This window comes from Melanerpes formicivorus, unplaced genomic scaffold (assembly GCF_026170545.1).
Source record: "Melanerpes formicivorus ecotype bairdi unplaced genomic scaffold, bMelFor1.0.p_v2 SCAF_166, whole genome shotgun sequence".
Classification (NCBI taxonomy): Eukaryota; Metazoa; Chordata; class Aves; order Piciformes; family Picidae; genus Melanerpes; species Melanerpes formicivorus.
In genome coordinates, this window is record NW_027142518.1 from 1 (window position 1) to 132,188 (window position 132,188).

At 57.0% G+C, this 132,188-nt stretch overlaps 3 protein-coding genes across 10 annotated transcripts; 1 reads left to right on the forward strand and 2 right to left on the reverse strand.

Moving 5' to 3' along the window:
- Nucleotides 1-4,259: 4,259 nt before the first annotated feature.
- CLTRN (collectrin, amino acid transport regulator) lies at nucleotides 4,260-17,345 on the reverse strand (the record flags this gene model as incomplete). The annotated part of the gene is made up of 4 exons (XM_068169163.1): nucleotides 17,177-17,345; nucleotides 16,788-16,846; nucleotides 11,684-11,769; nucleotides 4,260-4,376 (listed from the first exon to the last, which is right to left on the reverse strand). Coding segments are annotated over exons 1-4 (329 nt in total), but the record flags the coding sequence as incomplete, so codon positions are not given.
- Nucleotides 17,346-24,362: 7,017 nt separating this feature from the next.
- On the forward strand, nucleotides 24,363-46,461 carry ZRSR2 (zinc finger CCCH-type, RNA binding motif and serine/arginine rich 2). Its single transcript, XM_068169158.1, has 11 exons — nucleotides 24,363-25,014; nucleotides 27,822-27,901; nucleotides 28,964-29,060; nucleotides 29,320-29,428; nucleotides 31,030-31,116; nucleotides 32,295-32,333; nucleotides 33,720-33,835; nucleotides 36,261-36,474; nucleotides 40,710-40,765; nucleotides 40,884-40,993; nucleotides 42,043-46,461. The coding sequence occupies exons 1-11, from the start codon at nucleotides 24,968-24,970 to the stop codon at nucleotides 42,510-42,512; spliced, it is 1,425 nt and encodes a 474-aa protein (XP_068025259.1). The 5' UTR covers nucleotides 24,363-24,967; the 3' UTR covers nucleotides 42,513-46,461.
- A 62-nt stretch (nucleotides 46,462-46,523) lies between these two features.
- Nucleotides 46,524-77,648, reverse strand: AP1S2 (adaptor related protein complex 1 subunit sigma 2). Of its 8 annotated transcripts, none has more exons than XR_010991230.1 (6): nucleotides 77,324-77,648; nucleotides 75,668-75,846; nucleotides 67,461-67,569; nucleotides 65,753-65,890; nucleotides 58,857-58,954; nucleotides 46,524-49,466 (listed from the first exon to the last, which is right to left on the reverse strand). XR_010991230.1 is itself a non-coding variant. In XM_068169159.1 (5 exons), the coding sequence occupies exons 2-5, from the start codon at nucleotides 75,844-75,846 to the stop codon at nucleotides 49,419-49,421; spliced, it is 474 nt and encodes a 157-aa protein (XP_068025260.1). In that variant the 5' UTR covers nucleotides 77,324-77,646; the 3' UTR covers nucleotides 46,524-49,418. The 8 variants fall into 8 exon arrangements, 4 of the variants coding, with proteins under 4 accessions (XP_068025260.1, XP_068025262.1, XP_068025261.1 ...); XR_010991229.1 differs by lacking the exon at nucleotides 58,857-58,954 and having other exon boundaries at nucleotides 46,524-48,712; nucleotides 48,803-49,466; nucleotides 77,324-77,646; XR_010991228.1 differs by lacking the exon at nucleotides 58,857-58,954 and having other exon boundaries at nucleotides 46,524-48,712; nucleotides 48,760-49,466; nucleotides 77,324-77,646.
- Between the last annotated feature and the right edge of the window lie 54,540 nt (nucleotides 77,649-132,188).

Below are 132,188 nucleotides of genomic sequence, written 5' to 3' on the forward strand. Positions count from 1 at the left end.
AAAAGACCTTTGAGATCATCAAGTCCAAATCTCCTGCCCTCTAACAGATCAACTCCTGCCCCCAGCTTGCTGTCATCTGCAAACTTACTGAGGATGGACTTTCAGCAGCACAGTGCCCAGAGGAGGCAGGTTGTGTAAAGGCAGAGTCCTGCACTCCTCCTGCAGGCTGTGAACCAGGGGAGACCTTCTTGCTGTCTACAACTCCCTGAAGGGAGGTTGTAGCCAGGTGGGGGTTGGTCTCTTCTGCCAGGCAGCCAGCACCAGAACAAGAGGACACAGTCTCAGGCTGTGTCAGGGGAGGTTTAGGCTGGAGGTGAGGAAGAAGTTCTTCCCAGCAAGAGAGATTGGCCATTGGAATGTGCTGCCCAGGGAGGTGGTAGAGTCACCATCCCTGGAGGTGTTTAGGAAGAGCCTGGCTGAGGCACTTGGTGCCATGGTTTAGTGATTAGATGGTGCTGGGTGATAGGTTGGACTTGATGATCTCTGAGGTCTTTTCCAACCTATTCTATTCTATTCTATTCTATTCTATTCTATTCTATTCTATTCTATTCTATTCTATTCTATTCTATTCTATTCTATTCTATTCTACATCTGCTCCTGCTCCTGCTCCTGCTCCTGCTCCTGCTCCTGCTCCTGCTGCTGGAGGTTTTGTTAGGGCCATGAGGCACAGGATGCAAACTGCTCCAGAAGAATCCAGTCGTGCTGCCAACAGAGCCTTCCCTCAGGATGCAGCCAGGGGGCACCTGGAGCTGCTGCAGAGGGGTCAGAGGAGGCCACCAAGGGGATCAGAGGGCTGCAGAACCTCCCCTGTGGGGGCAGGCTGCGACAGCCTGGAGAAGATAAGGCTCCAGGGAGACCTTCGAGCTGCATTTCAGTATCTGGAAGGGACCTAGAGGAAGGCTGGGGAGGGCCCCTTTGGGTACTGGAGGAGCCTCCTTCTTGCTTGAAAGTAGGACCTCCACCTTTTCACATTGAAACATGCTGGGATGGTTAACTGGTTCAAACCAATGTGAAAGATTCCTGTTATGGATGAACAGCTGAAAAGAACCAACCCTGTTAAGCCCCAGAGCTTCTCTAGCAGCATCCAGTTTCTGTGGCAAGCAGGGCACACACAAGGCTTAAACAAAGCAGCTTATGCTGCTGAAGGTATCAAAGAGGAAGAGAAATGCCAAAGCCCTGCATTCCAGCACCCTCACAGAGGGCTGCAGTGAGGGAGTAATCTGCTTCCCCCCAGCTAATGCCAGAAGGCCTTTGTTTGGTGTCTCTGGAGGAAACACTCTGATCTGCTCAGGAGCTTAGCACTTAAGCCCTCCAAAGAACACAGCCTTGTTCAGCAGGGCTTAGGCATTGCACCTCTAGAGACACAGCAGCCATGCTCCTGACAAAGGACACTGAGGGGGCTGCTTTCTGCACCCTGCCAGCAGTGTGCTCAGGGGGCCAAGAAGGCCAAGGGCCTCCTGGCCTGCATCAGGAAGAGTGTGGCCAGCAGGAGCAGGGAAGTCATTGTGCCCTGTGCTCAGCACTGCTGAGGCCACACCTTGAGTCCTGGGTCCAGTTCTGGGCTCCTCAGTTTGGGAAAGATGTTGAGCTGCTGGAAGGTGTCCAGAGAAGGGCAAGAAAGCTGGGGAGGGGTCTGGAGCACAGCCCTGTGAGGAGAGGCTGAGGGAGCTGGGGTTGCTTAGCCTGGAGAAGAGAAGGCTCAGGGGAGACCTTCTTGCTGTCTGCAACTCCCTGAAGGGAGGTTGTAGCCAGGTGGGGGTTGGTCTCTTCTGCCAGACAGCCAGCACCAGAACAAGAGGACACAGTCTCAAGCTGTGCCAGGGGAGGTTTAGGCTGGAGGTGAGGAGAAAGTTCTTCCCATAAAGAATAATTGGCCACTGGAATGTGCTGCCCAGGGAGGTGGTAGAGTCACCATCCCTGGAGGTGTTTAGGAAGAGCCTGGCTGAGGCACTTGGTGCCATGGTTTAGTTAGTCATGAGGTGTTGGGTGATAGGTTGGACTTGATCTCAAAGGTCTTTTCCAACCTGGTTACTTCTGTCCTATTCTATTCTATTCTATTCTATTCTATTCTATTCTATTCTATTCTATTCTATTCTATTCTGTCCTGTCCTGTCCTGTCCTGTCCTGTCCTGTCCTGTCCTGCTTGGGAAGCAGATGGGAATGATGCTGCTGGCATGGAGGCAATCCCTGCAGAGCCCTCAGCCAGAGCCAGCACTCCCTTTGCACTCTGCAGCCCCACAGCCCTGCTCTCCCTGGCTCCAGCAAACTGCTCTGGGGCACATGGCCCTTTGCACAAGCAGGGCTCAGCCAGCCAGAGGAACAAGCTAGAGGCAGCTGCTAGCAAAAGAATGGGAGGGGAAGGTTGTTTAGGCTGGGACACAGCCTCCTCTTCCCTGAGGAGTGCCTAGCAGCTCCTCTTGGGTGAAAGCTGACATCAGTGCAGTCAGTACATGAGAAGGAGCTGTGCTCAGCAGCCCAGGGGTAGATCTGCATGCAGTGAAGGCTCAGTAGCCTAAATCCCACCCAGAAAGCTGCAGCTCATCAGCTGAGGGACCAAGCTCTGTGGCTGGGCAGTGCAGCAGCTGGGCGAGAGTGGTGTCTGTGCCACACACTGCACAGCACACTCAGATGGGGCTCTGGAGGAGGACTGGATTTCTTCTGAGGCTCCAGCACTGGGGTTTGGTCATCTAAGTGATCAAAAAGTGATCCAGATCCCTCTAAACTCCAATAGCTTTAGCACTGCAGTCATGCTCTGCAGCCTGCTCCCTCACCTCAGAGCTCTGCCATGCTTTCCACTACTGCTTCAGAGCACTGCATGAAGATGCCCTCAGGTCTGCAGGGGTGCTGGGTTTGCTGAGGAGCAGAATGCTCCAGGCAGACCTCACAGCAGCCTGCCAGGAGCTGATGGGGCTACAAGAAGGCTGCAGAGGGACTGTGCCCAAAGGCCTGCAGGCACAGCACCAGGGGCAAGGGTTTGAAAGGAGAGCAGAGCAGCTGGAGATTGGCTGTGAGGAACAAGTTCTGCCCCAGGAGGCTGCTGCAACACTGCCACAGGTTGCCCAGGGAGGGAGCTGAGGCTCCATGGCTGGAGCTGTTGAAGGTGAGGCTGGAGAAGGCTGTGAGCAAGCTGCTCTGGTGGAGGATGTCCCTGCTGAGTGCAGGGGGTTGGACTGGATGCCCTTTGGAGCTCCCTTCCAACCCAAACCTTTCTATGCTTGCATGATCTTGATAAAGTTGGGCTTTGAACACACTGGAAATTGAATTGTGCTGCTCTGTTGGAAGCTAAGGAAGTTCACACCTTGATGTGGCCAAATGAGCTGAAGAAATGCTTGCACTAGGTCCTGCCAGTGCCAGTGTCCTGTCACACTCACTGACACCTGCAGTGCAGGGCTGATGCCAGCACTTGAGCCTAAAGGTCTCTCCCAACCCAAACCATTCTGTGATCCCTTCCAAAGTCAGAACCCCAAGGCTCACATCCTCTGCACTCTGTGTGCTGTGGAAAACACTCTCCTCTCACATGCTAGGGGGGGAATTTTCAACCCACCACAGTGGAGGAGCACTGACCCCATGGGGCTTCAATTATCAGGCTGTAGAGTCTCCTTGTGTGGAGGCATTGCAAAGCCAGCTGGATGTGTTGCTGTGTGAGCTGCCCTGGGTGCTCCTGCTTGGGCAGGGGGCTTGGCCTGGATGCTCTCTCAGCTCCCTTCCAGCCTCTAATCACAGAATCACCCAGGTTGGAAAAGACCTCAGAGATCATCAAGTCCAACTTGTCACCTAACACCATCTGATCAACTAAACCATGGCACCAAGTGCCACATCCAAGCCTTTTTTGAGCACCTCCAGGCACAGTGACTCCACCACCTGCCTGAGCAGCACATTCCAATGGCCAATCTCTCTTGCTGGGAAGAACTTTCTCCTCACCTCCAGCCTAAACCTCCCCTGGCACAGCTTGAGACTGTGTCCTCTTGTTCTGGTGCTGGCTGACTGGCAGAAGAGACCAACCCCTTCCTGGCTACAACCTCTCTTCAGGTAGTTTTAGAGAGCAAGAAGGTCTCCCCTGAGCCTCCTCTTCTCCCAGCTAAGCAACCCCAGCTCCCTCAGCCTCTCTGTGCTCACAGGGCTGTGCTCACAGGGCTTGTGTTCTGTGATTGTGTGAAGGAGTTCATCCTTGAGGAGGCACAGCTCTCCTCCCCACAGGGAAGCAAGTATCCATCCCACAGGCAGCAGGGGAGAAAAGGCTGCAGAAGCAGTGGCTGTACCTGATGGCTGCCTCCACCTCCCTTCCAGGAACAGTTGTCAGGTTTCTGGAAGGATCTGTGACCACAAACCAGAAGGACACTCTGTCTGTCACGTTGCAGAGCAGCACGTTGGCAGTTCTGCAGGGGGAGAGCAAAGAGCAGCATTAAGGAAGCACAAAAGGGATTGGACCAAACAGGAAATAGAGCATGGACTGGAATCATAGACTCACAGAATCAGTGAGGTTGGCAAAGACCTCAGAGATCATCAAGTCCAACCTGTCACCCAACACTTCATGACAACTAAACCATGGCACCAAGTGCCACATCCAATCCCCTCTTGAACACCTCCAGGGATGGTGACTCCACCACCTCCCTGGGCAGCACATTCCAATGGCCAATCTCTCTGCCTGGGAAGAATTTCTTCCTCACCTCCAGCCTGAACCTCTCCTGGCACAGCTTGAGACTGTGTCCTCTTGTTCTGGTGCTGGGTGCCTGGCAGAAGAGACCAACCCCCACCTGGCTACAACCTCCCTTCAGGCAGTTGGAGAGAGCAAGAAGGTCTCCCCTGAGCCTCCTCATCTCCAGGCTAAGCAACCCCAGCTCCCTCAGCCTCTCCTCACAGGGCTGTGCTCCAGACCCCTCCCCAGCATTGTTGCCCTTCTCTGGCCATGTTCCAGAGTCTCAATGTCCTAGATTTTCTTAAAGCACTGCTTTCATGAAAGGGGGAAGTCCTCTGTGTAAAGACAGGAGCAGTGGGTGCTGAAGGAAGGCCCCAGGAGGTGGGAAAGGCTCTGGTGAGCTGAGAATGCTGACAATTCGTGTCCCAGAGAGCAGGCATGGGGGAGCCCCCAGTTGGCAGCAGAGCCCTTGGGCAGGATCCCTTTGGGGGAGGGAAGAGCAGGGAGGTTGATGCCATTCTGCCTGACATCTTGGCTCACAGCCTCAGGCAGGGAGTGGAGGCAGCAGGCTGAATTCAGCCCTTCTGGCACTGCCCTCTGGCCTTTCCCTTCTGCTATGACAGAGGATTATCTCTTTCAAAGAGCCCAAGCACACAGCTCCTCCTGGCACACGAGGTGCAGAGGGTGTGGAAGGGCTCCAGGAGGCCTTTATTCACATTCTCACAGATTTATTTTCCATCACTAACACTAAGAAATGGTGGAAAGGTTGTTCATATAGAGCCAGAGGCAGCTGTGTGCTGGGCTGCAGCCAGAGGAGTGTGGGCAGCAGGGCAGGAGAGGGGATTCTGCCCCTGGGCTCTGCTCTGCTCAGACCTCACCTGGAGCTCTGCCTCCAGCTCTGGGGTCCCCAGCAGAAGGACACAGAGCTGCTGGAGGGAGGCCAGAGGAGGCCACAAAGATGCTCCAAGTGCTGGAGCAGCTCTGCTGTGAGCACAGGCTGAGGGAGCTGGGGGTGTTCAGCCTGCAGAAGAGAAGGCTCCAGGGGCACCTCAGAGCTGCCTGCCAGGAGCTGAAGGCATCCTGCAGCAAGGCTGCAGAGAGACAGGGGTTTGGACAGGATGCCCTTAGGAGGTCCCTTCCAACCCAGTGCAGGCTGTGAGGCTGTGACTCTGACAAAACCCCGGTGCAGGCAGCAGCCTCCCCAGCTCCGTTGTGTCATTGCCCCCTGCTGGGTGACTACAAACACCTCCTGCAGTGGCCTGGGGAGCAGGCAGCTGGGGCAGGAATTGCTGCAGAATGTCTGAACTCCATACAGAGAGGTTGTGGAGTCTCCTTGTGTGGAGGCATTGCAAAGCCAGCTGGCTGTGTTGCTGTGTGAGCTGCCCTGGGTGCTCCTGCTCTGGCAGGGGGCTTGGACTGGCTGCTCTCTGCAGCTCCCTTCCAGCCCCTCACTCTGTTGTTCCGTGACCCAGAGAGGAGTTGAGCTGGCTTGTGAGGCAGGAGAGGCCCCGGCTGGGGCACAGGAGGCCATCCTGGCTATTTTGCAGCACTGTTTTGCTTGCAGAAGTGGAAAAGCTCCTTTGTGTGGTGGCCTTGGGAGTGCAGCCTTGTGCTCTGCAGGGCAGGTTAGCTGCATGCCCCACAGAGCTGCCCAAGCAGGGGACAGGCAGTGGCTTTGCACAGCCAAACACCCACTGGTGCCTCTCTGCCAAGCTGTGCCCCCACAGAGGATTCCTGTGGAGCAAGGGGGAAAGCCACCCCTGGAATGCCAGAAGATGTCCACAGCAGGGTGCTGGCAGCAGTCAGCAGATGGAAGCAGATTTGCCCATCCCAAAACCAAAGCCCAACACAACATCTGCAGGAGTAAGGGGGGGGGGGGGGCAAGCCTGCTTTTGGCTGGTGGCTGACAAACTCCTGCTGACCTCCCAGAGAGTCTGAAAGTGACTCTGCAGAGGAAGCCTCCCAGCAGCAGGACCTGAAGCTTGGTGCTGCTGCAGCTCTTAAAGCTCCCATGCCTGTGGCACAACCACAGGCTGGCCCAGGTGGAAAATCTGGCCTCATGCTGCCCCTGACATGGGGTAGGAGAGGGCAGCTGGGTCCCCAGGGTGAAAACTCCATGGGGTAAGGACCTTCTCCTTCAGAGCCTCCAGGAGACCTCTTCAGTCTGGCTCCTGCCCTAGAGGGCATTCAGCATGGGAGAGGGCAGTGGGACATCATCAGTGCTTAGTGCTGCCCCTCCAGTGCTGGGCTGAAGGTTGGGCTGGATGACCCTGGAGGCCTCTTCTAAGCAGATGGATTCTGGGGCTGATTCTGTGCTTGGGGGCAGCATCTGTCTCTCTCTCTCCAGAACCAGCAGCACTGAATCAGCAGGGCAGCAAGGCTTAAAGTGGCACAAGGAAATCTCCCTTTCTTTCTGTTCCCTGCTGAGTGCTAAAATCCAATTAAAAGCACCCAGAGCTTGGCTGCACTGCTGCTGCTTTCTCATCAGCAGGACCTGAAAGCTGTAAATCTTCCCAGGCTCCCCACAGAATAATACTGCTCACGAGAAGCCCAGAGGGGATTGAGGGAGCAGCGAGGCCGAGGGGCTGAGCCAGCAGCAGCAGGGCAGTGTCCCTGCAGCAGCTCAGCCCTGGGCCTGCCTCTCTGCTGCTTGCACACAGGCTGGCTTCATAGAAGCATAGAATCATAGAATCAAGAAGGTTGGCAAAGACCTCAGACATCATCAAGTCCAACCCCTCACCCAACACCTCAGGACTAACCAAACCATGGCACCAAGTGCCACATCCAATCCCCTCCTGAACACCTCCAGGGATGGTGACTCCACCACCTCCCTGGGCAGCACATCCCAATGGCAAATAACTCTCACTGGGAAGAACTTTCTCCTCACCTCCAGCCTGAACCTCCCCTGGCACAGCCTGAGACTGTGTCCTCTTGTTCTGGGGCTGGCTGCCTTGGAGAAGAGACCAACCCCCACCTGGCTACAACCTCCCTTCAGGGAGTTGGAGACAGCAGGAATGTCTCCCCGAGCCTCCTCTTCTCCAGGCTAAGCAACCCCAGCTCCCTCAGCCTCTCCTCACAGGGCTGTGCTCCAGACCCCTCCCCAGCTTTGTTGCCCTTCTCTGGACACCTTCCAGCAGCTCAACATCTTTCCCAAACTGAGGGTCCCAGAACTGGACACAGGACTCAAGGTGTGGCCTCAGCAGTGCTGAGCACAGGGCACAATGACTTCCCTGCTCCTCTCTCTGTCTGGGAAGAATTTCTTCCTAACCTCCAGCCTAAACCTCCCCTGGCACAGCTTGAGACTGTGTCCTCTTGTTCTGGTGCTGGGAGAAGAGACCAACCCCCACCTGGCTACCACCTCCCTTCAGGGAGTTGTAGAGCAAGAAGGTCTCCCCTGGTTCACAGCCTGCAGGAGCAGTGCAGGGCTCTGCCTTTACACAGCCTGCCTCCTCTGGGCACTGTGCCCCTGCAAAGCCCTCTGGCTTGTGTGCACCTTGCTCCCTTGGCAGCTGATTGGCTTTGCTCATGGGCATCAGAAGAGACTGAGCGTCAAAGTGACAGGAACCTGCTTCTGCCTTTGGGCACTGTGGCAGAACTCTTGCAGTGCCTCTCCTTTAATAGAAGCAGGGTAGGAAACCCTGATGGTTGCTTGCCCTGAAACACCAGCACCAGCACTGCTGATGTGGATTCACAGACTCACAGAGGGGTAAGTGTTGGAAGGGACCTCAAAGCTCATCTAGTTCCAACCCCTTGCCATGGGCAGGGACACCTCTCACCAGCCCAGCTTGCTCAGGGCCTCATCCAGCCTGGTGCTGAACACCTCCAGGCAGGAGGCAGCCACAGCCTCCCTGGGCAACCTGTGCCAGAGTCTCCCCAGCCTCACTCCAAAGAATTTCTTCCTCCTCTCCAGTCTCAATCTGCCCTCCTCAAGTTTCAATCCATTCCCTCTCATCCTGTCACTCCCAGCCCTTGGCAAAAGTCCCTTCCCAGCTCTCCTTTAGCTCCCTTCAGGTACTGGGAGGCTGCTCTGAGGTCTCCCTGGAGCCTTCTCTTCTCCAGGCTGAACAGCCCCAACTCTCTCAGCCTGTTTCCTGTCTCCAGCCCTCTGAGCATCTTGGTGGCCTCCTCTGGACCCTCTGCAGCAGCTCCAGGTCCCTCTTGTGCTGGGGGCCCCAGAGCTGGAGGCAGTGCTGCAGGTGGGGTCTGAGCAGAGCAGAGCACAATTCAGAGGGAACAAAAGCTCTTGTCTGGGGGCTAGAAGAAGCTACCTGCAGTGGCTGTGAGCTTGTGGGAGAACCACAGTCCCCAGGTGCCTATCCCCAGCTCTCCCACAAGCATCAGCCAGGCCCCCTCCAGCTCAGTGCTGCTCCTGCAAAGGAAAGCCCTGTCCTTCCCTGCACAGCAGCACTGGGATCACCCTGACAGGCACAGCTTTAACTCCAGCAGCTGCTTTTGTTGTCCTGCATGGCCACAAGAGCCTTCCTACCAGAATAGCCTGTCTGAGGAGGATGGGCAGTGCTGAGGACCTTTCTTCCTGGTCACCTCAAGAGGGAAACTGCAGCTTCTGTTTGTTTGGGGTTTTGTTGCCTGCCAGGAAGGGGGAGATGCACTAAAGCAGATTCTGTTGGTTGAATGGAAGTGAAGTCTGGTGACATTCTTGCTGCTGTAAAGATTAACCACTGCTGGGCCCAGCAGAGATGCCTTTGATTGGCAGTGTGTCACAGATGAGAGAGCACAGCCCCTGCCACAGGCTGCAGATGAGAGTTTTGTGCCTTGCAGAGAGCAAAGGTTGTCTCAGGAAGCTCCTGGCTGCATGTGCAGAGGATTGGCTGGTGGTGTGCCCCAGGGATCAGTGCTGGGCCCCAGCCTGTTCAATACCTTCATTGATGAGCTGGAGGAGGGCATTGAGTCCATCAGCAGTAAGTTTGCAGATGACAGCAAGCTGGGGGCAGGAGTTGATCTGTTAGAGGGCAGGAGAGCTCTGCAGAGGGACCTTGCCAGGCTGGACAGATGGGCAGAGTCCAAGGGCAGGAGATTGAACACATCCAAGTGCCAGGTTCTACACATTGGCCACAACAACCCCAGGCAGTGCTCCAGGCTGGGGTCAGAGTGGCTGAGAGCAGCCAGGCAGAGAGGGACCTGGGGGTGCTGGTTGAGAGTAGGCTGAACATGAGGCAGCAGTGTGCCCAGGGGGCCAAGAAGGCCAAGGGCATCCTGGCCTGCATCAGGAAGAGTGTGGCCAGCAGGAGCAGGGAAGTCATTGTGCCCTGTGCTCAGCACTGCTGAGGTCACACCTTGAGTCCTGTGTCCAGTTCTGAGCTCCTCAGTTTAGGAAAGATGTTGAGATGCTGGAAGGTGTCCAGAGAAGGGCAACAAAGCTGGGGAGGGGTCTGGAGCACAGCCCTGTGAGGAGAGGCTGAGGGAGCTGGGGTTGCTTAGCCTGGAGAAGAGGAGGCTCAGGGGAGACCTTCTTGCTCTCTCCAACTCCCTGAAGGGAGGTTGTAGCCAGGTGGGGGTTGGTCTCTTCTGCCAGGAACCCAGCACCAGAACAAGAGGACACAGTCTCAAGCTGTGCCAGGGGAGGGTCAGGCTGGAGGTGAGGAAGAAGTTCTTCCCAGCAAGAGACACTGGCCATTGGGATGTGCTGCCCAGGGAGGTGGTGGAGTCACCATCCCTGGAGGTGTTCAGGAAGAGCCTGGATGAGGCACTTGGTGCCATGGTTTAGTTGATTAGATGGTGCTGGGTGATAGGTTGGACTCAATGATCTCCAACGTCTTTTCCAACCTGGTTAATTCTATTCTATTCTATTCTATTCTATTCTATTCTATTCTATTCTATTCTATTCTATTCTATTCTATTCTATTCCATTCTATTCCATTCCATTTTCCTGGAATGCATTTATCCAGCAGGAAACAAGGGGGAGGATTTCTCCCCCTGGGAAGGAGCTGTAACCTTCCTCTGTGTGAATGATTCCTGAGCAGCTGAGGCTGTCCCTGTCCCACACAAGCCTGGAGATGGGATGAGCCTTTCAAACATTAAACACAGCTCCAGCAGTCATTAAAGCTGAGCTTAGGCATTAACTGCAGGTGTGATGTGCAGCCCTGGTTGTCCTGAGCTGTGTCACTCAGTGCCTGCACAGGGCCAGCAGGAGCAGCCCCTGCTGCTGCCAGCAGCACACTCAAGTGCTTGGCATAGCACCCAGCCTCTGCAACCTAATATGGAGTGGACTCTGGCTCTCAAAAAGGAAGGGACAGGCTGCAGCCAAGGCCTTTCTTCACCTTGCCAGTGTGTGCTCCTTTGCCTCCTCCCAGGATGGATCCTCCAGAAGGGATCATGTCTTACTGGCAGATTCTGATGGAGTTTACTGAGTCACAGAGTGCCAGTGGTTGGAAGGGAGCTGCAGAGAGCATCCAGGCCAAGCCCCCTGCCACAGCAGGAGCACCCAGGGCAGCTCACACAGCAACACAGCCAGCTGGCTTTGCAATGCCTCCACACAAGGAGACTCCACAGCCTCTCTGGGCAGCCTGTTCCAGGGCTCCAGCACCCTCACCATACACAAGTGCCTCCTCCTCTTGAGGTGGCACCTCCTGGGCTCCTGCTTCTCCCTGCTGCTCCTTGTCCTGGCACTGGGCACCACCAAGCAGAGCCTGGCACCTGCACCCTGCCCCCCAGCCCTCAGAGGCTCACAGAGCTGTTGGCACAGCCCCAGTGAGACACAGCTGTGTCCCTGCATCTCACAGGGATGGTGCTCCAGAGCCTGAGCAGTGCTGCAGACAGCCAGAGGGCATTCTGGCAGGCCCAGCCTGTGCCTAGGACCATTTTTCCCCCCCCAGCTCTTGAACAGAAAGTAAATAGACTGCAAATAAACCACCACTGGAGGTAAGAAGGGAATCAATGCTAAGGTCTGAACAACCCATTTGGCCTGGCAGCAGCCCAGCACTGTGCTGCCTGCAGTGCCAGAGGGGCACACAGGATGAGCCTGCTGCAGGAGGGAGCTCAGCCCACAGCCCTGGCAGAGGGTTGGGGTAAAGGGGAGCTGGTGCTTACTGAGTGGTGCTCCTGCTGGAGTATCTTCTCATGGCAAAAGCCACCATGGCCTTGAAGAGGAACTCCTCCTGAGCATCCCAGGCATACTGCAAAGAAGGGGCAGAGAATCAGTTCCAGCAGGGCAGAGAGGGAATGCAGTCCCCTGCCCCTCAAATGCTTCCTGAGCCATAAAGTTAACCAATTAGGCTGCAAAAGTAAATCCCTGCCCACGACTGGGAGGGGATCTGCTGGAGAGCAGCCCCAAGGAGAAGGCCCTGGGAGTGCTAGGGGGCAGCGAGCTCTGCATGGGATAGCAAGGTGCCCTGGGGGCCAAGAAGGCCAAGGGGGCCCTGAGGAACATTCACAGGAGTGTGGCCAGCAGAGCCAGGGAGGTTCTCCTCCCCCTCTGCTCTGCCCTGCTGAGAGCTCCCCTGGAATATTGCATCCAGCTCTGGGCTCCTGTGGAAAATGTTCAGGCACAGCCTAAGACTGGAAGGGAAGGGAGCTCAGAGCTCCTGTCCCCCAAGCTCCACAGTCACTCAGTGTGTGCTGCAGGACTGTGTCTCAGCCTGGAAGCAGAGGCTCAGGGCTGTGCAGGGCTGAGGAGGAGAAGTTTCTCTCTTTGCTCTCAGAGGGAAGTGCTGTTTGCTCTCAGAGGCTGGCAGAGGCTGGCTGGCAGAGGCTGGGTTGGCAGAGGCTGGCTGGCAGAGGCTGGGTTGGCAGAGGCTGGGTTGGCAGAGGCTGGGTTGGCAGAGGCTGGGTTGGCAGGGGCCGGGCTGGCAGGGGCCGGGCTGGCAGGGGCCGGGCTGGCAGGGGCTGCATTTGTAGCCAGTCCTTGCCTGTCTGAGAGGCCAAGGCTGTCAGTGTGTGCTGCAGGACTGTGTCTCAGCCTGGAAGCAGAGGCTCAGGGCTGTGCAGGGCTGAGGAGAAGCTTCTCTGTTTGCCCTCAGAGGGAAGTGCTCCAGGCAGTGCCTGCAGCAGGTGAAGCACCTTCCCCAGCCCCCAAGGTGCTCTCAGCTCACTCCAGCCCCATGATGAGCACTGCACTCTCTCCTCAGGAGGAGGTGGTTTCCCCCTCCATGGGGCAGCAGTGGTTGTGGCCCTGCTGGTTCAGGGCTGCTGCTCAGCAGCTGCCTGCTCTGAGCCACGGCCCCAAGCTCCGGGGCAGCAGCCAAGTCTGCTGCAGCTCCAATTAACAGCACCCTGGAAAAGAGAGCTCCAGACAGCTGCTCAGCAAAGGCTGATTGAGCAGGGCTGGGACTCAGCTCCTCAAATCCATGGAATCACAGATTCATGGAATGGCTTAGCTTGGAAGGGACCTTGGAGATCATCCAGTTCCAAGCTCCCCACCATGCCCAGGGACACCTCTCAGCTCCACTCAGCTGCTCAGGGCCTCATCCAGCCTGGCCTTCAACATCCCCAGCAAGGAGGCAGCCACAGCCTCCCTGGGCAGCCTGGGCCACACTCTCACCACCCTCACCCTCAACAACTTCTTCTCAGCTCCACTCTGACCCTGCTCTGCCTCAGCTCCAAACCATTCCCCCTTGGCCTGGCTCCAGACCCCCTCAGCAAAAGTCTCTCTGCAGCCTTCCTGCAGGATGCCTTCAGCTCCTGGCAGGCAGCTCTGAGGTGCCCCTGGAGCCTTCTCTTCTGCAGGCTGAACACCCCCAGCTCCCTCAGCCTGTGCTCACAGCAGAGCTGCTCCAGCCCTTGGAGCATCTTTGTGGTCTCCTCTGCCTCCCTCCAGCAGCTCTGTGTCCTTCTCCTCCAGGGGACAGCAAAGTGAGGCCAGAGGCAGCTTCTGATCCCCAGCCAGAGGGCCAGGAGCAGGGGAACCTGACCCACTCTCCTGCAGGGCTCCAGCAGCTGCACCTCCCTCCTCCAGCTGCCAAGGCCTGCACTGCAGATGCCAGCTGAAGAGGTTGCTTCTGTCCTCGTGCTCCTGTGAAGTGCAGCTGGCAGGGGGGTTGGACTGGGTGACCTTTGGAGGTGCCTTCCAAGCCAGAGCATTCTGTGATCCTGCCTTGTGCTGCCCCAGAGGCAGTGCATCACTTGCAGCCACACTCAAGCACAGCTCTGCTGTCAACAGAACCTTGCAGGATGGGGCCACAGCCATCACCATCTCCTCTGCTCCACAGAGGAGCAAGCACCAAGACCCTGGCTCAGCTGCACCTTTGCAGACTGAGGAGGAGCAGCATTAGCCCCAGCTGACTGCCAAAGCCACTCTTCAAAGCCTGGTGGTGAGGCACTGGGTGAGAGATGCTGAGCACAGGCTGCTGAGGGGTGAAGTGCTGTGGTAGTGCTCGACAGGAGGCACAGGCTGAGCTTGCAGAACAAGACCACATGCTGAGATTGCCCTGATCGGTGTGATCTGATCTAAGTGTTGCCCTGGCTTGGAGCAGCAGGGGGCTAGGGCCCTTCCCAAGGCCCTTCCCTCCCCAGTGCCCCCAGCCAGCCACTCAGACTGCAGCGTGGCTGCTGGGTCCTGCTTGGTGGGGAGGTGCCAGCTGCACATCAGCCTTCCTCCCCTTCATCCTCTACAGCCTGACTGCAGAAGGGAAGCACCCCTTCCACTTCACCTGCCTGCAGCCCCTGAGCTGGCAGCCCCTTGACTGTGGGAGGTGCCAGCTGCACAGACTTCTCGGTGCACATCACTTCTGCTCACACTCCCAAGCTGTCTTTGGCCCCTTTTGAATTCATTCTTTACCACTCTGCTGAGTCTATGAGCAGGAAGCAACTGGTGACCAGCAGCTACTCACAGGAGGTGAGGGGGTGGAAGGGACCTCTGGAGAGCTTCCAGTCCAAGCCCCCTGCCAGAGCAGGAGCAGAGAATCCAGCACAGGTCACACAGGAACACATCCAGACAGGGCTGGAAAGGCTCCAGAGAAGGAGACTCCACAACCTCTCTGGGCAGCCTGCTCCAGGGCTCTGGGAGCCTCACAGGGAAGAAGTTCCTCCTCATGTTGAGCTGGAACCTCCTGTGCTGGAGTTTATAGCCATTGCCCCTTGGCCTATCCCAGGCTGCAGCTGAGCAGAGCCTGTCCCTGTCCCCTCCCTCCTGACCCCCAGCCCTCAGTTGTCGATAGACATTGATCAGATCCCTCTCAGCCTTCTCCTCCCCAGACTAAACAGCCACTGATGGCACTGATGAAGTGAAGAGCATCCTGAGAGAGACACATAAATCACCTTCTCTCCATCAGGCCTCACAGACAGCAGGCTCCCTCCTGCCCCTCAGCAAACAATGTCTCTGTCAAGTACAACCCTGATGTGCAAACAAAGTGCTGGCAGCTCACCACTTGCTGTATCCCAGCTGCTGCCCTCTGATAACCACTATACAAACACACTACATGGCACTGCCTGCCTCCAGCTGCTGCCTGCACTTCAAAACTCCTGTCAAAACTTAGCAGCCTCACTCAGAGTGGGGAGCGTGCACCAAAGCATGGGGACAACTACACTGATCTATTTCCTGGGCTCCTGAGTGGGCACTGGGGTTACCCTGCCAGCCCCACAGCAAAATGCTCACAGTATCATGGCTGGAGTGGGGCCAGCAGGGTAAGAGAAGGGATTCTGGCTTGAGCTGGAAGGGAGCTCAGAGCTCAGCTCCTCCAAGCTCCCCACCATGCCCTGGGACACCTCTCAGCTCCACTCAGCTGCTCAAGGCCTCAGCCAGCCTGGCCTTCAACATCCCCAGCAAGGAGGCAGCCACAGCCTCCCTGGGCAGCCTGGGCCAGACTCTCACCACCCTCACACTCAACAACTTCTTCCTCAGCTCCACTCTGACCCTGCTCTGCCTCAGCTCCAAACCATTCCCCCTTGGCCTGGCTCCAGACCCCCTCAGCAAAAGTCTCTCTGCAGCCTTCCTGCAGGATGCCTTCAGCTCCTGGCAGGCAGCTCTGAGGTGCCCCTGGAGCCTTCTCTTCTGCAGGCTGCACACCCCCAGCTCCCTCAGCCTGTGCTCACAGCAGAGCTGCTCCAGCCCTTGGAGCATCTTTGTGGCCTCCTCTGGCCTCCCTCCAGCAGCTCTGTGTCCTTCTCCTGCTGGGGACCCCAGAGCTGGAGGCAGGATCGGAGGTGAGGTCTGAGCAGAGCCGAAGGGCAGAATCCCCTCTCTTGCCCTTCTTCTTCCCAGTTCTGTGGCTTATGGAGTCAGCACTGGAGTCAGGTTCCTGCTACTGTCAAATCTTGATGTCGGGGCAATTTCAGAAGGGCACAAGGGCACGCTGCAGCTGCTGCCTGCTCCCTTGTGACATCCCTCAGACATTGTGTGCCTGGCTGGCATCCCATCGAGGGGCACAAAAGGGCTGGCCTGGAGCACTCTGTGATGTTTTGTAGCAGGACAATTCAGAATTGGTCTCCTACCCCCAGCCCCTTCCAACATGGAGCCTGCTGCCTTTTGTTTCCCCAGGCTTCCAGTGGAGGTGACTGCCCAAGGTATTCCAGACAGACCTTCATGCTGAGCCCACAAACACACAGCTGCTTTGCTCCAGGCACTCCAAACTGCAGGCTCTTGGCCTCTGCCACATTTCCCAGTGCTGTGGTCAGCAGGGACCATTCACTCCTCTGGCACCCCCAGTCCCTTACAGCTCACACAAGTGCTTCCCCATTCAGACCAAGGCTGTGCACCACAGGCAGAGAGGAAAGGCCAACAGCCAGAGCCCTCCCTTAGCAGGGAACTGAGACACACCTGAGTGCTGCCTGCAGCTGATGCTTGCCTGAGAGCCTGCCAGGAAATCCCACTTCATCAAGACCTAAGAAGCTGCTCCTGCTTCCCTCCCCAGGCACTTCTGACTCCCCAGCAGAAGTGCTGCTCCCAGACTAGAAACTCAGATTCCTGCAGCACTTCTCATGCGTGAAGCAGCGGGAGGGGGAAACCCCAAACAAAATCTTGGAGGGGAAATTCCCTTTCTGCTCAGGCAAGCTCTGGAATCCTCTCCCAGGAGGGCAGCTGAGGGATGCAGCCTAACCACACGCCACGGTGGGGATGCCCAGCTCAGACCCGAGCCAGCTATTCCAGTCAGCACCTCACCACAAGCTGCTTGTGCTGCCTCCAGGAGCCCTGCAGCTTTCTGTGCTCTCCTGGCAGCTGCTCTGCTGAGAAGGGCAAGGGGGAAGGTGTTCTACTTACTGCATTCTCTCCCAGCGCCGTCTTGAGGCTGAGCCGCACTTTGAAAGCGTTCTGTGCATCTGCCACGAAGGGAGGAGAGCAAACACATCAGCCGAGAGAGGACCTCAGACCCATTCCTTCTCTAATCATCTCCCAAACGTGCCTTACAGGATGGCCTGGGTAGGAGAGCAGAAGTTCCTAGCGGGAGAGGAGCTGCAGTTTCAGGGGGGTTCACCAGGACCTCTCCAAAGGAGCCCAGCCTGGGTAGTTTGCGAGCTCATAGGAGAAGCAAAGGCTCGGTGCTGGAGGCAAGCGGTCACAACAAAACCCTGCAGAAGCTGCCAGCCCTGCAGGCATCAACTGACAGCTACGCCCAGCTGGGAAAGGATGGGAAGCAGCCCAGGACTCACCTGGCTGGCAGAGCTGGGCGGGAGCGGCGGCAGCCACGGAGGCGGCCAGCAGCAGCAGCCGGAGCATGCCGGCGGCAGGGAGAGCCTGAGGCAAACTGAAGTGAGCCTCCCTCCCAAAGCACTCTGAAGCTTTCTGTGACCCAGGATTAAAGCAGCAGCAGCAGCAGCAGGACTGAGCAGCCAAGTGCAAGGTTTAATGATTAACCTCCCCCTCACTCCGCTACGAGGGGCGGCAGAAACAACTGTCTCCTGTGAGTCATTCACCACCTTCCTCTGGGCTCAACCGACCCAAACCCAAACCCGGGACCAATTCTGAAGTGTCCTGCTACAAAACATCACAGAGTGCTCCAGGCCAACCCTTTTGTGCCCCTCGATGGGATGCCATCCAGGCACACAATGTCTGAGGGATGTCACAAGGGAGCAGGCAGCAGCTGCAGCATGCCCTTGTGCCCTGCTGTCACCTGCAGCAGCTCAACCTGCCACCAGATCCCAAAGGAAGCTGCTGCCTGGCTGCCCCCCACGGAGGGACCTGGGAGATAAAGGAAGACTGAGCTCCCTTTTCATCCCTCCAGAAGAAATACCTGAGGAGCACAGAAGCCCTGGCCCCTAAAACCAGGCCTCTAGGTTTCTCCCTCATTTGCCTTCAACCTCTTGGCAGGGCTGGTGGCCCCAGCCCCACTCCTGTGTCCTGGCTCTAGAGCTTCTCTGACCCCAGTAGAGCAAAAGCTTTGTTCTGCACAGCACCTGAGGCACTGCTTTGCATGTCAGGAACAGCTATGAAGGTGGAGAAATCCGTCCTGGCTGTCAGAGGAAGGTCAGATATGACACACTGTACACCCCAGTACAGGTGTGGGAATGTGCTGATGGTGCATCCTGCATCAGCCCGGTGTCTGCCAAGACAAGCACAGAAAAGCAGAGGAGAAGGCATTCAGAAAGGGAAATGCATCACAAGGGCCTGAAGAGCCTTAGCAGCCTGGGCAGCAAGCCTGGGTGGCTGCATTCCACTCTGCTGCTGTGCTGCCCCTGTAGCCACTCTGACCAATGCTTAGCTCCCAAACTGAGCATCCCTTCCAAGTGGCTTCAGCACTGGGAAGTGTGTCTGGAGCCTGCAAAGCCAAGGATCCTCACAGGAATGACTGCCAGGGAGAAAATGCTGATTAAAAGTGGGGTGGGACTGCTGGGCAACAGCAACCACCAGCACTTTGCAGCTAAGCCAGCTGGAGTTTAGCCTCCCTGCTTCACTCAGTTAACCCTTGCTCAGAGCCCAGCTTTAAAAGTCACTCAATTAAGCTGAGCCTTGGGCACCTCCTCAACCCCCTCTAGGCAATCACTTCTGAGTAGAAAACTATTGAGGGCATTACCTGCTGAGGTGTTCACTCTGTGCCTGTGAACACACCAAGGTGATGGATTCATTCCTAATGGCAGCTTCTGTGAACACCCTGCAGAGGGCTGGAGCAGGCTGCCCAGAGAGGTTGTGGAGTCTCCTTGTGTGGAGGCATTGCAAAGCCAGCTGGCTGTGTTGCTGTGTGAGCTGCCCTGGGTGCTCCTGCTCTGGCAGGGGGCTTGGCCTGGCTGCTCTCTGCAGCTCCCTTCCCACCCTTAATGTTCTGTGATTCTGTCATTGTCATCCTTTGACCCTGTGTGCACCTGCATCACAAGGAGAGCACCAGAAGATGAGCAGATGCATGAAAGACTGCCAGTTTTGGATCAAATCTCTAATTTAAAGAAACAAATCTGACAAGAGCAAGAATGGCTGCTTCCTGCACAACTCACCTGCACTGCTTCCATGAAGAGCATCTGGGCACCTGTGGGGGAAACACTGGAGACCCCACCTGCAGCACTGCCTCCAGCTCTGGGGGCCCCCGGCACAAGAGGGACCTGGAGCTGCTGGAGAGGATCCAGAGGAGGCCACAAAGGTGATCAGAGGGCTGCAGAACCTCCCCTGTGGGGACAGGCTGGGAGAGTTGGGGCTGTTCAGCCTGGAGAAGAGAAGGCTCCAGGGAGACCTCACAGCTGCCTGCCAGGAGCTGAAGGGAGCTAAAGGAGAGGTGGGAAGGGACTTTTGCCAGGGGCTGGGAGTGATAGGATGAGAGGGAATGGATTGAGGCTTGAGGAGGGCAGATTGAGACTGGAGAGGAGGAAGAAATTCTTCCCAGTGAGTGATGCATTAGAATAGGATAATGAAATGACTGAAGGTTTTATTAATAAATATGAAATAGAATAGGCCAATGAGGCCTTAAGCAGCTGAGTGGAGCTGAGAGGTGTCCCTGGGCATGGTGGGGAGGGTGGAGGAGATGGGCTCTGAGGTCCCTTCCAGCCTCAGCCATTCTGTGACTCTGATAACCTGAGCACAGAAGAGAAACCAGAAGTATGAGTTTGTTAGACTGCACATCTTCAGCCCCAGCACTGAGGGCAGCCCTCAGGCTCCTCTGCTCCAAGCTCCAAGCCCCAGCTGCCTCAGCCTGGCCTCACAGGGAGATCTTCCACTGCCTGCAGCAGCTTGGGGGCTCTGCCATCGACTCTCTCCAGCACTTCCCTGTGCTCCTTCTTGACCTGAGGGGCCCAGACCTGGACACAAGATTGCAGCTGTGGCCTCCCCAGGGCAGAGCAGAGGGGCAGGAAAATCTCTCTGACCTCCTGAGCACAGCCCTTCTAATGCAGCCCAGGATGCCCTTGGCCTTCTTGGCCACCAGGGCACATTGCTGGCTCAGGGGCATCCTCCTGCCCACCAGCACCCCCAGGTCCCCTTCCCCTGTGCTGCTCTCCAGCAGCTCAGTCCCCAACCCATCCTGCCCCATGGGGTTGTTCTTCCCCAGGTGCAAGGACTCTACCCTGGATTGGATTCCATTTCTCCCCACCCAGCCCTGCAGCCTGTCCAGGTCTGGCTGGAGGGCAGCACAGCCTGGGGGCTGTCATCACTGGTCCCAGCTTGGTGCCAGCAGCAAACCTGCTGGCAGTGCCCTCTGTGCCCTCAGCTGGTGACTGTATTGAATTCATACAGCACTCATGCAGACCTTTTCCTCTCCTTGCACCACATGAATTTGCCTGCAGGTTGACAGCAAGAGCCTCTCACCCTTTCCCCAGTGCCTGTGACCTCCAGAAGCTCCTGCTTTGTCTGTACTTAAGGGTGGACAGGACCTTGGCCTGCCAAACAACTCAGGAGAGGGCTGCAGTGTGAAGCCAGCATATGACTTGGTAGGACAAACCAACCAGCCAACCCCTTGCATCTCCCCAGGGTGAGCTGCAAGCTACTTTGCTGCTTCCTTCAATGTCTTTGAAATGGAAAATCCCAGGAAAGTAAAATATTGATAGCTGTCAGGGGAGTTAGTTAAAAGCTGTGGCCAAACTTCACTGCAGTTTTCACCCTGGACAAATTAACTGTCCCCAAACATGGCCAGAGTTAATCTTTAGTCCCAGAGAGTGGTGTCCAGCCCTTGGGAGGAAGAAGCCAACGTGCTCCTCGTGGAAATGTACCTGGAGACCTGCACGTGGAAGGCCTTGGGGGTGTCAGGTGGTGACAAACTCCCCAGGAGCCAGCAGTGGTCCCTGGCAGCCCAGCAGGCAGCTGTGTGCTGAGCTGCATCCAGAGCAGGGAGAGCAGCAGCACAGGGAGGGGATTCTGCCCCTCTGCTCTGCTCAGACCCCACCTGCAGCACTGCCTCCAGTTCTGGGGCCCCCAGCACAAGAGGGACCTGGAGCTGCTGGAGAGGCTCCAGAGGAGGCCACAAAGCTGCTCAGAGGACTGCAGAACCTCCCCTGTGGGGACAGGCTGAGAGTTGGGGCTGTTCAGCCTGGAGAAGGCTCCAGGGAGACCTCAGAGCAGCCTTCCAGTACCTGAAGGGGCTCCAGGAGACCTGGGAAGGGACTTTTGGCAAGGGCTGGGAGTGACAGGATGAGAGGGAATGGCTTTGAGCTGGGAGAGGACAGATTGAGACTGGAGCTGAGGAAGAAGTTGTTGAGTGTGAGGGTGGTGAGAGTCTGGCACAGGCTGCTCAGGGAGGCTGTGGCTGCTCCTGCCTGGAGCTGTTGAAGGCCAGGCTGGAGGAGCAGCTGAGTCTAGCTGAGAGAACTGCCTGGGGCTGCCAGCTTTTCCTCGCAGGCAGTTCAAAGGAAGGTCACTTAGAGCACTGCCTCTGCTGGGGGGTGGCTGAGGCTCCTCAGCGCAGCGAGCTGTGCTCCAGGAGCTGTGCTGTGCTCAGCCAGGGCTCTCCTGGGAGTCAGCTCTTGTAGAACACACAACACTGCCACCTCCTGCACCCAAGCAGCAGCACTGCTGCCGTGTTTCCCCGCCTGGGGCTCCAAAAGCCAGAGGGATGTCAAGGCCTTCATTGCAACAGACAACCCAGGGGCTGGGAGAGACGTGGCTAAATGACAGCAGAGGGGGGATGGCCTCCATGGCCAGCTCCACACAGCAGCTGCTGACTGCAGCATCCACCCTGCTTGCTCTCCAGCAACCACTGAGCTTCAGAATGAAGGAGAGGACACTCACAATGCTGCTAATGAACAGCACACTTAATTACTCTTGACCCTGATAATGCCCACTCTGGTGTGCTTCACTGGCAGCAGCCCACACTGCTAATGCAAAATGCTACCCCTAGGATATATTCTGGGATGTATTCTGCTGTCCCCAGCAGGAGAAGGACACAGAGCTGCTGGAGGGAGGTCAGAGTAGGCCACCAAGATGCTGCAAGGGCTGGAGCAGCTCTGCTGTGAGCACACGCTGAGGGAGCTGGGGGTGTTCAGCCTGCAGAACAGAAGGCTCCAGGGGCACCTCAGAGCTGCCTGCCAGGAGCTGAAGGCATTCTGCAGGAAGGCTGCAGAGAGACTTTTGCTGAGGGGGTCTGGAGCCAGGCCAAGGGGGAATGGTTTGGAGCTGAGGCAGAGCAGGGTTAGACTGTCACACACCAGGGCTGGGAGAACCATGGCACAGGGTTCAGCTGGCACAGGGCTGGGTCTGCTCCAGCCTTTGAGGAGGCTTCAGTGACCTGAAGTTAAAATGCTGCTGTTCCCTGCACTCACTGCATCCTGAGTGCTTCTGACAGGAGGAATAACACAAACTCCATCTCATCTGCTCATCTGCCCCAGTGTCTAGGTGGAGCCTTGTGTGGAGCTGCTCAGGGCTCTGTGCTGGGTTCAGTGGTGTTCAGCATCTCTAGCATGGACCTGGGCAGCAGAACTGAGGAACCTGGGTGGCTCTGCTGCTGCCCACACCAAGCTGTGGGGCCATGGAGGACAGGGATCCATCCAGAAGGACCTCACCAGGCTTGACAGGTGAGCTGGTGCCAGCTGCCAGAGCTGCATCAAAAGCTGCAGGGCAGGGTCCTAGAAACATAGAATCACAGAATCATAGAATCAATCAGGTTGGAAAAGACCTCAGAGATCATGAAGTCCAACTTGTCACCCAGCACCTCATGACTAACTAAACCATGGCTCCAAGTGCCACATCCAATCCCCTCTTGAACACCTCCAGGGATGGGGACTCCACCACCTCCCTGGGCAGCACATCCCAATGGCCAATCTCTCTTGCTCTCTTCCTCACCTCCAGCCTGAACCTCCCCTGGCACAGCTTGAGACTGTGTCCTCTTGTTCTGGGGCTGGCTGCCTGGCAGAAGAGACCAAGCCCCACCTGGCTACAACCTCCCTTCAGGGAGTTGCAGACAGCAAGAAGGTCTCCCCTGAGCCTCCTCTTCTCCAGGCTGAGCAACCCCAGCTCCCTCAGCCTCTCCTCACAGGGCTGTGCTCCAGACCCCTCCCCAGCTTTGTTGCCCTTCTCTGGACACCTTCCAGCAGCTCAACATCTTTCCTAAACTGAGGAGCCCAGAACTGGACACAGGACTCAAGGTGTGGCCTCAGCAGTGCTGAGCACAGGGCACAATGACTTCCCTGCTCCTGCTGGCCACACTGCTCCTGATGCAGGCCAGGATGCCCTTGGCCTTCTTGGCCCCCTGGGCACACTGCTGGCTCCTGTTCTGCCTACTCTCAACCACTACCCCCAGGTCCCTCTCTGCCTGGCTGCTCTCAGCCACTCTGACCCCAGCCTGGAGCACTGCCTGGGGTTGTTGTGGCCAAAGTGCAGTACCCGGCACTTGGTCTTGAGCACGCCATCATCATCACAGTATCACAGTATCACTTAGGTTGGAAAGGACCTCGGGGATCATCGAGTCCAACCTATCAACACAGACCCCATGCCTAGACCATGGCACCAAGTGCCACGTCCAATCTCCCCTTGAACGCCTCCAGGGTCGATGACTCAACCACCTCCCTGGGCAACCCGTTCCAATGCCGAATGACTCGCTCGGTGAAGAACTTCCTCCTCACCTCGAGTCTGAACCTCCCCTGGCGCAGCTTGAGACTGTGTCCCCTTGTTCTGGTGCTGGTTGCCTGGGAGAAGAGGCCAACCCCCTCCTGGCTACAACCACCCTTCATGCTGCAGTTGGGTTGGGCTAACCCTGGGCACCAGAGCAGGCTGGCTGCGGAGCGGGTGGAGAGCAGCACAGCTCTGGAGAGCCCTGCAGGTGTCAGCTGCTGTCCCCAGCAGCTCTCACAATCCTCTTCAGCGGCCAGGCTCTGCAAGTAGGGGCAGGACAGGCGGCGCCACAGCCCAGCCCGGCACAGCCTGGCCCCGCCCAGCTCCGCCACGACCCCACCGGCAGCCTGCGGCCACCGGAGCCCAGCTGAGGACACGGCGGGACAGGGCAAGATAGGATAGGATAGGATAGGATAGGATAGGATAGGATAGGATAGGATAGGATAGGATAGGATAGGATAGGATAGGATAGGATAGGGCAAGGCAAGGCAGGGCAGGAAAGGATAGGGCAGGGCAGGATAAGGCAGGGCAGGGCAGGATAGGGCAGGACAGGGCAGGATAGGGCAGGGCAGGGCAGGATAGGATAGGGCAGGGCAGGATAGGGCAGGATAGGATAAGGCAGGGCAGGGCAGGGCAGGACAGGGCAGGATAGGGCAGGGAAGGCCAGGATAGGATAGGGCAGGGCAGGATAGGGCAGGACAGGGCAGGATAGGGCAGGGCAGGGCAGGATAGGGCAGGATAGGATAAGGCAGGGCAGGGCAGGACAGGGCAGGATAGGGCAGGGCAGGGCAGGATAGGATAGGGCAAGGCAGGATAGGGCAGGACAGGGCAGGATAGGGCAGGATAGATAAGGCAGGGCAGGACAGGGCAGGATAGGATAAGGCAGGGCAGGGCAGGACAGGGCAGGATAGGATAAGGCAGGGCAGGGCAGGACAGGGCAGGATAGGGCAGGGCAGGGCAGGATAGGATAGGGCAAGGCAGGATAGGGCAGGACAGGGCAGGATAGGGCAGGATAGGATAAGGCAGGGCAGGACAGGGCAGGATAGGATAAGGCAAGGCAGGGCAGGACAGGGCAGGATAGGATAAGGCAGGGCAGGGCAGGACAGGGCAGGATAGGGCAGGGCAGGGCAGGATAGGATAGGATAGGATAGGATAGGATAGGATAGGATAGGATAGGATAGGATAGGATAGGATAGGATAGGATAGGATAGGATAGGATAGGATAGGATAGGATAGGATAGGATAGGATAGGATAGGATAGGATAGGATAGGATAGGGCAGGGCAGGGCAGGGCAGGGCAGGGCAGCGCCGCCCCACCCCACGCGGAGTGTCGCCCGACCCCGGCCCCGCCGCGGCCGCTCCCCGCGCGCAGGTGCACGCGTAGGCGTGCGCGCGGGCTGGCGTCGCTTCTGGGCGCGGGCGCCGGAAGGGCTCAGTGCGCCCTTCCGCCGCGGCGTCACGTGACATCCCCTTGGCAACGCAAGATGGCGGCGCCCATGTTGCTGCCCGAGTCCCCGCTGGGGAAGTTGAGGTGAGGCCCGGCTCGCCGTTGGGTTTGAGCCTCCCCGCCGTCTCCAGGGGGAAGGGGAAGGGCCCCGGCACCCCCCGAGGAGGGTCGCGGCCTGGCCTGGGCGGAGGCCGCCCCGTCGCACGGTGGCCGCGGCTGCGGCCGCCTGGCGGCCGGGCCCGGGAGTGGCGCAGCGAGCCTTAGCGGTGCCTGCGGCCCACCGGCAGCCGCGCGCGGGGCGGGAGCGGGGCGAGGCGGCGCCCGTTGCGGGGGGGTGGTGGGGAGCGTCGGCCTGGCCCTGGGGAGCGGCGGGCGGCGTCGCGGGGGGCGGCCGAGGGGCGGCGCCGGAAGCGGGCGGAGCCGCGCGGCGGCGGGCCGGGGGTCGCGGCGCCGTGGGGCGCGGGCCGAGCCGGCCGGGCTGGCTGCGCAGGGGCAGCCTGAGGCTCGGTGGAGCAGCTGCCGTGTGGGGCTGCGCCTGTCGGCGTTAGCGGCCGCCGGCCCTCCGCCGATGACAGCATTCCCGGGCCAGGCCTCCCAGCCTTGGCGAGCCCCGCGCCTGCCGGCGTAGCCGTGCTCGCCGGCGCCCTGTGTTTGCAGGGGAGCCCCAGCCCTGAGTCGGCCGAGGCGCTGCTGCTCCCTGCGCCTCAGTTGTTTGCCCACCTCCTTAGTGCTGCTGCGGCCTCGGTGCCAAGAGAGCTGTGCTCCTGGGCTTCTACAGCATCCAAGGAAGCCCTGGGAGCTGGCAGGGCGGGAGGGAGGTATCCTCAGCTGTTAGCCCTGGGCACCTGCTGAGCAGAGTCGTTTGGGACGGGTGGCATTACAGGCGGCGCCACTGGGCTTGTGATCAAAGGCAGAAGGCTCAGGTGTGGGCACTGCCTACAGTCTGATGCTGGCCTCTTAGAGCAAGCACTCTGCTGGCAGGATAAGCAGCAGGGTGTTACTGGGGTGCAGGTGGGGAGGGGGTGAGTAACCCTGAGTGGAAGGGTTGGAGGTGCAGGTGAGGTTTGGCCTGCCTGAGTTATACCTGTGGGCTCGTTTTAAATTCCATACTTGGAACCAGGAATGGAATGGAATGGAGTAGAATAGAATAGAATTAACCAGGCTGGAAAAGACCTTGGAGATCATTGAGTCCAACCTATCACCCAGCACCGCCTAATCAACTAACCCATGGCACCAAGTGCCTCATCCAGGCTCTTCCTGAACACCTCCAGGGATGGTGACTCCACCACCTCCCTGGGCAGCACATTCCAATGGCCAATCTCTCTTGCTGGGAAGAACTTTCTCCTCACCTCCAGCCTAAACCTCCCCTGGCACAGCTTGAGACTGTGTCCTCTTGTTCTGGTGCTGGTGCCTGGCAGAAGAGACCAACCCCCACTTGGCTCCAACCTCCCTTCAGGGAGTTGCAGAGAGCAAGAAGGTCTCCCCTGAGCCTCCTCTTCTCCAGGCTAAGCAACCCCAGCTCCCTCAGCCTCTCCTCACAGGGCTGTGCTCCAGACCCCTCCCCAGCTTTGTTGCCCTTCTCTGGACACCTTCCAGCAGCTCAACATCTTTCCTAAACTGAGGAGCCCAGAACTGGACACAGGACTCAAGGTGTGGCCTCAGCAGTGCTGAGCACAGGGCACAATGACTTCCCTGCTCCTGCTGGCCACACTCTTCCTGATGCAGGCCAGGATGCCCTTGGCCTTCTTGGCCCCCTGGGCACACTGCTGGCTCCTGTTCTGCCTACTCTCAACCATTACCCCCAGGTCCCTCTCTGCCAGGCCTGTCAGTGTTTGCCATGGCAGAAGGGCAGGAGCTGAAGATCATTACTCCCTCCAGTGGTTCCATTGCAAACTGGTTAGGAAGATGAGAGGTGGGGTGAAAGATGGCAGGACAGGGGCTGAGAGGGAAAGGCTTTCAGGTGCTCCACAGGGAGAGCCTGGTGCTGTTTGGCACTCTGTGGTTGGACTGGATGCTCTCTGGAGCTCCCTTTCAGCCCTGGCACTCTGTGGTTGGACTGGATGCTCTCTGGAGCTGCCTTCCAGCCCTGGCACTCTGTGGTTGGACTGGATGCTCTCTGGAGCTCCCTTTCAGCCCTGGCACTCTGTGGTTGGACTGGATGCTCTCTGGAGCTGCCTTCCAGCCCTGGCACTCTGTGGTTGGACTGGATGCTCTCTGGAGCTGCCTTCCAGCCCTGGCACTCTGTGGTTGGACTGGATGCTCTCTGGAGCTCCCTTTCAGCCCTGGCACTCTGTGGTTGGACTGGATGCTCTCTGGAGCTGCCTTCCAGCCCTGGCACTCTGTGGTTGGACTGGATGCTCTCTGGAGCTGCCTTCCAGCCCTGGCACTCTGTGGTTGGAGTGGATGCTCTCTGGAGCTGCCTTCCAGCCCTGGCACTCTGTGGTTGGAGTGGATGCTCTCTGGAGCTGCCTTCCAGCCCTGGCTCTGTGTGGTTGGACTGGATGCTCTCTGGAGCTGCCTTCCAGCCCTGGCTCTGTGTGGTTGGAGTGGATGCTCTCTGGAGCTGCCTTCCAGCCCTGGCTCTGTGTGGTTGGACTGGATGCTCTCTGGAGCTGCCTTCCAGCCCTGGCTCTGTGTGGTTGGAGTGGATGCTCTCTGGAGCTGCCTTCCAGCCCTGGCTCTGTGTGGTTGGAGTGGATGCTCTCTGTGGCAGGGTAGCTGCAGCTGTCCCTGGCAGATCTCTCTGCCGAGCGTTGTGGACAGCTGAAGGTTTGCTGCTGGGAGGGCAGGGGGCGCAGGGGGGCTGTGCTGCTGCTGTGGGTTGCCATTGCAGTGGTGAGAGGGCTGCTGTTCCCCTGGCTGTGCCAACCCCAGTGCCTGTGTCCCTGCAGCCACCAGCAGTACAGAGCCATCCTGAAGAAGGAGAAGAGGAAAAAAAAGCGTCAGGCCCTGGCCAGGCTCAGAGACTCAGGTAAGTGCTGAGCTTGGGCAGGGGGACAGCAGCACCTGGAGGTGGGCCTTGGAAAGGCTGTCAGTTGGTGTGCCTTTGCTGCCTGCCATGGCCAGGCTGGAAGGGAGCTCAGAGCTCATCTCCTCCCATGCCCAGGGACACCTCTCAGCTCCACTCAGCTGCTCAAGGCCTCATCCAGCCTGGCCTTCAACACCCCCAGCAAGGAGGCAGCCACAGCCTCCCTGGGCAGCCTGTGCCACGCTCTCACCACCCTCACACTCAACAACTTCTGCCTCAGCTCCACTCGGACCCTGCTCTGCCTCAGCTCCAAACCATTCCCCCTTGGCCTGGCTCCAGCCCCCCTCAGCAAAAGTCTCTCTGCAGCCTTCCTGCAGGATGCCTTCAGCTCCTGGCAGGCAGCTCTGAGGTGCCCCTGGAGCCTTCTCATCAAAGCTGTTGTGCCCACAGCCTCCCTGGGCAGCCTGTCCCAAAGCAGCCAACCATCCCTGTGTCAAACCAGAGCTTCTTGCCTGACTTTGGACATCCTCTGCAGTGAGAGAACCTCAGTGCTGCAGCTTGGTTCTTGGTTTGGTTTCTAACCCTCTGTCAGCAGGGTTCTTGCTGCTGCTTCCCCTCCTCCTCATGCTTCCATGAGCACAAGCCCAGAGCTGCAGGGGGAATCCCTAGGTGCAAACTGCCAGCCACAGCCTGTGGGCTCACCTGAGAGGCAGCCCAGGGGCTGGGACCCAGCTTCACCACACCCCCAGGAGCTTTGCTTCATGCAGGTGTGGTGCTGAGCTGGGGACAGCCACCAGGGTCAGGCTGGGAGTTCCTCACTGCTGGCTGCTGGTGGGCAGCAGCACCTCCCAGAGGGTGACCGCCTCTGGTCCAGCAGATCAAAAGAGCAGCTGAGCAGCAGGGAGCACAGTGCTTTGCCAGGGACTGGGAGCTAGCTTCTCTTCTCCAGGCTGAACACCCCCAGCTCCCTCAGCCTGTGCTCACAGCAGAGCCTTGGGCTTATCTCTGTGGCCTGCTGTGAGCTTGCTCCCCCAGCTCTGTGTCCTGTGTTGTGTTTCTCCTCAGAAGCTACAGAAAAAGATGAATCAGTGTCTGAGGAAGAAGAGGAGGAACTGGAGGAAGAGGATGAAGATGAAGAAGAAAAAAAGCTTGAGGCAGAAAGGTACAGAGTGCAGCAAGTGGCACCTCTGCAGTGAGTGTGGTTGCAGGCAGCTGCAGTGGGGTGCTGGGGCCAGGGCGCAATATGTGCTGTAAAAGAGAGGCCTGGGCCTGGCTGAGCAATCTCAGTCAGGCTGAAGGAATCTTCTCTTTTAAAGCAGCTCAGAGCAGCTGGGCTGATCCACTGGAGTTGTCTGCTTGGCAGCTGCCCCAGCTGTGGGCAGTCACTGACTGTTTCTAAGTGGTTCTGTTCTCCTGGGTAGGCAAAAGCTGCATGAGCAGTGGCTGCTGAGAGAGGAGAAGGCCCAAGAGGAGTTCAAGCTCAAGAAAGAAAAGGAAGAGGCTGCAAGAAAACGTCAAGAAGAAGAGGAGGTGATGAATAAACTGAGTGTGGCAGTAAGGCAGCCTTGGTCTGGCAGCTTAGAGGGCACTGGAGCAGTGGTGACTACCCCCAGGCTGTGCTGCACTCCAGCCAGGCCTGGACAGGCTGCAGAGCTGGGTGGGGAGAAATGGAATCCAATCCAGGGTAGAGTCCTTGCACCTGGGGAAGAGCAACCCCATGGAGCAGGATGGGTTGGGGACTGAGCTGTTGGAGAGCAGCACAGGGGAAAGGGACCTGGGGGTGCTGGTGGGCAGGAGGATGCCCCTGAGCCAGCAATGTGCCCTGGTGGCCAAGAAGGCCAAGGGCATCGTGGGCTGCATTAGAAGGGCTGTGGTCAGGAGGTCAGAGAGGTTCTCCTGCCCCTCTGCTCTGCCCTGGGGAGGCCACAGCTGGAATCTTGGGTCCAGGTCTGGGCCCCTCAGGTCAAGAAGGAGCTGAGGGAAGTGCTGGAGAGAGTGGATGGCAGAGCCCCCAAGCTGCTGCAGGCAGTGGAAGATCTCCCTGTGAGGCCAGGCTGAGGCAGCTGGGGCTTGGAGCTTGGAGCAGAGGAGCCTGAGGGCTGCCCTCAGTGCTGAGGCTGAAGATGTGCAGGGCAGTGTGGGGAGGAGGCAGCCAGGCTCTGCTGAGGGATGTGCAAGGCCAGCCCAAGGGGCACTGGGTGGCAGCTGGAGCAGAGGAGGTGCCAGGGGAAGAGGAGGGAAAGCTTTTTGGCTGTGAGAGTGTGAGAGGGCTGGAGCAGGCTGCCCAGAGAGGCTGTGGAGTCTCCTTGTGTGGAGGCATTGCAAAGGCAGCTGGCTGTGTTGCTGTGTGAGCTGCCCTGGGTGCTCCTGCTCTGGCAGGGGGCTTGGCCTGGCTGCTCTCTGCAGCTCCCTTCCAGCCCCTGGCACTCTGTGGCTCTGTGACCTTTCACTGTTCTGTACTGGACCCTGCTCTTCTGCTGTTGGTGTGTTTGGAGCAAGAACTCCTCTCCCATTCCAGAGGAGCAGAATTCTAATGGCAAATAAAAGGAGTCTTGGTCCAAAGCTTTAGTTGCCTGTGACTGGATGAACCTGAATGGTCAGAAGTCATGGAAGCAGAGAATGCCAGCTTGGGAGGGGCTTCAAGGATCATTTAGTCCAAGCTCTGTTGGCAAAAGCAGTGTCCATACTGTCCAGCTGAAGCTTCAAGGTGTGCAGTGCAGGGGCCTCCAGCACCTCCCTGGGGAGATCATTCCAGGAGCTAATTGGTCATGTGCAAAGTTTTCCTCTTGTGCCCAGCAGTGCCTTGGCCCCAGCTCCCCTTCTCTTCCCATGGCATCCTTGTGAACAGGGCCTCTCCATCTACTTTCTAGCCACCCTCTGAATCCTGGAAGGTGGTGATAAGGCCTTCCCTAAGCCTTCTTATCTCAAGGCTGCACCGACCCAGTCCTCTCAGCCTCTCCTCAGCTGGCAGACTTCCCATTCCCCCAGGCAGCCTTGTAGCCTCCCCTGGGTCCTCCCTGAAGACAGTGCTGCAGGAGCTGCAGTCCAGCAGGGTAGCTTTGGCTTTGCCTGCTGATAAAGCACTTGTTCCCTTCAGTGACTGTTGTTTGGGTTTGTTTTGTGCGACACAGAGGAAGATCAAAGAAGAATGGGAAGAGCAGCAAAGGAAGGAGAGAGAAGCAGCCCAGCAGAAGCAGCAAGAGAAGAGAGAGAGAGAGGTGATTCCTGGCAGTGGGGGGATGCCCATGTTCCAGATCTCTTCACCCTCAGATGCAGCAGTCTCTGCCTGTTGCAGAGAGGTTTTCCTCTCCACATAAGTGCCTTGTTTACTGCTTCACTGCCTCCTGGCTCTCCCTGGAGCTGTTACTCACTGTGGAAGAGGACCCATGGAGTCCATCTACCCAGAAGGGTCCTTAACAGTGTGCCCTTCTTGCCATCCTGTAAGTACAGAGGCATGCTGGCAGTGCCACTGCTGCTCAGGGCACTCTGCACCATGAGCTAGAGGTAATCCTTGTGCAGTGCCCCAGCTGAGCAGAGTGCTGAGAAGCTGCCCAGTGGCACAGGGAATTGGCTTGCTGCTGTTCCTTAGCACAGTGCTCAACCCAGAGATGCGTTCCAGCTCTTCTGGGCTGCCTCAGCCACCAGGACCAACCTTTTAGTCAGAGCTCATTGGCTGGAGGACTAAACCCCCCTGCAGATCCTGGTGCCTGACAGCATTTCTGTTGGCCATGCCCTCTGCTGGAGCCTTGGCAGCTGCCTGCCCTGGGGCTGAGCTGTCCTGTGCAGACACCCAGGCTCCTGCCACTGCAGGCTGATTGCAGCTCTTCAGGATCTGCTCCTAGCAGCCTCTCCACCAAAGGCTGCAGGCAGTGCAGTGGGAGGCAGCTTGCTGCCCTGCCTGGAGCCCACAGCAGGAGGAGGACCATGAGGAGGCAGTGCCACAGCTGGTTGTCCCTGGTGGTGTGACACTTGCATGGGGATGAAACAGCACCAGGTGCTGTGCTTGCTGCCTTGCTTCCTCTGGTGTTCAGTGTCCATTGCTCCCCTTGCAGAGTGCAGTGACAAAAGTGATGCTCATGGCCTTGCTCTCAGGTTGAGGTACAGTCCAGGAGAGTTTAACTGTGGCAACAGAAGCATTTTGTTCCTTCCCTCCCTCTCCTGGTGTCTACTCAGGCCCCCAGGGGACTGATTTGGTTGCCTGAATGAGATGGAAGCTGCTTGTTTGGGCTCTCTTTTTCTGTCTGGTGGTTCAGCTCCAGAGCCAAAAGAGCAGAGCCCATCAAACCCTTGTGATGCAGCAGCCCTGAGTGCTGCCAGGGAGGCTCCTCACTAAAGGCAGCAGATGTTCTGGGGGCCCTTAGGGTTTTCACTGCTCCTCTCTTTGCTCCATTTCCAGGCAGCTGTGCAGAGGATGCTGGATCAAGCTGAGAGCCAGGTAATGCTCAGAGCTTTTTGACCAAGAGCTGAAAGTAATGGAGTTGCCATCCTGGGTTTGCCTCCTGGCACACTGCACATTTGCTCTCAGCAGCACAGTGGCCTCAATAAGTGGAGTGTGTGGTGGCCTGCATGAGCTGGGAGCTATTGTTTGCTGGGTGGAACATAATGAAGGACACAGAGCTGCTGGAGGGAGGCCAGAGGAGGCCCCAAAGATGCTGCAAGGGCTGGAGCAGCTCTGCTGTGAGCACAGGCTGAGGGAGCTGGGGGTGTTCAGCCTGCAGAAGAGAAGGCTCCAGGGGCACCTCAGAGCTGCCTGCCAGGAGCTGAAGGCATCCTGCAGGAAGGCTGCAGAGAGACTTTTGCTGAGGGGGTCTGGAGCCAGGCCAAGGGGGAATCAATAGAATAGAATAGGATAGAATTAACCAGGTTGGAAAAGACCTTTGAGATCATCAAGTCCAACCTATCACCATCTAATCAACTAAACCATGGCACCAAGGGCCTCATCCAGGCTCTTCCTAAACACCTCCAGGGATGGTGACTCCACCACCTCCCTGGGCAGCACATTCCCATGGCCAATCTCTCTTGCTGGGAAGAACTTCTTCCTCACCTCGAGCCTAAACCTCCCCTGGCACAGCTTGAGACTGTGTCCTCTTGTTCTGGTGCTGGGTGCCTGGCAGAAGAGACCAACCCCCACCTGGCTACAACCTCCCCTCAGGGAGTTGGAGACAGCAAGAAGGTCTCCCCTGAGCCTCCTCTTCTCCAGGCTAAGCAACCCCAGCTCCCTCAGCCTCTCCTCACAGGGCTGTGCTCCAGACCCCTCCCCAGCTTTGTTGCCCTTCTCTGGACACCTTCCAGCAGCTCAACATCTTTCCTAACCTGAGGGGCCCAGGACTGGACACAGGACTCAAGGTGTGTCCAGTGATTTGAAGCTGGGGCAGAGCAGGGTCAGAGTGGAGCTGAGGCAGAAGTTGTTGAGTGTGAGGGTGGTGAGAGTCTGGCCCAGGCTGCCCAGGGAGGCTGTGGCTGCCTCCTTGATGGGGGTGTTGAAGGCCAGGCTGGCTGAGGCCTTGAGCAGCTGAGTGGAGCTGAAAGGTGTCCCTGGGCATGGTGGGGAGCTTGGGGAAGCTGAGCTCTGAGGTATTCTGTGATCATCCAGACCAAAGGTCTCTTGGGTCAGCAGAGCCCCAAGGCCCTGGGCAGCTTTGGCAGGCAGCGCTGCAGCTGGGCTGAGCTCGCTTGCAGTCCCACAGTGCTCACATGGCACCTGGGTCTTCTTGGTGGTTTTAGCTTGGCTTTGTTAACTGATTTATCCTCTTCTCCTTCTGTGGATTTTAATGCTGTTGGGTTGGGGTTGTTTGTTTTTTCTCCCCCCCTTTCCCCTCAGCTGGAGAATGGTGTGACCTGGCACAACCCAGAGCCCCCAGAGAACATAGGCACCGAGAAGGACAGAGCCAATTGTCCATTCTATATTAAAACAGGCTCCTGCAGGTTTGGAGACAGGTAATCCATCCAATCCATAGCTTGTTGGTTGGGGTTTTGTTTCCCCTTTGATGTAATCCATTGCTTTTTTTTTTTTTAGGGAATAATTCATTTAGGAAAGAATGCCCAGAAAGGGGCTGGGGAGGGGTGGGGGGGGAGGCAGCTTCACTGGGCCACAAGCAAAGTGAAGACAAATTGCCCTCTCAGTTGCTGTCAGCTGGGTGAATGTGGTGCAGTTCCTCATGGTGGAACCCAGGGACTGAGAGCAGAGAAGTGCCCCTGGCTGGAAGGGAGCTATTGATCTTCCCCTGGCACATTATTGATGCTGCATCCTGGCTCTGGTGCTCACCTGCACAGAAGGCTGCAGGCAGAGATTTGATTTCTCTGCTGAGTGCAGGCCTGAGCTCTCAGATGCTGTGGGCTTGTGGTTGGTTTTCCCCTTCTCTAATGTGCATTTGCTGCAGCATCTGAAGAAAAAGTCACACCTCAGATGGTCTGAAGCAAGTTGGGGTCCACCTGCAGAGCTGTTGTGGAGCCTGCAGGATTCTCCTGTCTGTGCACTGCTTACCAGGCAGTGGCACAAGGGCTGTGCAGCAGGGCAGCTCCAGCTTACTGACTGCTCAGTGCTGCAGGCTCCCCAGAAATTCTCTTGAGAGACAAGGGGGGAGGAAAAAATCCTTGTCCTCTGGGTGAGAATGTGGTAGACATTCAGGGTGCTGACATCCAGCACAGCTGGGGCAGTTCTTTGCTGCTCAGTGGCACTAGGGACAGCATCTCCACCCCTGGGTTAACAGCTCCAGTGGTGAGACTCTGGAACAGGCTGCCCAGGGAGGCTGTGGCTGCCTCCTCCCTGGAGGTGTTGAAGGCCAGGCTGGATGAGACCTTGAGCAAGCTGGGCTGGTGGGAGGTGTCCCTGCCCATGGCAGGGGGCTGGAACTGGGTGAGCTTTGAGGTCCTTTCCCTCTCTTCCAAATGTGTGGGGCACACATTTATCCCTAGACACTAGAAGAAGTCCCTGAAGCTGTTAGGATGTTGCTGGTGCCTCCAGCTTCTTCAGGCATGCTTTGAGAGCTAGGCTGGGCTCATGCCTGGCAGAGAGCAGTCCCGGCAGGGAGGGAGCAGGAGCGGTCCCAGGAGGGAGCAGTCCCGGGAAGGAGCGGTCCCGGCCGGGAGGGAGTAGGAGCGGTCCCGGCCGGGAGGGAGTAGGAGCGGTCCCGGGAGGGAGCAGTCCCGGCCGGGAGGGAGCAGGAGCGGTCCCAGGAGGGAGCGTTTCCAGGAGGGAGGGAGCAGGAGCGGTCCCAGGAGGGAGCAGTCCTAGCCAGGAGAGAGGGAGCAGGAGCGGTCCCGGGAGGGAGCGTTTCCAGGAGGGAGGGAGCAGGAGCGGTCCCAGGAGGGAGCGTTTCCAGGAGGGAGGGAGCAGGAGCGGTCCCAGGAGGGAGCAGTCCTAGCCAGGAGAGAGGGAGCAGGAGCGGTCCCAGGAGGGAGCGTTTCCAGGAGGGAGGGAGCAGGAGCGGTCCCAGGAGGGAGCGTTTCCAGGAGGGAGGGAGCAGGAGCGGTCCCAGGAGGGAGCAGTCCTAGCCAGGAGAGAGGGAGCAGGAGCGGTCCCGGGAGGGAGCGTTTCCAGGAGGGAGGGAGCAGGAGCGGTCCCAGGAGGGAGCGTTTCCAGGAGGGAGGGAGCAGGAGCGGTCCCAGGAGGGAGCAGTCCTAGCCAGGAGAGAGGGAGCAGGAGCGGTCCCAGGAGGGAGCGTTTCCAGGAGGGAGGGAGCAGGAGCGGTCCCAGGAGGGAGCAGTCCTAGCCAGGAGAGAGGGAGCAGGAGCGGTCCCAGGAGGGAGCGTTTCCAGGAGGGAGGGAGCAGGAGCGGTCCCAGGAGGGAGCGTTTCCAGGAGGGAGGGAGCAGGAGCGGTCCCAGGAGGGAGCGTTTCCAGGAGGGAGGGAGCAGGAGCGGTCCCAGGAGGGAGCAGTCCTAGCCAGGAGAGAGGGAGCAGGAGCGGTCCCAGGAGGGAGCGTTTCCAGGAGGGAGGGAGCAGGAGCGGTCCCAGGAGGGAGCAGTCCCAGCCAGGAGGGAGCAGGAGCGGTCCCGGCAGGGAGCAGTCCCAGGGGGGAGTGGTCCCAGGAGGGAGTAGGAGCGGTCCCGGGAGGGAGCAGTCCCAGGAGGGAGCAGGAGCAGTCCCAGCAGAGAAGGAGCGGTCCCAGGAGGGAGCAGTCCCAGCAGAGAAGGAGCGGTCCCGGCCGGGAGGGAGCAGGAGCGGTCCCAGGAGGGAAGGAGCAGGAGCAGTCCCAGCAGAGAAGGAGCGGTCCCGGCCCCGTGCCGTGTGGGGCTGTAGCGCCCGCAGCGTGCCGCTCCTCCCGAGCTGGGCTTCCCTGTGCCGCGGCTGCCTGCGGCGGTGCTGGAGGCGCCCCCAGAGCCGCGCTGCCAGCCTGGGTGTGTGTCCCCGCCCTGCCCAGGTGCTCTCGCAAGCACAACTACCCCACGTCCAGCAAGACGCTGCTGGTGCGCGGCATGTTCCTGACCTTCGGCATGGAGCAGTGCCGCAGGGACGACTACGACACGGACGCCAGCCTGGAGTACAGCGACGAGGAGACCTACCAGCAGTTCCTGGAGTTCTATGAGGACGTGCTGCCCGAGTTCCAGAACGTGGGCAAGGTGGTGCAGTTCAAGGTAGGCGGCCCCCGGGGGAGCTGCGCTGCCGGCGGCGCCCCCAGCCGGGCCCTGTGTGCACAGCCCGCGAGGGACGGGAGGAAAGACTTCCTCAGAGAGAGTGGTGAGGGCTTGGAACAGGCTGCCCAGGGAGGTGGTGGAGTCCCCATGTCTGGAGGTGCTCAGGAAGCTGAGAGCTTACTGCTCTCTACAGCTCTCTGAAAGGAGGCTGGTGGACAGGTGGCTGAACATGAGCCAGCAGTGTGCCCAGGTGGCCAAGACGGCCAAGGGCATCCTGGCCTGCATCAAACCAGAGTGGGCAGCAGGAGCAGGGCACTGCTGGTGCCTCTGGACTCAGCCCTGGGGAGGCCACAGCTTGAGCACTGAGTTCAGTTCTGGGCACCACAGCACAGGAAAGACATTGAGGGGCTGGAGAGTGTCCAGAGAAGAGCAACCAGGCTGGGGAGGGGCTTGGAGGCATCATAGGAGGAGCAGCTGAGGGAGCTGGGGGGGTTCAGTGTGGAGAAGGCTGAGGGCAGAGCTTATTGCTCTCTGCAGCTCCCTGAAAGGAGGCTGGAGTGAGGCTGGGTTTGGTCTCTTCTCCCAAGCACCCAGGGACAGGAGGAGAGGCAATGAGGTGAAGCTGTGCCAGGGGAGGGTGAGGTTGGGCATGAGGGAAAACTTCTTGAGTGAGAGAGTGGTGAGGGGTTGGAACAGGCTGCCCAGGGAGGTGGTGGAGTCCCCATGGCTGGAGGTGCTCAGGAAGCTGCAGCTGCGGTGCTCCAGGACATGGTTTGGTGGCCATGGCAGCTGGGTTAGGCTTGGAGTCAGTCATCTGCAAGGTCTTTCCCAGCCTTGGTGAGTGTGTAATTCTGTGGCAGGCAATGCTCTATCAGTGAAACATTTCCTCTGCTGCTTCAAGGCCTTTCCTCATCCTCTGTGCAGAAGGGAGCTTGAGCTGTTGCTGCCAGCTGAGTTCTGCTGGCTGCTTAGGGCTGCAGTGAGATCTGAGAGGTCAGGAGGAGCTTTTACTGGAGAGGAGGACTGGGGGAGTTCTGTGCATGTGTCATGAAAGTCACAGAGTGCCAGGGGTTGGAAGGGAGCTGCAGAGAGCAGCCAGGCCAAGCCCCCTGCCAGAGCAGGAGCACCCAGGGCAGCTCACACAGCAACACAGCCAGCTGGCTTTGCAATGCCTCCACACAAGGAGACTCCACAACCTCTCTGGGCAGCCTGCTCCAGCCCTCTCACACCCTCACAGGGATAAAAGTTTTCCCCTCTCTTCCTCTGGCACCTCTTCTGCTCCAGCTGCCAGCCAGTGCCCCTTGTGCTGCCCTTGGCCATCCCTGAGCAGAGCCTGGCTCTGTCCTTACAGGAAGCCAAGGTTATGAAGGTTGGCTTCAGTTTGTGTTTGCTGTGCTGGATGCCCTCCACTGGACTTTTCCCTTTCATGATTTCTTGGGTGGGGAACTGAGGGACCTGTGAGTGCAGAGCTGGGAGGTGAGTGATGTGTGCCAGCAGTCCCATGGTGCCCCAAACCAGGCAGTTTGGATGGTGACATCTCCTTGGAGCACGATCTCCCTCAGCATCCTCTTGTGCTCTCCACTGCTGAGCGCGTCCCTGCGGCCAGCAGGAGGCACTCAGAGCCTGCCCTGCTTGGGCCTCCAGCTGCTAACAGAGCTGAGGCTGTGCTGCCATCTCCTGCCAGAGGGAAAGGGAACCTGCAGTGGTTGGATGATGAGCTGTAGAGGAAGGAGAGCCTGCAGGAGGCAGTGGAACAGTGAGCTGCTGGCTCCAGGCTTCACCACACAGCAGCAGGTATAGGAGCAAGGAGGTTCCACACTGGGGCATGGAAATGCTCTGTGTTGGGCTGATGGTTCTCCTGCCCCTCTGCTCTGCCCTGGGGAGGCCACAGCTGGAATCTTGTGTCCAGGTCTGGGCCTCTCAGTTCAAGAAGGAGCTGAGGGAAGTGCTGGAGAGAGTGGATGGCAGAGCCCCCAAGCTGCTGCAGGCAGTGGAAGATCTCCCTGTGAGGCCAGGCTGAGGCAGCTGGGGCTTGGAGCTTGGAGCAGAGGAGCCTGAGGGCTGCCCTCAGTGCTGGGGCTGAAGATGTGCAGGGCAGTGTGGGGAGGAGGCAGCCAGGCTCTGCTGAGGGATGTGCAAGGCCAGCCCAAGGGGCACTGGGTGTCAGCTGGAGCAGAGGAGGTGCCAGGGGAAGAGGAGGGAAAGCTTTTTGGCTGTGAGGGTGTGAGAGGGCTGGAGCAGGCTGCCCAGAGAGGCTGTGGAGTCTCCTTGTGTGGAGGCATTGCAAAGCCAGCTGGCTGTGTTGCTGTGTGAGCTGCCCTGGGTGCTCCTGCTCTGGCAGGGGGCTTGGCCTGGCTGCTCTCTGCAGCTCCCTTCCAGCCCCTGGCACTCTGTGATGCTGTGATTCTGTGAAGCTGGGGGGATGTTAGCAGTCTGTGCTCCATGCTGGAGGAGAGGATGCAGGTTCCCAGTGGAGCATGGCTTGCAGTGCTGTTCTGCCATGCCCCCAGGGTCTGCAGTGGTGCTGCACACCAGTGCTGAGCTGCACACCCCTTGGCAGCAGCCTGGTGAGCCTGGCAGTCCCCAGCTTCTGAAGCAGTGGTGCCACTGCAACAGGGTCCCCAGGGTGGTCAGAGACTGGCTGTTGGGTGCAGGGATCTCAGCTGTGAGTGAGCTGAGCCCCTGCTGCACTCCCCCCTTCCAGCAGCCCAAGAGTTCATTGTTGTTTTCTCTGGGAGGTTGCTCCAGCATCTGGCAGGTCCTGATAAAGCAGGATCCTGATCCCCCCCCCATAAAAACCTCCTTGGCAGGATCTCTCTGGCTTGTCCTTACCTCAGGTGGTTTTGCCTGCTCCTCCTGTCACCTTCCATTGCCCAGCTGCTTTGTTGCTGCACCTGAAGGCCCTGCCTAGAGCAGCACACAGAGAGGCACTCTCAGGGTCAGCCAGGGCTCCCTCCTCAAGGCAGCCTCCTTTGCTGCTGCAGCTGTCAGGAGAGGCCTGGGGGCAGAGGGGGCTGGGCTCACGCTGCTGCCCTGGAGAGCTGCCTGCTGGCCTGCTTGGGCCTGCCCCACTCTGACCCTTTCAAGTTGAATCGTGTCTCTTGGAGAGCTCTGGAGGTGCTCTGGCTGCCAAACCACGGTGAGAAGAGGATCTCCCAGAGGGCTGCATGAAAGCCTTCAGCTTCCCTGCCTCGCCCCGCGGGGAAGCTGCTGCACAGTAAGTTGCTCTCAGTCAGGCTGCTCTCAGCACCGTGTAGCCACCTCAGAGCACTGCTGAGCACCTTCAGAGCTGGGTGGAGCACAGCAGGGTGCCCCAGGTGAAAACACTCAGAGCTGAGCAGAAGCACTGGGCAGGGCTGCCTGCTGCCCTGAAGCCTGGACACAGCAACCCCAGGCAGTGCTCCAGGCTGGGGTCAGAGTGGCTGAGAGCAGCCAGGCAGAGAGGGACCTGGGGGTAGTGGTTGAGAGTAGGCTGAACAGGAGCCAGCAGTGTGCCCAGGTGGCCAAGAAGGCCAATGGCATCCTGGCCTGCATCAGGAGCAGTGTGGCCAGCAGGAGCAGGAAAGTCATTGTGCCCTGTGCTCAGCACTGCTTAGGCCACTCCTTGAGTCCTGTGTCCAGTTTTGGGCCCCTCAGGTTAGGAAAGATGTTGAGCTGCTGGAAGGTGTCCAGAGAAGGGCAACAAAGCTGGGGAGGGGTCTGGAGCACAGCCCTGTGAGGAGAGGCTGAGGGAGCTGGGGTTGCTTAGCCTGGAGAAGGGGAGGCTCAGGGGAGACCTTCTTGCTCTCTGCAACTCCCTGAAGGGAGGTTGTAGGCAGGTGGGGGCTGGTCTCTTCTCCCAGGCAGCCAGCACCAGAACAAGAGGACACAGTCTCAAGCTGTGCCAGGAGAAGTTTAGGCTGGAGGTGAGGAGAAAGTTCTTCACAGAGAGAGTTGTTAGGTGTTCAAATGTGCTTCCCAGGGAGGTGGTGGAGTCCCCATCCCTGGAGGGGTTCAAGAGGGGATTGGACGTGGCACTGGGCGCCATGGTTTAGTCATAAGGTGCTGGGTGACAGGTTGGACTCGATGATCTCTAAGGTCTCTTCCAGCCTTGGCGATACTGTGACACCAGGCGGCGCTGTGCAGGCTCGGCCTGGGGAGCTGTCAGCAGCCCCCTGGCTGCCAGCTCAGCGAGCAGGAGCTGCTGCTCAGCACAGAGCCTCCCTGCAGCTAACTCCGTGTCTGCATCCCCTCAGGTCAGCTGCAACTACGAGCCCCACCTGCGCGGCAACGTCTACGTGCAGTACCAGTCGTAAGTACCCCCGGGGAGGGGGCTCTGGGCTCCCACCCAGCCACCCCCACAGCAGCCTGGAGTGGGTGAGTGACCCCTCCAGGGGCTGTGTGACAGTAATGCTGTGCCCTCTGTGCAGGGAGAAGGACTGCCAGGCGGCCCTGGCTCTGTTCAGCGGGCGGTGGTACGCCGGCCGGCAGCTCCACTGCGAGTTCTGTCCTGTGACCAGGTGGAAGACTGCCATCTGTGGTGAGTGAGAGCTGCCTGGGCTGCAGGGGGGGCACTGGGGGAGGGCCTGTGGCTGTGCCCTCATGCAGCCCAGCAGGCAGCTGGGCTCGAGGTGAGGAGAAAGTTCTTCCCTGAGAGAGTCGTTGGCCATTGGGATGTGCTGCCCAGGGAGGTGGTGGAGTCACCATCCCTGGAGGTGTTCAAGAGGGGATTGGACGTGGCACTTGGAGCCATGGTTTAGTCATGAGGTCGGTGGTGACAGGTTGGACTCGATGATCTTTGAGGTCTCTTCCAACCTTGGTGATTCTGTGATGCTGCAGCCAGAGGAGTGTGGGCAGCAGGGCAGGAGAGGGAATTCTGCCCCTGGGCTCTGCTCTGCTCAGACCTCACCTCCAATCCTGCCTCCAGCTCTGGGGTCCCCAGCAGCAGAAGGACACAGAGCTGCTGGAGGGAGGCCAGAGGAGGCCACAAAGATGCTGCAAGGGCTGGAGCAGCTCTGCTGTGAGCACAGGCTGAGGGAGCTGGGGGTGTTCAGCCTGCAGAAGAGAAGGCTCCAGGGGCACCTCAGAGCTGCCTGCCAGGAGCTGAAGGCATCCTGCAGGAAGGCTGCAGAGAGACTTTTGCTGAGGGGGGCTGGAGCCAGGCCAAGGGGGAATGGTTTGGAGCTGAGGCAGAGCAGGGTCAGAGTGGAGCTGAGGCAGAAGTTGTTGAGGGTGAGGGTGGTGAGAGTCTGGCCCAGGCTGCCCAGGGAGGCTGTGGCTGCCTCCTTGCTGGGGCTGTTGAAGGCCAGGCTGGATGAGGCCTTGAGCAGCTGAGTGGAGCTGAGAGGGATCCCCCCAGAGTCTTCTCTTCTGCAGGCTGAACACCCCCAGCTCCCTCAGCCTGTGCTCCCAGCAGAGCTGCTCCAGCCCTTGGCTCATCTCTGTGGTCTCCTCTGGCCTCGCTGCAGCAGCTCTGTGTCCCTACCCTGGGACAGTTGGGCTGCCTGAGCTGCTTTGCAGTCAGCAGCTGGTGCCGGCAGGGCTTGGCCGGGTGTGGTTCCTAACCCAGCCCTCCCTCGCCTGCCGCAGGCTTGTTCGAGAGGCAGAAGTGTCCGAGGGGGAAGCACTGCAACTTTCTTCACGTGTTCAAGAACCCCAACAACGAGTTCTGGGAGGCCAACAGGGACATCCGAGCCTCTCCCGAGCGGACTGGCCAGCTGGCTAAGAACTCTGAGAGGAGGAGCCGGGCGAGCCACCGCGACGAGCACGGCGGCAGGGCCCGCCGGAGGGGCAGCCCCAGCCCCGAGCACTCGCACCGCAGGAACGGCGAAGCGGAGCGCAGGAGGAGCCGGCGGCGCAGCGGCAGGCGGCACCGCTCCGGGCGCTCCCGCAGCAGGGAGCGGCGCAGGTCCCGCAGCAGGGGCCGCAGGAGGAGGGGCCGCAGCCGCAGCACCACCCGCAGCAGGAGCAGGAGCAGGAGCTCCTCCCGCTCCCGGAGCAGGGGCAAGAAGAGGTCGAGCAGCAGAGGGAGAAGCGGTGACACCCCCAAAGCCAAGTGAGGGCCTGGGAGGTCCCAGCCGGAGCCGACGCCTTGCCGGCAGGGCAGCAGCTACCCCCGGCCCGAATAAAGAGTCCTTGCCCAGCAGATGTTGCTCCCTGCCCAGGAACCCGGCTCCGTGTGTGCTAAGCTTCAGAGAATGCCGGTGGAAGTCCTGTCCCAGGTGTGAATGACTCAGCTCCTCCCTCCCTCTCAACTCTCTGCAGCATCTGGATGCCTCCCGAGGCTGAGCAGGAGGGGAAGTGCAGCCTGCCTGGGAGAGGCTTCTTGCTGTGCTGGGTGTGCTGAGTGCTCCCTGCCCCAGCTGGGAGCCAGGGCCCAGCACACTGCCGGCTGAGGAGAGGGCTGCCCCGGGTGGCCTGCAGCCACCAAGCAACTCTGCTGCTGCTCTGAGCTGGAGAGAAGGCATCTGGAGCTGTTGGACTGCACAGTGCTTGCCCAGGAGGAGCTTTGTGCTCACTGGTTGCCCTCCCTCCCCTGAGCTTGGGGCCTGCAGTAGGCTAAAAGCCCACAGGAGAACGATCACCTTACTCGGTCCCTTCCTCCCCAAGGCACTTGTAGGCCTCCAGGGAGGCTGGGCAGTGCTCTGCACACCTCCTGGCTGCACACCAGCTTGTGAGGGAGCTCTGGAAAGGTCTGCACCTGGCACTGAAGATGTGGTGGCTGCAGATGCTTGCAGGGGGGCTGAAGAAACCAGAGGGGCTCTACCCTGAGAGAGTGCTGTGGGCTTTGGGGAGAGGAGGAGTGGACTGCAAGGCCTCCCAGGCTGCTTTTGCAGCTGAAGACATCCTGCTGCCTGGTTCCCCTGTGGTCAAGGTGGAGAGCAGGGGCCACAGAAATGAAGTTATCAGGGCAGAAGTCTTTTGGAGTGGCAGCTGCCTGAGCCAAGCACCTGCAGGTGGGCAGAGCTTGGCAGCTGCTGCTGCTGTCAGAGGGACTCTGCTCAGCTGCTGAACCTCAGCCATTCCCTCAGGCACCTGGGTGCCCTTAGGGGCTTGGGGGGAGCAGGCTGGGGCACTGCAGGTGCCCTGGAGGGTCTGCAGACCTCTCTGCCTCTCCAGGCTCCCCAGAGAGCTTGGGGCTCTTGCCTTCAAAACACAACTCAGACCCCCCCAGCTGGAAGCCTAAAGCAGGCCTGAAGTGCCCCCAGGCAGCTCCTTGAGCCCAGCACTGCCACCCAGAGTCCAGCAGCAGGTCTGGGCATGCACAGCATTCCTCACAGCCAGGAGGTTTGTCCCCCTGGCCAGCTGAAGGCCAGTGAGGGCCTGTGCTTCTGGCTGGAACAGAGCTGGGCTTTGCTTTCCTGAATGCAGCCTGCAGCCAGCATGCTGCTGCTTCCCTCCCCTGCTCTCCTCAGCAGCTCTTGTGCAGTCTGCAGCCAGCACCCCACGGGCAGGAGGGGCTGAGGGAGCTGCAGCCCAGGGCAGAGTGCAGCTTAGTTCCTGTGGCTGTTGGGCTGTTGGCAGATGCAGGAGCTGGGGCTCACTGCATCACTGGGCACTGAGAGCTCTCTTTGCAGGCTGTGTTTCCAGGGCCAGGCAGCACTCCCTGCTCTGGCTGAGCCCTTTGTGACCACCTTCCTCACCACCTTTGTTTTCCTGACCTCACAGCCAGCTTTGCCCTGAGCTTTCTCAGCTGCTCCCTTGGCCTGTTGGGTTGCTCGCGCAGAGCTCTGGTTGAGGTCCCTGGGGCAGAGCTGAGCTGGCACTTCCAGCCTGCTGCCACCACCAGCAGCCCAGCCCCAGCTGCCTGGCACTGCCTGGTGCTGTGGAAGCAGCCTGCTGAGAGGGAGCTGGCTGAGGCCACTGTGGCTCCTGTGCCAGGCTGTCAGTGAGCAGGAGGTGAGGGAGCTCAGCTGTGTGGGAACCTGTGAGCAGCTGAGTGAAGTGAGCAAAGCAGGATTAGGGACCAAGAGCTGCCCAAGAGCCAGGTGAGCATTCCCCAGGGAATTAGGCTGCTTGTCCCCAGGGCTTTGTGAGGGGAACTGGGGAGCTGAGCTGCTCTACAAAGCTCTCCTAATGAGGGAGGGAAAGCCTTGCTGAGAGGTGCATGGAAAGACTGAAGGCCTTTATTGGCTGTGGCTTCAGCTCTGGAGCCTGAGAGCTGTGCAGAGCAGGGCTGCTGGCTGTCCTGAGCAGGCACTTGGCCACTGAGTGCTGTGGGGCTGACACTCTGCAGGGCTTAGCATGAGGCCTGCAGCCCAGCCAGGCTCCTGCCTCCAGGGCTGAGAGCTCTCAGTACTGCTTCAGAGCCTGCAGCCTGCAGCTGCAGAGGCTGCAAGTTGCTTAGATTTGCAGTGGCCAGGACCAGGCTGCTGTGGCTGCTGGTGCTCTGCATCTGCCACAGCCAAGGAGCTGCTGGCCAGGGTCTGGTTCTGCTGCCTGCCCACGAGCAGTGGCTCTCAACATTCTCCTTTCCATCTGGATTCTGCAGGAGTCCTTCACCCACAGCTGCAAGGTGTTGGCTGGGGCACTGTGCCCACCCTGCTGCCCTGGCAGGAGGAACCCAGCTGAGCTGGGCAGCCAGGCTGTGTCTCTGCAGTGGCAGAGGGGGAAGGATGCTGGGCACAGCTGTAGGTGCAGGCAGTATCACTGCCCAGCAGCAGTTGGGTGCCAGGGAACCAGGTCTGGCCCCTCCCAGCAGTGTGGCTGCCTGGCAGCTGCTTCCCTGGCATTTCCCAGGGCAGCTAAGCACCACCTCAGGGGCAGCAGCCCTGGTGCTGAGTGCCAGGCTGGCATCTGTTAGAGAGGGGCAGCAAGCACCAGTGCCCAGGCCTTGGCTGCCCTTTGGCCCTACCCTGTGCTCAGGGGCAGAGGGTCTGAGGTGCAGCCCAGCTGCCTCTGCAGCTCTCCTTTGGAATCCTTCTCAGCTGCAGTGCTGCAAGGCTGTGCTCAGGCTACCAGCAGCTGCCCTGAAGCTTACCAGGGCCTGCTGTGCTCTGAAGTGAGCCAGAGCCTGCTGCCAGCTGCTGCTGCTGCCAGCTGCTGCTGCTGCCAGCTGCTGCTGCTGCCAGCTGCTGCTGCTGCCAGCTGCTGCTGCTGCCAGCTGCTGCTGCTGCCAGCTGCTGCTGCTGCCAGCTGCTGCTGCTGCCAGCTGCTGCTGCTGCCTGCCCTGGCTCAGCTCTTCCCCCAGCACCCTCAAGGCTGAGCCAGACAACTGAAGAGCTTCACTGTCTTCCTCACCTCACCCAAGGAGGGAAGCTGCTTCGTGCTTTCCCTCAAGTCTGCTGTGGTTGCAGTCCCCTCCTGCTGTGCCACAGCTCTCCTGCACTGTGCTGCCAGCTGCACTCGCTCAGGCTCTGGGTGAAGCCAGCCGAGGGCCAGCACCACTGCCAGCTCCCACAGCAGCCAGGGCAGCCAGCACAGCCCCACAGCACAGCCCAGGGCCAGGGGCACTTCACAGGGCCAGCGCCCAGCAGCCTGCCGACAGCCCCCAGGGAGCAGCAGGGGGTGAGGAAGGGCCTCTGGCAGAGCAGGAGCGGCCATGGAGCTGCAGGCACTCCGGCAGCCCCCAGCTCTGCCTGCTCAGCCTCTCCCCAGCAGGAAGGGGGCAGCCAGCCCCAGGCCTTGCCAGAGAACAGCAACCGGTTCAGCTTGGGTGGAGAGCTGGAGACCAGACCCAGCTGAGCCCCTGCTGGGGAGCCCCCAATGGGGAGCCCCCGCTGGGGAGCCCCTGCGGGGCCTGGCTGCCAGCTGCAGGGGAGGAGCAGCCCCTTGAGGCTCTGTGTGGATCTCCAGGTGCCGTGGCACTGCCCCCTCCACCCCTCCTGTGCCAGACCCCCCCCGGCTGGGTGTGCCAGGCCCTCCCCAGCCCTGCTAATTTATTGCTTTCTGTCCCCTTCCAGTGGCTGTAAATAGCTCCCGCTGGCCACGGCCTCCCCAGCCCTTTTGTAAGGAGGTGCTCCAGAGCAGGCCCAGCACTGTAATAAACCTGCCCTGTTCTTTTCTAAAGCCAGCCCCGTGTGGCCTCTTCTTTGCTCAGCAGGACTGAGGGCCTCCAGACACAGCAGGGGTGTAAAAATGGACATTTATTATTACAAGTGAACCGGGGGGGACAGACGGGGGGCAGGGAGGTTGTCACGACCACGACACAGCTCCAGCCAGCCAAGCACACAGGAGGGACAGGGGCAGCTTGGGGACACCTGGACTGCAGAGGAGGCTGCTTTGGGCTGGGCTTGAGGTCACTGCAGCGCTGCCACCACCCACGGGGACGTTCTGCTGCCCCTTCTCCTCCTCCTCCAGCCCTGCTGCTGGTGCCCTGGGCCAGAAGCAGTCCCCAGCACCCTGTTTAAATCCCAGCAGGCAGATCCCAACCCTGTGAGCTCTCAGCCGCTGCCACAGGAGGGTGCAGCCCACCCCTGCTGTTGCCACACACAGGGACACCAGGGTCTGAATGGGGGGGGTGGAGGGGAGGCCTGCGAGTGGCAGCACTGAGCCTTTCCTGGGGGGGGTTCCACTGAGCCAAGTTCACAGCAGGCCCTACCCCAGCCCAGCTCCCCGGATGGCTAAAGGCTTCTAGCACCACCCCCAAGGGAGGTGTTGGGAGAGGGCACTGCTGATCCCTAGCAAGCCAAACCCTTGACTCCTAGAGTGAAGCCAGCAGGGGGGGAGAGGGAGGGGAACAGTCTCACCTCCTCGGGACCATGCAGGCACACAGCACAAAGTGTGGCACTTCAAAGGGTAGAGATGAACCTCCTGGAGTGAAACTGGCTGGGCTCAGAATGGCTAAAACACCTCTCTGCTCAGCCTTCCAAAGGCTGCTCCACACCACAGGGCTGGCAGTGGCTCCACTGAACAAAGCCGGCAGGGAACAGCTCTCGCTGCAAGCCACCTGGGAAGGCTGCACCTCACACGGGGGTGTGGAAGGGAAGGGACACAGCTAAGTCAAGAGAAGCTCAGAATCAGTCAGAGGTGCATCATGGAGCACAGATACAGAGAGGTATCATGAAGAACAGAGCCAGAGATGAATCATGAAGAACAGACCCAGAGATGCATCATGAAGAACAGAGCCAGAGAGGTATCATGGAGCATAGAACCAGAGAGGTATCATGGAGCATAGAAGCAGAGATGCATCATGGAGCATAGAAGCAGAGATGCATCATGGAGCATAGAACCAGAGATGTATCATGGAGCACAGAGCCACAGATGCATCATGGAGCATAGAACCAGAGATGTATCATGGAGCACAGAGCCACAGATGCATCATGGAGCATAGAACCAGAAATGCATCATGAAGAACAGCCCCAGAGATGCATCATGGAGCACAGAGCCAGAGATGTATCATGAAGAACAGAGCCAGAGAGGTATCATGAAGAACAGACCCAGAGATGCATCATGAAGAACAGAGCCAGAGAGGTATCATGGAGCATAGAACCAGAGATGCATCATGAAGCATAGAAGCAGAGATGCATCATGGAGCATAGAACCAGAGATGTATCATGGAGCACAGAGCCACAGATGCATCATGGAGCATAGAAGCAGAGATGCATCATGGAGCATAGAACCAGAGATGCATCATGGAGCACAGCGCCAGAGATGCATCATGGAGCATAGACCCAGAGATGCATCATGAAGAACAGCCCCAGAGATGCATCAGGGAGCACAGAACCAGAGATGTATCATGAAGAACAGACCAAGAGATGCATCATGAAGAACAGAGCCAGAGATGTATCGTGAAGAACAGACCAAGAGATGCATCATGAAGAACAGAGCCAGAGATGCATCATGGAGTATGGAATGCCAGAGCCCCACTGTGGGATCCACTGTGCACCTCCTTTCTGCTCCCAGCAATCCCAGATCAAGCAGGACTTCCCTTTTTTCCTGGCTGGATTGGGTTTCCAGTGCCTGCACTCCCCCGGCAGGGCTGCAGAGCTTCACTCCGGGGAGCTGCACCTCCCCCCAGCTTGCTTCCCAGCGTGCAGCATGCTTGCAGCCTCACCTCCTTGCCAGTGCTGCCCAGGGCTCAGGGGGTGCCAGCAGGATTCTTTGGTATCATGATCAATGCAGTAACAAAACAGACAAGAACCAGAAAGCCCCAAGGAAAGGTCATTTCCACCTTGCTGCAGGGGCTGCAACCGGCAGAGCTCTCGGACCCGGGGGGGCGACACCGAGGGGAAGTCTTTGGTTGCATAAACAACGTGCACGGCATCACGGCTGGGGGCTGGCCCGGGCCTGCAGCTCCTCCTGGGGCAGCTCTGCCAGCCTGGGGCAGCTGTGCTCTCCAGCCTGGGGCAGCTGTGCCCTGCTGGCCTGGGGCAGCTGTGCCAGCCTGGGGCAGCTGTGCTCTGCCAGCCTGGGGCAGCTGTGCCAGCCTGGGGCAGCTGTGCTCTGCCAGCCTGGAGGAGCTGTGCCAACCTGGGGCAGCTGTGCTGTGCCAGCCTGGAGGAGCTGCACCGTGCTGGCCTGGGGCAGCTGTGTTGTGCTGGCCTGGGGCAGCTGTGTTGTGCCAGCCTGGCACAGCTGTGCTAGCCTGGAGGAGCTGTGCCAGCCTGGGGCAGCTGTGCCCTGCTGGCCTGGGGCAGCTGTGCCAGCCTGGGGCAGCTGTGCTGTGCCAGCCTGGGGCTTGGGGGCTTCCTCAAGTCAGGTTGGCTTTATCAAGCCACTCAGTACAGTGGGGAAGGCCAGGCACAGCTGCCCTGCCAGGCAGCCAGGGGAGGCACTCCAGCCCAAGCCGAGCCCCTCTGCCTCAGCTTCCAGCTCTGGTTCCCTTTTGGTGGCTTGCTTGGTTGCTCCGAGGAGTTTTCTCTCTTGTAGGCCTGAAGGAAGCAGCTTAGCAGGACAGGAACGACTGACAGACAGACAGACAGACAGACAGACAGCATCTGACACCATTAGCTAGACAGGAGAATGGAGGCAGTGGCCAGCGAGAGGGTGGGACACGGGGGGGCGGCAGCAGCTGCACGGAAGGTTTAGGTCAATCCAATCTCTTCAAGTACACTACGAGGGGTCTCTGCTTCCTGGGGAGGGAAAAGTGGAGACAGTGGTGAATGGCCTCGGTGCTGCTGCTCCTGCTGCTGCTGCTGCTGCTGCTGAGCAGGGCTCAGCGGGGAGGTGCAGGGGCTAGGGAAGGCTCAAAAGCATCCAAGTATCCCAGCAGGGCAGTTGGCAGCGGGGGGTGGTGTTAGCTGCAGGTCCCAAGAGCCGCTCATTCCTTGCCGGGCTCCCCAGGCAGGGCTGCTGGAGTTTAGCGTTCTTAAGCGGAACAAAGCACCGGAGATGGACCAGCGGGGCCCAGAGCGCAGCCCCCGGGCACAGGGAGAGGGAGCGGGCAGGGAGCAGCTCGCAGCTTGCAGGGCAGTCAGGGATTGGCCTGGTGAAGGGTCGGAGGGTCTGAGAACAGTCTGCTAGGGGAGAACAAAGCAATGGCTGCGGGAAATGGGTGATGGGAGCAGGACACAGCATCCCCCCCGGGGATCTCCAGGCTGCCCCCCTGCTCAGCTCACACCCCCAGGCCGTGTGGGTGCAGCCTCGAGTGGGCTCAGCCCGGCTGCAGAGGCAGGGCAGGGCAGGGCCAAGCCCTGCTTCCCAAGAGCAGGTTGCTTTGGCAGCTCCTCTGCAAGCCAAGCCTCTTGCCTCTGGATTTCACTGCCATCGGCCAGGCACTGGCACAGGCTGCCCAGGGAGGTGCTGCAGTCCCCATCCTTGCAGGTGTTGCAGGACCCTCTGGCCGTGGCACTTGGGGACAGGGCTTGGTGGCCCTGGTGGTGCTGGTTGGACCCACTGACCTCAGAGGTCTCTTCCACCCCAGACACCTCCCTGATTCTGCAACAAACTGACCCCTGCAGCGGCCAAGGAAGGGGGAGGGCTGCAAGTGTGTTGGCCCCCAGCAGGCAGGAAGCCTCAGGCTCACCCTAACCTCGAGCAGCTTCGTTCAGAATGGGCTCCACACAGAATTCCCAAGGCTTTCCCAGCCCCCTTTTTGTATTGGCCATGCCCCACAGCAGCCTCACCAGCACCACCAGGCTGCCCTGTGTCATGCTGACCAACACCACGGTGCAGGGCCACAGGGATGCTGTGTCCTGAGGGAGAGGTTAGCCACCTGCAGGTACCCAGATGATGAACAGACTTACTTTAGCATCCTACACCAAGCCAGGGCATGGAGCAGGGGGGGAAAAAAAGGCAGAGAAGAGTTAAGGCAGCAGACACAAATTGTTCTTCAGTTGCTTTCTAAATGTGTTTCTCAAAACAGCCAGCATGAGACACCTGAAACCCTGCACTTAACAGCAGAACATTGGCTCTGGCACCCTTGGGGCAAGCTCACAAGCAGCTTTCAGCTCAGGGCTGAGGTGATGGAGTGCTGGAGGGACCTGGGAGCCAGGCAGTGCTTGGAGCAAGGCAGCTCAGAGGGCTCCCAGCTCCCAGCCCCAGCAGCACATGAGAAATGGCAGGAGAGAGGCAAGTGAGAACTGGAACCCTGGCACTGGGGTGATTTAAAGCCACAGCAAACCTGCTCCCTCTGAGGTAAAAACCTAACTGCCCAGGCCTGCAAAGCCCCTGGTGAAGGCAGGAGGGGAGGCTTGGCTGGTTGAACACCCAGGGGTAGAAGGGAAGGCTCTGCAGCACCTTGGGGTAGAGCCTCACACTGTATCCACAGCTTGAGAGGACACCAAGCCTATCCCCCCCCCCCCCCCCCCCAAAAAAAACCCTCCTACACCCCTCACTACAGCAGGAAAACTCCAAGGACTCCAACAGGATCTCACTTCTCCAGCACTTCAGAGGCTCCAAAACATTTGCCATGGCCAAGCTTGCCAGAGGCAGCAGTGGGCATGGGCCTGGGGGGGTGAAACAAGGTACAGGCTACCTCCCCAGAGGGGAAAAGGTGCCCAGGAGCTCTGAGGAAGAGCAGCAGGGCCCTGCTGCTGCTGCTGCTGCTGTTTCTAGAGCAGCTCAGAGGCTCAGGCAATGCTCACACACAGATCAGCTCCCACCGAGTCCCTCAGGACCTCTGGCTAAGGAGGAGCACAGAGCAAAGCATCCCCAGGCCCTGAGCTACCTGCCCACCAGCACCACCCAGGGAGGAGTGACTTCTGCAAGCCCAGAGCAGAGGCCTGGGGCAGACCATGCCTCCTGCTGGGCACATCAGCAGCACCACCCCCCCCCCAGAGGAGCACCCACAGGCAGCTGGGGGCCGCTGGAGGAGTCAATCCCTCCCTTGTGGCAGGCCTGGGAGCCAATTCTGTTCTGTTTTGCTCAGGTTCTGTGCCTCAGGAAGGGTCAAACCCACCCCCTGCAGCAGCCCTCCCTGCCTGCAGCTCACAATCACCAAAGGCAAACGAGGCACAGGTGGAACAGGACACAGATGAGAGGAAGGGGAGGGAAAGGAATCCACATGAGCCACAAGTGCATGCAATGCTTTATTGGAGACATGCCAGGAGAGAGCTCATTCATTACCTTGTCAGGCAGGAGCAAGCAGCTGGACACAGAGAGCAGGCCCAGCCCCAGCTCAGTGCACAGCAGTGCAAGCCCACGGGCAGTGCAGGCTGAAGCAGGCACTCAGAGACACCTTGGGGATGTCTTATAGACACAAAAGGAGGCAAACCTGGAAATGGAGACCCACTGCCTGCCAGCTGCTTCCCTGGGAAGCCACAATGCTGCAGCAGGAGCAGGCCCCAGCTTGGGGCTGAGCCTCCCAGCCTGAGCCTTGGCACCCCTCCTGCTGCAGCTGGCTGGGGGCACCTCCCTTGCCAGCCAGAGCAGCACTGCTTCAGGTTACAAACTGCTCTGGGATGCACCAGATGCCCTCTGGCTCTGCCCACACAACTGAACTGCAAGGCACTGGGGATCCTCCTCCTCCTCTTCCTCCTGAGGACAGCTCTCTGCCAGCCAGGGTGCTCTGCACTCCCAACTGGAGGAGCCACATCTCAAATGGATCTGAAGTCCCTCCCAGCCCTGGCCCAAAGCACTCAGCTGGGTCCCTCCTTGAGGAGCAGCTGGCTCATGGCTGCCACAGCACTGCTGTGGTTTCTCTCTCTCTGCCCTCAGCAGCTCCTCCTCCCCATGGGGGGCTCAGCCTCAGGAAAGGCCTCTGCTGTGTGCACCCTGAACTCAATGCAGGGAGTGCCCACAGCACTGCACACTCCCTGGCACACACTGGCACAGGCTGCTGCTCCTGCACCGGGGGCTCGGCACACAGCTACAGGCTGGCACTGCCTGGTGCAACACCACAGCCACTCTGACAGCTAAACACAGCTCAAGCAACGCTGCAGGGGCAGCTGGAGCAGCCCAGAGAGGCTTAGCTCAGGGATCTGAAGCCTGCAGACAACAACGGAGTGAAGCTGCAGGCCGAGGAGCAGAGGCTCTGCTGGGATGAGACACAGGGCAAGACACAGAGACTCCAACAGAGGAGGGGAGAGGGCAGACCAACAGCAGGGGATGCTTTGTGGCACTCTGTTAGGCTGGAGATGAGTGGCTTCAGCAAGCTGATGGCAATGTGGTGATGAGGGAGGCACAGGTCTGTCTCCTCTGCAGCTCTGCATGCATGCTGGAGGAAGGCATTTAGTACACTGGCACATTAAAGTACTCATGGCGTGGCTACAAGAGAAAGCACACAGCTTACACACAGCACACTCTGGGCAGGCAGCACCACCACCCAGCTGCTCCTCTGCCTCACCCACACTGCCTCAGGCCTGCCTGCTACACACCCTGCACAGGGCAAGGGGCAAAGCACCACCTCAGCACCCCCAGGCCCAGCAGCAGCTCCCCTGTGCCCTGTGCCCTGGGACCCACAGCAGCCCTGTGCTGCTCTGCAGCTCTCCTCTACCCTGTGCCCTGTGTGCTGGGACCCACAGCAGCCCTGTGCTGCTCTGCAGCTCTCCTCTACCCTGTGCCCTGCGTGCTGGGACCCACAGCAGCCCTGTGCTGCTCTGCAGCTCTCCTCTACCCTGTGCCCTGCATGCTGGGACCCACAGCAGCCCTGTGCTGCTCTGCAGCTCTCCTCTGCCCTGTGCCCTGTGTGCTGGGACTCACAGCAGCCCTGTGCTGCTCTGCAGCTCTCCTCTGCCCTGTGCCCTGTGTGCTGGGACTCACAGCAGCCCTGTGCTGCTCTGCAGCTCTCCTCTGCCCTGTGCCCTGTGTGCTGGGACTCACAGCAGCCCTGTGCTGCTCTGCAGCTCTCCTCTGCCCTGTGCCCTGTGTGCTGGGACCCACAGCAGCCCTGTGCTGCTCTGCAGCTCTCCTCTACCCTGTGCCCTGTGTGCTGGGACTCACAGCAGCCCTGTGCTGCTCTGCAGCTCTCCTGTCCCCTGTAAGCTCACAGCTCCCCGTCAGCCAGGGACTGCCTGAGGCTGTTCCAGATCAGGGACATCCTAGGGATCTCCTCCATTCCTTCCTCTGTGGTAGCCTTCAGCTGCTGGCTGCTGTCAGGGAGAGGGCACAGGGCTAAGTGAGCTGCTGGCAGCACACCCCCTGGGGACAGGCTATGAGCAGCAGCAGGCCAGGGCAGTGCAGCAGCAGCCAAGCTGCTCAGAGAGTGGCTGCAGAGAGCCCAGGGAGTGCCTGAAGCCTCTCCCAGCAGCCCAAGCTTGCCCTGCTTCTGAGTGCTGCTGCCCTGCAGCCTCCCTTGGCAGGAGCATTAGCCCCCAAGCCGTTGAGAGGTGAGCTGGGAAGGCAGCAGGGAGCTCTGCTTGCATGAGCAGCAGTGGCCTGCAGAGGGGTGAGGGCATGCTCAGGGCAGCAGCAGTGCTTCAGAGGGGCACCAGCCCCACACAGCCCCAGCACACACCTCCTGGCAGGGCAAACCCCAGCAGAGCACAACACACATCTGAGTGGCAGTGCCCCTCTCCCCTGGAGCACCAAGTCAGGCTCTGTAACCCACCCCCCAGAGCCACAGCAGCCTTCCAGCAGAGCCCAGAGACCTCCCCTGACTTCTAAGCAGTTCCCTCTGAGCCTCTCCAGGCATTTCAGCTGCTGCAGGTTCAAACTCTCACATCCCATGACATAACAAAAGCACAAGACAAAGATGCTGGATGCTTTGCAGGAGCTTGCCAGGCCCAGGAACCTCATCTCAACCCCACAGCAGTTAACCCCACCCTGCAGGGACCAAACACAACTGCAGCAGCTCTCCCCAGGCAGCTCAGGGACAGCTGCAGAGCAGCTCTCTGAGTAGAACAGAATTAGCCAGGTTGGAAGAGACCTCAGAGATCATCCAGTCCAACCTATCACACAACACCATCTCATCAACTAAACCATGGCACCAAGTGCCTCATCCAGGCTCTTCCTAAACACCTCCAGGGATGGGGACTCCACCACCTCCCTGGGCAGCACATCCCAATGGCCAATCTCTCTTTCTGGGAAGAACTTCTTCCTCACCTCCAGCCTGAACCTCTCCTGGCACAGCTTGAGACTGTGTCCTCTTGTCCTGGTGCTGGGTGCCTGGCAGAAGAGACCAAGCCCCACCTGGCTACAACCTCCCTTCAGGTGCTGTAGACAGCAAGAAGGTCTCCCCTGAGCCTCCTCTTCTCCAGGCTAAGCAACCCCAGCTCCCTCAGCCTCTCCTCACAGGGCTGTGCTCCAGACCCCTCCCCAGCTTTGTTGCCCTTCTCTGGACACCTTCCAGCAGCTCAACATCTTTGCTAAACTGAGGGGCCCAGAACTGGACACAGGACTCAAGGTGTGGCCTCAGCAGTGCTGAGCACAGGGCACAATGACTTCCCTGCTCCTGCTGGCCACACTCTTCCTGATGCAGGCCAGGAGGCCCTTGGCCTTCTTGGCCACCTGGGCACACTGCTGCCTCATGTTCAGCCTACTCTCAACCACTACCCCCAGGTCCCTCTCTGCCTGGCTGCTCTCAGCCACTCTGACCCCAGCCTGGAGCACTGCCTGGGGTTGTTGTGGCCAATGTGTAGAACCTGGCACTTGGATGTGTTCAATCTCCTGCCCTTGCACTCTGCCCATCTGTGCAGCCTGGCAAGGTCCCTCTGCAGAGCTCTCCTGCCCTCTAACAGATCAACTCCTGCCCCCAGCTTGCTGTCATCTGCAGACTTACTGCTGATGGACTCAATGCCCTCCTCCAGATCATCAATAAAGCTATTGAAGAGGCTGGGGCCCAGCACTGCTCCCTGGGGCACACCACTGGTGCCTGGCTGCCAGCTGGCTGTGGCACCATTCACCACCACTCTCTGGGCTCAGCCAGCTTGGTGTCATCTGCACCTGGGCTGCTGGGATTCCTGCACAGCTCCAAACATTTTGGTATTGAATACAGAAGCACAAATGGGGACTTGAACCTCCAAGCTGCTCTCACTGCTTAGCCCTAATTTGAGCCTACACTGAAAACAAAGTGTTGAGGCATAGTCCTGACTGGAAAAGGAACTCCATGGGCACAGAGCTGCTGGAGTGAGGCCAGGAGGGCCACAAAGATGTTCCAAGGGCTGGAGCAGCTCTGCTGTGAGCACAGGCTGAGGGAGCTGGGGGTGTGCAGCCTGCAGAAGAGAAGGCTCCAGGCAGACCTCACAGCAGCCTGCCAGCACCTGAAGGGGCTACAAGAAGGCTGCAGAGGGACTGTGCCCAAAGGCCTGCAGGGACAGCAGCAGGGGCAAGGGTTTGAAAGGAGAGCAGAGCAGATGGAGATTGGCTGTGAGGAACAAGTTCTGCCCCAGGAGGCTGCTGCAACACTGCCACAGGCTGCCCAGGGAGGGAGCTGAGGCTCCATGGCTGGAGCTGTTGAAGGTGAGGCTGGAGAAGGCTGTGAGCAAGCTGCTGTGGTGGAGGATGTCCCTGCTGAGTGCAGGGGATGATTTTGGAGCTCCCTTCCAACCCAACCCATTCAATGGCTCCATGTTCATTGTGCTGCTGCTCAAACACAAAGAGCAAAGCTCCATCCATGGCAGCTCTGGGACAAGGTCTTGCCTACAGCTCCCTGTGCAGCAAGGCCAAAAAGAGAGAACTCCTCCAGGCTGCTGCAGATTGGTGCCTACAGCACTCAGCTAGAGCCTGGGGCAGCAGCAGGCACCAAGGCAGAGTTACTCAGCACCACATCCCAGCACAAGCACACACTGTGGCTCCCCAGCAGCACTCCAGAGAGCACAGCAAGAGGAGCTGGCAGGAGATCAGCCCTGCCTGCCTGCCTCCCCCTCCAAAGCAGCTCTAAGGGCATTAGTGGCAGCCTCCTGTGCTGGAACTGGATGGGTGCCAGGGGCTGCTCCCTGCTGCTCAGCTGCTCTTTTGATCTGCTGGACCAGAGGTGGTCACCCTCTGGGAGGTGCTGCTGCCCACCAGCAGCCAGCAGTGAGGAACTCCCAGCCTGACCCTGGTGGCTGTCCCCAGCTCAGCACCACACCTGCATGAAGCAAAGCTCCTGGGGGTGTGGTGAAGCTGGGTCCCAGCCCCTGGGCTGCCTCTCAGGTGAGCCCACAGGCTGTGGCTGGCAGTTTGCACCTAGGGATTCCCCCTGCAGCTCTGGGCTTGTGCTCATGGAAGCATGAAGAGGAGGGGAAGCAGCAGCAAGAACCCTGCTGACAGAGGGTTAGAAACCAAACCAAGAACCAAGCTGCAGCACTGAGGTTCTCTCACTGCAGAGGATGTCCAAAGTCAGGCAAGAAGCTCTGGTTTGACACAGGGATGGTTGGCTGCTTTGGGACAGGCTGCCCAGGGAGGCTGTGAGCACAACAGCTTTGATGAGAAGGCTCCAGGGGCACCTCAGAGCTGCCTGCCAGGAGCTGAAGGCATCCTGCAGGAAGGCTGCAGAGAGACTTTTGCTGAGGGGGTCTGGAGCCAGGCCAAGGGGGAATGGTTTGGAGCTGAGGCAGAGCAGGGTCAGAGTGGAGCTGAGGCAGAAGTTGTTGAGGGTGAGGGTGGTGAGAGTGTGGCCCAGGCTGCCCAGGGAGGCTGTGGCTGCCTCCTTGCTGGGGGTGTTGAAGGCCAGGCTGGATGAGGCCTTGAGCAGCTGAGTGGAGCTGAGAGGTGTCCCTGGGCATGGTGGGGAGGCTGGGGGAGATGAGCTCTGAGCTCCCTTCCAGCCTGAGCCATTCCATGGTTGTGTGATTTATGATCAACCCTACAGGTCTGTTCAGCAAACAAGCTGTTAGCTCCTCCCCACTGCCTCACACATATCATAGTATCAATAAGGTTGGAAAAGACCTCAGAGATCATCAAGTCCAACCTGTCACCCAACACCTCATGACTACTAAACCATGGCTCCAAGTGCCACATCCAATCCCCTCTTGAACACCTCCAGGGATGGTGACTCCACCACCTCCCTGGGCAGCACATTCCAATGGCCAACAACTCTGGGAAGAACTTTCTCCTCACCTCCAGCCTAAACTTCCCCTGGCACAGCTTGAGACTGTGTCCTCTTGTTCTGCTGCTGGCTGCCTGGCAGAAGAGACCAACCCCCTCCTGGCTACAACCTCCCTTCAGGGAGTTGTAGACAGCAAGAAGGTCTCCCCTGAGCTTCCTCTTCTCCAGGCTAAGCAACCCCAGCTCCCTCAGCCTCTCCTCACAGGGCTGTGCTCCAGACCCCTCCCCAGCTTTGTTGCCCCTCTCTGGACACCTTCCAGCCCCTCTCAGCCCCTTGGCAGCCTCTGTGTGGTGAACACCCCCAGACACCAGCACTGCTCTTGCCTTTCAACATGCCACAAACCATTTATTGCCTAGGAGAAGGACTTCCTTGTGCCTGGAAGCCAAGCCCTGCCAAAGCTGCAGCTGAGCTCAGCTCTCTCTCTCCTTGCAGTCCCAGCTCCACCACTGCCTCCTTCCCTGCTCAGCTCCTCCTGCCTCGGGCGCTCCGCTACGCAGGGGCCTGGCTTCCCCTCCAGCAGCTGAATCCTGCTGTGCCTGCTTGCAACTCGGGGCCCTGATGGAAAACAAGCTCTTACCTTTCCACAGCAGGACTGCCTCAAGGGATTCCACTCAGGCTGTGGACACCAGAACCTGTTGCAATGCACTAGGCATGCAAGGAAGCTGGGTGGTGTCATGCAGCACCCGGCACTCCCCAGCAGCGCTCAGCCTTGCCTGGGGCTTGGCACAGCAGCTGCCAACAGCTCATTGCCCCAGGGAGCAACCCAGCTTGGTGGTCAGTAAAGGAAGCCAAACATCTGCTGAGCTGTTAGCTGTGCTCCCCACGTCTCTACCTTGCCCTGCTCCCTCCCCTTGAATCACCAGCAGACAGGGCTGGGAGGAGTCAGAGGCTGGCCGTGGATGCGGTTAGTATGGGGAAGGCAAAGAGAAAGGGAGGCACTCCAAGCACTTCCTCAAAGACCATCATGCAGGTGTTGCAGGAAGGTTAAGCCCATCACCCTGGTTTGTTTTTCTCCCCCCCTCTGGGCCCTTGCAGGGGCTCAGTCCCACGTGCAGCAGTCTGTGCATAGCACCCACTCCATCCATGCCACCGAGGCGGTGCACTGGGTAGTTACCAATCGCTCGGCTGGGGGCTCACACAGGGCTAATGCCTTTAGATTGCTCTTAATCATAAGATATCCTCAGACAAACCTCCCCAGTCTTCATTCTGGCTCTACAAACAAAAACCAAGCAGCAGTGAAAACAATCAAAGGAAGAGACCCACTCCTTAATTCAACAGCAAGCAGAACAACCTCCCCTCCCCCCCAGGCCCCCAGCGCCCTCCCGCTTCTGGGCAGCTCATGTCCACTTCCAGCAGAGCTCAGGAGAGAGCCTAAACTCCATCCCAAAACCAGCCTGAGCCCTAGGCAGAAGGCAAGGCAGTTATTCCCACTCACATTCCAGCTAGCATTAGTAAGTTAAGCCAGTTTCATGAGGTCCTGCTGCAAGTCCACTGCTCAGAAACCAAACAGCAGCAAGGGGAGAGAAAACCCAAACCAAACTCAAAGCCTCTCCAAAGGCTCCAAGCAGCTGCAGCAAGAGGAGAACAACTCTTTAGTTTCCATTTCTTAACAGCATAGAGGATATCATGACCTTAAAAGAAGCCCTTAGAGAGTTTGGAACGCTTCACTTGTGCCTGAGGGATTAATAAACCAAAGTGGGGTTTGGCTTTGTTGTAGGGAGAGAGAATTTCAGCTCAGTTGCTGCAACTGAGGATGCAACAGGATGGGATGGGACTGAGTCTGAGAGTGTTTAAGTCATTGGCTGAGCTTCACACATGGAGACTGAATAGGTTGAATAGAATAGAATCAACCAAGTCTCAAAGGAAGAGACCTCAGAGATCATCCAGTCCAACCTATCACCCAGCACCATCTAATCAACTAAACCATGGCACCAAGTGCCTCATCCAGGCTCTTCCTAAACACCTCCAGGGATGGGGACTCCACCACCTCCCTGGGCAGCACATTCCAATGGCCAATTTCTCTCTCTTGCTGGGAAGAATTTTCTCCTCACCTCCAGCCTAAACCTCCCCTGGCACAGCTTGAGACTGTGTCCTCTTGTTCTGGTGCTGGCTGCCTGGCAGAAGAGACCAACCCCCACCTGGCTACAACCTCCCTTCAGGGAGTTGCAGACAGCAAGAAGGTCTCCCCTGAGCCTCCTCTTCTCCAGGCTAAGCAACCCCAGCTCCCTCAGCCTCTCCTCACAGGGCTGTGCTCCAGACCCCTCCCCAGCTTTGTTGCCCTTCTCTGGACACCTTCCAGCAGCTCAACATCTTTCCTAAACTGAGGGTCCCAGAACTGGACACAGGACTCAAGGTGTGGCCTCAGCAGTGCTGAGCACAGGGCAGGATGACTTCCCTGCTCCTGCTGGCCACACTCTTCCTTCAGGGAGTTGTAGACAGCCAGATGAGATTTATTTCCCTACACACCCCTGGCAGGAAAATGTTTCCCCCCTCAGCTGCTCCACCTGCCCAGCTCTGCCATAATCCCAGCAGTTTAATTCAGGAGCCCTGGAAGTGGATTTGCTACTCAGGCAGCACTGCTGCCTGCTGAGCTGTGTGGCCAAGGCACTCATTTGCCTGCAGCACTGCCTGGTGCAAAGCCTTTCACCTTTTACACTGTGATCCACCTGTGCAGCAAACATCCTGGGGGCTTCCCCAGCACATGGCAGCCAAGAGCCTCCTCAGACTTGGGGTCTCCCCATCTCAGCTTCAGATATAAAACACACACACACACACACACTGGGAATGCATCTGGACACCCAAGCACTACCACTGCTCCAGCTGCTGGACAGCCTGGCAACAAACACACACCAGCTTGCCTTTAAAGACAGCAAGAGACAGCCCCAAAACACAGAGCAGCAAGGGGCCTGGCATCTGTACACAGCCACAGGGAAGAGCACAGAGGAATGAGCCTCCAAACCCCAGGCAGGGGGAGATGCCCCCTGGGGACATGCAGCTGCTGCTCACTCCCTGCTCCATGCTGCTGTGAAACCATCTCCACAGGCAGTGAGAACCTGAGGCCAGGTACTGAAACGTGGGGCAACAGCTCCTGGGTGCAGGGAATGCTCTGGGATGGGAAGGACCTGGAAGGTCATCCAGTTCCAACCCTCCTGCCATGGGCAGGGACACCTGCCAGCAGCCCAGGTTGATCAAGGCCACAGCCTCCCTGGGCAACCTGTGCCAGAGTCTCCCCAGCCTCACTGCAAAGAATTTCTTCCTCCTCTCCAGTCTCAATCTGCCCTCCTCAAGCTTCAATCCATTCCCTCTCATCCTATCACTCCCAGCCCTTGGCAAAAGTCCTTTCTGGCTTTCTTGTAGCCCCCTTCAGGTACTGGGAGGCTGCTCTGAGGTCTCCCTGGAGCCTTCTCTTCTCCAGGCTCAACAGCCCCAACTCTCTCATCCTTGTCCCCTGTCTCCAGCCCTCTGATCATCTTGGTGGCCTCCTCTGGACCCCCTCCAGCAGCTCCAGGTCCTTCAGACATTTCCCAGACACCAGAGGAAATAAAAGCCAACCAGATTTGGTGGTTTTCTCCTCACTATCTCAAGGTCCAAACGTTCAGGCTGCCCTCCTCAGCATGCAGCCAGGCTGAGGGAACATGCCCTATTAAAATGCAGATGAAGAAGCTCCTTCAGAGAGAGCAGCTCCTCTGGAAGATAAGATCCTCCTCACTGACAAGCACTCCTCTGCCATTGTTCATTTCATTTACTGCTCCTGGACCAGAAGTGCACAACTCAGCTCCTGCCAACAGCTCGTGGCATGTGCAGAGCTGCTCACATTTTCCTCCCGTCACCTGGGGCAGAGCTCCCAGAGACAGCAAGGGAAGAGGAGCTCTGGAGAAAGAGCAAATGATGAATTCAGTGTGCAGATAACTGAGACACCCTTGCCAGAGTGAGAGTCTGAGGAGAGTGCAGTGTACAGCTGAGAGTCAATGGCAGAGCCCCCAGGCTGCTGCAGGCAGTGGAAGATCTCCCTGTGAGGCCAGGCTGAGGCAGCTGGGGCTTGGAGCTTGGAGCAGAGGAGCCTGAGGGCTGCCCTCAGTGCTGGGGCTGAAGCTGTACAGGGCAGTGTGGGGAGGAGGCAGCCAGGCTCTGCTGAGGGATGTGCAAGGCCAGCCCAAGGGGCACTGGGTGTCAGCTGGAGCAGAGGAGGTGCCAGGGGAAGAGGAGGGAAAGCTTTTTGGCTGTGAGGGTGTGAGAGGGCTGGAGCAGGCTGCCCAGAGAGGTTGTGGAGTCTCCTTGTGTGGAGGCATTGCAAAGCCAGCTGGCTGTGTTGCTGTGGGAGCTGCCCTGGGTGACTATTCCTCCTTGGCCTGGCTCCAGACCCCCTCAGCAAAAGTCTCTCTGCAGCCTTCCTGCAGGATGCCTTCAGCTCCTGGCAGGCAGCTCTGAGGTGCCCCTGGAGCCTTCCTTTCTTTCACAGCCACTTGCTGCATCTGCCCTGATTCCTGTGACTGCTGGAGGTGCTCCATGCACTGCTGCCTGCAGTGCTCCTCACTACTAAGGAGCATTCCACACTCACTAACAGTTTCTCCATCAGCACGAGGAGTGTCTAGGACCAACTGTCCCTTGTGCTGCACTGAATGAGACCCTGCCCCAGCCAGACAGGCACAGGAGCCTGCCCTGCCAGAAGTGGTTGGTTTGGAATCAGACCACATCTCACTGCAGTAGCTCTGAGGTGTTCTGAGAAGCAGAAATTAAGGGGAAGTACCAAGAAGCCTCCAGTTGAGGCAAACTATTACTCTAACAACCCTCTTCATCAAACTCAGCAGGCACTGAGGAGCAGCTGGTGCAAAAACCAAACCTCCACAGTGAGAAGCTTGGCTTAAACACAAGCTCAAGACTTTGAGAGGGGTTGGAAGCTACAAATCAGACAGAGGGCAGCAGATCTGCACTGGATCAGAGTGAAAATGAGGAGCAACAACCCAAGAGAAGGCTACAGAGGTGCTGTGATCAGCTCACATTCCCATTGGATCAGGAAAGGTTTAGTAAGAAGGCTCCAGGGGCACCTCAGAGCTGCCTGCCAGGAGCTGAAGGCATCCTGCAGGAAGGCTGCAGAGAGACTTTTGCTGAGGGGGTCTGGAGCCAGGCCAAGGGGGAATGGTTTGGAGCTGAGGCAGAGCAGGGTCAGAGTGGAGCTGAGGAAGAAGTTGCTGAGTGTGAGGGTGGTGAGAGTGTGGCACAGGCTGCCCAGGGAGGCTGTGGCTGCCTCCTTGCTGGGGGTGTTGAAGGCCAGGCTGGATGAGGCCTTGAGCAGCTGAGTGGAGCTGAGAGGTGTCCCTGGGCATGGAGGAGCTGAGCTCTGAGCTCCCTTCCAGCCTGAGCCACTCTGGGATTCTATGAATAAACCCTGACAGAAGGGAAGGTCTCAGAGATGAGGATATAAAGGCCAAGCAGGGTCAAGCCATCTGGGGAAGGGAAAAAAGCCTCTCCTTGAGAAAGTGATCGTTCTTTTGGCACCACATTCTCCACTCTGAGTTATATGAAATGGGTTGGGGGGAAAGAAGATAGAGAGAATGCTCCTTTTTTGTCTAGAAAACCAGTAGCAGGATGGTGCTTTAGTAGAGCCCTAGGCAAACAGTGAAAAGAGAATCCCAAAGTAGAGAGAATGAGGAGAAAAAACCCTTAATTCTATTCTATATATAATGAAGGAGGGAAGGAGAGCTTTGAGGGAGGAGCACTTGAGGCAGATAAGCTGGAATGGAGAACTGCTCCTTCCCTACCTGCTCTCTCCCTCCCTCCCTGCTCCTTCCTTCCCTCCCTGCTTTCTCCCTGTTCCTTCCCTCCCTGCTCCCTCTGTCCCTGCTCCTTCCCTACTACCTGCTCCCTCCCTCCCTGCTCCCTCCCTACTACCTGCTCCTTTCCTCCTCCCTCCCTGCTCCTTCCCTCCCTTCTACCTGCTCCCTCCCTCCCTGCTACCTGCTCCCTTCCTCCCTGCTACCTGCTCCCTTCCTCCCTACTACCTGCTCCCTCCCTCCCTGCTCCCTCCCTACTACCTGCTCCTTTCCTGCTCCCTCCCTGCTCCTTCCCTCCCTTCTACCTGCTCCCTCCCTCCCTGCTACCTGCTCCCTCCCTTCCTGCTACCTGCTCCCTTCCTCCCTACTACCTGCTCCCTCCCTCCCTGCTACCTGCTCCCTCCCTTCCTGCTACCTGCTCCCTTCCTCCCTACTACCTGCTCCCTCCCTCCCTGCTCCCTCCTCCCTCCCTCCCTGCTCCCTCCTCCCTCCCTGCTCCCTCCCTACTACCTGCTCCTTCCCTCCCTGCTCCTTCCCTCCCTCCCTGCTCCTTCCCTCCCTGCTACCTGCTCCCTCCCTGCTCCTTCCTTCCCTCCTCCCTCCCTCCATGCTCCTTCCCTTCCTGCTACCTGCTCCCTACCTCCCTCCCTGCTCCCTCCCTCCCTGCTCCTTCCCTCCTCCCTCCCTCCCTGCTCCTTCCCTCCCTACTACCTGCTCCTTCCCTCCCTGCTCCTTCCCGCCCTGCTACCTGCTCCCTCCCTCCCTGCTCCTTCCCTCCTCCCTCCCTCCCTGCTCCTTCCCTCCCTACTACCTGCTCCTTCCCTCCCTGCTCCTTCCCTCCCTACTACCTGCTCCTTCCCTCCCTGCTCCTTCCCGCCCTGCTACCTGCTCACTCCCTCCCTGCTCCTTCCCTCCCTCCCTGCTCTCCCATGAAAAGCAGCAACAGATTTCCAACAGGATAAAGATTTTATCCCCCTCACCACCACCCTTCTTTGTAGGCTGCAAGAGGATTTCTGTCCAAGCTAATTCCTTCTAAGGCTAAAGAAGGGAAGAAACAGCAGCAGGAAAGAGGTTCCTGGACCTCCTCTTCCTGGAGCAATGGGGTGGCCTTGGGCATGGCACTAACTGTTGGCAGCAAAGGACTCCAATGTGCTGTGGCTCTGCCTGTGCCCTAGAGGCATCACTGACACCACCAGGAGGGGTAAGAGCATTTGGCTTCCCCCTTCCTATTAAGGTCAGGTCCACACGAAGTGGAACACAGAATCCTGGCAGGAGAAGGCAGCAATTAGCTTCCAGGGTGAAGAAAACAGATTGAAGGTTCTCATGGGGGGGGGATAAAAAACCCAAGCCAACCAAAGCAGAGGAGCTCCCACTGATTGTCAGTGAACCCCAGGCCTGTGGTAGTGAAGGTTGCTCAGCCCTGGCAGCTCCCTGCTGCTCTGCCTTGCACACAAGCCTGACCCCAGCACCACCAGAGTTTTGTTCAGACACCTGAGGACCTCAGGGCTGACCCCATGGCTACAGCAGCTCAGTCAAAACCACAACCCCTCCATCCCCCCCCTCAAAGCCAGCAGAGGATGGAGAAAGGTGAGGAAATCACACTGAGGGCTTTCTGTGCCCCTGAGCCCACCCTCCATCCAACCTCTGCCAGAGCTGCAGGGCTCTCCTCAAGAGTCAGCAATGAAGAGCAGAAGCACCCCAAGCAAAGGAACAGAAGGGTTTAATGCCTCATTCTCTATGCTTCTAGGGCACTACTGTCACTGCTTTGCCAACTCACTACAGAGCAAAGCTGCAGAGGAAGCAACCCCCAGCAGAGAGGCAGCTCTGCAGAGCAGGAACTGTACCTGGGCGAGGCTCAGAGGAGAGAATCTAGCTTCTGGAGGTCAGCAGTGACAGAGCAAAAGGAAACATGCATCAGAGATGAGGAGAGCAACAACATTAATGGCTGATTAGAGAGGGGAAATGAAGAGAGGCATGAGCAAAGCTGAGTGAGGGCAGCAGGAACTGGAACCCCCCCAGGCAGAGCTGTGCAACAAACACAAGCCCCAGGGGCCAAACACAACCCCCAGGGGCAGGCCACAGCAGACACACACCAGACAGGAGGGGCAGAGCAGGGAGAGCCAGCACACTGCCCCCAGCCAGGGCAGTTAACCAGGGCCTGCAGGCTGCTGAGCATGCTACAGAAGCACCTCCAGGAGCTCCCCCAGGAGCTGTGCCCACCCCCCCAGCCCGTGCTTACCTCCTGGAGAAGGTCTGCCTGCTCGATAGCTTTGAGCACATTCTTCTTGGAGGTCTCCTGGACTTCCCCTCCCAGGAGGAACTCATCCAGAATGAAATAGGCTTTCTCAAAATTGAAGATGATGTCAAGCTCACAGACCTGGGGAGAGCAGCAAGCATTACTGCCACATGGGAGGACACCAGCCAGGGGCCCAGGCCCTCACCAAACTGCTTGGCAGCGTCACCAGAAGTCACCAACAGCCAGCTGCCAGCCTCAGGACCCATGGAATCAGCAGGGTTGGGAGGGACCTCGAGGAGCAGCCAGTCCCAACCCCCCTGCCATGGCCAGGGACACCTCACACTACAGCAGGTTGCTCACAGCCACAGCCAGCCTGGCTGCAAACACCTCCAGCCAGGAGGCTTCCACCACCTCCCTGGGCAACCTCTGCCAGGCTCTCACCACCCTCATGGCCAACAACTTCTTCCTCACATCCAATCTCAATCTCCCCACTTCTAGTTTTGCTCCATCCCCCCCAGTCCTATCACTCCCTGACACCCTCAAAAGTCTCTCCCCAGCTTTCTTGGAGCCCCCTGCAGATCCTGGAAGGCCACAAGAAGGTCTCCTGGGAGCCTTCTCCTCTCCACACTGCACAACCCCAACTCCCTCAGTCTGTCCTCACAGCAGAGCAGCTCCAGCCCTCTGCTCATCCTCATGGCCCTTCTCTGGACACCTTCCAGCACCTCCAGATCCTTCCTGGCACAGAGGCTCCAGACCTGGACACAGAGCTGCAGCTGTGGTCTCAGCAGAGTGGAGCAGAGGGGCAGAATGCCCTCCCTGGCCCTGCTGGCCACACTTCTCTTGCTGCAGCCCAGAACCTTACAGACAGAGATGTAAAAAGCCTGCCCTGACATTTCTTATTCATCCTGTGCACCACTTAGGCAAAAAGCTGAGCAGCAGCTCCTCTGAGGGTGTCAGTGGATCCTACAACAGCAGACGTCTGGCTGCTGCCTCCTCACAGCTCCTGCTCCCCACAGCCAACTGCCTCCTCCTCACACCTGCTCCTCACACCATGAGCTGTGCCAGGCAGGAGGGAAGCTGGGGGCCTAGACAGAAGGCTCAGGATAATATTTGATCTGCACTCAAGAGAAACTGTTAAGAGAATGCAGTAAACACAGGCAATTAACATCAGATCCAGAACTGCTCTTCTGCAGGCTGCACACCCCCAGCTCCCTCAGCCTGTGCTCACAGCAGAGCTGCTCCAGCCCTTGCAGCATCTTTGGGGCCTCCTCTGGCCTCCCTCCAGCAGCTCTGTGTCCTTCTCCTGCTGGGGACCCCAGAGCTGGAGGCAGGATTGGAGGTGAGGTCTGAGCAGAGCAGAGCCCAGGGGCAGAATCCCCTCTCCTGCCCTGCTGCACACACTCCTCTGGCTGCAGCTTGGCACACAGCTGCCTGCTGGGCTGCAGGAGGGCTCTGCTGGCTCCTGGGGAGCTGCTCAGCACCCAACACCCCCAAGGCTCTCTCTTCAGGGCTGCTCTCAACCCACTCTGCACTCAGCCTGGATTTGTGCCTGGGACTGGCCTGACCCAGCTGCAGGACCTTGCTCTGTGGACCTGCTGCCCCTCCTGCAGCTGGCACTGGCTCATTTCTCAAGCCCTTCCGTTTCCAGACAGTGCTGGGGGCACAACCCCAGGGCTGCCCAAGCAAAAGCAGAAGGAAGTCAGCCACTCACACTGCCAAAGTACTTGTCCAGGAGCTCCACATAGCGATGGATGATCTCCAGAGTGATCAGCTCATTGTCCTGATCCTCAATGGCACAGCAGAAGTAGAGGCTTGCATATCTGGAACAACAAAGTCAGTCCCCAGGTCAGCACAGCAACAGGAGCACACCTGGAGGTGCAGGATGATGTCCCCCCCCCAGTCCTTCAGGTTCAAGTTGAACACTAAGTCATCAGGCAAGGAGGCCCAAGGGAGGGCTGAGAGACCTGCAGGCATCTGCCTGCCCAACAGGGATCTGCCTCCTTGGCCCAAGACTTCACTCTCCACCATCTTTGAGCTGCTGCAATTAAATTAGCTTAGGACACAGCTGGAAATGCATCTTCCAACCCCCACCCCTCCTCCTCCTGGCAGAGTTCATAGCATTCAGGAAAAGGTTCAGGTTGGAAGGGACCTGGAAGGTCATCCAGCTCCAACCCCCTGCCATGGGCAGGGACACCTCCCTCCAGCCCAGCTTGCTCAAGGCCTCATCCAGCCTGGTGCTGAACACCCCCAGGGAGGAGGCAGCCACAGCCTCCCTGGGCAACCTGTGCCAGAGTCTCCCAGCCTCACTCCAAAGAATTTCTTCCTCCTCTCCAGTCTCAATCTGCCCTCCTCAAGCTTCAATCCATTCCCTCTCATCCTATCACTCCCAGCCCTTGGCAAAAGTCCCTTCCCAGCTCTCCTTTAGCTCCCTTCAGGTACTGGCAGACAGCTCTGAGGTCTCCCTGGAGCCTTCTCCAGGCTGAACAGCCTCAACTCTCCCAGCCTGTCCCCACAGGGGAGGTTCTGCAGCCCCCTGAGCACCTTGGTGGCCTCCTCTGGAGTTCTGGGGCAAGATATCTCCTCTCCAGCCTGTAACATCCAAGCCCTGCTCTCAGACATTTGAGATAGCCTCTGCTATCACTTAAACCATTCACAGAGGTATTTCAAAGCACAGAAAATGCCTTGGGACAGAGCCTGCATCAGCCCTCAGGATTCTGGTGGTCCTAATGCAGCTACCACCCCCAAACCTCCCAGGCTAACCCTAAGGTCATGTACCCCAAGAGCTACTAAGTCAACAGCTCTGCCACCTGCCCAGGGGTCAGCCCAAGGAGAGGCCACCAGCTACAGCTTCTAGCAATCCACTCCCACCCTGGAAAAGAGGCAACTCTCTGCTCCTCAGCTGGCACCTTCATTGGCACTGTCACAAGCCAGCTATCCAGCTTGGAACCCACACCAGGACTGGAAGCTGAGACACCACTGAGCTGCCTCTGAAGTGCCAGAAGCAGATGGTGCAGGGACACACATGGCACAGCTGAGCCTGAGCAGCACCTGCTGCAACTCAGCAGCTGCCCTGGGGGACTCTGCAGGCCCCCCCACAGGAGCTGGCTGGGGCCATACAATCAATCTTGCCTTCTGGAGTCTCCTGAGCACTCATCTAGCAGGGTTTATGACCTGAGAGACCCCTGCTCTGCCCCAGCTGGGTCAGACTGCTGTGGCTTTCCCATGAACCAACCAGAGGAACTTTCACTCAGGAGCTTTCAGTGGTTAAGGAAGAGAACAATCACTGCCTAGGGCTTTGCCATCCCACCACAACAGGAGGGGAGGGATGGGATGAGAGGAAAACTCCTCCACTGAGCCACTGGAATTCCCCCTGCTCCACTGGGAACATCTCTCAGCAGCTCCCTGTGGTGACTTCTCAGTTCATGGAACCATGGAATGGGTTGGAAGGGACCTTAAAGCTCATCCAGTGCCTTCCCTTTTGGCCACTGGGATGTGCTGCCCAGGGAGGTGGCGCAATCACCATCTCTGGAGGTGTTTAGGAAGAGCCTGGATGAGGCACTTGGTGCCATGGTTTAGTTGATGAGATTGTGCTGGGTGATAGGTTGGGCTTGATCTCAAAGGTAGTCTGCCTGCACTGGAGCAAGGCCTTTGCCACCCTCCCCCACAGCAAACTCCTGGCCAAGCTGTCAGCCCCTGGCTTGGGCAGCAGCACTCTGAGCTGGGTTAGGAACTGGCTGGAGGCTGAGCCCAGAGAGTGGTGGTGAATGGTGCCACAGCCAGCTGGCAGCCAGGCACCAGTGGTGGCCCCAGGGATCAGTGCTGGGCCCCAGCCTCTTCAATAGCTTTACTGATGATCTGGAGGAGGGCATTGAGTCCATCAGCAGTAAATGTGCAGATGACAGCAAGCTGGGGGCAGGAGTTGATCTGTTAGAGGGCAGGAGAGCTCTGCAGAGGGACCTTGCCAGGCTGCACAGATGGGCAGAGTCCAAGGGCAGGAGATTGAACACATCCAAGTGCCAGGTTCTACACATTGGCCACAACAACCCCAGGCAGTGCTCCAGGCTGGGGTCAGAGTGGCTGAGAGCAGCCAGGCAGAAAGGGACCTGGGGGAACTGGTTGAGAGTAAGCTGAACATGAGCCAGCAGAGTGCCCAGGGGGCCAAGAAGGCCAAGGGCATCCTGGCCTGCATCAGGAAGAGTGTGGCCAGCAGGAGCAGGGAAGTCATTGTGCCCTGTGCTCAGCACTGCTGAGGCCACACCTTGAGTCCTGTGTCCAGTTCTGGGCTCCTCAGTTTAGGAAAGAGGTTGAGCTGCTGGAAGGTGTCCAGAGAAGGGCAACAAAGCTGGGGAGGGGTCTGGAGCACAGCCCTGTGAGGAGAGGCTGAGGGAGCTGGGGTTGCTTAGCCTGGAGAAGAGGAGGCTCAGGGGAGACCTTCTTGCTCTCTCCAACTCCCTGAAGGGAGGTTGTAGCCAGGTGGGGGTTGGTCTCTTCTGCCAGGCACCCAGCCCCAGAACAAGAGGACACAGTCTCAAGCTGTGCCAAGGGAGGTTCAGGCTGGAGGTTAGGCAGAAGTTCTTCCCAGCAAGAGAGATTGGCCATTGGAATGTGCTGCCCAGGGAGGTGGTGGAGTCACCATCCCTGGAGGTGTTCAAGAGGGGATTGGATGTGGCACTTGGAGCCATGGTTTGGTTAGTCATGAGGGGTGATAGGATGGACTTGATGATCTCTGAGGTCTTTTCCAACCTCACTGATTCTATGAGATCAGCTCCCTGCAGGCAGAGGAGAAGCTGCACATCCCACCAGGACCCTGGTGTGCTCCTGCTGGGTGAGAGGCCAGCTGCTGTAAGTCAGCCTGGAAGCTTCTCACTGGGTGAAGCTGCAGGCAGGCCCCAGGCCTGGGAGCAGCCACATCTCTCTGCATGCTCTGAGCTTCCAGCCTGAGCCATTCCAGGCTTCTCTTTCCCAGCCATTTCCAGTGCTGTAATTAATTCTGAAGGCAGGGCCTAAAAACCACCACCAGATCCCACTTGCACACAGGGAGAGCTTGCAGAGCCTGACTGCAGCAGAGCTGGGCTGCAAATGACAGCCAAGCTGCTTGAAAGGGCAGAGGGGCACTCAGGGGAGCACCTGTGCTTCACAGCTACCTTGGTTCTCCCCTTCCACAAAACTTCTACCTTCTAACCTTAGCAAAAGCAGAAGTGGTGAGAGGCCAGATCAGGCACTGCTCAGCCCAGGGCAGAGAAAGCAACAGCACCACTGAAGGGAAGCACCTTGGCAGCTTCAGACAGGCTGCTGACCTCTCCCAGCAGCCTCAAGAGAGGAGCCAAGGCATGGCCATGCTCAGGAAAAACTTCTGCCTCCTGAGGTGCTCCTGGTGCCAGGGGAACCCAAAACCAGCACAGAGAGTGCTGAGCAAGTTAAAACAACAACCCCAAGGCCCTAATTGACTGCAAGCACCACATTCAACCACTGTGACAGAGCCACTTAATCAACACCACAGGAACACTTCTACAGACAGCTGGCAGCTAAGAGGTGCAGCACATCCTGGGCTGCATCAACAAACACTGAGAGGATTCTGCCCCTGGGCTCTGCTCAGACCTCACCTGGAGCACTGCATCCAGCTCTGGAGCCCCCAGCACAGGAAGGACATGGACCTGGCAGGCAGCTCCAGAGGAGGCCCCAAAGATGCTCCCAGGGCTGGAGCAGCTCTGCTGTGAGCACAGGCTGAGGGAGCTGGGGGTGTTCAGCCTGCAGAAGAGAAGGCTCCAGGGGCACCTCAGAGCTGCCTGCCAGGAGCTGAAGGCATCCTGCAGGAAGGCTGCAGAGAGACTTTTGCTGAGAGGGGCTGGAGCCAGGCCAAGGGGGAATGGTTTGGAGCTGAGGCAGAGCAGGGTCAGAGTGGAGCTGAGGCAGAAGTTGTTGAGGGTGAGGGTGGTGAGAGTCTGGCCCAGGCTGCCCAGGGAGGCTGTGGCTGCCTCCTTGCTGGGGGTGTTGAAGGCCAGGCTGGATGAGGCCTTGAGCAGCTGAGTGGAGCTGAGAGGTGTCCCTGGGCATGGTGGGGAGCTTGGAGGAGATGAGCTCTGAGCTTCCAGGCTGAGCAATTCCAGGATTCGATTTCCCAACCATTTCCAATGCTACAAGAAGCAGTAAGCCACCCACTGTGATGGCTTTTACCACACTCACTTCTCTTTTCTTGCCCAGCTACAAGGGCTGAGGAGGCTGACCCAAGCAGCCTGCTCTCCTCAGAAGCATCAGAGGGCAGCAAAAGCCACTGGCTTGCCAGTGCTGCATTTGAGTCCACTCTGCTCGTACAGAAAAGGTACACCAGAGACCCTTGAGTGTGCTTCTGATAGTGCCAACCCTTCTGGAGCTGCAGTATCTAGGTCAGCTCTCTCTTACATGTTGACAGTAGAGGCACTCTGAAAAACAAGAGCAGCACATCACTTCCAGACTGCTAACAGCACTGTGCACAGGCAGCACTCACAGCAGCACTCTGCACACACTCCTGGAGCTGATGCTTCAGAACATTTGCACCAGGAGCCTCAGGCTCTTCCCACTAACAGTTCTGGCAAGTTCAGATGCTACAGGGCCTCTTGACACCAAAGCACCTTTGCAGTTTCACAGGCCACACAAAGCTCTCCCAGGTGCTGCTTTCAGCCACCCCCCCTCTCAGCAAGCTCTGACCATTCTGGTTGCCTGCTTGGGCTCATCCACTTTTGAGCTGTAACAGATCTCCCTTTCCCAAAGGGATCACAACAGTGGGTATTCATCACCTCTAATGATGGTGTGATGCCTGGAAGGAGCCCCACAAACCTGGAAGCTGTTTATTAGAATGGAGTTAACCAGGTTGGAAGAGATCTTTGAGATCATCCAGTCCAACCTATCACCCAGCACCATCTGATCAACTAAACCATGGCACCAAGGGCCTCATTCAGGCTGGTCCTAAACACCTCCAGGGATGGGGACTCCACCACCTCCCTGGGCAGCACATTCCAGGAGGAGGACACAGAGTTGCTGGAGGGAGGCCAGAGGAGGCCCCAAAGATGCTCCAAGGGCTGGAGCAGCTCTGCTGTGAGCACAGGCTGAGGGAGCTGGGGGTGTGCAGCCTGCAGAAGAGAAGGCTCCAGGGGCACCTCAGATATAGTTTTTCCTCCTGTGATGCCTGGAAGCAGTCCCACAAACCTGGAAGCTGTTCCTGAGTACAGGAATTTAAGCTCTCACCTCTTGCACTCAGTGCTCCAGGGATGTTTTACCCTAACAGAACAGGCCAAGAAAACACAACCAACCCACAGAAGCAAACCAAGAGCTGAGATGTTCCTTCTCTTGAGCATCTTCAGCAGGATTTCATAGGCTGACTGGGCCAGGCTGGTTTGCAGTGGAACAAGAGCCTGCAGTCAGCTGTACACAGCAGCAGTCGAGCAGATGGACTGCAGCCTACAGCCAGCCCCAAAGGGTCCCAGGTTCTTCTCCCAGCAAGTTCCTTCACGCTCCTTGGCCACAGGACCCACATCACACCACTGACACAGGTCACACCACCACAGCTTTCAGCAGCTCATTTGTGTCCAATCTCCACCAGCCCCCCAGGCACAAAAGAGCACACTCCTGGCTCAGGCTGGAAGGGAGCTCAGAGCTCAGCTCCTCCAAGCTCCCCCCCATGCCCAGGGACACCTCTCAGCTCCACTCAGCTGCTCAAGGCCTCATCCAGCCTGGCCTTCAACACCCCCAGCAAGGAGGCAGCCACAGCCTCCCTGGGCAGCCTGGGCCACACTCTCACCACCCTCTGCCTCAACAACTTCTGCCTCAGCTCCACTCTGACCCTGCTCTGCCTCAGCTCCAAACCATTGCCCCTTGGCCTGGCTCCAGACCCCCTCAGCAAAAGTCTCTCTGCAGCCTTCCTGCAGGATGCCTTCAGCTCCTGGCAGGCAGCTCTGAGGTGCCCCTGGAGCCTTCTCTTCTGCAGGCTGAACACCCCCAGCTCCCTCAGCCTGTGCTCACAGCAGAGCTGCTCCAGCCCTTGCAGCATCTTTGTGGCCTCCTCTGGCCTCCCTGCAGCAGCTCTGTGTCCTTCTGCTGCTGGGGACCCCAGAGCTGGAGGCAGGATTGGAGGTGAGGTCTGAGCAGAGCAGAGCCCAGGGGCAGAATCCCCTCTCCTGCCCTGCTGCCCACACTCCTCTGGCTGCAGCCCAGCACACAGCTGCCTGCTGAAAACCAATCATTTGCAGGCATTATTGCTGAAGGGAGCACACAAAGCATTGGGCCAAGCCTGCCTACATCTATGTCCAACAGGTTTTGAGAGGAGACTGTGAAGCAGAAGGGCAAATGGATGTTCTTCCAGCAGAGTTTATGCACTGCTCCTCCTCCTGCTTCCCCTTCCTTGCCCTAGAACAACAACTTGCATCAGGTGGGCTGGCAGCATTCCATGCACCCTGGTTAACTAGGAAGAGCTTAAAGCATCTCAATCTTTTGGGTTGTATTTGGTACAGGGAGATTGCAACAGCCCTTAGGGTAAGGCAGAAATTATTTACCCTCTCAAAGAGGAAAAAAAAAATGAGGTTTATAACTCCCTAGGGAAGGAAGAGGAGAACTCAGAAGTTCTACAGCAGTTGCTTTACCTGGAAGTAATGCAGCCTATCAAAAATCAGGGTGAGGATTTCCACTGCTCTTGGGAGGGGGGGAGGAAATTATGCTCACCCCACTACCCTGCAATGCATGATAAAGATCATCACAAGGATAAAACACTCCTAGATCAAAACAAAAGCAAAACAACAAGGAAGGAGCAAGTGAGAAGCGAAATTGTGGTGAAGGAAATGATGCTGCTGGAAGAACTGGGAGAGAACTGAGGGATGGAAGGGTTGCAAAGGAAGTTATGCCCCTAGGAAAATGAAGGAGCAAGTGAGAAGTGAAACTGTGGTGAAGGAAATGATGCTCCTGGAAAAACTGGGGGAGAACTGAGGGATGGAAGGGTTGCAAAGGAAGTTCTACTGCTAGGAAATGAAGGAGCAAGTGAGAAGTGAAACTGTGGTGAAGAAAAGGAAGCTCCTGGAAGAACTGGGGGAGAACTGAGAAACTGAGGGATTGCAAAGGAAGTTCTACTTCTAGGAAAATGAAGGAGCAAGTAAGAAACCAAAATCATTGTGAAGAACAATAATGCTCCTAGAAAAATAAGGGAATGCTGAGAAATTAAACCATTACAAAGCAAATTATACTCCTAGAAAGACAAAAAAAAAGATAGGGAACAAGTGAGACATCAAACTATCATAAAGAAAATCACCCAGTGCTCCCAGGAACAGGTAAAGCTCCAACTGCCATTAGGAGAGATGCCTCCAGGTATTCATAGCCAAAAAAATAATGGATTAAAATAATTGAAACAAAAATAAGGGGGGGGGGAACTTCCTCACTTCTTTGAGCTTTTAAAAGCAAGTTCGATTTTAAGGCTGATTTCTGGAGCCAACACTTGCACCGTCGAGTTGTTTCACCTCTCCCCCATCAAACCCTCATCTGTGTCCACCCTTAGGTGCTGTGTAAATCCAGAGCTCCCTCCCAACTCCTTATGAAAGCAGGAGGGGAAAGCCCTCGTTTCTTTTCTCCAGCGCGCTGCTGAAGGCGTGAGTGATTCCCCCACACACCGCCGATGCCTGCTTGGTTATCACATGAGATGCGAGGGGAAGAAAACCACCGAACAAAAGTCAGTCTAGTCCGCTGCAACACCAGCAGAGGGGAAGGGGGGTGGGGAAAAACGCCAACAAACCACCCAAACCAACCCCCAGCAACGATAAAACAAACTCCCACCCACAATACAACAAACCCCCAGCAACAATGCAACAAACCCCAACCGAATCACCCCGCGTTGTTTCCTCGCCGCTCGTTGGGGCGTGGGTGATGGATGGCCACTTAGGGCGTTAAGCGAGACAGAACAACCTTTTGTAGACGATCTTCAGGTCTCTCCACTCCAGGAAGCTGCACATTTTGGGCTTGCGAGCCAGCACGGTCTGAACGAGTTCCCTTGTGATCTTCTTCTTCTCTTTGTCGGATAATGGGACATACCACTTCTGGAGTCTCAGCTTCCCCTGGCGACTGAAAAGCAGCATGAACTGCATCTGTTAAGTTCGGAGAAGGGGGAAGACAAAAACAAAAGCAACCAGAAAATAAAATTAAACTCAATCTCTTCGTTCTAAAAGAAAGGGGAGAGGGGGGGAGGGAAATCTATGAGAAGAAAACCCAAGCAAACCCCTAACCCAAACCCCTAACTCCATGGTGGTGGTAGATGGCACGGCAGGGATGGAAGCACCAACACAAAGGATTCCGATCAACAAGGGCTGGCAGAACACAACAAAACGAAATAGCTGGGCACAGCAAACAAGTTTCAGACACCTCTGTCAGAACCCCCCAGGCTGGAGGCATACAAGTGCCCGACCGCTGCGGCCAGCACCGCTCCGTTCGCATTTGCGTCTACAATAGAAAATGACCCCCAAAAAGAGGAGAAATCAACAACAGCCACGAAAAAAAACAACACACTAAAGCACAGCAGCCTCCTCCCAACAGCCAAACTCATCCCCGATTCGGCGGACCGCAGCCTTACACAGCAGGCGCAGTTTGCGCTCCAGATCCTCCTGCAGCGCGTCACAGGATAGTTCCGAAGGCATCAAACCCGCCGGCGGAGAGCCGCGGCGCACAGCGGAGCCTACCCTGCTCTCTCTCTCTCTCTCTCCCTTCACACACACAAAAGGAGCGCGGCTCCAGCGCTGTCCCTGCGCTCCTCTCACCCAGGGCTCGCTTCCTCCCAGCCAGTGATGCTGCAATTATGCTTTCAGAGGAACTTGCGGGCTCCGCTCTCCGGCTGCTCTAACGTTAAAGGAAACGGCTTCTTCGCGCCCCCCCCCCCCCCCCCCCCCCCTTTTTTTTTTGTTCGTTTCTTCGTTCTTCTTCCTTTTTTCGCTCAAAGTTGCATCGGGGTTGAGCGAGGAAGTTTCCCCAAGCGATATGATCGACGTGAAAACGGGCAAGAGAGCCCAGCCCTGCCTTGCCCTGGGTGCCAACTCCACCGAGCAGCAGCGGCGGCTCCGCAGCCCAGCGGTACCGACCCCCTCCGAGCCCGCAGCCAGCCAGGGCCGCCACAACACCACCGGCTCCCCGCCGAGCGGCCCCGAGCGACCCCTCCCCGGGCGGCAGCGGTCTCCCCGCACCGCGCCACGGCCCGCACCACCGAAGGGCGGCCGCAGAGCCGCCAGCCCGAGCCGAGCGGAGAGCGGCGCCCGCTCCCTCTCGCCCAGCTAGGGGCGGCCGCCGCCTGTCCCAGCGCGGGGGGCAGCGCTGCCTCCGGAGCTGCGCCCAGCTCTCCGCAGCCCGTCCGGACATTAGAGGGTGATGGCAAGCGGGACAGCCGCCGGCTGGCAGCCCCTCTCCCTTCCTTCCTTCCTCCCTCCCTCGGCTGCTACCAGGGCAGGCTAGAGAGGAGGGGTCCTGCAATCCCGGCGCAGGGAGAGACCCCACCACGTCCCGTCACGCCTCACGGCAGGCTCCGCGTCCCGGCGCGGCGAGCGAGGCGAGCCCCGTCCCCTAGGCTGCTGTGCTCACCGTGCCCCGGGAGGGGAAGAACGAAGCGGAGGAGGAAGAGGAGAAAGCGGCAGCAGCAGTACCGCTACCCAGGCTGTTGTTGTTGCTGCTGCCGAGCAGGACTGAGAGGGAGGCAGCGGCCGCCGGCTCGGCACCGACGTGAGCGCGCGCGCGCGCTCCTCAGCGGCCGCTCCTCAGCGGCCACCCCCCCGCCAGCCTTCCTCCCCCCACCCTCTCTGCCCGGGCAGGGCGGGGCAGCACCGGGGTCGTGGACACCGCTGAGCAAAGAGAAGGAGGCAGCCCCGGAGGATGCGAGCCGGTGGCGCTGCCGTTTCTCCCCCCGCCAGACCTCCTCTTTCCCCTCCTAACCAAACTTTATTAGCTCACGGCGGCGGGGGGAGTCGGGGGAGTCAGGGGGTGAGAGGGAGACGGGGGTTGGGGGGGGGAGAAGCAGCCGCCATAGTGTTGCTGGTAAGGGTTTTGGGATGGGCGCATGCGCACTGCGGAGAGGCGTCCGGGGGGAGAACGGAGGGAGCTCTCAGCCAACCAATCGGCGAGCTCAGCGGGGCGGCGTTGGCCTATGAGAGGAAGGAAAAGGAGGCGCAGGAGGGGCCGGGACGGTAGGCGGGGTTAAAGCCCCCAATCCGCGTGGCCCGAGTTAGGATAGGACAGCAGCCGGCTCGGCAACAACCAACCAGAGAGCGCGGCGCAGGTAGCGGTCCGCAGGGCGGCCAATGGGGTGGCGCGGCACGGAGCCGGGGAAATGACATCAGTCAAGAGGGGCTCCCGGAGGGGGCGGGGCGGGCGGAGTGCGCCTGCGCAGCGCCGTGTTTCCCTCCAGCACGTGGGGGCCCCGCCCGGGGCCGCCGTTGGCTGCGGCTTGCGGGGCGCTGGCATAGGGCATGCGGGGAGCTGGGAAGCTGCTTTCCGCTTCACCTTGATTGCGAGCGGCGATTAGATTCGCAGCCTAAGCCGCCAAAAGGCGGCTTAGGCTGCGAATCTAATCGCCGCTCGCAATCGGTGTTGTGTTGTGCAAGCGAAGAGGCTTTCTGTGCTCATCTCTTTATGGTTTCATCCAGTGAAAGAGAGGCTTTGTTCCGTTGGGTTTTTTTCTGCTACTTGGCTGGGTTTCTTCAGGCTTTAACCTGAAAGCTCTGGGTCGGAACCACTCTGCCACAAGCGGCTTTAGATGGTCTAAGGTGTGAGAGAACACCTGGGGTGTGAGGCATGGTGGAAATGTGCCTTGGCAGGTGAAGCTTTCTGCCCTCATCATCCTGTTCCTGCCTCCTCCTCATGGTTCCAGACAGGGGATAGAGTTTTCTCCAGCCTGCCCGGATTGCCATTCATGTGCTCAGTTTTAAACTCACTTCTCTTATTATAAGCAATCACCAAGTCAACCAGGTTAGAAGAGACCTCCAAGAGGTCCCTGGAGGTGTTTGCAGCCAGGCTGGGTGTGTCTTTGAGCATCCTGCTGTAGCGTGAGGTGTCCCTGCCCATGGCAGGGGGGTTGGAACTGGATGATCCTTGAGGTCCCTTCCAACCCTGACAATTCTGTGACTCTATGGATGGATGCTGGGGCCAGGGCACTGAGGGCTGATGAGCAATTGTACCTATGATTCCATGATCATCAAGTCCAACTGATCACCCTGACCCCTAGACCACCAGGGGAAGATGCAAGCCCATGGCAATTTCTCCAGCTTCCTGCAGTCCTCCCATTCCCAGCTCTGTGTTCCCATCTCTTCTCCTGTGCTGCACTTGAGCTTCATGCAGGGCAGTGCCAAGGAGGCTGCTTTAGGCTGTGCAGGTGATGCTGCTGCTAGAATGCAGGAGCAGGGAGGTCGTTCTCCCCCTGTGCTCAGCACTGCTGAGGCCACACCTTGAGTCCTGTGTCCAGTTCTGGGCTCCTCAGGTTAGGAAAGATGTTGAGCTGCTGGAAGGTGTCCAGAGAAGGGCAACAAAGCTGGGGAGGGGTCTGGAGCACAGCCCTGTGAGGAGAGGCTGAGGGAGCTGGGGTTGCTTAGCCTGGAGAAGAGGAGGCTCAGGGGAGACCTTGCTGTCTCCAACTCTCTGAAGAGAGGTTGTAGTCAGGTGGGAGTTGGTCTCTTCTCCCAGGCAGCCAGCACCAGAACAAGAGGACACAGTCTCAAGCTGTGCCAGGGGAGGTTTAGGCTGGAGGTGAGGAAGAAGTTCTTCCCAGCAAGAGAGATTGGCCATTGGGATGTGCTGCCCAGGGAGGTGGTGGAGTCCCCATGCCTGGAGGTGTTTAGGAAGAGCCTGGATGAGGCACTTGGTGCCATGGTTTAGTTGATTAGATGGTGCTGGGTGATAGGTTGGATTTGATGATCTCAAAGGTCTTTTCCAACCTGGTTCATTCCAATCCTATCCTATCCTATCCTATCCTATCCTATCCTATCCTATCCTATCCTATCCTATCCTATCCTATCCTATCCTATCCTATCCTATCCTATCCTATCCTATCCTATCCTATCCTATCCTATCCTATCCTATCCAGCAGCTGGGTGGGTTTCAGGGCTGAGTACCTGGGTCAGGGGGGCAGGGGAAGCCCTTTCTGTTTGCACTTCAGCAGCCTCGCTGCCGTTTGGGCTTTCTCCCCGCTGCAGTGTGTGCTAATTGCCCTTCTTTGTACTGACTGGGGCGTGTTTTGTGCCTGTAAAGAAATTAGCCACTTACCCCCAGAACCAGCAATACACTGAACTGGCTTTAATCATCACACTGATAAGATAAATACCAGGCTGAAAACAATGGAATGCTGGCCTCTGGGCATTCCACCCTGCCCTGACAATGCAGATGGCATCCAGTCTAATTTTAGGCACCACACAGAGAGTCTTCTGTTCACCAGAAGCCTTTGTTTATTGTTTTACAGCTCTAACAAGATGGACTTCTAGGAATGGGCTCAGTGTTTGGGCTTCTCAGCCACGAGTGATAACGGCTTGGTTGATTAGGGAGGGATTGTTTTATATCCTATGTTTGCCAACTCCATTTTAGGTGTAAATCAAGGTATATCCAGTGACCATAAGGCACCCCCAGGCAAGAGTTTGCACCCTAAGTTATGTCCAGCAGGACTTTAGGTGTGGAAGAGAGCTGCCTGGAGCTGAGCAGAGAGGCAGGGTGGGAAGGATGAAGCCTGAATCAAATGAGATTAAGTTTTCATGGATTTACCTGCTGTGACTTCTGTCATTTCTTGGGGGGGAGGGGGGGGGGAGGGGGGGAGGAGGTTGGTTGATTGGCTGCTCTGTGTGGTTGCTTGCTTGCTTTTTGGCAATACAGAATCACACAGGATCACAGAGTGTGAAGGGCTGGAAGGGAGCTGCAGAGAGCAGCCAGACCCAGCCCCCTGCCAGAGCAGGAGCACCCAGGGCAGCTCACACAGCAACACAGCCAGCTGGCTTTGCAATGCCTCCACACAAGGAGACTCCACAGCCTCTCTGGGCAGCCTGCTCCAGGGCTCCAGCACCCTCACCATACACAAGTGTCTCCTCCTCTTGAGGTGGCACCTCCTGGGCTCCAGCTTCTCCTTGCTGCTCCTTGTCCTGGCACTGGACACCACAAAGCAGAGCCTGGCACCTACACCCTGACCCTCAGATACTGATAGACATTGGTCAGATCCCCTCTCAGCCTTCTCCTCTCCACACAGCCCCAGGGCTCTCAGCCTCACTCCACAGCAGAGATGTTGAAGTCCCCCAACCATCCTGGTAGCCTCTGTTGGACTCTCTCCAGCAGATCCCTGTCTTGCTTTGGGGAGCCCAAATCTGGACACAGCATTGCAGGAGTGGTCTCAGATCCCCTCTCAGCCCTCTCCTCTCCACACAGCCCCTGGGGTCTCAGCCTTTCTCCACAGCAGAGATGTTCCAATCCCTTCATCATCCTCATGGCTCTCCCTTGGACTCTCTCCATCAGGTCCCTGTCTCTCTTGACCTGGGGAGTTCAGCACTGGACACAGCATTGCAGGAGTGGGCTCAGCAGGGCAGAGCAGAGGGGCAGCAGAACCTCTCTAGCCCTGCTGGCCACACTCCAAGATTCTGTTTGCTCTCTTGGCCACAATGTTCCAGGCCTCTCACCATCTCTGTAGCCCTTTGCTGTTGTATCTTCACCCTCTGAAGTATCATTTCTTGCTAATTAGGGTTTGGGGTTGGGTTTTCAGTGCATGGAAGTGGCACAGAAGATGTTTTGTTGCTCAAGAGAGGAGCTAATTGCTTTCACTTCAAACCACAGTGGTCAGATGCTGGTCTGATGGCCCAAGGAATGCAGCAGGGTGCTGGGAAGTTCATGGTGGTGCCCTGTGCTGTAAGGCACTGAAAGGAAGAGTTAATAACTGTGATGCCTCAGCCAGGTAGGGAGAGACTTCAGAGCACATTGATGCAAACTTCCTTTGAAGGAGAGGGAAGTGCCCAAACACTGAGGGGATAATCTTGAGTGCAATCACACAGCACCTGCAGACAAGGAGACTCCACAACCTCTCTGGGCAGCCTGCTCCAGCCCTCTCACACCCTCACAGCCAAAAAGCTTTCCCTCCTCTTCCCCTGGCACCTCCTCTGCTCCAGCTGACACCCAGTGCCCCTTGGGCTGTCCTTGCACATCCCTCAGCAGAGCCTGGCTGCCTCCTCCCCACACTGCCCTGCACATCTTCAGCCCCAGCACTGAGGGCAGCCCTCAGGCTCCTCTGCTCCAAGCTCCAAGCCCCAGCTGCCTCAGCCTGGCCTCACAGGGAGATCTTCCACCTCGAGTATGTAGCTGGGTAGGGGCTTATCCTAGAATTAAGAAGGCAAACACCCTGGCATGCAAATCTGGAGCCCCTAACAAAAATGTTGTGGTGTTTTCACTCTTAGCCAAGCTGCTGGGTGAATCAAAAGGCCTTTATAACATGAGCTATTGGTTAATTCCAATGGAAAACAATGACTACTTTTAAACAGCTTTTTTTGGATCTATTTTTTGTTCAGGAAAGCAGCCCAGTAGATAGTAAACAGAAGCTTTGCTCCAGCCTGCCTTTCCACCATCTCAGCACCTAAAAGAGGAGGGCAGCATCCTTTCAAAGTGCATAGGGTCAGGGGCAATGGATTGAAGCTTGAGGAGGGCAGATTAAGACTAGAGAGGAGGAAGAAATTCTTCCCAGTGAGGCTGGGGAGACTCTGGCACAGGCTGCCCAGGGAGGCTGTGGCTGCCTCCTGCCTTGGGGTGCTCAAGACCAGGCTGGATGAGGCCTTGAGCAAGCTGGGCTGGTGGGAGGTGTCCCTGCCCATGGCAGGGGGGTTGGAACTGGATGATCTTTGGGGTCCCTTCCAACCCAACCCATTCTCTGAGTCTCTGGATGCTGTTTCTTTGCAGACCTCCACTAAAGCAGGCAGGGGATGTATTGCTAATTTATCTTCTAGATGCTCAATATCAGAGTCCATTTCCATTGACTGAATAACTGTGGAGTCATTAGGAAGGCAATAAGAACTGAGTTAGTAGCCTTGGAAGTGATTACTGCTACATTCCTGCCTCTTAAGTCCCCAAACAGGATGCTGTGCTATTACAGGCAATTCCCTGCCCTGATGGACTGTCTGAGTGTTGGCCAAGCTCTCAGTGCTCCATTATGATTCAGGCACCACAACTGATCTCAGTGGAACCCAAGCAAGTCCACACCAGGCCATAAAAGGAAGTTTTCATTGCTGTGCTGCTGTCTTTTAAGTGGAGCTTGGTCTCTTGATGAACCACTTTGTAGTGCAGTATGGAGGCCTGGTTCCATAGAACCATGGAATGCTTTGGGTTGGAAAGGAGCTCCAAAGGGCATCCAGTCCAACCCCCTGCACTCAGCAGGGACATCCTCCACCACAGCAGCTTGCTCACAGCCTTCTCCAGCCTCACCTTCAACAGCTCCAGCCATGGAGCCTCAGCTCCCTCCCTGGGCAACCTGTGGCAGTGTTGCAGCAGCCTCCTGGGGCAGAACTTGTTCCTCACAGCCAATCTCCATCTGCTCTGCTCTCCTTTCAAACCCTTGCCCCTGGTGCTGTCCCTGCAGGCCTTTGGGCACAGTCCCTCTGCAGCCTTCTTGGAGCCCCTTCAGGTCCTGGCAGGCTGCTGTGAGGTCTGCCTGGAGCCTTCTCTTCTGCAGGCTGAACACCCCCAGCTCCCTCAGCCTGTGCTCACAGCAGAGATTCTCCAGCCCCTGATCATCTTCGTGGCATCCTCTGACCTGCTCCATCAGGTCCATGTCCTTCCTGTGCTGAGGGCTCCAGAGCTGGCCCCAGCCCTGCAGGTGAGGTCTCCCCAGAGCAGAGCAGAGGGGCAGGATCCTCTCTCTCCAGCTCTGGCCACACTGCTTTGATGCAGCCCAGGCTGCCCTTGGCCTTCTGTGCTGCCAGTGCCCATTGCTGCCTCCTGCCCAGCTTCTCCCCCCCAGCACCCCCAGGTCCCTCTCTGCAGGGCTGCTCTCACTCTCCTCATCCCCAGCCTGGACTGATCATGAAGATTGCTCTGGCCCAGGTACAGGATCTTTAAATTCCCTTCCAGCCAAACCCCTTCTATGAATCTATGAAGTCTGCTCTACCATAGCTCAGAAGGTGCTGCCTCTTGCACCATGGAGATAATGCAGCTTCCAGCTGCTGACTTGCCAGGCCTGCTGTGGTGTTTGTGTCACCAGGACCTGCCAAAGCATGTCTCCTAATTCCCAGCAGCCAGAAAGTTCATGGCAGCTGGGTGGAGACAGAGATGCTGACCTGCAACTGCAATGTTCCATGCTATAATCAGACTCCTAAATCTCCCAAGCTTCCACACTAATCCCTCAGTATTACACTAAGCTTTCCTTTCAAATACCTCTGGAAAACTCAACAAAGCTTCCTCTGTTATTTGAAAGAAAATACCTTACCAGATCTGCCCAGTCCTTGCCACTACCAGCTAAGGACACCATGGTCTGCAAGGTCACTCTCTGTTTGGCTGAACCACAGAGTGCCAGGGGCTGGAAGGGAGCTGCAAAGAGCAGCCAGGCCAAGCCCCCTGCCAGAGCAGGAGCACCCAGGGCAGCTCACACAGCAACACAGCCAGCTGCCTTTGCAATGCCTCCACACAAGGAGACTCCACAACCTCTCTGGGCAGCCTGCTCCAGGGCTCCAGCACCCTCACCATACACAAGTGTCTCCTCCTCTTGAGGTGGCACCTCCTGGGCTCCAGCTTCTCCCTGCTGCTCCTTGTCCTGGCACTGGGCACCACCAAGCAGGGCCTGGCAGCTGATTGATCAGATCCCCTCTCAGCCTTCTCCTCTCCACACTGAACAGCCCCAGGGCTCTCAGCCTTTCTCCACAACAGAGCTGTTCAAGTCCCACAATCATCCTTGTAGCTTTTGTGTGACTCTCTCCAGCAGGTCTCTCTCTCTCCTGAACTGGATAGCCCCAAACTGGACACAGTGTTCCAGGAGTGGTCTCAGCAGGGCAGAGCAGAGGGGCAGCAGAACCTTCCTAGCCCTGCTGGCCACACTCTTCTGTATGCTCCCCAGGACCCCACTGGCTCTCTTGGCCACCAGGGCACATTGCTGTCCCATGCAGAACTTGCTGCCCACCAGCACTCCAAGGTCTTTCTCCAGGGAGCTGCTTTCCAGCTGGATGACCTCCAGTCTGTCCTGGTGCCTGGGGTTGTTCCTGCCCAGGTGCAGGAGTCTACACTTACTGAATCTCATGAAGTTCCTGTGTGAGCTGCCCTGGGTGCTCCTGCTCTGGCAGGGAGCTTGGCCTGGATGCTTTCTGGAGGTCCCTTCCAGCCCCTGGCACCCTATGATGCTGTGATTCTTCTTCTCCCTGTCAGGAAGAGGATGAAACTGGGGCAGCCAAAGGCCAGTAACCATTTGCCCCCTGATTTGAAGGGCTAGAGGAGAGTTGAAATGATGCAGAAGTTTCATGCTGGCTGTATCCACATATGAGAAGAGGTTTCCCTTGTGGACTGCCTAAACTCCCTCTGTGGCCCTCACTCTGTAAAGCAAATCCTTGCAGTGCCAGCCTCATCCTAGCCTGGAGCTGCTACACAGCAATTGCAGCAAACATTTGCCAGGGGCATGTGAGCCTCAGCTGATGGAGCCTGTGCCTGGGGTCTCTAGGGTTTGAAGGGTTTCTGAAGAGCTAAGGAGCACAGGGAAGGAGTGTGGTAAAGCACCCCAGGAGATGTGGTGGGTGAGGAGTGTGGTGTTATGAACAAAATCTCTCTAAACAGTTCAGAGAATGGCTTGGGCTGGAAGGGACCTTCTGAAGATCACCCAGTACCACCCCCCTTGCCACAGGCAGGGACACCTCCCACCAGCCCAGCTTGCTCAAGGCCTCACCCAGCCTGGCCTTGAACACCTCCAGGGAGGAGGCAGCCACAGCCTCCCTGGGCAACCTCTTCCAATGCCTATAAGAAAGGAATTTCTCCTAATATCCAACCTAAACCTCCCCTGCTGCAATTTCATTTGCTTTAGGATCCTTCCCTATTCCAGTGGGTCATTAGTGGCAAGCAGACCTCATTTGCTCTTTGTCTTTAGGGTTTGACCCTATTCCAGTGGATCATTAGTGGCAAGCAGACCTCATTTACTCTTTGTCTTTAGGGTTCTACCCTATTCTTGTGCATCATTAGTGACAAGGAGACCTCATTTTACTCTTTGTCTTTAAGGTTCTACCCTATTCAGTGGATCATTAGTGACAAGGAGACCTCATTTACTCTTTGGCTTTAGAGTTCTACCCTATTCCAGTGGGTCATTAGTGGCAAGCAGACCTCATTTGCTCTTTGGCTTTAGGGTTCTCCCCTATTCCAGTGGGTCATTAGTGGCAAGCAGACCTCATTTGCTCCTTGGCTTCAGGGTTCTCCCCTATTCCAGTGGGTCATTAGTGGCAGAAGGCCAGCAGAAGGCTGAGCTGCTTGCTGCAGTCAGAAGGCCAAGGCTTCAGGGGTGCAGAGTGTGCTGTTAGCAGGGAGGAATCCTTTGGCAGGGAGTCCATTCTGCTGCACAGTGCTTGCCCTGTGGAACCTACGACCCTGATTACCAACTCATGGATGATTGTAATGCATCCTGACAGCTTTCATAAGCACTGCAGTCATCTGGAAGCAAAAAAAGAGAGAGAGAGAGAGAGAGAGATCATTGGTTTGTGCAAAACACCAGCAGCCATGCTCCTGTTGGGTTTAGCTCTCCAGTGGGAGAGGAGCGCTTGGACCTTAAACAAAACCAATAATCAGGAGCTGTTCCTGCTGGATTACAGCTCCCCAATCTGTTTAGAAGTCATGTTCAATAAGAGGTAACAACTCAATGCAGAGCAGCCACAAAAGGGGGAGGGGGGGAGGGGAGAATGATGTCTCAAGTGTGCAGCCCTCGCTGTGTTGGTGGAGCTATAAAGTCATCTCGTGGAGCTGAGCCGTCGGCAAGCAGCGCTGCGGCAGCACAGCCTGGCCCCCCAGAGCCTCCTGGCAGCTCCTCACCGTGTGTTGAGCACTGCCCCTCAAAGGTGAGCTGCTCTCCCAGCACCTTCAGCTTAGAGGCACTGGTTGTTGCTGCCAGGAAAGGACTCAGGCCTGAGGGTGGGCAGCTTGTACTTCCCTGGCGTGCTGTGGTGCAAAATGAGAGCAACCCTCAGCTAGCAGCACTGATTCTGGGAGCTGCTTGAAGAAGGACCCAGCAGCTGATGTCTGCTACCATCTCCCTGACATGTTTCCAGTAAGCAACTGCTGGGGAAGCAAAAGAGAGATTCACAGCTTCACAGGTTGCAGTGTGTTGGAAGGGACCCTCCAAGGTCACCTTGTCCAACCCCCTGCAGGCAGCAGGGACACCTCCAGCTAGAGCAGGCTGCCCAGGGACACATCCAGGCTGAGCTTGAATGGCTCCAGGGATGGAGCCTCAAGCACCTCCCAGGGCTTTTTTCAGTGTCTCACCATCCTCATTGTGCAGAACACTCTCCTGATGTCCAACCTCAATCCAGATTCAAACCCTTGCCCCTCGTCCTGTCCCCACAGCCCCTTCTGCACAGTCCCTCCCCAGGCTCCCCTCCCCTTCAGGTACTGAAATGCATCTCTAAGCTCTGCCTGCATTCTTCTCATCTTCATAGGAAAGGTTCTCCAGCTCTTACTGTATGCTCACAAGTCAGAGAGGAAGCAGGCATGGGAGAGGATGCCCTGAAAAGAGTGGGCACCACCATCTCACCCTCTGGCTGTGTGGTGGAGATGGTCACCAACATCTCATCCCTCTGGCTGTGTGGTGGAGATGGTCACCAACATCTCATCCCTCTGGCTGTGTGATGGAGATGGTCACCAACATCTCATCCCTCTGGCTGTGTGGTGGAGATGGTCACCAACATCTCATCCCTCTGGCTGTGTGGTGGAGATGGTCACCAACATCTCATCCCTCTGGCTGTGTGGTGGAGATGGTCACCAACATCTCACCCTCTGTCTGTGTGGTGGAGATGGTCACCAGCATCCCATCCCTCTGGCTGTGTGATGAAGGTGGTCACCAACATCTCATCCCTCTGGCTGTGTGGTGGAGATGGTCACCAACATCTCACCCTCTGGCTGTGTGGTGGAGATGGTCACCAACATCTCATCCCTCTGGCTGTGTGGTAAAGGTGGTCACCAACATCTCACCCTCTGGCTGTGTGGTGGAGATGGTCACCAGCACCCCATCCCTCGGACTGTGTGGTGGGGATGGTCACCAGCATCCCATCCCTCTCCTCACAACCTAGCAGCTTTAGCAACCAGCACAATCCATGTGGAGATCACAGCCCCCCCTTACCCCTCTCTTCCTGGGTTCCCCTCAGCAGCCCCCATTGCAATTCCCCAGCCAGCTCAGGACCCAAATGCAGGGAAGAGCTGAAGTGCAGAGGCAGGGAGCAGCCTGGCTGCCCACAGCCTCTGAGCAGTGCTCCCCCAGCAGGGCTGCCAGCCTCGGGGGATGCTGCTGTGCACAGAGGAGCATCTGCAGAAGGCTTTTTCCTCTGCTGAGTACAGAGTGTACCTTGGTTATTAAAGCCTGCAGAGGCTTCAGATGCCACCTTAGCTGCTAGATTGACACCACTCATCTCTCTGCTCTCTTCTGACACAACATATTTAGCACACAGCTGCTCTGCTGCTTCCACTCAGTGGCTTTTCTTTGGGTTGTTATTCTTCATCTTTTTCCTGCAGCCCCCAAGCTGGCTCAGGTGCAGTGATGACTGGCAGGTCAAAGTGGCTTGGCAGATGAGATACCTGCTACAGGGTCACAGAATGTGAGGGGTTGGAAGGGAGCTGTAGAGAGCAGCCAGGCCAAGCCCCCTGCCAGAGCAGGAGCACCCAGGGCAGCTCACACAGCAACACAGCCAGCTGGCTTTGCAATGCCTCCACACAAGGAGACTCCACAACCCCCCTTCAGGGTTCTGCCACTCTCACAGGGAAAAAACTTTCTCCTGCTGGGGACCCCAGAGCTGGAGGCAGGATTGGAGGTGAGGTCTGAGTAGAGCAGTGCCCAGGGGCAGAATCCCCTCTCCTGCCCTGCTGCCCACACTCCTCTGGCTGCAGCTTGGCACACAGCTGCCTGCTGGGCTGCAGGAGGGCACTGCTGGCTCCTGGGGAGCTGCTCAGCACCCAGCACCCCCAAGGCTCTTTCTTCAGGGCTGTTCTCAACCCCCCTTGCCCCCAGCCTGGACTGATGCCTGGGGTTGGCCCGACCCAGATGCCAGACCTGCACTGTGCTTTGCTGCACCTCCTGCAGCTGGCACTGGCTCACTTTTGAAGCCTGTCAAGATCCTTTTGGATGGATCCCTGCCTTCAGGTGAGTTCATGGCACCACACAGCTTGGTGTCACAAGCAGACCTGCTGAGGGTGCCTCAGTGCCACTGCCCATGGCACTGACAAGGGTGTTGAGCAGCACTGGCCCCAGCACAGCCCCCTGGAGGTGTGCCCTTGGATCCTTGTGCTGTGCAAATCCCTGCATCCTCCCTTGAGCAGGAAATGGAATGGAATGGAATGGAATGGAATGGAATGGAATAGAATAGAATAGAATAGAATAGAATAGAATAGAATAGAATAGAATAGAATAGAATAGAATAGAATAGAATAGAATAGAATAGAATCAACCTTTGAGATCATCAAGTCCAACCTATCACCCAGCACCATCTGATCAGCTAAACCATGGCACCAAGTGCCACATCCAGGCTCTTCCTAAACACCTCCAGGGATGGGGACTCCACCACCTCCCTGGGCAGCACATTCTAATGGCCAATCTCTCTTGCTGGGAAGAGCTTCTTCCTCACCTCCAGCCTAAACCTCCCCTGGCACAGCTTGAGACTGTGTCCTCTTGTTCTGGTGCTGGCTGCCTGGCAGAAGAGACCAACTCCCACCTGGCTACAACCTCCCTTCAGGGAGTTGGAGACAGCAAGAAGGTCTCCCCTGAGCCTCCTCTTCTCCAGGCTAAGCAACCCCAGCTCCCTCAGCCTCTCCTCACAGGGCTGTGCTCCAGACCCCTCCCCAGCTTTCTTGCCCTTCTCTGGACACCTTCCAGCAGCTCAACATCTTTCCTAAACTGAGGGGCCCAGAACTGGACACAGGACTCCAGGTCTCTTCTCCCAGGCAACCAGCACCAGAACAAGAGGACACAGTCTCAAGCTGTGCCAGGGGAGGTTTAGGCTGGAGGTGTGGAGAAAGTTCTTCCCAAAGAGAGTTGTTGGCCATTGGGATGTGCTGCCCAGGGAGGTGGTGGAGTCCCCATCCCTGGAGGTGTTCAAGAGGGGACTGGATGTGGCACTTGGTGCCACGGCTTAGTAGTCATGAGGTGTTGGGTGACAGGTTGGACTTGAGGATCTCTGAGGTCTTTTCCAACCTTATTGATTCCATGCTTCTCTGTGATAAACCTCTGGTGAGCCACAGGGACAAAAACCTATCTGGAGGTTTGCATTGGGTCATTTTGCTTCACAACCAGGGAAGCTTCCCAGCACAGAAATGGAGCTGTCCTAGAGCCAGGCAATCGCTCAGGTGGCTGAGGGCAGAGCTCAGCACACAAGTTGCTCTCAGTGCTCTCATCCAGTTCTGGTGCCCCCACCAGGAGGGACCTGGAGCTGCTGGAGAGGGTCCAGAGGAGGTCACAAAGGTGATCAGAGGGCTGCAGAACCTCCCCTGTGGGGACAGGCTGAGAGAGTTGGGGCTGTTCAGCCTGGAGAAGAGAAGACTCCAGGGAGACCTCAGAGCAGCCTTCCAGTACCTGCAGGGGGCTACAAGAAAGCCAGGAAGGGACTTTTGGCAAGGGCTGGGAGTGATAGGATGAGAGGGAATGGATTGAAGCTTGAGGAGGGCAGATTGAGACTGGAGAGGAGGAAGAAATTCTTCCCAGTGAGGCTGGGGAGACTCTGGCACAGGTTGCCCAGGGAGGCTGTGGCTGCCTCCTGCCTGCAGGTGTTGAAGGCCAGGCTGGATGAGGCCTTGAGCAAGCTGGGCTGGTGGGAGCTGTCCCTGCCCATGGCAGAAGTTGGAACTGGATGATCTTCACGTTCCCAGCCTAAGCCCTTCCCTGAATCTATGAGCCCTTGAGCCTCACCCAAGGCATCCTCAGCAGCACTTCGGAGCTGCATCTGCACCTCCAGCTCAGACCTGCACTCTGAACACAGAAACTGAGCCCTGGCAGAGGCAGCTGGAGGTGAAATGCAAATCCCCTCCATTTCCATCTGCAGGGGTGTGTTGGCATCCTTTCATCTCCTTAATGGTCTGCTGTAGACATGACAGAGAAATTACAGCCCTGCGCTGTTAGCTCTGTTACTGGCAGCCTGCAGCTCACTTTCCCTCTTCCACAGGGAAAAGAGAAGGGTCCAGGGGAAGTGATCTGCAGCAGCTGCTGAGGAGGAAAGCTGGCACTGAGCCACAGGAGTACAAACAAAGTCTGCATAATCCTGAGGACAAATGTCTTGGATTCAAAATAAAGGCCTCTGGAGTCTGGGCTTTAACTTGGGGAAGCTCTTGCGAGAGGCTCTTGGCTCTGAGCTGTGTCCTGAGGGGTTTTCTGCAGCTGTTGAGGGGGAGCTGGAGTGTCAGGAGTGTGGCATGAGGTGCGTGCTGCTGTGTAACAGCATCCATGAGCTCCCATGGTCACAGAGCCATAGAGTGGGTTGGGTTGGAAGAGACCTCCAAGCTCACCCAGTCCAGCCCCCTGCACTCACTTGTGCTGAGTAACTCTGCCTTGGTGCCTGCTGCTGCCCCAGGCTCTAGCTGAGTGCTGTAGGCACCAATCTGCAGCAGCCTGGAGGAGTTCTCTCCTTTTGGCCTTGCTGCACAGGGAGCTGTAGGCAAGACCTTGTCCCAGAGCTGCCATGGATGGAGCTTTGCTCTTTGTGTTTGAGCAGCAGCACAATGAACATGGAGCCATAGAATGGGTTGGGTTGGAAGGGAGCTCCAAAATCATCCCCTGCACTCAGCAGGGACATCCTCCACCACAGCAGCTAGCTCACAGCCTTCTCCAGCCTCACCTTCAACAGCTCCAGCCATGGAGCCTCAGCTCCCTCCCTGGGCAACCTGTTGCAGTGCCACAGTGGAGCACAGTGCAGTGCTGTGCCTGCTGCCTCAAGGCACTGCTGCAAGGGCTCTCACTCACTCAGGCTGGCCCAGACCCCTCAGGTTCTGTCACCCCTGAGCCCTTACACCTTGCACACTCATGCTGTGACAGGAGGCTGCCCTGGAGAGTGACCCCAAGACAGGGATGCAGCTGCAGCACCTCTGCAAGAGCCCAGGACAGGCTCTGGTGAGAACACCTTGGCAGGGCAAGAGCAGCCTGGAGCTCCAGCCTGAGTGGCTGTTAGCCCTTGGGATACTGGATGGGGCTGAAAGGAGACTCCCTGAAAGGTGAGACAAGGCCAAGCATAGAATCATGGAATGGGCTGGGTTGGAAGGGAGCTCCAAAGGGCATCCAGCCCAACCCCCTGCACTCAGCAGGGACATCCTCCACCACAGCAGCTTGCTCACAGCCTTCTCCAGCCTCACCTTCAACAGCTCCAGCCATGGAGCCTCAGCTCCCTCCCTGGGCAACCTGGTGCAGTCTTGCAGCAGCCTCCTGGGGCAGAACTTGTTCCTCACAGCCAATCTCCATCTGCTCTGCTCTCCTTTCAAACCCTTGCCCCTGGTCCTTTGGGTAGAGTCCCGTTGCAGTGCTCCAGCATGGTGCAGAACTCATTGCCAAGGGCAGGCAGAGGCTGTGCTGCAGCTCTTTGTGTAGAGAGCAGTGCCTGCTCTGGATGAATTCTCTCCACCGTTGTTTTCCCACTGCAAACAGAGCAGAGCCATCTCCAAACAGGCTCTGGATAAAGGTGCCACAGGAGTCAGTGTGTGACAGGAAGGGACAATTTCAATTACGTGTTCCCTGATGTTTCCTGAACACTTCTCATAACCCTGTGGCTTCTTGTTTTGCTTTTCATTGCACGGTTCTTGCAGCTGAAGGGCGGGGAAGGCTTTGGGAGGTGTTGCCTCCCACTAATAAAGATGGGAGTAGCACCGAGGCAGTCACTGAATGTTGTGGAACAAGGAGGCTCTCGAACAGCTCAAATGAAAAACAGGCAGAGCTTAGGATAGCTTTCATATGGCCTTTGTCCAAGCCACAGCTGGAGAGAGCTCTGCTTTTGTGGCTTAGATTTCAGATGCTAATTGCACCAGGACACTGTGCAAGGCAGGAGTGAAAGCCTTCACAAGACAAAGGTGCTGCAGGAGCCACAGAATGGCTCAGGCTGGAAGGGAGCTCAGAGCTCAGCTCCTCCAAGCTCCCCACCATGCCCAGGGACACCTCTCAGCTCCACTCAGCTGCTCAAGGCCTCATCCAGCCTGGCCTTTAACACCCCCAGCAAGGAGGCAGCCACAGCCTCCCTGGGCAGCCTGGGCCACACTCTCACCACCCTCACATTGAAGAACTCCTTCCTCAGCTCCACTCTGACCCTGCTCTGCCTCAGCTCCAAACCATTCCCCCTTGGCCTGGCTCCAGCCCCCCTCAGCAAAAGTCTCTCTGCAGCCTTCCTGCAGGATGCCTTCAGCTCCTGGCAGGCAGCTCTGAGGTGCCCCTGGAGCCTTCTCTTCTGCAGGCTGAACACCCCCAGCTCCCTCAGCCTGTGCTCACAGCAGAGCTGCTCCAGCCCTTGGAGCATCTTGGGGGGCTCCTCTGGCCTCCCTCCAGCAGCTCTGTGTCCTTCTCCTGCTGGGGACACCAGAAGTGTCAACATGCAGGGCTCAGCAGCTCAGTTCCTACCCCTGCTTAGTAATTTCCTGGGGACCATGGCTCTTGTCTCCCTGATGAGCCCAGGGGATCTTTGCCACTGCTCTCTCCTTTCTTCTCTCTCCTTTCTTTTCCTTTATCTTCATGGCCTCCCCTGGAGCCTCTCCACCAGGTCCATGTCCTTCCTGTGCTGAGGGCTCCAGAGCTGGCCCCAGCCCTGCAGCTGAGGTCTCCCCAGAGCAGAGCAGAGGGGCAGGATCCTCTCTCTCCAGCTCTGGCCACACTGCTTTGGATGCAGCCCAGGCTGCCCTTGGCCTTCTGTGCTGCCAGTGCCCATTGCTGCCTCCTGCCCAGCTTCTCCCCCACCAGCACCCCCAGGTCCTTCTCTGCAGGGCTGCTCTCAATCTCCTCATCCCCAGCCTCTGTTGACAATGACAATGACAAAGTATTTTGCTGCATCACAGTCAGCTGCAGATTGCCCACTGGAGCAGTCCCCGAGCAGAAGGTTCCCCAATGATCACTCTTCCCCCTAGGATGCTCCAGGTGCCTGCATTCTGCTCGTGGTGGAGTCAGAACTTCTCATTATGTCTTTGTTTGCAATTACAGCAATTAACACCCATCAGATCAACGTTTTCCTTGTGAGCCCTGGATGGAGGAGAGCCCAGCCTGGGCAGGCTGAAGGGGAGAGCTGCTGCTTGCTCCCTGCTTTGCTGCTCCGTGCCTGGCAGCACTCTGGGTGAGTGCCCTGCCTCAAACCACGTTTGGGTTACCGAAATTCCCATCCCAGCTTCATTGTCTTGGCAGAAACCTTCCTGCCGGTCCCTGAAGGTTCCCGTGAGAGCCAGATGCCATCTCGTGGTTGGTTTTTCACCTCACAAGCCCTCAGCTTGCTTTGCCAAGAAACCAGCTCAGTTATCCCCCAGCTTCACAGAATCACAGCATCAAACAGTGCCAGGGGCTGGAAGGGAGCTGCAGAGAGCAGCCAGGCCAAGCCCCCTGCCACAGCAGGAGCACCCAGGGCAGCTCACACAGCAACACAGCCAGCTGCCTTTGCAATGCCTCCACACAAGGAGACTCCACAACCTCTCTGGGCAGCCTGCTCCAGCCCTCTCACACCCTCACAGCCAAAAAGCTTTCCCTCCTCTTCCCCTGGCACCTCCTCTGCTCCAGCTGACACCCAGTGCCCCTTGGGCTCTCCTTGCACATCCCTCAGCAGAGCCTGGCTGCCTCCTCCCCACACTGCCCTGCACATCTTCAGCCCCAGCACTGAGGGCAGCCCTCAGGCTCCTCTGCTCCAAGCTCCAAGCCCCAGCTGCCTCAGCCTGGCCTCACAGGGAGATCTTCCACTGCCTGCAGCAGCTTGGGGGCTCTGCCATCCACTCTCTCCAGCACTTCCCTCAGCTCCTTCTTGACCTGAGGGGCCCAGACCTGGACACAAGATTGCAGCTGTGGCCTCCCCAGGGCAGAGCAGAGGGGATGCAAAATACCTCCATCAGCACTTTCAGATTTCCCTTCAAGCCCTTCACCTGGAGGCTCCTCCAGTAAGAAGTGAGCAGTTTCCAGGTAGAATTGTCTGCTGCTGATCACAGCCTAGGAGTTGGATCTGCAGATAATCCTCTCTTGGGTATTTGTTTTTGTTTCCAGTTCTCCACCCAAAGTGCTGAGCTGTGCAGTTGATTCTTTTATCCCCCCCCCTCCCCCTAAGTCAAGCAAACATTAAGGTTGCAAAGTGTGCTGGGTTTGTGCAGCTGCTTGGAAGGAAGGTCCTGCAAGCACTCTTCAGGAGCAAGCTGATCTTCCATAATTTAGGCTGATGGAAACAGCTCTGAGGGCTGCCTCACCTCTGGCCACATATCTCTGCTCCTCGACTTCAAGCACAAAGCTGACTGATCAAAATACCAACAGGCAGAGCCTGCCTGCAGCACACACCTTAGAGATTTGAGAACAGGGCTGCTGTGCCCAGCAGGAGAAGGACACAGAGCTGTGGAGCCAGGCCAGGGGAGGCCACAGAGATGATCCGAGGGCTGTATGCTGGGCTGCAGCCAGAGGAGTGTGGGCAGCAGGGCAGGAGAGCTCCTGGACAAGTACTTTGGCAGTGTGAGTGGCTGACTTCCTTCTGCTTTTGCTTGGGCAGCCCTGGGGTTCTGCCCCCAGCACTGTCTGGAAACAGAAGGGCTTGAGAAATGAGCCAGTGCCAGCTGCAGGAGGGGCAGCAGGTCCACAGAGCAAGGTCCTGCAGCTGGGTCAGGCCAGTCCCAGGCACAAATCCAGGCTGGGTGCAGAGTGGGTTGAGAGCAGCTCTGGAGAAAGAACCTTGGGGGTGTTGGGTGCTGAGCAGCTCCCCAGGAGCCAGCAGAGCCCTCCTGCAGCCCAGCAGGCAGCTGTGTGCCAAGCTGCAGCCAGAGGAGTGTGGGCAGCAGGGCAGGAGAGGGGATTCTGCCCCTGGGCTCTGCTCAGACCTCACCTCCAATCCTGCCCCCAGCTCTGGGGTCCCCAGCAGCAGAAGGACACAGAGCTGCTGGAGGGAGGCCAGAGGAGCCCCCCAAGATGCTCCCAGGGCTGGAGCAGCTCTGCTGTGAGCACAGGCTGAGGGAGCTGGGGGTGTTCAGCCTGCAGAAGAGAAGGCTCCAGGGGCACCTCAGAGCTGCCTGCCAGGAGCTGAAGGCATCCTGCAGGAAGGCTGCAGAGAGACTTTTGCTGAGGGGGTCTGGAGCCAGGCCAAGGGGGAATGGTTTGGAGCTGAGGGATGCAGGGAGGTGTTGCTGTGGCCAAACTGCTCCTGCCTCAGTGTGGGCAGGACAGGAGGAGCAGAGAGCATCCCTGGGCCAGCGGTGCAGTAGCTCCAGAGGATGTGAGCTGCCAGCCCTTCAGTGCTGTCAGCTGGTGGAAGGACATCATGGAGTGAAGGTGTGAGAGGGAGTGAGGGCACACAGTGAGCAGAGGGACTCTGCCACTGCCAATTGATTTCTTATCTTTTTTTTTTTGGCAGTAAAGAGGCTTTTCTCCTCCTTGCATCACAATGAGGGCTCCAAAGCACATTTGAGAGACTGTTTGCCTTTCCTTGTGCTCTGCAGTGCAGCTGGCAGACCCCAGAAAGACAGCTTGCTCTGAATGCATACTGGGGCTTGGCCAGCACCTGTGCAGAGCAGGAGTGGGACACAACAGCCAGCAGGCAGTGTGAAGGAAGGGAAAGGCAGGGTGGCAATTCCCAACCCTCCAATTCCTCACCCAGGGCAGCCACAGCAGAGTCACCAGAGCAGCACTGAGGGAGCTGGGGGTGTTCAGCCTGCAGAAGAGAAGGCTCCAGGGGCACCTCAGAGCTGCCTGCCAGGAGCTGAAGGCATCCTGCAGGAAGGCTGCAGAGAGACTTTTGCTGAGGGGGTCTGGAGCCAGGCCAAGGGGGAATGGTTTGGAGCTGAGGCAGAGCAGGGTCAGAGTGGAGCTGAGGAAGAAGTTGTTGAGGGTGAGGGTGGTGAGAGTCTGGCCCAGGCTGCCCAGGGAGGCTGTGGCTGCCTCCTTGCTGGGGGTGTTGAAGACCAGGCTGGCTGAGGCCTTGAGCAGCTGAGTGGAGCTGAGAGGTGTCCCTGGGCATGGTGGGGAGCTTGGAGGAGATGAGCTCTGAGCTCCCTTCCAGTCTGAGGGATTCTGTGGTCTATGAAATGCAGACTGCTGAGGGTGGTGAGGGGTATCTGAGTGAGCTGTTGCTGCAGGGTCTTTCTGCCTGCCCAGGTAGAATTTCTGCCCAGCCACAGATGTGTTGTGGAAAGTCCCCCAGACAGGTGTGAATGCTCCTGCTAGGTGCTGGTTCCTTTCCTCCCTGCTCTCATTTGCACTGACTGATGATCCACTGCCCTCCTGCCTGTGCCTGCCAGGTCTGACAAGTGGCAAACAGAGCAGCACCACATCTGCCTGGGGGCAGAGCAGGAGCACAGAGTGCTGCAGGGTCAGAGGAGCCAAAGGATCTATAAAGGCCAGGTGTGGCCCTCACAGAGTGTGTCTGGAGGGGAAAGGAACTTCTGCCATAGGATAGGATAGGATAGGATAGGATAGGATAGGATAGGATAGGATAGGATAGGATAGGATAGGATAGGATAGGATAGGATAGGATAGGATAGGATAGAATTAACCAGGTTGGAAAAGCACAGGCCTGGCCAGGGCCATAGGAGATTGCCCTGCTAAGGTCCTCGTCCTCCCTTGGTGCCCAGGAATTCATGCCTGTAAGAGCAACCCCCAAGGCAGCACTTTTCATGCATGAATACCCATCAGGAGTCATTGCAATGCCCATGGCAGCCTGGGCTGCATCCAAAGCAGTGTGGCCAGAGATGGAGAGAGAGGATCCTGCCCCTCTGCTCTGCTCTGGGCAGACCTCACCTGCAGGGCTGGGGCCAGCTCTGGAGCCCTCAGCACAGGAAGGACATGGACCTGGTGGAGCAGGTCAGAGGATGCCACAAATGTAATCAGGGGCTGGAGAATCTCTGCTGTGAGGCCAGGCTGAGGGAGCTGGGGCTCTGCAGCCTGGAGAAGAGAAAGCTCCAGGCAGACCTCAGAGCTGCCTGCCAGGACCTGAAGGGGCTGCAAGAAGGCTGCAGAGGGACTGTGCCCAAAGGCCTGCAGGGACAGCACCAGGGGCAAGGGTTTGAAAGGAGAGCAGAGCAGATGGAGATTGGCTGTGAGGAACAAGTTCTGCCCCAGGAGGCTGCTGCAACACTGCACCAGGTTGCCCAGGGAGGGAGCTGAGGCTCCATGGCTGGAGCTGTTGAAGGTGAGGCTGGAGAAGGCTGTGAGCAAGCTGCTGTGGTGGAGGATGTCCCTGCTGAGTGCAGGGGGTTGGACTGGGTGAGCTTTGGAGCTCCCTTCCAACCCAACCCACTCCATGCCCTATGATGATGTTTTACAGCAGCCAGTTTGGGGAGCAATGCTAAGTTCCTCTTATTTCCTCTTCCTGTCCTGACCAAGGAAGTCCATTTAGAATCCCAAGGAGCCTCTAAGAGCCTGGATGAGGCACTTGGTGCCATAGTTTAGTTGATGAGATGGTGTTGGGTGATAGGTTGGACTCAGTGATCTCCAAGCTCCTTTCCAACCTGGTTAATTCTATCCACTGTGCCTCTTTCACCTCAGGGGTGTGGGAAACCATTGCACAGCCAGCTCTGCTCAGGGGCAGCATGAAGAGCCTCACACTGTGCCTGCCCCCAGCCCAAGCTGACCCTTCCACAGCTCTTCCCTGTTCCTCCTGGACAGGCTCCAGCACTCTCACATTCCCCTGCCCCAAAGCATCGCTCCTGAGGCAATCCTGCAGCTGGCTTCTTTTTGTAGTTGCTGAGGCCTCATCATTGCCTCTGTGAAAGGGTTCTGGTCTCTCAGAGCTGCTGCCCTGACCTTAATCCATCTCTGCTGAGGAGGCACTGCAGAAGTGACAAGTTAATTTTGCAGGGCAGAGGATGGAGGCAGCAGCAGTGGGTTGCTGGCAGAGTTTACTCACAGGCAGGGGAGGATTTTTCTGCCAATCTAAAGCCTTTTTTGTCTCCCCAGCTGTTATTAATTTCCTCAACAAACACAACTAGCTTTGCCTCTTCAGTGATCTGTGTCCTCCCTTTGCAACTATTCGGCTGCTTGGTCTGCTTTCCCTAACTCCCGAGCAATCCTAATAGATACTGATCCATAACTAAACTCTCTTCTCTGTTCAGCAATTAAAAGGATGCTTCAGCCCTGGGGTGGCAAAGAACTGAGGAGTCCAGCTGGTTTCTCACAGTATGGCTTGGAGCTTGAGGAGGGCAGACTGAGACTTGAGAGGAGGAGGAAGTTCTTCCCAGGGCACTGGGGAGCCTCTGGCACAGGTTGCCCAGGGAGGCTGTGGCTGCCTCCTGCCTGGAGGTGTTGAAGGCCAGGCTGGATGAGGCCTTGAGCAGCCTGGGCTGGTGGGAGGTGTCCCTGCCGATGGAACTGGATGAGCTCTAAGGTCCCATCCAACCCAGCTCATTGAGGGCACCCTCAGCAAGTCTGCTGACAACACCAAGCTGTGTGGAGCAGCAGACAGGCTGGAGGGAAGGGATCCATCCAGAGGGACCCTGCCCATCCAGCCTGCCCTGCTCCTGCTTGTGCCAGCTCAGCTCCAGGCAATACAGAACCCTCCTCCTCCTCCTTTACCTGGGCTGTTCCACTGATCCAGCCACTGCTCAGCCCTCCTCCTTCTCATCCCCCCCTCCCTGGGTGTGCTCAAGTGCAGGCTGGATGAGGCCTTGAGCAGCTGAGTCTAGTTGAGAGGTGTCCCTGGGCATGGTGGGGAGGTTGGAGGAGATGAGCTCCTGTGAAGAAAGGAGATGAGCTCCTGTGAAGAAAGGAGATGATGCTGTGAAGAAAGGAGATGATGCTGTGAAGAGAGACTGAGAGCCCTGGGCTGTTTAGTCTGAGAGGGGATCTGATCAATGTCTGTCAATAGCTGAGGGGTGGGGGTCAGAATAGAATAGAATAGAATAGAATAGAATAGAATAGAATAGAATAGAATAGAATAGAATAGAATAGAATAGAATAGAATAGAATAGAATAGAATAATAGAGCAAGGTTGGAGGAGACCTCAGAGATCATCAAGTCCAACCTATCACCAAGCACGATCTAATCAACTAAACCATGGCACCAAGCGCCTCATCCAGGCTCTTCTAAACACCTCCAGGGATGGGTTTGGTGGTGCCCAGGACAAGGAGAAGCAGGGAGAGGCTGGAGCCCAGGAGGTGCCACCTCACCAGGAGGAGACACTTGTGTATGGTGAAGCTGCTGGAGCCCTGGAGCAGGCTGCCCAGAGAGGTTGTGGAGTCTCCTTGTGTGGAGGCATTGCAAAGCCAGCTGGCTGTGTTGCTGTGTGAGCTGCCCTGGGTGCTCCTGCTCTGGCAGGGGGCTTGGCCTGGCTGCTCTCTGGAGCTCCCTTCCAGCCACTAAACCATTCTATGAACCTATGAATAATAGCAGCTGGAAAATCAGTTGCCCTCAGACTGTCAACCTTGTGCTGGTAAGGTTCATCAGGGAAGGCAGTGGCTGCAGAGCATCAACCCAATCTCATCTGGCACAGAGCAGAGTGCTGTGAGCAGAGAGTGCACATCCTTGGGAGGAGTCAGCAAATCAGCTCTCCAGGGAGAAAAAGAATTGGCTCTGCCCTCAGTGAATAATTCAGCTGCAGGGTTTTGCTCTGGGCAGCTTGTGAGAGCAGCAGAGCTCCCTGTACCAAGTGGTGCTGCTAAAAGCTTTGCCTATCAATTCCACATGGCTCAGCTCCCTCCATTCTGCAGCACAGCCCAACTCCTGCCCTGCTCCTCAGCACTCATCTGCTCCTCTGGGGGTAGTGAACCAGATGCCTGCTGACCTCAGGAGCTCACTCCCATGGCGAAGCAGAAGGGTGGGAAAGGAAGCCACATGGAACGGAATGGAATGGAATGGAATGGAATGGAATGGAATGGAATGGAATAGAATAGAATAGAATAGAATAGAATAGAATAGAATAGAATAGAATAGAGTAGAATTAACCAGGTTGATAAAGATCTTTGAGATCATCCAGTCCATCCTATCACCCAGCACCATCTGATCAACTAAACCATGGCACCAAGTGCCTCATCCAGGCTCTTCCTAAACACCCCCAGGGATGGGGACTCCACCACCTCCCTGGGCAGCACATTCCAATGGCCAATCTCTCTTGCTGGGAAGAACTTTCTCCTCACCTCCAGCCTAAACCTCCCCTGGCACAGCTTGAGACTGTGTCCTCTTGTTCTGGGGCTGGCTGCCTGGGAGAAGAGACCAACTCCCACCTGGCTACAACCTCCCTTCAGGGAGTTGGAGACAGCAAGAAGGTCTCCCCTGAGCCTCCTCTTCTCCAGGCTAAGCAAGCCCAGCTCCCTCAGCCTCTCCTCACAGGGCTGTGCTCCAGACCCCTCCCCAGCTTTGTTGCCCTTCTCTGGACACCTTTCAGCAGCTCAACATCTTTCCTAAACTGAGGAGCCCAGAACTGGACACAGGACTCAAGGTGTGGCCTCAGCAGTGCTGAGCACAGGGCACAATGACTTCCCTGCTCCTGCTGGCCACACTCTTCCTGATGCAGGCCAGGATGCCCTTGGCCTTCTTGCCCCCCGGGCACACTGCTGGCTCATGTATTTCCAGTGTGCTCTGCAGTTTTTTATTCACAGACTCATTCAGGTTGGAGCAGACCCTCAGGGTCCCCAAGCCCAACCATTAACCCTGCTCCACAAGCTTCACCCCTAAACCATAGCCCCAAGCACCACATGTAACCCCCCCCTTTGCACACACTCATTCTGTGCTGTGCAGTACCCATTGGTGGATAAAGGTCTTGTAAGAGCCATCTGGAGAGATGAGTGTGATGCATTTTCATCCCCCCTCTGCAAGGTGCTCTAGAAGTGTGTGGGAATCAGCAGAGGGATTGCATAGATTCATCCATGGAATGCTTTGGGTTGGAAGGGACCTTGAAGGTCATCCAGTTCCAACCCCCTGCCATGGGCAGGGACACCTCCCACCAGCCCAGCTTGCTCAAGGCCTCATCCAGCCTGGTGCTGAACACCTGCAGGCAGGAGGCAGCCACAGCCTCCCTGGGCAGCCTGTGACAGAGTCTCCCCAGCCTCACTAGAAAGAATTTCTCCCTCCTCTCCAGTCCAAACCTGCCCTCCCAGAACCCATCACTGTTGGAGCTGCTGCTGCTTGGTGTAGGAACTGCTATCCCCCACAAGCTGACTGGCCCCAGAGCTGTGGGCACCTACCCCTGTCCTGAGTTTATTTGTGGATCCAAGGGAGGGAGATAGGTCCTGCTGGAAGGGTTTAATCACTTGTAATGTGATAGGGGGAGAGGGGGGAAAGATGAACAGAGACATTATCTGCAGAGCTGATAAATGAAATGTTACATTTGCTGCCTCTCTGCTGAATTATTCTCCTTTCTTATCTAAACCATTCATTTGATGATGTAGTGGAGCAATGAATACTTGAAGAGATAGCCTTGACTCCAGCTCTGCTGCTTGGAGCAGCCCACTGAAAGAGAACTGGCAGAAGTTTCTTTGGTTTCCTCAAAGTGTGCTTCCCCCCCTCCCCCCCCAACCTCTGGAGTCTCTGTGCAGAGCTCTTCATGTTTGAGCATCCCCTCAGAGAGACAGCCCCAGAGCTGCAGCCTCCCAGAGCTTCCTCTGTGAGCAGCCTCATCTTTCACCAATTAAACACAGCCCTGCCAGGGATAAGCCTCAGGCCTGGCTTTCCCCTCAGGCATCATTGGCACTGCCAGCAAATGCTTCATAACTACAGGCTGGGGTCAGAGTGGCTGAGAGCAGCCAGGCAGAAAGGGACCTGGGGGTAGTGGTTGAGAGTAGGCTGAACATGAGCCAGCAGTGTGCCCAGGGGGCCAAGAAGGCCAAGGGCATCCTGGCCTGCATCAGGAAGAGTGTGGCCAGCAGGAGCAGGGAAGTCATTGTGCCCTGTGCTCAGCACTGGTGAGGCCACACCTGGAGTCCTGTGTCCAGTTCTGGGCTCCTCAGGTTAGGAAAGATGGTGAGCTGCTGGAAGGTGTCCAGAGAAGGGCAAGAAAGCTGGGGAGGGGTCTGGAGCACAGCCCTGTGAGGAGAGGCTGAGGGAGCTGGGGTTGCTTAGCCTGGAGAAGAGGAGGCTCAGGGGAGACCTTCTTGCTGTCTGCAACTCCCTGAAGGGAGGTTGTAGCCAGGTGGGGGGTTGGTCTCTTCTGCCAGGCACCCAGCCCCAGAACAAGAGGACACAGTCTCAAGCTGTGCCAGGGGAGGTTCAGTCTGGAGGTGAGGAAGAAGTTCTTCCCAGCAAAAGAGATTGGCCATTGGGATGTGCTGCCCAGGGAGGTGGTGGAGTCCCCATCCCTGGAGGTGTTTAGGAAGAGCCTGGATGAGGCACTTGGTGCCATGGTTTAGTTGATGAGATGGTGCTGGGTGATAGGTTGGACTGGATGATCTCAAAGATCTTTTCCAACCTGGTTAATTCTATTCTATTCTATTCTATTCTATTCTATTCTATTCTATTCTATTCTATTCTATTCTATTCTATTCTATTCTGTTCCGTTCCGTTCCATTCCATTCCATTCCATTCCATTCCATTCCATTCCATTCCATCCCCTCCCTTCCCCTCTGTGGTGGTTGAGAGAAGACTCAGCTCTGCCTCCCCCACAAAGAAACCACAGGCAGCTCAGTCGGAGAAGGAAAGCTATATTCACAAGCAATATGGAATGCAGGTTGTTCATACACAATATATACAGAAATACACAGCAAAGAAAATAATACAGAACAAGGCTCCCTCCTCTGGCCAGAGGAGGGTTCCCCCCCCTGTCCCCCCCTCTCTCCCCCCATCTCCCTTTTTTCCTAAAAAGGGTTAGAGAGAGAAGAGAAAGGTAGTTATGAAGGAATAAATTCTGCCAGGCTCCAAGCACTTGCAAGGATTAGTTCTTACCTGGTATTCAAGGTCAAACTCCGGCTAGTTGCTCAGAAGCAGACAGGCTGCAAAGGGAGAACAGAGTGGACAGAATGAGACTCAAACTGCACTATAACTTAAAGTTGCATTCTACCCATCTACCAATGAAATTCGTTTAGACCTATCTTTGCTTTCAAAACATTCAGCCAGTGTCCCAGCACTGTGCCTTTCTTAAAGGCACAGCCTCAAACGATCACAATCCACCCCTTCTGAACGATTTCATTGGCTGCTCGTACTGCCCATCCAATCTAAAATGATATCTACAGTTTGTAAGGAAAGTTCATAGTCCATTCTGGCTACCCTCAGATGTAGATGATTCAGAAGTCCAAGAAAATCAGGAAACAAGAAAATGGAAAACAGTTTGTCTCTCCTCTCCTCTCCTCTCCTCTCCTCTCCTCTCCTCTCCTCTCCTCTCCTCTCCTCTCCTCTCCTCTCCTCTCCTCTCCTCTCCTCTCCTCTCCTCTCCTCTCCTCTCCTCTCCTCTCCTCTCCTCTCTGAACCTCTCCTCTCCTCTCTGAACCTCTCCTCTCCTCTCTGAACCTCTCCTCTCCTCTCCTCTCTGAACCTCTCCTCTCCTCTCTGAACCTCTCCTCTCCTCTCTGAACCTCTCCTCTCCTCTCCCCTCCTCTCCTCCCCTCTCCTCTCTGAACCTCTCCTCTCCAACCCATTCTATCCTATTCCCTTCCCTTCCCTTCCCTTCCCTTCCCTTCCCTTTCCTTCCCTTCCCTTCCCTTCCTTTCCCTTCCCTTCCCTTCCCTTCCCTTCCCTTCCCTTCCCTTCCCTTCCCTTCCCTTCCCTTCCCTTCCCTTCCCTTCCCTTCCCTTCCCTTCCCTTCCCTTCCCTTCCCTTCCCTTCCCTTCCCTTCCCTTCCCTTCCCTTCCCTTCCCTCTAGGAAGACTTCCAAGCAGGGGGAAAGAGAAGATGAATGTACAGCTTTTAACCCTGCTGGGCCCTGCAGCCCCCATGGCTGAGTGCAGCGTGGATAGCACAGCTCAGAGCCAGGGCTGCTCTTCAGGCATGTGAGGGGAGAGCAAAGCCACCTGCTGGAAGTGATTGCCATCCCCAGCCTGCTGCCTTCACGCCGGGCTTTGCCTCTGCACCCTGGGTGCTGGCAGCAGCAGCAGGCTCTGAACAGCCTTCTTGGCTCTTCTCTTGGGAGCTGCAGCAAGCCAAGCCAGCCTGGAGCTGTGCTGCGCCCCAGGACGCTGGTTATTGCTCCCTGGCACTTGCTGCTTCCATGCTTCAGTGTCCTCATTGATGCGCTTGAAGCCTTTAGCTGCAAGCCCAAACCCACCCTGCAGTGCTCCTCCTCAATGGCTGAGGAACCAACACACACAGGAGACTCCACAGCCTGTGGTCTCCCTCTGCAGCTGCCTCTGCTGCTCAGTTCAGCTCTCCCCAGTCTCACCTCTCCCCAGTCTCACCTCTCCCCTCTGGTCTCCCCAGCCTCACCTCTCTGCTCAGCTCTCCCCAGCCTCACCTCTCCCCTCTGGTCTCCCCAGCCTCACCTCTCTGCTCAGCTCTCCCCAGCCTCACCTCTCCCCTCTGGTCTCCCCAGCCTCACCTCTCTGCTCAGCTCTCCCCAGCCTCACCTCTCCCCTCTGGTCTCCCCAGCCTCACCTCTCTGCTCAGCTCTCCCCAGCCTCACCTCTCCCCTCTGGTCTCCCCAGCCTCACCTCTCCCCTCAGCTCTCCCCAGCCTCACCTCTCCCCTCAGTTCTTCCCAGCCTCACCTCTCCCCTCTGGTCTCCCCAGCCTCACCTCTCCCCTCAGTTCTTCCCAGCCTCACCTCTCCCCTCTGGTCTCCCCAGTCTCACTTCTCCCCTCAGCTCTCCCCAGTCTCACCTCTCTGCTCAGATCTCTCCAGTCTCACCTCTCTGCTCAGCTCTCCCCAGTCCCACCCCTCTGTGGCCCTCCCAGAGAGGTGATCCCTCAGCACTCCTTTACCCTTGCAAATCACTACATTTTGGAGCCTGTCATCAAGGTTAGAACTAAAACTCCAGAGGTGAGGTGACTTCATAGCTCAAGAGGAATGGGCATGGCCCCAGGTGTCAGGGCACTTAGGTCCCAACCTCTCCAGCAGAACACAGAGCTCCCCCCCCAGCCTCACAGCCTGACTGTGGTGAGGTGAGGAAAGGGAAATCATGACAGAGTGAGACAGAAAACACAGACACCTCCCCCAGCACTGTGAATAGATGCAAGGCCACAGGAAAACAGAGTGCCAGGGGCTGGAAGGGAGCTGCAGAGAGCAGCCAGGCCAAGCCCCTTGCCACAGCAGGAGCACCCAGGGCAGCTCACACAGCAACACAGCCAGCTGGCTTTGCAATGCCTCCACACAAGGAGACTCCACAACCTCTCTGGGCAGCCTGCTCCAGCCCTCTCACACCCTCACAGCCAAAAAGCTTTCCCTCCTCTTCCCCTGGCACCTCCTCTGCTCCACCTGACACCCAGTGCCCCTTGGGCTGGCCTTGCACATCCCTCAGCAGAGCCTGGCTGCCTCCTCCCCACACTGCCCTGCACATCTTCAGCCCCAGCACTGAGGGCAGCCCTCAGGCTCCTCTGCTCCAAGCTCCAAGCCCCAGCTGCCTCAGCCTGGCCTCACAGGGAGATCTTCCACTGCCTGCAGCAGCCTGGGGGCTCTGCCATCGACTCTCTCCAGCACTTCCCTCAGCTCCTTCTTGACCTGAGGGGCCCAGACCTGGACACAAGATTCCAACTGTGGCCTCCCCAGGGCAGAGCAGAGGGGCACTAGTAAATGTTTACAACAGAGTGTTCCAAACTGGACACAAAAGTAGCTTCCTCCAGGCTCCAGCCATCAGCAGCCAGCCTGCTGCTGTTATTGCAAGGCTGCAGAATGCTGCTGAGTCATTTCAGTGTGCTGAAAGCTGCTGTGACTTCACTGTGCTGCCCTGCTGCAGCCAAGAGCTGTAGCAGGGATGAGACAGGCTGGGAGAGCTGGGGCTGACCAGCCTGGTGGCTCCAAGGGAGACCTTAGAGCTGCATTTCAATATCTGAAGGAGACCTGCAGGCAGGCTGGGGAGGGACTGCTCAGGAGGAGCTGTGGGGACAGGACCAGAGGCAATGGTTTGGAACTGGAGCAGGGCAGAGTCAGGTTGGACATCAGGAGGAAGCTCTGCACAGTGAGGCTGGGGAGACACTGGAACAGGCTGCCCAGGGAGTGCTTGAGGCTCTGTCCCTGGAGCCATTCAAGCTCAGCCTGGATGTGTCCCTGGGCAGCCTGCTCTGGTTGGAGGTGTCCCTGCTGCCTGCAGGGGGTTGGAGAGGATGCCCTTGGAGGCTCCCTTCCATCCCAGTACAGTCTCTGAGCCTGTGCATCCCTGCCATGACGCTCAGCCTGGGGCAGCCCTGCAGCTGAGCAGTGCTGCCTGCAGGGGAGCAGTCCTGAGCTGCCTGTCATAGAATCATTGAATCAACAAGGTTGGAAAAGAACTCAAGGATCATCAAGTCCAACCTGTCACACCAGACTGCATGACTAACTAAACCATGGCACCTAGTGCCACATCCAATCCCCTCTTGAACACCTCCAGGCATGGGGACTCCACCACCTCCCTGGGCAGCACATTCCAATGGCAAACAACTCTCTCTGGGAAGAACTTCTTCCTAACATCCAGCCTAAACCTCCCCTGGCACAGGCTGAGACTGTGTCCTCTTGTTCTGGTGCTGGCTGCCTGGGAGAAGAGACCAACCCCCACCTGGCTACAACCTCCCTTCAGGGAGTTGCAGAGAGCAAGAAGGTCTCCCCTGAGTCTCCTCTTCTCCAGGCTAAGCAACCCCAGCTCCCTCAGCCTCTCCTCACAGGGCTGTGCTCCAGACCCCTCCCCAGCTTTGTTGCCCTTCTCTGGACACCTTCCAGCAGCTCAACATCTTTCCTAAACTGAGGGGCCCAGAACTGGACACAGGACTCAAGGTGTGGCCTAATCAGTGCTGAGCACAGGGCACAATGACTTCCCTGCTCCTGCTGGCCACACTCTTCCTGATGCAGGCCAGGATGCCCTTGGCCTTCTTGGCCCCCTGGGCACACTGCTGCCTCCTGTTCAGCCTACTCTCAATCACTACCCTCAGGTCCCTTTCTGCCTGGCTGCTCTCAGCCACTCTGACCCCAGCCTGGAGCACTGCCTGGGGTTGTTGTGGCCAATGTGTAGAACCTGGCACTTGGATGTGTTCAATCTCCTGCCCTTGGACTCTGCCCATCTGTGCAGCCTGGCAAGGTCCCTCTGCAGAGCTCTCCTGCCCTCTAACAGATCAACTCCTGCCCCCAGCTTGCTGTCATCTGTACATTTACTGCTGATGGACCCAATGCCCTCCTCCAGATCATCAATAAAGCTATTGAACAGGCTGGGGCCCAGCACTGATCCCTGGGGGACACCACTGGTGCCTGGCTGCCAGCTGGCTGTGGCACCATTCACCACCACTCTCTGGGCTCAGCCTCCAGCCAGTTCCTAACCCAGCTCAGAGTGCTGCTGGCCAAGCCAGGGGCTGACAGGGAGCACAGTGCTGCCTGTTTGCAGCCTGGCCTTGGGGCTTTGCCGTGGGTCTGCTGCAGGGCTGCTCTCTTCAGTGTTCTCCTAGTCAGAGCTTGCTGTCCATGAAGCCATCCCCTTGCTGTGCCTCCCTCCCAGCGATGGATCCAGCTGGTTAAGGGGCACAAAGCCCTCTCCTGTGCCAGACTGCCTGAGTGATTGCTCTGCTAACAAAGCTTTACATCAGCTACCCTCTTTTCCTGGTATGCATTCACAGCTAACCGCAAGTGTGAGATTTTCACAGGCAAGTTACTGAGGGGCTGGCAGCACACACTCCTGAGATGCTCCAGAAAGGCTTCTTGGTGCTCTTGAATACCTACAAGCTTGCAACAGTTCCATTGAAGGATTTTCCTCTATGCCTTTATAGCTCCTTTCCCCTCCTCCCCCCAAGGCATGTCATTTACCTTCTGATTTCAATAAAAATGTTGTTAATTTCTCCTCCCACTCCTGGCAGATCATTATATTGGCCCAGAAGGCCAAGGGCAGCCTGGGCTGCATCCAAAGCAGTGTGGCCAGAGCAGGAGAGAGAGGATCCTGCCCCTCTGCTCTGCTCTGGGGAGACCTCAGCTGCAGGGCTGGGGCCAGCTCTGGAGCCCTCAGCACAGGAAGGACATGGACCTGATGGAGAGGCTCCAGAGGAGGCCAGGAAGATAAAGGAAAAGAAAGGAGAGAGAAGAAAGGAGAGAGCAGTGACAAAGATCCTCTTCATTCTTAAAGAGCTTTGGGGCTCAGTTCAGCTTTTATGTCCATGATGTTCCACAGGCAATGGGATGGACTGCAGTGGATCAGCTGTTTTCTACCCTAATGAAGATGAGAGGACAGCCAGGAGGGGAGAAAGCTAAGTGGCTGTATTGTGCTGGGTGGCACTGATCAGCCTGCCCCAGAGGTGGAGAGGAATGGGCACCCTGAGACAGCATTTCATTGCCACCCGAAAGAGGCCAAACTGATAACTGTGAAGGATGCTAACAGAGGTTGGGTGTCAGAAGAGCTGAGGGACCAAAGTTGGGTGAGGCAGATCCTGTCTGTTATGCTCACCATGCCTCTAAATACTTATTAGTGCCTTGCATTGGTGTTCCTTAGCATGGCCCTGAGGAAATGGCAGGATGGGAAGCTCCAAGGCATCCCCTTGAGCCCCAAGGAAAGATCTGTTCAGCTTCCTGCTTGCTTTTGCATCTCATTATAGAATCAGGGCTGGAAGGGACCTCAAGGCTCAGCCAGTCCCAACCCCCTGCCATGGCCAGGGACACCTCACACTACAGCAGGTTGCTCATAGCCACATCCAGCCTGGCTGCAAACACCTCCAGGCAGGAGGCTTCCACCACCTCCCTGGGCAACCTCTGCCAGGCTCTCACCACCCTCATGGCCAACAACTTCTTCCTCACATCCAAGCTCAATCTCCCCACTTCTAGTTTTGCTCCATCCCCCCCAGTCCTATCACTCCCTGACCCCCTCAAAAGTCCCTCCCCAGCTTTCTTGGAGCCCCCTTCACATCCTGGAAGGCTACAATTAGGTCACCTGGGAGCCTTCTCTTCTCCAGACTGCACAACCCCAACTCCCTCAGTCTGTCCTCACAGCAGAGCAGCTCCAGCCCTCTGATCATCCTCCTGGCCCTTCTCTGGACACCTTCCAGCACCTCCAGACCCTTCCTGGCACAGAGGCTCCAGACTTGGACCCAGAGCTGCAGCTGTGGTCTCGGCAGAGTGGAGCAGAGGGGCAGGAGCTTAGCTGCTGGCTGCTGTGTCGGAGCGCAGGTGCGTGGCACAAGTGTGGCCAGGAGAGGGCCACCGAGCCCTGGCAGTGCCACTGCCGCTGGGCTCCTTCGCTTCCCTGGAAAGTCCTGGAAGCTGGGAAGCTTCAGGGCAGCTGCAACACTTGCAGAACCGAGCTCTGCCTCCAGACCTGCTGCAAGAGCTGGGTTCAGGGGATGGGATGTTGAAAGGGAGATGGAAAGTGTCACGGAAAGCACCAGGAGCCCTTCCTTGCCTCTCCTCCTGGCAGCCTCTGGGTGAGACATGCCCAGCACACTACAAGGTCAATGCACAACTCCAGGTGTCCTGCTGATGGAGTGGGATCCTGGCCTCTTGCTCTGTGAGCAGCTGGTAACCCTGCCACAGAGACTGCCTAGGGAGAGCTGGGGCTTGGAGCTTGGAGCAGAGGAGCCTGAGGGCTGCCCTCAGTGCTGGGGCTGAAGATGTGCAGGGCAGTGTGGGGAGGAGGCAGCCAGGCTCTGCTGAGGGATGTGCAAGAACAGCCCAAGGGGCACTGGGTGTCAGCTGGAGCAGAGGAGGTGCCAGGGGAAGAGGAGGGAAAGCTTTTTGGCTGTGAGGGTGTGAGAGAGCTGGAGCAGGCTGCCCAGAGAGGCTGTGGAGTCTCCTTGTGTGGAGGCATTGCAAAGCCAGCTGGCTGTGTTGCTGTGTGAGCTGCCCTGGGTGCTCCTGCTGTGGCAGGGGGCTTGGCCTGGCTGCTCTCTGCAGCTCCCTTCCGACCCCTGGCATTCTGTGGGTCTGTGATTCTGTGCAGTCTGATTCAACACGGGTCAAGCCAGCTCTATCCAGAGCCAGGAGAGCCAGCAGAGCCAGCACAGTGCATGCCTTGCTCTCTTTTCTCATGGGCAGAGCTTCTCCCACTGCTGTGCTGCTTTTCCAGCTGTGGAGCAGCAGCTGATCAGAGGCAGGGCAGCCTGGTCTGGAGCTTCCGTGCTTTCCTGTTTCCATCCGGGATCAATTTCCCCCACCAGCAATAGCAGGGCAATGCTGAGGGTGGGCAAGACACAGAGAAGTGAAATATTGGGGGCCCACCAACATCTGGCTCAGCCAACACCTTCCTTGGGCACTTTCCCTGCTCCCAAATTCCCTCAGCTGAAGGCTTGCATGTGGCACAGTTAGCTGTGGTGGGATCATGCAAGCTGAGCTGGAGTCTTCTGTGCAGGAAAAACTAATCTGGGGTTCAGGCTCTGCACCTTGAACCCTTGCACAGCTTCATGTCTGCTTGAGATGGCTCAGATGCTGGGGGAGGCACTGTCAGGAGGACTGCTGCTGCTGGTGGCTGCTGGGAGCATCAGTACCACTGCTGCCTTTGCAGGGTATTGCTATCCAAAGGTCTCATTCTGAGCAGAGCCTGGCTCTGAGATCATAACATCACAGAATTGTCAGGGCTGGAAGGGACCTCAAGGAGCAGCCAGTCCCAACCCCCCTGCCATGGCCAGGGACACCTCACACTACAGCAGGTTGCTCACAGCCACAGCCAGCCTGGCTGCAAACACCTCCAGGCAGGAGGCTTCCACCACCTCCCAGAGGTGAGGCTGGACAGGGCTCTGGGCACCTGCTCTAGGGGAGGATGTCCCTGCTGAGTGCAGAGGAGCTGGACTGGATGAGTTTTGGAGCTCCCTTCCAACCCAAACCATTCTATGATGAGACACAGCAAGAGGTTGCCCAGGGAGGTGGTTGTGGCTCCATCCCTGGAGTTTCATAGTTTCATAGTTTCATAGTTTCATTCAGGGTTGGAAGGGACCACAAGGATCATCTAGTTCCAACCCCCCTGCCATGGGCAGGGACACCCCACACTAGATCAGGCTGGACAGAGCCTCATCCAGCCTGCTCTTAAACACCCCCAGGGACGGGGCCCCGACCACCTCCCTGGACAACCCATTCCAGGGTTTCACCACTCTCATGGTGAGAACCTCCTCCTCACATCCAGCCTGAATCTCCCCACCTCCAGCTTCATTCCATTCCCCCTAGTCCTATCACTACCTGACATCCTGAGAAGTCCTTCCCCTGCCTTCCTGTAGGCCCCCTTCAGATACTGGAAGGCGACAATTAGGTCACCTCGGAGCCTTCTCTTCTGCAGACTGAACAGCCCCAACTCCTTCAGTCTGTCCTCATAGGAGAGGTGCTCCAGCCCTCTGATCATCCTCGTGGCCCTTCTCTGGACACGTTCCAGCACCTCCACATCCCTCTTGTAATAGGGGCTCCAGAACTGGACACAGTACTCCAGGTGGGGTCTCCCCAGGGCTGAGGAGAGGGGGAGGATCACCTCCCTCGACCTGCTAGCCACACTTCTCCTGATGCAGCCCAGGATCTGATTGGCTTTGCGGGCTGCAAGTGCACACTGAGAGCTCATGTTGAGCTTTTTGTCCACCAGCACCCCCAAGTCTCCCTCCTCAGGGCTACTTTCCAGGCAGTCACTGCCCAGCCTGTATTTGTGCCTGGGATTGCCTCGACCCAGATGCAGGACCCTGCACTTGCTCTTATTGAACTTCATGAGGTTGGCCTGTGCCCACCTCTCCAGCCTGTCAAGGTCCCTCTGGATGGCCTCCCTTCCCTCCAGCGTGTCTGCTGCACCACACAGCTTGGTGTCATCAGCAAACTTGCTGAGGGTGCACTCAATGCCACTGTCCATGTCCCCCACAAAGATGTTGAATAAGATAGGTCCCAGGACTGATCCCTGAGGGACTCCACTTGTCACTGGCCTCCACTGGGACATGGACCCATTGACAGCCACTCTTTGGGTGCGGCCATCAAGCCAGTTCCTTATCCATCTAGTGGTCCACCCATCAAACCCATGTGTCACCAGTTTGGAGACCAGGATGTGGTGCGGGACAGTGTCGAAGGCTTTGCTCAGGTCCAGGTAAACGACATCAGTTGCTCGCCCCTCATCTATTAATTTTGTCACCTGCTCATAGAAGGCAACCAGGTTGGTCAGGCAGGATTTGCCCTTGGCAAAGCCATGCTGACTGTTCCAAATCACCTCTTCACTATTCTTTTGAGCGAGTAGTGACTCCAGGAGGATCTGTTCCATGATCTTTCCAGGCACAGAGGTGAGACTGACTGGCCTGTAGTTCCCTGGTTCCTCCTTCTTGCCCTTTTTGAAGATGGGGGCAATGTTTCCCCTTTTCCAGTCTGTGGGGACTTCACCAGACTGCCAGGACTTTTGAAATATAATAGAGAGGGGTTTAGCAACCTCATCTGCCAGTTCTCTCAGCACCCGTGGGTGTACCCCGTCGGGTCCCATGGACTTGAACACTTTCAGGTTCTTCAGATGATCACGAACCTGATCTGCACTTACAATGGGCAGTTCATCCTCCCTGTCCCTGGCTTTGACTTCCATAACATCAGGAGTGTGGCTAGAGGCCCTTGCAGTGAAGACTGAGGTAAAGAAGTTATTAAGTACCTCAGCCTTTTCCTCATCACAGGTGACCATGTCACCATTTTCTTTTCTGAGGGGGCCCACACCTTCCCTAGTCTTCTTCTTCCCATTAATATACCTGTAAAAGTTCTTAGTATTCCCTTTAATCTCCCTGGCTAGATTCAACTCAAACTCTGCTTTGGCTTTCCTGACCAGGACTCTTGCTGCTCGGGCAGCTTCCTTGTATTCCCCCTGTTCTACCTGTCCTTCCCTCCACTTCCTGTAGAGTTTCCTTTTAAGTAATAGTGTGTCCAGTAGCTCTTTGCCCATCCAGGCAGGCCTCCTAGCATTCTTACCTGCTTTTCTCTTTGTTGGTACACAGAGCTCCTGGACACAGAGGAGGTGGTCCTTGAATACTGACCAGCTGTCCTGGGTCCCTCTTCCCTCCAGGGCTTTGTCCCATGACACTTTGGCTAGCAGATCCCTGAAGCGATCAAAATCTGCATGCCTAAAGTCTAGGGTCGTGAGCTTGGAATACTTCCTCCTGATTGCCCTGAGGAGATTAAATTCAACTGCTTCATGGTCACTGCAGCCAAGGCCGTCTATGAGCCTCACATTGCTTACCAGCCCTTCCCTGTTGGTGAGAACAAGGTCCAGCATAGCACCATTTCTTGTTGGTTCCTCCACCATTTGGAGGAGGAAGTTGTCTTCTATGCAGTCCAGGAACATCCTGGATTGCTGGTGCCTTGCTGTGTTGTCCCTCCAGCAGATGTCCGGGTGGTTGAAATCACCCATGAGGACCAGGGCTTGTGACCTGGAAGCTGCTTCTATTTGCCTATGGAGGGCCTCATCTGCTTGGATCTGCTGGTCAGGTGGCCTGTAGGAGACCCCCACAGTAATATCTTCTTCCCCTGTCCTGCCTTTAATTTTAACCCATACACTCTCAACTAGCTTATCATCCCTCCCCAGTTGGAGCTCCAATGATTCCAACTGGCTATTGACATAGAGGGCAACACCTCCTCCTCTCCTTCCCTGCCTATCCTTCCTAAAGAGTTTATACCCATCTATGCCTACATCCCAGTCATGGGATTCATCCCACCAAGTTTCAGTAACAGCCACTATGTCGTGGCATCCCAGCAGCACAGTGGCCCTTAACTCATCCTGTTTGTTGCCCAAGCTGCGCGCATTCGCATAGAAGCACTTCAGCTGGGCTGGCCCTGTCCTCCTCTTGTGCCAAATCCCCTCGGTTTCCACAGAATGTCCTGGTGGATCATTCGTGGCTTGCCTCAGGGTAGCAAGTTGAGAGCCCTTACCATCTCTCCTTCTCTCTACTGCTGGTGAGCTGCCCCTCTGTTTGTCACCAGCCAGCAGGAGACTATTAACCCCTTCCCCCTTCAAATCTAGTTTAAAGCCCTATCAATGAGCCCTGCCAATTCCTGCCCCAGGATTCTTATTCCACTCTGGGACAAGTGTGTCCCATGAGTTGTTTTCAGCTCAGGTGCCTTGAAAACCAGTCCATGATTGTGGAACCCAAAGCCCTGTCGATGGCACCAGCCCCTGAGCCATGAATTGATCTGTCGGCCCTTCCTCAGTGTGTCCTCATCCATTGCTGACATTAGAGGGATGGCAGAGAACACGACTTGAGCCCCTGATCCCTTTAGCATTTGCCCTAAGGTTCTGAAGTCTTTCTTAATAGATTGTGAGCCTCTCATTGTTACATCGTCACTGCCCACCTGAAAGACCAGCAGTGGGTAGTAGTCTGAAGGACTCACAAGGTTGGGAATTCTATCTACAACATCTTTTACTTGGGCACCAGGGAGGCAGCTGACCGCTCTATGAAATGGGTCTGGTCTGCATATTGGGCCCTCTGTTCCCCTCAGTAGGGAGTCTCCTATGACGATGACCCTGCGAGGTTTCTTTTCTGGGTAAGTTTTGATGGCTGGCCTGAGGCAACCTGTCATTGGTGCAGCTTCTGACCTTCTTGGGTCCTCGACCTTACCAATGACCTGTTCCTCCTGCAGAGCCTCATACCTGTTCTGTAACTGCACTGGAGGCAGCGTGCTGCTCACAGGAGCAGACTTCCTTTGTTTGCGTTTCTTCCGTCGGGCAGAGACCTGTTCCCATTGGCCCTGCTCATGGGGGTTACTACAGGGAGGTTGAGAGGCTTGCTGCTGGGAAGGTATCAAACTCCCTGTTCCCCTAAGTGTTACCCCCTGTTCTGGTTTAGAAGAGATTACCCCCTGTTCTGGTTTAGAAGAGATTACATTATGGGAATCGTCAATTTTCTGCTCACCATCTCTTCTATCTCTTAGTCTTTCTACCTCTTCTTTTAGTTTGACCACCATGCTCATCAGGTCACTGACCTGCTCACACCTGAAACAGGAGCTGCTCCCTCCAGCCTCCATGTCGAGTGCCAGGTTCCAGCACTCACTGCAGCCACCTGCCTGAACATCTGCATGCTTGTGTGTGGTCTCTGTTTGGGTGCCCACTGTCCTTCTGCTAGCCTTTGCTCTAGTGGTGACCATCTTGCAGTAACCACCCTCTCCACACGGCCTTTTTTTTTTTTTTTTTTTTCCCCTGTCAGTGAGCAGCCGAGCTGCGCTGCTCAAGCTGCCTCCTCTCTCAGCCACGCGCTGGGGTCTGTTTGGTTTGCGCGCGGTCTCCGCGGCAACCCCTCCCCCAGCTACGTCACTGCCCTCCGGCAGGTAGGCAATCCGAGCCCGCTGCCCCTCCTCCTCTCTTTGGAAAGTCCCAAGCCACCAGCCCCTTACCGCCTGAAAAGCAAGGGAATTAAAGCCAAAAGCCAAACTCCCAGAGCTGCGCTTCTCAAGCTGCCTCCTCTCTCATCAAGCTGCCTCCTCTCTCATCAAGCTGCCTCCTCTCTCATCAAGCTACCTCCTCTGTGGTGTTGAAGGTGAGGCTGGAGAAGGCTGTGAGCAACCTGCTGTGGTGGAGGATGTCCCTGCTGAGTGCAGGGGGTTGGGCTGGATGAGCTTTGGAGCTCCCTTCCAACCCAACCCATTCTACAGTTCTATAACCACCCTTAGAGCTAAAATCCAGGACAGCCTTCCCATACCAGGGCAGCTTCTCCAAACCCCCCCCCCCCCCACCAGATGATATCATTCTGAGGAAGCATTCTAGGAAACAAAAGAGCTCCCTGGACACAGCCTTTATCCTCAGCCTGCCTTAGCTCAGATGGTTATTAATTAGTGGAGAGATGATATATATCAGCTGGCAACAAACCTGGTGTCCTGTGTGGGGCTGGTTTAATTCCATCTGCACTCCCCTGATGGTGGTGGCAGACCTGGCACATCTATCAAGTGCCAGCAACTTGTCCTCTTAAATGCCTTGCCCATTTCAAGGATTAAAGCAGCTTTGCCTTTCCCCTTAGTCCACACAGATGCCAGCTCTACAAATTAACAGCACAAAACTTGCTGCCCTAACCCTTCCTAGGGATCAGTGCTGGGCCCCAGCCTCTTCAATATCTTTATTGATGATCTGGAGGAGGGCATTGAGTCCATCAGCAGTAAGTTTGCAGATGACAGCAAGCTGGGGGCAGGAGTTGATCTGTTAGAGGGCAGGAGAGCTATGCAGAGGGACCTTGCCAGGCTGGACAGATGGGCAGAGTCCAAGGGCAGGAGACTGAACACATCCAAGTGCCAGGTTCTACACATTGGCCACAACAACCCCAGGCAGTGCTCCAGGCTGGGGTCAGAGTGGCTGAGAGCAGCCAGGCAGAAAGGGACCTGAGGGTAGTGGTTGAGAGTAGGCTGAACATGAGCCAGCAGTGTGCCCCAAGAAGGCCAAGGGCATCCTGGCCTGCATCAGGAAGAGTGTGGCCAGCAGGAGCAGGGAAGTCATTGTGCCCTGTGCTCAGCACTGGTCAGGCCACACCTTGAGTCCTGTGTCCAGTTCTGGGCCCATCAGGTTAAGAAGGACATTGAGACACTTGAAGGTGTCCAGAGAAGGGCAAGAAAGCTGGGGAGGGGTCTGGAGCACAGCCCTGTGAGGAGAGGCTGAGGGAGCTGGGGTTGCTTAGCCTGGAGAAGAGGAGGCTCAGGGGAGACCTTCTTGCTGTCTGCAACTCCCTGAAGGGAGGTTGTAGCCAGGTGGGGGTTGGTTTCTTCTGCCAGGCAGCCAGCACCAGAACAAGAGGACATAGTCTCAAGCTGTGCCAGGGGAAGTTTAGGCTGGATGTGAGGAGAAAGTTCGTCCCAGAGAGAGTTGTTGGCCATTGGAATGTGCTGCCCAGGGAGGTGGTGCAGTCCCCATCCCTAGAGGTGTTCAAGAGGGGATTGGATGTGGCACTTGGAGCCATGGTTTAGTAGTCATGAGGTGCTGGGTGACAGGTTGGACTTGATGATCTCTGAGGTCTCTTCCAACCTTATTGATTCTATGCTCTGCACTCACCCTTTGCTTGCTCCAAGCCCTCCTTTGCCACAGCTGGTGCCAAACAGGCTTCCTCCCAGCCGGGGAAGGAAGGGAGCAGCTTGGCTTCGGGGACAGCTCCCTTGGAAGATGTGAAAGTAATCGCTGCAGTTGAGCAGCCTAAGTGTGGAGACAGCTTTCCATCTCTAGCACCCTGAAGGAGCACTGCCGGTCGTGCTGCAGAGAGAGCACTGCAGGGCTGCTGGCAGCTCTTGCTCTGCTGCTGTTTATCCTTTGTAAAGGTCCTGGTCCTGCTTTGCAGCACAGCTGGGAACACAGACTGCCAGCAGAATGACCTTGTTGTGCCCAAGTGTGAAGGGCCTTGGAAAAGAGCAGGACTAAAATAACCACCAGAGAGTTTTTCAGGGATTGTGTGCTTAAATGTGCTCCTGGCCAGCATTCCAGGGCTTGGGGTCTGCTCTGGAATGGGTTTTTATGTGACACACAGCATCAGAGCAGCAGAAGACAAAAGAACTTACAAATAGTTCCTCGAATGCCAAATGAGGCAGCCCTGAAAAGTGGAGCAGTGGCACTTGGGCAGCCCTGGCACGGAGCTGGCTGCTGACAGCCAGCTGAGCTGCTGGGCTGAGCTGCAGGAGCCAGCCTGGCACTTCCCAGGCTTGAGGCAGCTGGGGCTTGGAGCTTGGAGCAGAGGAGCCTGAGGGCTGCCCTCAGTGCTGGGGCTGAAGATGTGCAGGGCAGTGTGGGGAGGAGGCAGCCAGGCTCTGCTGAGGGATGTGCAAGGACAGCCCAAGGGGCACTGGGTGTCAGCTGGAGCAGAGGAGGTGCCAGGGGAAGAGGAGGGAAAGCTTTTTGGCTGTGAGGGTGCCCAGGAACCCTGGAGCAGGCTGCCCAGAGAGGTTGTGGAGTCTCCTTGTGTGGAGGCATTGCAAAGCCAGCTGGCTGTGTTGCTGTGTGAGCTGCCCTGGGTGCTCCTGCTCTGGCAGGGGCTTGGCCTGGCTGCTCTCTGCAGCTCCCTTCCAGCCCCTCACACTCTGTGACTCTGTGATCTCTTCACAGTGCTTGTTGTGAAGCCAGCACAGATGGCAGGATCCTCCCTGTGTTTGGGCACAAGAAGTGTTGGCACACAGGGTGCTAACTGGCATTTATGAAAGCACGAAAGCTTTCTGCTCAGCTGGCTGCAAGCCCTGGAGTGAGCAGCATCACCTCAGTTCTGCCCATTGGTGGAATCCAGCTGACTATCTTCTGTGGACTCAGTCCCTGCAGAGGCAGTGCTGCTGGCAAGGAAGAGAGCTGTGTTGGTTGTTAAACTCTCACTGCAGGCTTGCACTGCCCATTCTCCCCTTACCTGATTCCAAATCCTGGGGTGCAGCAGGACAAGTGTGGCCAGCAGGTCCAGGGAGGTTCTGCTGCCCCTCTGCTCTGCCCTGCTGAGACCACACCTGCAATCCTGTGCCCAGTACTGGGCTCCCCACGTCAGGAGAGACAGAGACCTGATGGAGGGAGTCCATCAGAGGCTATGAGGATGATTAGGGGACTTGAGCTTCTCTGCTGTGGAGAAAGGCTGAGAGCTCTGGGGCTGTTCAGTGTGGAGAGGAGAAGGCTGAGAGGGGATCTGATCAATGTCTATCAATAGCTGAGGGCTGGGGGGCAGGAGGCAGCTGCCAGTCTCTGCTTGGTGGTGCCCAGTGCCAGGACAAGGAGCAGCAGGGAGAAGCTGGAGCCCAGGAGGTGCCACCTGAAGAGGAGGAGACACTTGTGTATGGTGAGGGTGCTGGAGCCCTGGAGCAGGCTGCCCAGAGAGGTTGTGGAGTCTCCTTGTGTGGAGGCATTGCAAAGGCAGCTGGCTGTGTTGCTGTGTGAGCTGCCCTGGGTGCTCCTGCTCTGGCAGGGGGCTTGGCCTGGCTGCTCTCTGCAGCTCCCTTCCAGCCCCTGGCACTCTGTGATTCTGGGTGAAATCAGTGCTGGATGTGACAGGCTTGGCAGGCACAGAATGCTAGCATGGTTTGGGTTGGAAGGGCTCTTAGGAAGAAGCTCTTCAGAGTGAGGGTGGTGAGAGTCTGGCACTGGCTGCCCAGGGAGGCTGTGGCTGCCTCCTGCCTGGGGGTGTTCAAGCCCAGGCTGAGACCTTGAGCACCCTGTGCTGGTGTGAGGTGTCCCTGCAGTGGGGTTGGAAGTGGATGAGCTTTAAGATCCTTTCCAACCCAAGCCATCCTCTGAATCTCCAGCATGCTGGACGCTGGCAAGCTCCTCTGCAAGACACCTTCGCTGGGTTATTAAACCCTTGAATCCTGACCCCAAGGTTCTGCTGTATCATCTGCTAAATCCAATCCCCTTTCTCCCAGGCAGTTCAATCTGATTAGAGGCTTGTGAGTGTCTTGCATGCAATGATTTGCCCACAGCTGTTAAAGCCTGTGACAGCCTTTGCTGAAAATTAACAACTTCTAGCCCTGCACACAGGGGGGGAGAGCAGCAGCAGGCTCAGCAGCTCACCAAGCTCTAGTGGAGAACTTCTCTTTCTTTCTAAGGCAACAAAGGGCTCTCTAAGGTGTTAAAAGGGCAGAAGCAATTGCTTGAGGCCTGTGGAAAGAATAGCAGGTTACAGGCTCAGCTGCTGGTTGCATTTCCCCCTCTCTATTAAGCAGTTACCTGGATAACCTTCAAAGAAATTGCTGCAGATCATCCCATCAGGAGAGGGTGAGGTTAAGCTGCAGACTTGGAGCTGAAGAGGATACTGAAGGCACTAGGGATGGAGAGAAAAAGGCAGCATGGGAGCCCACTGGTGCTGTTCCTTGCCTGGCCATGTGCATGCCTGGTGCCTGGTTTGCTCAAGATGGCTCAGATGCTGGGAGAGGCACTGTCAGGAGGACTGCTGCTGCTGCTGGGGGCTGCTGGGAGCATCAGAACCACTGCTGCCTTTGCAGGGTGTTGCTATCCAAAGGTCTCAATCTGAGCAGAGCCTGGCACTGAGATCATAGAATCACAGAATTGGCAGGGCTGGGAGGGACCTCAAGGAGCAGCCAGATCCACCCCCCTGCCACAGGCAGGGACACCTCACACTACAGCAGGTTGCCCAGCACTACTACTACTTTGAAAGCAACATTGGTCTCTTCTCCCAGGCAACCAGCACCAGGACAAGAGGACACAGTCTCAAGCTGTGCCAGGGGAGGTTTAGGCTGGATGTTAGGAAGAAGTTCTTCCCAGCAAAAGAGATTGACCGTTGGGATGTGCTGCCCAGGGAGGTGGTGGAGTCCCCATCCCTGGAGGTGTTTAGGAAGAGCCTGGATGAGGCACTTGGTGCCATGGTTTAGTTGATCAGATGGTGTTGGGTGATAGGTTGGACTGGATGATCGCTGACGTCTCTTCCAACCTGGTTAATTCTATTCTATTCTATTCTATTCTATTCTATTCTATTCTATTCTATTCTATTCTATTCTATTCTATTCTATTCTATTCCATTCCATTCCATTCCATTCCATTCCATTCCATTATGAGGGTGCTCTGAGAGGTGAAACTGCACACACCAGTACCTCTTGGGTGCCTTAGTTACAGCACAACAACTCTGCAAGGGTTTCATGAAGTGTCTGTTAGCAGGCAGCTCTGCACCTAAAGGCTACCTCTGGCTCAGGACCCCCAGCACTGCCCTCAGAGCTGTCTGCAATCAGCTTTGCCTTCAGCCCCTGTAAGCTGCTTCAGAACAGGGGCAATTCTTTGGGCTTGCACTGAGGTTGAGAGAAATATGAGGCTGATGCCTCTCTGGGTTTCCACAACATAAACAGCTCTTGACACTGCTTTCAACAGCCTGGCTCAAGTGAGAAACCACAGATGGGCTCCAAGCACTGCTGCCTGCACCCTGAAGCAAAGGGGAGAGCACAAGGGGTAGCTTATGAAGCAGTGTGTGGGCAGGGGTAGGGTGAGGCAGTCAAGTGGGAGGCAGTCAAGTCAGGCTGAGGGAGCTGGGGTTGCTTAGCCTGGAGAAGAGGAGGCTCAGGAGAGACCTTCTTGCCATCTCCAACTCCCTGAAGGGAGGTTGTAGCCAGGTGGGGGTTGGTCTCTTCTGCCAGGCACCCAGCACCAGAACAAGAGGACACAGTCTCAAGCTGTGCCAGGGGAGGTTTAGGCTGGAGGTGAGGAGAAAGTTCTTCCCAGCAAGAGAGATTGGCCATTGGAATGTGCTGCCCAGGGAGGTGGTGGAGTCACCATCCCTGGAGGTGTTCAAGAGGGGACTGGATGAGGCACTTGGTGCCATGGTTTAGCCATGAAGTGTTGGGTGACAGGTTGGACTTGATGACCTCTGAGGTCTCTTCCAACCTTATTGATTCTAAGATTCTATGAAGTGGTGCTACCCAGAGCACTCTCTGCACTGCAGTTATTGGAAGGCAAAAGCAGCCAGGGGCAACCTCAGTCTGTCCTCACAGCAGAGCAGCTCCAGCCCTCTGCTCATCCTCGTGGCCCTTCTCTGGACACCTTCCAGCACCTCCACATCCTTCCTGGCACAGAGGCTCCAGACCTGGACAGAGTGCTGCAGGATGAAGGCTTTGCCATGAGTCTGTGCAGGCAGATGATTTCTCCCTGTTTGTTGCAAAACAACTTGTGACAGAAATTCCTCACAACACAGAACAGGCAGAGGATATTTATGTGCTGCCAGCAATAAATCAAACTGAGCCTCACAGCCTGGCTTGGCCATGCACAGCCCTCACACTGCTGACTGCATTTGCCAAGCGGCTCTAGAGCACCCCTCCAGCACACCATGGCTGCTCCCAAGCAGGGTCACAAAGGTGATCCAAGAGCTGGAGCTGCTCTGCTGGGAGGACAGACTGAGGGAGTTGGGCTTGTGCAGTCTGGAAAGGAGAAGGCTCCCAGGAGACCTTCTTGTGGCCTTCCAGGATCTGAAGGGGGCTCCAAGAAAACTGGGGAGGGACTTTTGAGGGGGTCATGGAGTGATAGGACTGGGGGGGATGGAGCAAAACTAGAAGTGGGGAGATTGAGCTTGGATGTGAGGAAGAAGTTGTTGGCCATGAGGGTGGTGAGAGCCTGGCAGAGGTTGCCCAGGGAGGTGGTGGAAGCCTCCTGCCTGGAGGTGTTTGCAGCCAGGCTGGCTGTGGCTGTGAGCAACCTGCTGTAGTGTGAGGTGTCCCTGGCCATGGCAGGGGGGTTGGGACTGGCTGCTCCTTGAGGTCTCTTCCCACCCTGTCAATTCTGTGAGTCTCTCATTCTCTAAGTGCTTATGGTCAGGAGCTTTGGCTCAGATTACTGCTTTAGATCACAATGTGAAGAGGGCTCTTGGCCTTCGTCTCCCTGCAGTGCCAGCTCCTTCCCCATGCAGTGCATCTAACCAGAGGCTCTTTGTCCCCAGACTCATCTCTGCCGCGGAGCCAGCAGCAGGCTTGGGCTTCGAGGTCTCCTCCCCGCCCGGTTGGTGCTCATCAGTGCTCCTCTCTGCAGGGCTGGAAAGAACAACCTCAAATGGAACCAAAGTGGGAAAGGAGAGGCATGATTCATTTCACTCCCAGCAATGAAAGCCATGACTCAGCTGAGAGGGAGCAGTGAGGGACTGCTCCCAGGTCCGCCAGTATTAGCTCCTGAGCTGTGGCAGGGCTGCCCTTTGCCAGCTCCAGAGTGCAGCTGTGGCTTTGGCTTCATGCTCAGCTGGGGCACTCTCTTTTAATGGTTCGCCTTCCTTTCGGTAGCCTCCAATCAGCTAATAAAGGAGAGCCACCTACGCCGGGCTGCTCATTGCCACCTGCCCCTCGCCGCCGGGCAGGTGCTGAGCAGGGCTCGGTGATTCAGTGCTAATGAGACCCCTCCCACGCAGCAGCCCTCCCAGGGGCTTCGCTGGGGAGGGACACGCTCGGATGCAAGCCCAGGATGGGGCTGCAGCTACAAACTGCCGGCAGAAAAACAGTCCTTTAAGCCTGGCTCTTCCCTGTTGGCTTCTGAGAGCATCCCCAGGCTGGGAGAGTTTCTTGTCATAGAAGCATCACAGGATGTGAGGGGCTGGAGGGGAGCTCAGAGACCAGCCAGGCCAAGCCCCCTGCCAGAGCAAATCACTACATTTTGGAGCCTGTCATCAAGGTTAGAACTAAAACTCCAGAGGTGAGGTGACTTCATAGCTCAAGAGGAATGGCCATGGCCCCAGGTGTCAGGGCACGTAGGTTCCAACCGCTCCAACAGAACACAGAGCTCCCCCCCAGCCTCACAGCCTGGCTGTGGTGAGGTGAGGAAAGGGAAATCATGACAGAGTGAGACAGAAAACACAGACACCTCCCCCAGCACTGTGAATAGATGCAAGGCCACAGGAAAACAGAGTGCCAGGGGCTGGAAGGGAGCTGCAGAGAGCAGCCAGGCCAAGCCCCCTGCCAGAGCAGGAGCACCCAGGGCAGCTCACACAGCAACACAGCCAGCTGCCTTTGCAATGCCTCCACACAAGGAGACTCCACAACCTCTCTGGGCAGCCTGCTCCAGCCCTCTCACACCCTCACAGCCAAAAAGCTTTCCCTCCTCTTCCCCTGGCACCTCCTCTGCTCCAGCTGACACCCAGTGCCCCTTGGGCTGCCCTTGCACATCCCTCAGCAGAGCCTGGCTGCCTCCTCCCCACACTGCCCTGCACATCTTCAGCCCCAGCACTGAGGGCAGCCCTCAGGCTCCTCTGCTCCAAGCTCCAAGCCCCAGCTGCCTCAGCCTGGCCTCACAGGGAGATCTTCCACTGCCTGCAGCAGCCTGGGGGCTCTGCCATCGACTCTCTCCAGCACTTCCCTCAGCTCCTTCTTGACATGAGGGGCCCAGACCTGGACACAAGATTGCAGCTGTGGCCTCCCCAGGGCAGAGCAGAGGGACAGGAGAACCTCTCTGACCTCCTGACCACAGCCCTTCTAATGCAGCCCAGGATGCCCTTGGTCTTCTTGGCCACCAGGGCACATTGCTGGCTCAGGGGCATCCTCCTGCCCACCTGCATCCCCAGGTCCCTTTCCCCTGTGCTGCTCTCCAACAGCTCAGTCCCCAACCCCTCCTGCCCCATGGGGTTGCTCTATCCCAGATGCCTGTTCAAAGGGTGATTAGGGACATTAAAGCACAGATCACTCACAGCTTCTTGCCAGGGAGCCAGACACATGAGCCCTCCAGCACCCCCAGGTCCCTTTCCCCTGTGCTGCTCCCCAACAGCTCAGCCCCCAGCCTTATGTCTCTGCTAAGTGCAGGGTTGGAAGGGACCTCCAGAGCTCATCCAGTCGAACCCCTTGCACTGTGGCTCTATGATGACTTTAATGACAACTGTTTCCCCAAGTTTGAAGTGAAGCCTTCCTGGAAAAGAGAAGTGTCTTGATGCTGCAGGAGCAGCTGCCAGCTGAATGCATCACCATCACAGCTGCTTTGCTGGGGGTTTCTTGTGTAAGCTGAAGAAAAAGCACCTCACAGAATCACCAAGGTTGGAAGAGACCTCAGAGATCATCAAGTCCAACCTGTCACCACAGACCTCATGACTAACAAAACCACGGCACCAAGTGCCACATCCAATCCCCTCCTGAACACCTCCAGGGATGGTGACTCCACCACCTCCCTGGGCAGCAGTGGAGCTGCATCCCAGGAATGGAAGAAGGAAGGAGAGGAATGAAGGAAGGAGAGGCAGTTTGAGCCCCAGGCTGTGTTCAGAGGAGAAGGCTGTGGCCAAGGCATCAGAGAGGATCCTGATCACTGTGAGATCTGCCATCCCCTCTCTCACTGATGCATGCTGACATTTTGGCAGCCAGCTTGCCCAGCAGCCAGCTCTGGATTCAGCTGTCCCAGGGCAATATTTCATGTCAGCTCTCCCTGGGGAAGGAAAAAAACCCACAATGATTATATCATAAAGACCAAAAAAAAATACATGTATGAGATCCTTCCAGGGAACAAATAGGACCAAACAAGCAATTAATGGATGAAGGCTGCCTGGAAATTCAGCACACATCCTAATGGACAAGAGGCCCCAGCTTTTTGGGTTGAAAAAACAGAAAAGCAGAACCCAATAACAATTCAAATTGGTTTCTAAGTCACATTAATCATAGGTCACAGAATGGCTCAGGCTGGAAGGCAGCTCAGAGCTCATCCCCTCCAAGCTCCCCACCATGCCCAGGGACACCTCCCAGCCCCAATCAGCTGCTCAAGGCCTCATCCAGCCAGGACCTGAACACCCCCAGGCAGGAGGCAGCCGCAGCCTCCCTGGGCAACCTGTGCCAGTCTCTCACTCTTCTCTCTGGGAAGAATTTCTTCCTCCTCTCCAGTCTCAATCTGCCCTCCTCAAGCTTCAATCCATTCCCTCTCATCCTATCACTCCCAGCCCTTGCCAAAAGTCCCTTCCTGGCTTTCTTGTAGCTCCCTTTACTCCTCTGCTCTTCTTTCAAACCCTTGCCCCTGGTGCTGTCCCTGCAGGCCTTTGGGCACAGTCCCTCTGCAGCCTCATTGTAGCCCCTTCAGGTCCTGGCAGGCTGCTGTGAGGTCTGCTCAGAAGCCACAGAGAAGCCTGGTGCTGGAGCTGGACAAAGCTGGGGGTGAGCTAAGAAGAATGCCATAGGGAGTGCCGTGCCAAACACTCAGAACTCAGAAGGTGCAAGCTGCGTCCAGCTCCTTGAGAGCTCCCAGCCTGCCTGCCCTGCCTGTGCAGCAGCTGGGGGATGTCTGTACAGCACCCTGCAGCTGGTAGCCCCAAGCACCCATCAGCTCCATGAGGTGCCCAGGGCTGTGCCTGGGCTGCTCTCAGCAGAATCATAGAATGTTAGAATCATGGAAATGTCAGGGTTGGCAGGGACCTCAAGGAGCAGCCAGTCCCAACTCCCCTGCCATGCTCTCTTCAACTCCCTGAAGGGAGGTTGTAGCCAGGTGGGGGTTGGTCTCTTCTGCCAGGCACCCAGCACCAGAACAAGAGGACACAGTCTCAAGCTGTGCCAGGGGAGGTTCAGGCTGGAGGTTAGGAAGAAGTTCTTCCCAGCAAGAGAGATTGGCCATTGGAATGTGCTGCCCAGGGAGGTGGTGGAGTCACCATCCCTGGAGGTGTTTAGGAAGAGCCTGGATGGGGTGCTTGGTGCCATGGTTTAGTTGATTAGATGGTGCTGGGTGATAGGTTGGACTTGATGATCTTGAAGGTCTTTTCCAACCTGGCTAATTCCATTCCATTCTATTCTATTCTATTCTATTCTATTCTATTCTATTCTATTCTATTCTATTCTATTCTATTCTATTCTATTCTATTCTATTCTAGGGCAGAGGTTCCTTTCCCCTCCAGACACACTCTGTGAGGGCCACACCTGGCCTTTATAGATCCTTTGGCTCCTCTGACCCTGCAGCACTCTGTGCTCCTGCTCTGCCCCCAGGCAGATGTGGTGCTGCTCTGTTTGCCACTTGTCAGACCTGGCAGGCACAGGCAGGAGGGCAGTGGATCATCAGTCAGTGCAAATGAGAGCAGGGAGGAAAGGAACCAGCACCTAGCAGGAGCATTCACACCTGTCTGGGGGACTTTCCACAACACATCTGTGGCTGGGCAGAAATTCTACCTGGGCAGGCAGAAGGACCCTGCAGGAACAGCTCACACAGATCCCCATCACCACCCCCAGCAGTCTGCATTTCATAGACACAGAATGGCTCAGGTTGGAAGGGACCTCAGAGCTCATCTGACCATCTTTGTGGGCTCCTCTGGACCTGTTCCATCAGGTCCATGTCCTTCCTGTGCTGAGGGCTCCAGAGTTGGCCCCAGCCCTGCAGCTGAGGTCTCCCCAGAGCAGAGCAGAGGGGCAGGATCCTCTCTCTCCAGCTCTGGCCACACTGCTTTGGATGCAGCCCAGGCTGTGCTTTGCCTTCCTTTGGGGTTGTAAAAGCTGTGGAGCTTTGGAGGTGTAAAAGCTGCTTTCTGCTTATGTTTATTGTTTCACTGCAATTTAAGGGCTGGGATGAATCTGACACAGCAGTCCCCAAAGGAGTGAGCAGAAATCAGCTGTGTACAACTGTGTTAGTGTCAGCAGACACTCAGGAGGATGGGAATGAGCAGAGGAATGGATGAATGCTGAGAGAAACAAGGGAAGCATTGCCATTAAGGGAATCTCCCCAGAAACAGCTCTTGCTTGAAGCAATATCACAAAGGATGTTTTATCTAGACCATGATTTAAGGAAGCCACTGGATGACTCCTGTGAGGGTTCTGTGCCTTCAAAACAAACACAGCCTGCTCTGAGCCCCTGCCCAGCAAGCTGATGCTCAGAGTCATTCAGCCTGCCTCTCCCTGACACTAAAAGCATTTGGTATGGCCCTGCCAGGTTGAAGCAGCCAGGCTGCTGCCAGGCTTCCCAATCACAACTTGTCCTTTTGCACATTTGGATGCAGTCCCAAAAGCAACTCACTGCTGAGTCCATTTAAAGCAGCTTAAGGCAGCTTTACATGGTGAGAGCAGTGGAAAGGCTCAGGGTAAGGGAAGGCTGTGGGGGCACAGAGATGCACACTCTTAGAATCATAGAATCAATAAAGGTTGGAAAAGACCTCAAAGATCATCAAGTCCAACCTGTCACCCAACACCTCATGACTACTAAACCACGGTTCCAAGTGCCACATCCAATCCCCTCTTGAACACCTCCAGGGATGGGGACTCCACCACCTCCCTGGGCAGCACATCCCAATGGTCAACAACTCTCTTGCTGGGAAGAACTTCCTCCTCACCTCCAGCCTAAGCCTCCCCTGGCACAGCTTGAGACTGTGTCCTCTTGTTCTGGTGCTGGCTGCCTGGCAGAAGAGACCAACTCCCACCTGGCTACAACCTCCCTTCAGGGAGTTGCAGACAGCAAGAAGGTCTCCCCTGAGCCTCCTCTTCTCCAGGCTAAGCAACCCCAGCTCCCTCAGCCTCTCCTCACAGGGCTGTGCTCCAGACCCCTCCCCAGCTTTCTTGCCCTTTTCTGGACACCTTCCAGCAGCTCAACATCTTTCCTAAACTGAGGGACCCAGAACTGGACACAGGACTCAAGGTGTGGCCTCAGCAGTGCTAAGCACAGGGCACAATGACTTCCCTGCTCCTGCTGGCCACACTCTGCAGCAAGCTGCAACAGCCTCCTACTGCTCTCACCCAGTCCCACCCTTGGGCTTTGCTCACTTTGCAAGGCCAGAGACAGCCTGAAGTGCTAAACCCTCTGGGGCAGTTGCAGACGTGGTCTTTGTGAGTGCTCCAGATCGCAAAAGCTGTACCTCTGCTCCCTGGCCCCAGCACCCTTTGCCACAGCAGAGCTCCCCACGGGTGGCACAAGGGCAGGTCCCAGCACACAGCGAGCTGCTGGCTCCAGGCTTCACCACACAGCAGCAGGTATAGGAGCAAGGAGGTTCCACACTGGGGCATGGAAATGCTCTGTGTTGGGCTGATGGTTCTCCTGCCCCTCTGCTCTGCCCTGGGGAGGCCACAGCTGGAATCTTGCAGGTCTGGGCCTCTCAGCTCAAGAAGGAGCTGAGGGAAGTGCTGGAGAGAGTGGATGGCAGAGCCCCCAAGCTGCTGCAGGCAGTGGAAGATCTCCCTGTGAGGCCAGGCTGAGGCAGCTGGGGCTTGGAGTTTGGAGCAGAGGAGCCTGAGGGCTGCCCTCAGTGCTGGGGCTGAGGATGTGCAGGGCAGTGTGGGGAGGAGGCAGCCAGGCTCTGCTCAGGGATGTCCTTGGATATTATATTATATTATATTATATTATATTATATTATATTATATTATATTATATTATATTATATTATATTATATTATATTATATTATATTATATTATATTATATTATATTATATTATATTATATTATATTATATTATATTATATTACATTACATTACATTACATTACATTATATCCCAGTTACACATAGAATCACAGCATGGTTTGGGTTGGAAGGGACCTCCAAGGTCATCCAGTCCAGCAAGCTCCGCACAGTGAGGCTGGGGAGACACTGGAACAGGCTTCCCAGGGAGGTGCTTGAGGCTCTGCCCCTGGAGCCATTCAAGCTCAGCCTGGATGTGTCCCTGGGCAGCCTGCTCTGATTGGAGGTGTCCCTGCTGCCTGCAGGGGGTTTCACAGGATGCCCTTGGAGGGTCAGACAGGATGCCCTTGGAGGGTTCCTTCCTACCTCGTGCAATCTTTGTGGCCTTCTCTGGCCTCACTCCAGCAGCTCTGTGTCCTCCTGCTGGAATGTGCTGCCCGGGGAGGTGGTGGAGTCACCATCCCTGGAGTTGTTTAGGAAGAGACTGGATGTGGTGCTTGGTGCCATGGTTTAGTTGATTACATGGTGTTGGGTGATAGGTTGGACTTGATGATCTCCAAGGTCTCTTCCAACCTGGTTAATTCTACTCTAATGCTCTAACAGTGTGTGAAGCTGTGAACCATTGCTTGCCCTCCTGCAGTAAGCCTGGAGACACTCCCAGCCACAGAGCACTTCCTTGCTGACCTTGCCCACCCTTTCCCTTGGCACTGGAGGATTTCACATGATGTGCTGTCCCCAGCCTCTGAGGGAGAGCAAGTGAGGGGAAATCTATGGTTTTAAGCCTCTCAGGAGCCACAAAGAAAGCATCTGCTGTGAGAGTCAGTGTTTGCTGTCTCCAGCCACAGAGAATGGCTTGTGGCTGGCACTGTGAGGAGTGTTGGTGGAGTGCTTAACCCAGTGGCAATTCTCCCACTGTCTGCTAGCAAAGCTTGAGTGCATCCTCTTCTCTTGAGTACACTGAGGAGAAATCATCCTTCTTTATCTCCATGGCAACCTTCTTCTCTCTCTCCTTTTCAGCCCTTCCAGGGGGAAACCTTCCTCTGCTCTGGGCCTCCCAAAAGCTGACTGCCAGCCCTGGACGCTGCTTTAGCACCGTTCCCAAGCCCTCCTGATTCATCACAGCCCTGCCTGGGGGCTATAACAGAGTCCCAGGGGTGCTGCAGAGAAGTATTCTGGTACACAGCTCCTTACACTGAGGAGAGCCCCAGGATGAAGAGCAGAGGAAGCCAGGGAAGCTTTGGCAAGCCATGAAGCAGCTGATGTAAAAGAAGCTGCACAGGGAGACTGGCCACAGCTGGGGCAAAGGAGACAGCTTGGGAATGCCCTGGATAGAAGTACAAAAATGTGGGAAGGGAGGGAGGGAGGAAGGAATTCAGAAAGGAAGGGAGGAAGGAAGGAAGGAATTCACAGTGGAAGGAAGGAACTCAGGGAGGAAGGAAGAAAATCAGGAATGAAAGAAGGAAGGGATTCAGGAAGGAAGGGATTCAGGAAGGAATTCTGCAAGGAACTCAGGAACTCAGGGAAGGAAGGAAGGAAGGAAGGAAGGAAGGAAGGAAGGAAGGAAGGAAGGAAGGAAGGAAGGAAGGAAGGAAGGAAGGAAGGAAGGAAGGAAGGGAGGGAGGAAGGGAGGAAGGAAGGGAGGGAGGAAGGGAGGAAGGGAGGAAGGGAGGAAGGGAGGAAGGGAGGAAGGGAGGAAGAAATTCAAGAGGGAAGGAAGGAAAGAATTCAGGAAGGAAGCAAGGAAGGAATTCAGGAAGGAAGGAGTTCAGAAAGGAATTCACCAAGGAATTCAGGAAGGCAACTGAAGGGCAAGTATCAGCCAAGACAGGAAGGGAATGCACCCAGGGCACAAGACCTGAAGCTGGGCAGGGGACAGGACACAGATGGGGAGGCCTCCAGAGAGCAGGTCCCACCCAGCTGGTTTGCAGCAAGGGACATCTGGCTGCAGCATGTGCAGCACGTTGTGCTTTAGTGCAGGCCACGGGAGAGGAGCTGCAGCAGCTGCCAGGCCTTTGGAAAGGGCAGAGAAGGAGCAGGTTTGGGCAGACATCAAGGGGTGTAATTGCTCTGTTTGTAGGCAGTGAGAAATGGACTGCAAAGGAGCCAATTGACATCATGTGGAGGCAGTTAGGATGATTTATAGCCCTGCTTTGAAGGCAGTGGAGTGAGAACAAGTTGTCATTAAAAATCCTGCTTTTTACCAGAGGAATAATTGGTGCTGGCAAAGAAACTTCGAGGAGCATCAGGAGCTGAGAGCCTGGGGAGAAGCTGCAGGCAGCCATGTGCTGTGGCACTGCTGTGACATCTTTGCTCTGCTGGCAGCACAGGGAGCAGGTGGAAAGAACCTTGCAGCCAGAGGACACTGAGAGCTATTCCCCCCAGGGCTCGAATGTGTGGGGCAGGGATGAGGCTCCAGCCTCCTTCTTCAGCACAAAGCTGCAGCTGCCCCTCCTTGAGGGGCAAGGGCTGGAGCAGCTCTGCTG

What these genes read in the sequence shown, in the direction of transcription:
- ZRSR2 (XM_068169158.1), top strand. Translation starts at nt 24,968, where the DNA reads ATGGCGGCGCCCATGTTGCTGCCCGAGTCCCCGCTGGGGAAGTTGAG. An exon ending in AAAAAGCTTGAGGCAGAAAG is followed by an intron (nt 29,061 to 29,319) that starts GTACAGAGTGCA and finishes TCTCCTGGGTAG; the next exon opens with GCAAAAGCTGCATGAGCAGT. An exon ending in GCAAGGTGGTGCAGTTCAAG is followed by an intron (nt 36,475 to 40,709) that starts GTAGGCGGCCCC and finishes GCATCCCCTCAG; the next exon opens with GTCAGCTGCAACTACGAGCC.
- AP1S2 (XM_068169159.1), bottom strand. Translation starts at nt 75,846, where the DNA reads ATGCAGTTCATGCTGCTTTTCAGTCGCCAGGGGAAGCTGAGACTCCAG. An exon ending in TGGACAAGTACTTTGGCAGT is followed by an intron (nt 65,891 to 67,460) that starts GTGAGTGGCTGA and finishes TGCTCTCCCCAG; the next exon opens with GTCTGTGAGCTTGACATCAT. An exon ending in AGGCAGACCTTCTCCAGGAG is followed by an intron (nt 49,467 to 65,752) that starts GTAAGCACGGGC and finishes TTCCCTCCCCAG; the next exon opens with GAAGCAGAGACCCCTCGTAG.